The sequence below is a fragment of the Schistocerca nitens genome, chromosome 5 (assembly GCF_023898315.1).
Source record: "Schistocerca nitens isolate TAMUIC-IGC-003100 chromosome 5, iqSchNite1.1, whole genome shotgun sequence".
Taxonomy (NCBI): domain Eukaryota; kingdom Metazoa; phylum Arthropoda; class Insecta; order Orthoptera; family Acrididae; genus Schistocerca; species Schistocerca nitens.
The window spans coordinates 409,895,081-410,039,259 of NC_064618.1; the positions used below are offsets into that span (position 1 = coordinate 409,895,081).

The window sequence follows — 144,179 nt, forward strand, 5'->3', positions numbered from 1 at the left end:
AGCACTATGGGCAAAGACAGGTGAAATTGTAAATACAAACAATATGTTGTGCTAAAGTGAACAATAATTGTCAGATAATACAATGGTCCTTCCTTAGGTACAGGAATAGATCATACAATAGAATGTAATTATACAGAACTTGTGGAGAAGATAAATATATAGTGTATTAGAATCAAAATCAAATTAACTTCCCTTGTTTTTGTTTCATAGTTTCTGTAGGAAACTACACTTTCAACCTCTGTGGACTGTCCACATATTTTTAGAGTACATTTATATGTATATGTGGTCAGGTATAGCTGGATATGGAGATATGGTGTTGAGCACCAAAGTGATGAGCTCCATCTGGACAATTCAAATTTGCTGTTGACCCCTGGCCCTCTAATTCCTATGGCTAGAGTGCAACTGACTTTCACTAACTTACCATCTGAATAGTGTAGTAGTAACTGATGGTATAAAATCTCTACAAGGAATGCTGAAAACAAGCAACATTTATCACAGGATTTTTAAAAAAGAACTTTGTTTTCAATCCTTCAGCCCCCTTCCTCCCCTCCGCCAGAACTGATGCTTTATGAAAACTATAAATGAAGATCTATCCAGTCATAATACATATCAGTTTGCAATTTTTTGTTTGTTTTAAGGAACACAGTATCTCAATTACAACAGTCAAAGTAACAAAGGCACAATTTATTATTCAACAAGTGAACAATTATACAATTAAAGAAATAGCTGTCAAAAGCCAACACTAATTAAATTCATCTTCTAACCTACTTACAGTTTGTTCACAAACGGCATGTGAACAAAGTTTAAAGATGCCAAATCTGGCCAACCCTTAAATAAATATAAGTGAAATTCCCAACAAAAGTTATGTCTAAGTGTTGGCAGAGGGGGGTTAGGTAGTGATGTAGAAAGTGTTTGTTACCCAAGTCAAAAACCCATTGTCTACAACTAGATCTTATCTACTCAATTGTAAATACTGCTCCCATGCTAAAGACTTCCTTACAGCTTAAATGCTAACGTTTCTGCAAGGTTGTACTGTAACTACTATAAAATTCAATGAAACATATTTACTGGCACTGTCACTATTTTTGCCACAAGTTACCCTTAAATCTCAACACAACAAGTATATGCCACACTTATCTACCTAATGATGGCGGTTTAAACCTCTGAAACACATCATGAAATTACTAAATGTTGACTATTACAACAGTACACTTGTTTCATTTGACACCCATGCAGGTTGAACCTCTTCTTTTATGTAGCAGCACCACATCACTGTTTGAACTGGGATGAGAACAGTATTTACATTTACCCCTCTAGGTACTCTTCCACTAAATCAAGAATGATTCATTACATGAATTATATACCTCCACCTCAATCCATCCAAAGTGGATTTCCTTAGTTCACCAACACTCAGACTGATATCTTTTGATGTGTATTTTTCAATAACAACTACAAAGGATTACACCTATGAATTTTTGCAGTGAATTCTTATATTTGGTTATGTATTATTTCCTACAATTTATCATCTTTGTATCAGTATGGCCTACAATGAATTAACACTATTTGGTGAATAAAGAATTGCCACACCCATAAAACTGTGTAATTTTTGGGACACAAATAAACCATTCTTCAACTTAAGTTACTCCTATCATTTATTGATACTATCACAGAAGTTACACATTATCTGATGGAAACAAGTCAGCATAAGAAGTTATGATATTACAAAGACTCAATACCTGTCAGCAGTACAAGAGCAAATTGAAGGCTAACTGCCAAGCATAGACAGAATCTCTCAACTGATGACTTGTGTACATGACATCTAATCACATTACTGGACATGGAAAATTGATCAGTTAACATGTTCAGAACAAATTAGAAGTTGATGTGGCTGTTATGGGGCACTGCAAAGTTCTTATCAAACTGTCACTCTTCAGCATCTCTGAAAATTCTCTTCTGTCAAATTCTTTGCAAATGGATAAAATTTGAATCTTTGGCATTAGTTTTGAGATGCATGGTTGAATATATTCCCTACATAACAATTTTCAGCATTTTCAAGTGAATGCTTCATTGACTTCTGAACTGATAGTCACTGAGACTACTACTTCTGCCTCTACAATGTTTTGTGTGTGCAGGGAGGTGTAGTGAGGACAGAGAAATAATAAAAAATATTATAAAATAATAATATCAGCAAGCTAGAGCAGCAAACTTTATATATGTGGTGAAACAAAGTAATCTGTGAGCTGCCAACTATACTGGTATACCTGTAAGAACTATTACAAAAATTTAAAAAGATGGTATTTCTGTTGTTGAATCTTCTCTTGGTCTTCCTGGGAAAAAGTGTCTGAGATCTGTGATGATTTAAATTGGGGTGTAATGCAATACACTGTAAGACATTTCTTCTTAATGGAGAAGAGTCCCTGCTGCATCCATAGCCCTCCACAGCAATCCAGAAAAGAACAGAATTTGCATGGTCCATAGACACATTAAATAGACTGCCACACACAATGAGGTTTGGAGCATCTGAACTTTCCATTCCCAGGACCGAAACATTATCTATTTAAATGAATCTTGGTGGTCAAAAAATACATTTAGTAAATGCTGGCAGAGTGAAAATATTACAGGTGTTACAACTAATGCCGGGTCATCAAACAGACTCGCACTTGTTCATGCAAGTTTTCAGGATCAGAAATGATTTTTAAAGCCAGAAAAGTCAGTCAGATTATCAAGGGAAAATGAATGCTACCAAATCTGAGAAGTGGGTGCAGAAATAATTGCTTCTCTATCTACCAAAAGCTAATGTTATAACTACTGATAAGGCCCTTATCATAGTATGCAATAACACAAAGTACTCTGACAATTTGCTGTTAAAATCAATATGATTAATTGGCTGCAAAATAACAATTTACCACAAGACGAAAAAATGAAGTTTGAACTGTTTGAATTAGTTTAAAAGTCCTGAAAAAATTGCATTGGTTTGATAAATCAATGAAGAATCATGGGCATACAGTACTCTGGTTAACTCTTTACATGTATGATCTACATGCCACAGAAATGGTCCAACTGTAAATTAAAAAACATGTCTTGGAGCAGAATACAACAGGAGACATTTCTCTAGAGAAGCTACAAGAATGCAATTGCATCTGTGACTGCAGCAACTTGGAGAAATTTGATGAATACATAATTAAAACAAAGATATGTTTTGGAAAAAAGTCTGGTTATTAGGACAGACCTTTTAGATTTGTTTTCTTGCTTCCCCCACCCTTTTTTTAATTTATTGCAGCATCAGTGCCGAACATAAAAATTTTTGACTAATGAGCATACGGACATCAAACCCTGATTGTAAGCAAGAAACAGTAGAAAATCCAGCCATTCACAAGGTTTTAACTGAATAAGATGATGTGTGTGTCATAACAAAAAATTCACTTTGTAGCAGTTGCATGCACACTACCAACTGAATAAATTATTCACATAGCAGCTACTGACACAAAGGTCACACAAATGAAGAAATCAACTGTTATTATTATTCTGAAGGTGCCAGTATGCTGAATAGTTGTAATGCTTTAATATATTTACATTGCTTGTACATAAGCAAGTCAGCCACACAATGTTTATGCAATTACATTAACCATATTTTTAGAACTTCGACCACAAGCCACAACATAAATACACGAGGAGTAATATAATATGTCAGTGCTTGGTTATTGATTGCTTCATAACCAAAAGAGCCATTTATCCAAGTCAAATATTAGATGTGAGTACATTACCACCAACCAACATAGGATCAGACCATGTGCTGCTGACGAGTAAACTGAAGCTGAAACTCAAGAGTGAAAAACAAAAATATTAAGATGCCTACCGAAGAAAGGGTTAAAACAGAATTCATAGAGGATGAGATTACTATGATTAATATCAAAATAGATTAAAGGAGAAAATCATTAATAACCCGTGTTTAAAAGGACAAGATGTAGAAACTAGATGGACTACTCTTAGATCGAATATATAGGAGGCAGTAAGAGAATCTTTGGATATGTAAAGAGTCAATGAGCTATGGAGCAGTACAGAACACCATGGTTTAATCAAGCTGTTAAAGAATTAGCTATCCAGAAGAAGAAAGCATTTTAAAATATGAAGCCAGGCAAAGTCAAGACAATTCTACAGAGTATAAGCTCATTCTTAATTAGGTGAAATTAGATATTCAACAGATAAATGAGGGTTTTGGAACACAGAAGAAAGTATGTTGGATGCTCCATCAGCAAAAGGAGGATATTAATGAACATATTGAGATACAGAATGTAAGCAAAATTCAGAGGGAATATTCTTTCAAATTACAGTATAAGGACATAAACAATGTAGAAATTGAGACTAGACACCTAAGCACTGAAAACGACAATCAACTAGACTTCCCATTGGAGGAAATAAGCACGGCAATAAAAATACTTAAAAACAGGAAATCTTCAGGGCCACATGGCACATAATGAATTAATAAAATATGGGGGCTGGGGGGCGCAAGTATTTTATCATTAGCTCCGTACATTACATACCAGTATTGTGAAGGTAAGTGGGATATCAAGAGAATGGAAAAAAAAGTATTAAAATTCCAGTACATAAAAAAGGAGATAAACAAGTATTAGATAATTACCAGGGAATTACCCTGCTTGAAACCACCTTAAAGTCATTAACATAAGAAATTAGAGATAGAATACAGAATGACATTAAAACAGCAAGAAATATTGTGGAGAAATCCACAAAGTTTAATAACCCAGGCTAACTGTGTTTCATTGACTTATCAAAAGTCTATTAATAGGATCAGAGAAAATGAAATAATTCATACCTGAATCGACAAGAGTGCCAATGGATTTAGTGAAATCCTAGAAGATCTATATATATATATATATATATATATATATATATATATATATATATAACGAAAGCGCTGGCAGGTCGATATATTTTTCCCACGTGGAATGTTTCCCTACAGGTAATAAAATGAGAATCAAAAGACAAAATATTCACAGATGAAATTATAAAAGCTTAACGAATTAGACAAGGAGAGTTCAACTTAATGATGGGCAAAAACATCAGTGCCTTATGAAACAAACCAAGATATAAAATAGGAAATAAAGTAGTAAATATTATATGTTAGGCTGATGACACTGTAGTGATAGCAAGTAATGAGGATAATTTACAAAGGTTCCTTCACCATTTCAATAAAACAGATAAGCAGTCTATCACATCTAAAAAAAAAAAAAAAATCAAAGAGTATGGTAATATCAAAAACACCTGCAAGATATAAATTCGAAGAAGATGGTAGTGAACTGAAAAAGGAATGAGCCTTACTTATCCAGGGACTGTTGACACAATGTATAATTATTGAACTGAAAAACCAGGTGACATGGGGAATAAGGCAGCCAGATGCCTGAAAAATACTGTATGGGGAAACAGATTTATGACAGCTGAGGTGAAAAGAAAAGTATATAAAACATTGGTGCATCCTGTTATGACATATGGAGCAGAAGTGATAAAGATCAAACAAAAATTAATGGCACTGGAAATGGAGGTAATGAGGCAGGTCTAAGGAGTAGCCATATGGGACAAGATAACAAGTGTATAAGTAAGGGAATAGTATGAAATACAAGATATAAATAAATGAATGATGACAAGGAAAAGAAATTTGAGGAACCATGTGGAAATGATGGATTCTACAATTTGATAAAATTTGTAAACATGGATGATCGCAAGGGAAACGACTGTCCGGATGACTACCCAACAAAAGGGATGACAACCATGGAATGACTGACTGACACACACACACACACACACACACACACACACACACACACACGCACACGCGCGCGCGCGCGCGCGAATCGCGATTGCAGAGAGAGAGAGAGAGAGAGAATTGTAGTAAGCAGCAGCAGCAGAAGAAGAAGAAGAACAAGAAGAAGAAGAAGAAGAAGAACAAGAACCAGAAAAAGAAAGTTTTAGAGTGGTGCAAATATTCTGCTGTAGCTTATATCATGCAACAGTCCTGTTGTGTGCATTCTTCTTAGCTGCAAGCAGTAAGTTCTAGCAAGTAATTCTTGTCTCTCTGTGATTTTATAGTTTTCAAAAGTGAATTACTTGCATATTATTTTAATTCTGAAAATGTTTATACTTGTTTCCTTCCAATGACGATGAGAATTAACACAGATGGTGCTCCCCACAAAGCTGTATTTTCAAAATACCAGTGTATCTACTACTTTAACTTTCACAGTCACAACTGTGTCATAAAAGTTCCATTTCAATCACACTGTAATTGCAAGTAACCAATAATGATTTATACTTTTTGTGCGGTTTACCAACTAACAAATTACAATACCAGGGCTGCAGCAACACAAGTCTCATAACTAAAAGCTGTAAATTATAATGTTAACGTATGTTTTTCTGCATGAGATAACAACAGAAATCTTACTAACTCCGAATTGCTTCACGAAAATTATTTTTTGATTCCTCTCTTGCGCTGATGGCGTAATAAAATATATTGACCAAATATTGTCAGAGTGACACAGCTAAGAACAGAAATAAAGATATGAAACTGAGTTTTACTGACAAGATTACCAAGATACAAAAATGTTATATAAGCTGTATTTTGGTTCTGCATGAAGACAAATGTTGCAAAGGCAATTTCTACCACAAGAAAAAAAAATATGCCATGAGAGAGTACCTTTTAGTTAGCTTCTCTCAATTTCTCACAACGGAAGGCAAGTCACGGTTGAAAACCATCTGCACTATTAAAAAAATATTGATAAAAACTTTAACCACACTTTACAATCTAATGGCATACTGTACGACTACAGAACAAATGGGAATATTATCCTGACCAGAATGTATGAGAGTTGTATTGCCTTGGCTAATAAGTATACCAGTACTGGTAAATAATCTTGTGGATAAAGACCATTGGGATGTAATACCATCTTGTGTGATTATTTACTGCATAAATAAAACATCAAAATGTAACTTGTGGCAGAAGCAGAGTGCCTACTAATCAGCTGCTGAAACATCTACAATTAGAGCAGGGTTGACAGACAAATTTGCAGACACAAAGAATATAACTTATGCTGGGATGTTACTGAAATACAAATTTAAAAAAGCCAAACAGAATCAAAATATCAGACTCTGTATGAGAATTTTCATACAAATGACAATATGCACTGAGTTGGATCACTTGCTCTTCACTCATTCACTACTATTAGTGCTACTGCCGCCACCCCAACATGCTCAATTTAACAATCTCATTGAGACTGGAAGCAGAATATTAGTTGCTTCAAGGAAACTCCCTCCATGTCATTCATAGATAAGGAATTCGAATCCCTCATTATTCCAAACAGTCCGTACCTATGAATGCCTTCTCAAAATCTCTCCTCCCTGAGTGAAATGTGGTTTCTGACAAGCTCTCTATTAAACAATACACAAAATGAATGCTCTGTCCATTCCATAACCTTCAATGCAAGGTCTCTGTGTTACAGGTAAGTTAAGATAAATACAATTCAATATAGTATATAAAACATTTTTTTCTCTGTAAAAATTAAAACAAAATGGTCAAAGAAACTTAAGTATAAAAATATATTATTATATATCAGATCACTTAATGAATGTTCAAGAAATAATAATATTGACTAAGTTATGACCACTTTAGCAGTGAATATTGACAATATTAATTACTCTACAGTAATTAACACAATTGCAGTGTCTGAAAGGCTTATTTCTTCTTCCTGCAAAAACAAAAAGAAAAAGAAAGGAACAAGAAGAAATGAACTGCTGCTGTTTACATATTAAATGTGCGTATTAAACTAATTTATAAACGTAATACAAATAATTTATATGCAAGGCAAGTAACATTCATGCACTGCATTTACTACTTATACTGAAAAAATCATACAGTACATCTGTCACTGACAATTTCATGAACAGACACTGATTTTTAAGAGATAGGCCTACTTTTCTTTCAGTGATGATAAATTCTTATTGTTTTTCTCTCACTATGCAATACAAAAATACAATTTCAGTGTTGCATTATTCAATAGCATATATAAAACAGACAAATATTTAAAAATTACGTTAATAATTATGCCTGCTACAAGAGTTAAATTTTGGTTGCTAGTTTGAGCCTGTACCAGTATCAAAGGGGAATTACAATTCACACATAACTGGAGTGTGAATAATGTTCAAATTTAGTTATATCCCAAATGATTAATTCATAGACCACACTATGTGGTGGCACCGATATTATTCTTCATATGAAACAAAATGTTCAAAATTCATAAACGTTTCATCTTAATCCTCTTAAGTAGCAGAATTATTGTAAGTAGGGAATTAGAAGACTTACATATGACAAAACACTATATGGATAATAAGATGGGGGGCATGTACCAAATTTACATGCCAAACCATGAGAAATAGCATTCATGTATAAGTAAATGTATACCTTCAATTATGCATTTGAGAATCTAACAAAAACTTACGACAAGAAATTATCAAGAACAACACTTTTGAATCAAAAATGTTAAAAGGAGCTTCCTTCAGATTAACATATATTCCCAAAAAGGAAATAATTCGTTGAACATAGGTTGGAATAACAAGCATGAGACCATTATTTATCTGATTCAACATATACATTGAACACAGCTAATGACTAGAGTTAAGTATTCTCCGCCTTGAATCACACTGATACAAACAATAGTCTGGCCAAATGACAACCACTTCATATATGTCCTCCTCACTTTTTGTTAGAGTTTGTACATAATGTAATTAGCTTTGCAGTGCTGGCTACCACAAAAGGTCTACTGTTAAATAAATGAACATATAATATCTTTCACAATATTTACAAATATTAAGTTACAATTCTTTTTGCCTGTACTACTTTCAGTTCTTTTTAATATAAAATCTTCCTATCTCAATTTAGCAAAGCACAAAGTTATGCTGCTAAACTGCCTCATTTCTTTGGTATTTCAGTTTGCCTTCAACTACCCCAAAATATACAAAACTTTTTTTTTGCTAAAATGTTCATGTACATTTTTCACTTTTTCATGAAACATAGAAAACATTTTTGCTAAAATGCCTCTTTACATTACAATACCATAGCATGATTTGTGCTTGCTCAAAATATTCAGTTGACCTTTTACAGTCTCACAGAAAAAAGTGTTCACTGAGCTGTGAGAAAATGTTGCTGGGGGCTTTTAATGTAAGACAAAATATGATCCAGCTATTATTAGTTCACACCCAGCCTGAGCTTTGATAAGATGATGACAATCTCTTTTTCAAAAATATTATATGATTTAGACTGATGGAAGAGCACATACTCTACTTCAGTTTGTAATTAAATAATGAATATTTGTTCATGGTTTGTGAGAACAAAGTCAGTGAACATATTGATAGGCCCAATGGCAGAGAGTGAGAACTGTCCTGTCTGAGCCCATACTAGGTTTGGGCCGAATACAACAGCTAAATTTGAAGATGTCATTTTATTCAGATCACATCTGTCCATAACCTGTAACAAATATTGCAGGACAAAATTAGTCATTGTACACAACTCTTTCTTGAAATGAAAAATATTGACCTAAATTTTGATAATTTTAGCTAGTGAGCCTATACCTTTGAAAGGAACTGTACAAGATATTTGAGTATTTGGTAATTATCCTCCGGAAGTTTCTCTAATATAAGAATTTTTACATAGCGTGGCCTTTCTTCCTTAGCTATACCTGAAACAATTAACAGCAGACAAATAAATTGACCACAATAATTATGAAACAGAAAATTCTACTTTCAAAGAGATGTACAATAATTTCTAGCATTACAAAACTTGTCACTTCATGGTTCCATTTTGACCATGGCAATGTAAAAAGAAACTTATAATAAATGTTTCCAATTATGACGGTTTCTGGTGTCAAGAAGTGAAAGCAGTTTTGGGTTGGGACTAGGGAATAGTGCCAACATGAAATGAGAAACAGTAGTACTCGTCAGCAAAATGGAGTTAGTTTGAAGAAAAGTCATGAAATAACAAGATGAAAAGAGAAATGAAGGTGGGAAAAATGGGCTCATTTTCACACGGAATTTGCTCAGATTTGATGTAGAGCTTCTGAATAATTTACAACAACAGTAAATACATTGCCATCTCTCTGTTACTGGTATACAAATTACTGTCCAGAACTATAACTACCTACTTTATTACAGTCAGTGTTTTTTTCTGTTCTCATATGTCATTAACATCTTCAAAAAAGTACAAACAACTGAAAGAATAGGTTTCTTATTAACAATAAAATAGAAAGAAGGAGCAAGATGAGAGTTTAACAATCAGTCAACAGCAAGACCAAATCAGGACAGCCATGATTTGAACAATGCTCCTCCCAAATGTGAATCCAGTGACCTGGACCAGCTAACTTGGAATAAAATACAGAATGAAATGTGTGTGTGTGTGTGTGGGGGGGGGGGGGGGAGATTAGCAGTTTAGCACATGCTAATATGGGGGAGAGGAGGGGGGTTAAGAATTAATTCTTTAACAAATGATTGTTCTAAAAGAAAATAAATAAAGAAGGTTGGGAGGGGATGGACTGGAAAAAAAGAGAGGAAACTACAGGTAATACATTTTCTTTATTCTTCTCTCCCCAAATTTACCACAACTGGAACTATTTTTGAATTTGTCTATAGTACAGCGTCAGCTTAAATTAAGTATTATTAATAAAATAAATTATCTGCATTACCAATACAGTATCTTAACAGTATAGCAAAAATTAATTAGTATTACTTACACTGAAACTGTGTGATTTCATCATACAGATCAAATGTCATCAATGGTTCCTCCAGCTCTCTGAGAAATGTTTTAAGTATAACAGCCGCAAGATGAACATCACCCTGAAAATCTACTGGAAGGCCTTGGTTGAACCGTTTCTGGACTTCTTTAACTTGAGTGATTCTTGATGATCTACGGAATAATCCTTCAGTCTCCAGTGCTATAATGAAAATAATCTTTCAGTCTGTAACATTATTACTTCTTTTTACTCATTATAATTTCAATCACTCATGAATTACTCCACACCACCACAGAGAAAATAATAGGTTAAGCATTTTTTTTTTCTCCAAGAATTACACTAGTGCCCATTTGTCATTCAAACACAGGAAATAAAAGTGACATGTGACAACTGAAAGATAGAACTGACAAAGTAGAGATTAAATACTCACCTGATAATCAATTCTATATACAGTGCAATTATAAGGAAAAAAAAGATTAAGAATGTTCAGAGATTTTATTTACCTTGCATCAAAAATTTGGCAGCTTTAAGATGAATGTAAAGCAACTATGATTGTTAAGGTGTGAGATACTTACCATCTGGCTGACTAAGGAATTCTACACATTGGCGCATTACAGGTGGTATAGGATCAGCATTATTGTGATCTTTTATGAACTGCAGAGAAACACCAAACTGTTGGGTTTCAAGGGGCACACTGGTATTTCCACTGTTTTCTTGTTGTGCCTGTTGCTGCTCTTGTGGTTGCTGTGGTACATTTGATCGGCTGTTTTTCTGAAGCAATCGCTGATCATGGCTGTATCAACAAAGATCAAGCAAATCAATGACAACTGCTTGATAAATGCTAAATTTAAACAATGAAAGGTCACTTGTGAGCTAGCAAGGATAGGTCCCCAGGGGTGAGACTGCCTTTTTGAAATGATCTGTTAGGTGTAGGTTAGGATCCCAAATATCACACCTTGCAGCCATTATTCAAAGTAGACCCTTGTTTGAGAGTAACCGAGGAAAAAGAGTTTCATATGAAGCTCTAGAACAGTGGTCATCCAACTGTGGCTTGTGATCCACATACAGCCTGAATCAAGTATTCAGATGCATCTAGTAACAAACATCCAAATGCAAAAGTGTCAACTAATATTAAAAGCTTCTTAAGAGTGTACTTTTATTACTCAGTAACCAACAAAAAATGCTTACATAGACAGTAATACCTTAAGAAACACTTCCATTAATTGACGTTGGTGAAATTGGCTGTAAGATACATAAAGTTGGCTGCTTATATCACAGGGACGGAGGGGTAAGCAGTGTGACCACTGCAGGGTTACAAGGTCTGAGAGGGGGAATGTTTTGTGGTTTGTCTTCTGGTACTGACAACTTACAGGATGTGCAACTTACACTGACCTGCTGCTATCAATAAATTCTGACACAGATGTAACATTGATCTGCGAAAGTTCATTCCTGAGACAATCATCTACAAATGAGATACATATTCATAACAAGAAATTTGAAATTAAATTATGGCTGTTGTAACACAACACAATGGGTAGAAGAAAATGACTTTTGTAAACATTTGTGATTGTGCCTAATATGACGTAGTGCGTTAGATGCACGTGCGTGTGCATCTGCACCCAGCATCTCGACTATATGGTGAGAAGCAACTATCCTTTCTATAATACTGTTACATTCCTCCCTGGATTTTCCATTGTTGAGTAAAACTAACTGTTATTAATCAGTTAATGTGTCACAACTTTAGGGTAGCTGTGGGTGGCAGCAATCTGCAACAGAGAACAGTCAACATGAAATGTTCCAAATGGTGTCAACTTTTAATGACCAGGTCTTGGCGGCCAGCGGCTAACTTATCATGCCCTTACTATAGCTAGTCAATTGAGCCTTATAACATAGTAATTTAAGTAAGTTCCCAACTAAAAGTATTAGGTTGTTGCATAAGTCCACAGCATTTTTATTTTGCATGTTAATATTCCAGTTGCTATGTATTTATTTACATATTGGCATTTTTATTTGTAGTTCACTGTTGCTATTTCAGTTTACATACCATAATTTTGTCACTTGGAAATAGTGAGGGGGGGGGGGCTGTGGGCACTAGAAAATGGAGTGAGACGTGGAGAAATAGGAATATTTCTGACATATTCTTCTGTTTTAGTTCAATAGAGGGTTGACAGCAGTAGAGAGAGCCAGAAACATTTGCGCCACATATGGGAACAATACCATTGAACAGAGCACAGCAAAAAATTGGTTTTCTCATAATGTTAAAAATTTGTTCTTTTTGGAAAAAGCATGTACTGCAAAGGATACGAGCATGCTGGGAAGCATATAGTTATCATGATTGTCTGATGATGGTAACATGCCACACTACAATATTCTGCAGAATATGAGTAATGTCATCCAGTTGAAATTTTGTGAACAATTTTACAAAGCAATATTGTAACAGTAAACATAACTGTGCTTATGTTCTGCTGGCAGACATTCATGTTATCCTTTCAAGAAAGCTTCACGTCCATCTTCTTTTATTACAATACAATGATTGAGTTGTGTGGCAATTAAGAATCATCGTACAAAGTTATTGGAATTCAGAGTCAGGCTACTAGTTGTAAACCACAAACGAACTCTGAACAGTAAGTTATTTGCTTTATTATTGCTGACATGAATCTGTAGCAATTATGCTTGTATCATCAATAAATAAAACATTTTTGATCCCTTGGTAAACTTAGTATTTAGCTTTTAGTCAAAAGGCCTTCTTCTGAAGTGGTGGTAGTAGTGGTGGTGGTGGTGGTGGGGGGGGGGGAGGGGGGGGGAGGAGCACACGTACACACTTGCACACACGACCATAGTCCTGGCCGCTGAGGCCAGAGCCCGACTTGAGTCCTAACTGGGCTGATGGGATCAGCAATCCAGTGGTGGGGTAAAGAAGAGGCATGAAGCAGGATAGCACGGTGGGTTGGGTGAAGATGTAGTGCTGCTTGTAGGAGTGTGCAGGGATGTTGCTGGGACAGAGTAGGGTTGCTCAGTTCGGTGCAGTTGGAAGTGGAGAAGTAGAAGAAAGGGGAAAGGATTGTGGGTGTGTTGGAGGAATAGAAAGCTGTGTTGTGCTGGAGTAGGAGTAACATGGAAGAGGACAGATAAATGGATGACAGGACTAGCAAATGTTGAGACTGGGGGACAGGGTCAGGTGGGCTTACGGCAACAAATGAAATATTGCAAGGAGAATTCCCAGCTGCACAATTAAGAAAAGTTAGTGTTGGCAGGGAGGATCCAGATGGCACAGGCTGTGAAGCAGTCACTGAACTGAAGCACATTATGTTGGGGAGCATGTTCAGCAGCTGGGTGGTACAGCTGTCTCTTCAACACAGTTTGTCAGTGCCCATACATGTGGACAGAAAGCTAATTGGTTGTCATGCCCACACAGAAAGCAGACAATGGTTGCACCTAGTCTGTGGATCACTTCTTTCACAGGTAGTCCTGTCTTTGACAGTACAGGAGATGCCTGTGACCGGACTTTAGTACATGTTCGTGGGATGATTTATACCTAGGTCTACCGCAGGGATATGAGCCATGAGGAATGGGGATGGAGGGCAGGGATGGACAAGGATAATGCATAGATTTGGTAGGTGGCAGAATACTGTGGAAGGCACACCTGAACTAGTTGAGGGGTTTGGGATTCTGAGTGGTTACGGAGGATTCTCTACAGGGTGTTACAAAAAGGTACAGCCAAACTTTCAGGAAACATTCCTCACACACAAAGAAACAAAATATGTTATGTGGACATGTGTCTGGAAACGCTTACTTTCCATGTTAGAGCTCATTTTATTACTTCTCTTCAAATCACATTAATCATGGTATGGAAACACACAGCAACAGAACGTACCAGCGTGACTTCAAACACTTTGTTAAAGGAAATGTTCAAAATGTCTTCCGTTAGCGAGGATACATGCATCCACCCTCCGTCGCATGGAATCCCTCATGCGCTGATGCAGCCCTGGAGAATGGTGTATTGTATCACAGCCGTCCACAATACGTGCACGAAGAGTCTCTACATTTGGTACCGGGGTTGCGTAGACAAGAGCTTTCAAATGCCCCCATAAATGAAAGTCAAGAGCGTTGAGGTCAGGAGAGCGTGGAGGCCATGGAATTGGTCCACCTCTACCAATCCATCGGTCACCGAATCTGTTGTTGAGAAGCGTACGAACACTTTGACTAAAATGTGCAGGAGCTCCATCGTGCATGAACCACATGTTCTAGCAGCACAGGTAGAGTATCCCATATGAAATCATGATAACGTGCTCCATTGAGCGTAGGTGGAAGAACATTGGGCCCAATCAAGACATCACCAACAATGCCTGCCCAAACGTTCACAGAAAATCTGTGTTGATGACGTGATTGCACAATTGTGTGCGGATTCTCGTCAGCCCACACATGTTGATTGTGAAAATTTACAATTTGATCACGTTGGAATGAAGCCTCATCCGTAAAGAGAACATTTGCACTGAAATGAGGATTGACACATCGTTGGAAGAACCATTCGCAGAAGTGTACCCGTGGAGGCCAATCAGCTGCTGATAGTGCCTGCACACGCTGTACATGGTACGGAAATAACTGGTTCTCCCGTTACTCTCTCCATACATTGACGTGGTCCACGTTACCGTGTACAGCAGCAACTTCTCTGACGCTGACATTAGGGTTATCGTCAACGGCACGAAGAATTGCCTCGTCCACTGCAGGTGTCCTTGTTGTTCTAGGTCTTCCCCAGTTGCGAGTCATAGGCTGGAATGTTCCGTGCTCCCTACGACGCCGATCAATTGCTTCAAATGTCTTCCTGTCGGGACACCTTCGTTCTGGAAATCTGTCTCGATACAAACGTACCGCGCCATGGCTATTGCCCTGTGCTAATCCATGCGTCAAATGGGCATCTGCCAACTCCGCATTTGCAAACATTGCACTGACTGCAAAACCATGTTCGTGATGAACACTAACCTGTTGACTCTACGTACTGATGTTCTTGGTGCTAGTACTGTAGAGCAGTGAGTCGCATGTCAACACAAGCACTGAAGTCAACATTACCTTCCTTCAATTAGGCCAACTGGCGGTGAATCGAGGAAGTACAGTACGTACTGACGAAACTAAAATGAGCTCTAACATGGAAATTATGCGTTTCCAGACACATGTCCACATAACATCTTTTCTTTATTTGTGTGTGAGGAATGTTTCCTGAAAGTTTGGCCGTACCTTTTTGTAACACCCTGTATATGCCCTATGAATAGGTTAGCACAGGATGATGTCATGTGTGTTTGCCCACTGTGTAGGATATCCTTATTTCAGGCTGAGGATGTTGATCCACAAGAGAAGAGATTCTCTCAGTGAGGCACAGTAAACAGCTACAATGGAGTACCCTGGGTGATTGTGTTTATGGACTCTTGGAAGCAGTTAAAAGAGAGGAGTGTGTTGTGTGGTAGGAATGAGGAGAGAGAAGACTCTGGGGAGAGGTTCTGGGATGGGCCTAAGGATTTGAAGAGGGGCTGCAGATCCTGTTGGATTTCTGGACTGGATCACTGTCACGGAGTTTTGGAGGTGACGAATCTGACAGTTGGTAGAGTCCTCGACCAGGTAATCCCTGTGGCTCAAAACCACAGTGGTTGAGTCTTTGTCAACAGGCCAGATTACAAGGTTGGTGGATAGTGTTCTTTCTATGGATGTAAGGTTGGTTTCCTTGTTGAGGGATTTGGGGAATGATGGTGAGGCAAGGCTTGAGGTTAAGAAATTCTAGAATCCAGAATGAAATTTTCACTCTGCAACAGTGTGTGCGCTGATATGAAACTTGCTGGCAGATCAAAACTGTGTGCCAGACCCAGACTCTAAATCGGGACCTTTGCCTTTCATGGGCAAGTGCTCCACCATGTGAGATACCCAAGCACAGCTCAAAACCTGTCCTCACAGCTTTAATTGTGCTGGTATCTCATCTCCTACCTTCCAAATCTCACAGAAGTTCTCCTGCAGAACTAGCACTCCTGGAAGTGAGGATACTGCGGAGACATGGCTTAGCCACAGTCTGGGGGATGTTTACAGAATGAAATTTTCACTCTGCAGCAAAATGTGCATTGATATGAAACTTACTAGCAGATTAAAACTGTGCTGGACCAAGACTTGAACTCAAAATCTTTGCCTTTCGCAAGCAAGTGCTCTACTGGTAGAAGTTTCAAGTTTCAAAATTATGGAATGTTCACAGAGGATGATTGGGGGCAGTGGTGGTGGATCACAGCTGGATGAATGAGTGAACCAAGTCACGCACTGTACAATATTGATTTTGCATTGAATCTGATTGATATGGTTGGTTTCTCCACTGTAGGGACCAGGAGACAGAGAGGAGTTGGTGGTTAGTGGTTGGAGAGATTTCTGAGGTGGCACTGTGCACGCTGCTCTAGTGCCTGGGTGGCAAGAGTTTCAGTGTGAGAAATGAGTGTGCACGAATTTGGGATCCCAGAACAAAGAGAAATTTATGGATGGAGAGGAGGTACTGCAAGGAGGATTGGGCATGATTTACAAGAGTTTCAAAGTGAAGGTTGGTGAGGACTATGGACTAACAGAATCTGGACAGATAGAGGTCACTGTGAACGTCGCTGCTACATATCCTCAGAGCTGGTAAATTCTGCCTCACAGACCTACTATATTTACCAGACCCTCAGATACTCCATTCCACCACCATACTGAACACAAAACACACAAACAAATCTGAAACACAGTCATGAACCCTTCCTTCAAAAGCCTCAGTCCCACAGAACTATCAGTCATTTACAAATGTCGTACTTCTTGCTCCACTCCCAAATTAAATCATGCTGGACTTCTTAAAGACCTTCTCCCCTTCTCCCTGTCCCTACAGTGGAAACACTTTATAGTCACAGCCCATACTAATCAGATTCAACCCAAAACCAATACTGCCTAACTTAGTTCACTCCTCCGTGCAATCCTATAATCCTAAAGGTGGACAACAAAGACTTCAGCACTGTGGTTTTGAACCACAGGGATTACCTGGCTGAGGGACTCTGCCAGTTGTCAAATTCATCGCTTCAAAACTCCGACAGTAACTTCATTCCAGAAATCCAACATGATCTTCAGTTCCTCCTCAAATCCTTAGGTCCATCCCAGACCCCCTCCCCCAAGTCAACCTCTCTCCTCATCCCTACCACTCCTACCATCTACAGTCCACAAACCCAACTACCCAGGATGCTCCATTGTGAATGGTTGCTCTACCACACTGAGAGAATCTCTGTTCTAGTGGATCAACACCTTCGGCTTATTACCCATAACCCACCATTCTACACTGAAGCGCCAAAGAAACTGGTGTAGGCATGTATATTCAAATACAGAAACATTTAAACAGGCAGAAGAAATCACTCTGGTCAGCAAAACCTATATAAGATGACAAGTGTCTGGCACAAATGTTAGATTGGTTACTGCTGCTACAATGGCTGGTTATCAAGATTTAAGTGAGTTTGAACGTGGTGTTATAGTCGGCACACGAGTGATGGGACACAGCATCTCTGATATCAAATCTCTGACATTACTGCGGCTGCAGAAAGATCCTGCAAGAACAGGACCAACTACTGAAGAGAATAGTTCAATGCGACAAAAATGCAACTTTTCTGCAAACTGTTGCAGATTTCAATGCTGGGCCATCAACAAGTGTAAGCGTGTGAACCATTCAACGAAACATCATCGATGTGGGATTTTGGAGCCAAAGGCCCACTCAAGTACCCTTGATGACTGCACAAGACAATGTTTTACATCTCACCTTGGCCTGTTAACATAGACATTGGACCGTTGATGACTGGAAACATGTTGCCTGGTTGGACGAGTCTTGTTTCAAACAGTGTCAAGCAGATGGAAACCTACACATATGGAGACAATCTTATGAATCTATGGACCCAATATGTCAGCAAGGGACTGTGTTCAAGATGGTGCGAGGTGTGTGCAGTTGGAATGATATGGAACTCCTGGTATGTCATATGACTCTGACAGGTGAAATATATGTAAGCATCGTGTCTGGCCACTTGCATCCATTCACATCCATTGTGCATTCCGATGGACTTGGGCAATTCCAGCACGACAGTGCCCAGAATTGGGCAATTCCAGCAGGACAATGCAATACCCCACATGTCCATAACTGCTACCCAGTGGCTCCAGGAACACTCTTCTGAGTTTGAACACATCTGCAGGCCACCAAACTCGCCAAACATGAACATTATCGAGCATATCTGGGATGCCTTGCAATATGCTGTTCAGAAGAAATCTCCGCCCCCTCATTTTCTTACGGATTTATGGACAGCCCTACAGGATTAATGGTGTCAGTTCCCTCCAGCACTACTTCAGCCATTATTTGAATCCATGCCACATTGTGTTGCGGCACTTCTGCGTGCTTGCGGGAGCCCTATACGATATTAGACAGGTGTAACAGTTTCTTTGGCTCTTCAGTGTATAGAAAAGACACCAACCATTTCCCCCACTGACTCACTACAGTTCTCGTTCTTTTATCACATGGCACCCTGATTTTCACTGTTGATGCCACCCCAATATCCATGGCCATGACCATGCCTCTCTTGAACACTATCTTTCCCAATGCCCAACTGAATCCAAATCTACAACCTCCTTCTGGGACACCATGACAGCTTTATCTTCTCCCACAATTACTTCTTCTTTGAAGGCATCACCTACAAGTGAATCCATGGTACAGCAATGGGCAAAAACATAATACCATCCTATGCTAGCTTCATGTGCCATCTAAAGGAATCCTTCCTAACCACCCAAAATTCCAAAACCCTCACCTGGTTCATACTCTCTGATGATGTATTCATGATATGGACTGAGGGTTATAATACTCTAGCCACATTCATCCAGAACCTCAATACCTTCTCCCTAATTTGTTTCACCCAGTCCTCTTCAACCTAACAAGCCACTTTCCTTGGTGTTGATCTTCATCTCAAGCATGGCTACATCAGTACCATTAATCATATCAAGCCTACCAATTACAGAAACAACTCTACTTTGACAGCTGCCACCCATTTCATACCAAAAAGTCCATTCCATACAACATCCATTGTCATCGGCCCTGCTGTGACAAGCAGTACCTCTCCAAATATTCCAATGGTTTCACTGAATCCCTCACGGACCGAAATTACCCACCCAATCTTGTATAGAAATTGATCTACCATGCCTTGTCTCTTCTGTCACCTACCACCTTACACATACTCACCGTCTGGCCTCATAGGAGTACTCCACTCATGACTCAGTACCACCCATGACTGGAAAATCTGAATCACATTCTCTGACAGGGTTTTGACTACCTCATATCATGTTCTGAAATGAAGAATATACCACCCACTATTCTTCCCACCCCTCCCACTGTGGTATTTCATCACCTACCAATCCTATGTAACATCATTGTCCATACTTATTCCATCCCTTTGCATCATGGCTCATATCCCTCAACAGACCTAGATGAGGACCTATCGTATACATCCTCCCATCACCACCTACTCCAGTCCAGTCACAGGAGTCCCCTATCCTATCAAAGGCGTGGCTACCTGTGAAAGTGGTCATGTATCTACAAACTAAGCTGCAACCACTGTGTTGCTATCTATGTGGACATGATAACCAGCAAACAGTCGGTCCACATGAATGGCCATCAACACCCAATTGTTAAACATGCTACCCAACACAATGTGATTCACTTCAATCAGTGCTTCACAGCCTGTGTCATCTGGATCCTTCCTATCCAACACCAGATTTCCTGAAATGTGCATGTGTCAACTCGCCCTGCAACATATCCCAGTTGACGTAACCCCCAGCCGGGTCTCAAGATCCGCTAGTCCCTGTCCTCAACCTATGCACCTCCCTGCTCCCACTCCAGCACAACATAGCCTTTATTCCACCAACACACCCACAGTCTTTTTCCTCTTCTCTAATTCTCTCCTTTTCTGCTCCCTACCTTCTCCCAAACTTCCCAACTATGCTGAGCAGCCCTAACCCGTCCCCACCATGTCCCTGCATACACCTGCGAGCAGCACTACACTTTCTCCCAGCCCTCTCTGCTATCCTCCTCTCCCTACCTGCCCCATGCCGCCTCCTTATCCCCACCACCATACTGACTGTTGCTCCATAATGTGCACTTATGATTCAGTCCAACCACAGCAGTTAGAGACATAGGTCACGTTTGTCTGAATCGTGCTTCTGTGAATGTGTTTGTGTTTGTTTTCTATTTCAGAAGAAGGCTTTTTGGCCAAAAGTTAAAATGTATAGCAGTTTTTTCACTGTGCTTGTCTGCAACTCAATGTCTCTTCTATACAGTGAGTAGGAATTCATCCTTTTCATAATACTGTTGTTTTTGCATCCTGGACTTTCCATGTATATAATAAAAAGAAGTGGGCCACATACGGAAATATGAGTAACTCCTTAAAGTACATGACCACTGTTTAAGGGAAGTACATTTTGTACTACAAGGAGCGTATGAGTTCAAGAAAATTTCCTGCTGCATCATATCTATACAAGATGAAATCAAGAATATGATTGAAACTTCCTGGCACACTCCGCTGCAGAGTGAAATTCTCATTCTGGAAGAATATGATTTTCTGCTAAATTCACAATGAAGCAATACATTTAGTTTTCCGAGAGAAATGTGGTGAGTTCTAGGACCACTTTATTTTTGATAAAAGTGCGACTATTTATCAACATTGCATCTTTGTAAGTCAATGTACTTTTACTATTTTTCAAGTTTGTAGATTCTGTTACTGAACCACGTTTGGGAAGGTTGCAAACTACCATCTACCAAATATCCCAATCATAAATTTCTTTAGATGTGGAAATAGATTAAAGTCAAAGTGCGGGCAAAAAAGATACCACAGAGAAATTGAGTATGGCTGCTCATTTACCTACAACAAAACATGAGGTGCCGACTCTGACAATGAATGTGAGGTTGCTGCATAAATGCAAGAAAGGCAGGTTCCTTGACCTCCTAGAAGAGCTAGAGATCTTTTGCCATCACAAGAATGCCGACAGCGGCCTAATTAATGATCAGATCGTTACGAAAAATGCACTGTTCTGGGAATTGTTTGAAAACTTGTTGTTAAGAAACAGTATAAGGTTTGACCCAGGGGGAATGAAGTAGCTCCTGCCGTCTTGCCAATATGTAGCTGCCATTTGGATAATACTGCACAAGTATGATGGTTATAACGTTGAACCTACAGCACTTTCTCCATGGTACGTTAGTTTAGATGCATGTACATTTTTAATAACAGCAATTCAGTGTATTGATTTTATTGCATTTATAATTAAAATCTGGTTGAAATGACACAGAGACTAATACTCTCTACATCTGTTACAGAATGCCAAGTCACACCAACCATCCATCTTGCTGATATTTGGTGCCATCTGTGAACTACTCAGTTGATAAGAAGACCATCATACCCATCATGATTTTTAAATAAAGAGAAAAATAATGCAAAGATAAGAACATTTAAATCACATCAATTCTAATAGTGACGTTTACCATTTGCCTCCTTGTGTCTTGGGAAGGGGGGTGGGGGGTGGGGGGGTGGGGGAAGGTTTTTACCCATCTGACGTTACATATGTGTTTAAAGAATAAAAAACAATCGACTCACAAGGAGTGAGCCTGGAAATATTCTTACAGTTTCTATGTTTACTGGCAAATGTGGAAACAAGTTGGACAGCAATGTAAAGAATTTTACTTATGTTTTATTTTAAGTAATTCTCATGCAAATTGGAAGTTTTTTACTTTCCTTTGAATGTTATATATTACGTAGTTCATATAGAACGCACCATACAACCAATTGATGTGTTCTCTACACAGCCTACCTTCTTTATACAGTAATATTCCAAGAACTGTGGAACTGACATGTATCGGGACTAGAAAGTAGAGGTATGTAATCTAATGTACAAGTCATATAGGTTATGCCATGAGCTGTAACTTTTTATAGTATTGCCTGACCATGTACGTCTAGTATTTTTAGCATTGATACTAGATACTAGCTGAAATCTGGATTTGCCAAATAAAACCTACAAAAAAAGGACGACTGATTGCTGCGCTCTATAATTTATAAAATATCACAGTTGCTGAGTGTGCCAACTTTCCTGATGGAAGGTAACCTGGTAAAGCTTTTAGTTTAGTTTTTCAGAACTTTATTATCTCTCTCTCTCTCTCTCTCTCTCTCTCTCTCTCTCTCTGCCCCCCACCCCTTTCCCTCTCCCTGTGTGTGTGTGTGTGTGTGTGTGTGTGTGTGTGTGTGTGTGTGTGTGTTTAAACATGTCATCTGATGATAATTTTTTAAGAAGCTGAAACTGGTAATGATACCAGTTGTGGGGACCGAGGGTGGAAAGATACAATAAAAGATATTCCTTTAGAAAGTATGTGGTAACCTGCTGGGTCACCATACCTTCTGGTGGGCATCATGAACTGGCTATGCCACGGTCTCCTATGTCAGTCGCAGTTACAACCAGTCTGCTATCTGCCCCCACAACCATAGGGCACCCCTCACCTCCTTAACAGTGGCTGATGTCGCGAGCTGCTCAAGCACTTCTTCGCTTACAGTGTATTGTTTATCTACTGTGTCTGCATACAGAGCTGCTTACTATGGATTACTCTGTCAGTTTTGCTCTTTGGAGCTGTTTGTTACACCTGTGAAAGTTTGTACCATACTTGTGATGTGTACCTGTTGACTGTTGTGCCATACTTTTATTTATGTTGCATGTCACAGCATAGTACAGTACTGTAACTAACAACAAGCACTCGAATATGAAAATAAATAAATAAATAAATAAAAATAAAATAAAAAAATCTCGTAACATGTCATGTTTATCAAACTAAAACAATGCTGTAAAAATGATTGGTGATAGAAATTAGTTTTCTCTCCTACATATAAACCCACCTCCATAGCTAAGTGGTCAGTGCAATTGACTGTCGTGCACAGGTCCTGGGTTCTATTTCAAGTACTGCCAGTGATTTTTCATTGTGGGAGGACAGGAATGGGTTGCAATCAGCCTCAAGATGCCAATTAAGGAGCTACTTGAACAAGTAGTAGCAGCTCCAAAAGCTGAAAATGGCGTGGAGAACAGGGTGTTGACACCACACCTCTCCGTTTTGGCATCAAATTCAGAGGATGACATGGTATAGGTCAGTATTATTAGATCAATCAGGGCCTGTGGGATGGAGTTTCGTTTTTACTACAACTAACCTTATAATCCAAAGCTCAAAATAAAACCAATGATTAGTGTTGGTAAAGAATAGATCTGGGGTAGGGGGTGGGGGGGGGGGGGGGGGAGATCTAAAAACATGTTTCCAACTGCCTGTAAGCTACTAAAGGACTGAAGCACAAATTACTTCGTCTACAGTGAAATTTCATCTGGTCCACTTCATTACGGGCTTTCGATTGTGTACATAAAAGCAATTCACTCAACATGAAGATATTGAAATCACGAGGTAAAAGAAATGATTATTTGAAGTTAATTTTATTCAAATTATGGTCAGTTTCTTTATGCAAGTTCTAAACAAAAAGGAGACTTAGACTTATCAGCTCACTTGTAGTTTCAAGCTGAAAGCCAATACTTTTGTGGCTGGAGTAGTGGGAAAACTGAGAACTGTCTGGAGGGGGGAAAAATTCCCATATGCAGTATGCCATAAAAAAGATGATAATCAGGGTCACATGTGTTTACGCCACTGTTAACTACCCCCTACTGAAGATAGCTACAATATAGAGCATTCTACAAAGTCTTGCCTCCCGAATTAACAATACTGTTATCCTGTGTTATGCCTTTTAATGCATCATATGTTTCCTCCACAATGAAACACAAATCTAATGAATCTGATGGGGCACAGGTTTTGAACAGGTTTAGAATATCATCGGTGAAGAGATTACATAGGAACTGGAACCACTTGAATTTCACAAGCACAAAATATGCAATAGGTTATAATCAATTTTTGAATGTTTCCTCACCTTATAGATTGTGAGAGATTGTGGTACAAGTTCTACTTGTACATAATAGTGCAGTTTTACATACCCATGTCAATGGAAGAGAAATCCAATCAAATAGTCCAACCCAATCTCTCTCCAGATTTCTAAGTTCACTGAAATCCATGAAGACTATTAAGTGTAGCCACCAAATTTCATTTTACAGTATAATGCTCATCTATATTACTAAACTGCTATCACATTATCCAATACCAGTTGCAGACTGCTTATCTAATCGCTTCCAGGGAAGACAAAAATTTGATTCTCAATATTTCGCATAGCTGCTGACCAAATATAACAATTTAAATTCTATTCACTAAGAGGTATAGCCTAATGTAAAAAGTTTAACACAATAAGACAAGAATTGCAGTTAGAAATTTTCTGTCCCCTAAGGCAGTGTAACTGACAATGCACAAATACCTGGACTACATTTATCCAGTATTTGACTGAACATTTGCCTGCGAGAGTGGAAGCTGTCACCAAGACTAAGGGTGGGACAACACCATACTGAATTCTAGCATTACTGATGGAGGGTGCCACGAACTTTTAAGTCATTTTCAGCCAGGTGTCCAGATTCTTTTGATCACATAGTGCATTATTTCATTTGTAAAGCAATCAGATTTTTGAATCTGTTTTACACATGGCGGTTTGATTCTTTAAAGGATAAGAGGTTTCCTCGTTTTTAACCCTATGATAATATTTCTTGCTTCAGCTAAGAGATTTCTAACCCCCCCCCCCCTCGGAGAGGTGCTCTCAGTCACTGAAGCTGGAGAGAGAGAGAGAGAGAGAGAGAGAGAGTTTTTACAGCTGTCTAGCAGGCCCACTAAGTATCCACAACAGGAATCTTTTGGTTATGATATGTATGATAGATGGAAGCATATCAATACAAGTGATAAATAGCAGTAAATGGCATTGTTGCATTAAAAATGTATCATTCATCATTGTTTTATGATGGAACAAGAGCCTGAGTTACTGTGGTATTTGGTCAGTTAACGGGCACTTGATATGCACTAAGGTCAGCAAGCAGAAGAAAAGGACACTGATGATTCTTTCTATGCATATCTTATCGTCATCGTCACCATCACTGAAGACGACAATGACGATAACAACAACAACAAGTATTCATAGCACCACAGTGGACACTATGAATCAGCAAAATACAACTTGTTGCAAATCACCTGAAATTATGATCAGTGGGTTACAGTAATTAGTAATTAATGTCAGTACATGTCTCCTGAAGAAACACAATAGACTGAAGAAGAGGAGTGATTACTTATGACTTTTTCCTCTGCTACTTATCTTTTTAACACAATACTAAAGTCAAATATTTTGATGGAGGGACTGAATAATTTCAAGTTCATTTCTCGTTTATTTATTTATTTATTTATTGCTTCATAAGATAATCACTTTCTCTAGATGAGGCTGAAGCTTTACAGTTGCATGTGTTAACTACAATTTATTAAGAGAATGTTGTTTCGATAAACACTTTTGCTTCTTGTGGTGGAGACAATGAACTTAAAAGTAAGGACATATTTCTTTTTGGTCTTTCAATGTCTTTGACTGTACTTTAGAATGTATGGTCTGTATCTGTCAACAGATCGACAGCATTCACTATAATAATAGCAGATGTGTTTCTATACAACCTACTACCAACATTCACACTAACATCTGCACAAGACATTTTTGATATTGTTAGAGATTCAAGAAACTACCTCCTTCAAGGCAGAAGGGAATAAAGTCATGGATGCTGATAGCAGCATAACAAACATACAACTAAAACTATGTCAATATCACAATGAAAAATTCTGCAACACTTAGGTCAAAGAGAGAGACCAAATAATGTACTGAATACTTACTCTATAACAGCCTGTGGGATGCATATCTGATCCAGATGGAGATGCTGACTAAGTTCATGTAAGTAATTGACATACATCACTTTCCTGCCAAACTTTACACTGCAACAAAATTGACAATTAAAATTAGAAATCAACATAACATAATTTAGACGTAGAAACCAAAATTATAATTACCATTATTGCTATCATCATCAATGGTGTTGGTGGTGATTGTGGCAGCAGTGTAAAAATGTTTGATCCCCAACATTTGATCATAGAAGTGTAAGTTTTCTTAGAACCTTGCATATTTTCAAATTGCCACATAACCACTAACATTTTTTAGAAATCTCTCAAATGAAAATACAACCAAAGAATTTTTTTCAAATGAATTTTCATTCTGCAGTGAAAAGCGCACTGTTCTGAAACTACCTGTCAGTTTACAAGTGTCCAGAATGAGATTCGAATCTGGACCCTTGTCTTTCGTGGTTAATGCTCTTACTGACAGAGCTATACAGGCATGACTTACAACCTGCCCTCAGACATTTACTTCCATCACTTGTATCTCCTACATTCCAAACTTCCCAGAATTTCTCCTGCTTACTTTACATCAACCTGTACAGCTTGTGTGTGTGTGTGTGTGTGTGTGTGTGTGTGTGTGTGTGGTTTCCCAAATACAGGAAAACGCTGCACTTGTTTCAGAACACAAGTACACATTCCACTTACATTCAGTTAGTGAACAAATTATTACTGTATCTTCTCTTATTCTGTAAGTATTGCATGGTATTTACACACAATTATCTTATGTGCAGTAAAATTAACCCTTTCATTGCTATTGACACACAAGTGATTCTAACAGGTAGGACGCCCAATGGCTCAGGGAGTACTTGTGTGCCTGGCTGGTATAATTTCAGATGGCTTAGTATGTTCATTTATGCCATATAGGTAGGGAGACCTGATGAATTAGGGCATTCATGTACACCTGAGTGTGGGATTACGTAAACAAACAAAATAGAATGGCATCTTGCTGTTATCCGCATTTCAACATTCCTGTAAGTACTGTCATTATCTGCTCTTCTTGGTAATGTTGAAAATCACTACAGCTTTTACATGCTCCTGGGCCCTTTCCGCTTACGACTCATGAACTGGGCCAGTCATGTTTACGTGTTTGGTCAGATTAAAATGTTTTCCTGTACCACTTCTGCAACAACTGAACACAATTTATTGGACAAGGATATCATGGAACTCCTGTGTGTGTTAAATGCAAAAATAATTTCTGAAATAATAAGGAAAGAAAACATGTCACTGGTGAAATTCTACTTGAAATTTTATCAGCCAGTTGCTGGTAAATTTAATGGGCAAACCTGAAGCCCCAGAAACACCAAAGCAAGAAACTACAAAATAAATTCCTCAGAGATGCTGTGTACTGCAGGGAAGGTGAAGATTTCGGCTCGCAGACCTTGTCCTGGCACGAGTGCCATAGTACTCAGCTTTGCTGACCAGGACCGGGGGGAGGGGGAGGGGGGCGGGGAATTGCAAATGCACTGCATTTAAATGGCAGGGCAGTTGCAGTACATGTGGCTTGGTTTTACACTTCACATTTCTTAACAGCACGGATCACAAACAAAAGAAATTTTCCACATTATTTAATTATTTTTGACGAGCCGAAGACATAATTTTTATCTGGTACGAACTGTCGGCATATGGACAGATGCAGACAATTTCACAGTTCTTCGCACACAAGTTGTCATGTAATTATGACTTACTCACTTTCATAATAAGAAAAAGATCTTTCACACAAAATTGTTGCTCGAAATATTGTAGCACTTTTGCAACCTCATTAAGCAGACATAGAAACTCTGAGGAAACCAGTGTAGATGTCCTCAACAGTTTTAACGTAAGTGGATTTGTCACTGAAATGGGAATTCCATTGCAGGTCAATCAGTTACATCTGCACGTGCACTGGGGCGCTTTCAACTGAAATGGCAAACAATCTTGAAAACAAATGTAATATTGACAGGGTCCTCAAAACATTTTGCAAATTATCGTTTTAATTCTCTCAAGGCCGCTATCAATTATTAAAACTTTGCATTATCTGTAATGGCAGTGACATTAGGAACTGGACTGTGTGAGTCAAAATATTTCTCTTCTGTAATACAATTTTCTTTTTAAATGCATCCTCATCAAATCAGAAAGAAGTTGTTCCTCACCTTGCAATGTCATAGTGTAGTAGTGTGCAGTGAAGTCCACATAAAATGTGAGGTCCACAATCCATTCGGGATTTTCTGATTTTTGTTCCTGCACTCCTTTCTCCTTCATAAATTCAACAATAGTGAGTTTTAAATAAAAAAGAACATCCAAGGCTTGGCCTTAACTTAACCAATGTACTTTGCAGTAATGTATGAAGTTTCCATACACCTCTTTCACTTCCATCAAACAGTTGCAACTGACAGTGGAATAATGTGTGCGCAACTCCCAAAATTTGTTATTCATACCACTAATATCTTCATGTGCAACATGACTGCAAATTTAGCACAAAGTGTTCCTTGACGTACTGAATAATGAATCCCATGTGTCGTTTGTTGCAATTCTTTGTTCTTTCATAGTCAACTAAAACTTTAAATTCTCTCTGCATGGTAATGTAATATCATTTCCTAGCAAATTTATAGATTATCTATCAAGCACCCCCCCCCCCCCCCCCCTCACCGAACTATGGACCTTGACTGGAAGCAAGGGGAAACTACAGCCATAATTTTCTCCCGAGGGCATGCAGTTTTACTTTTGTGGTTAAATGACGATGGCGTCCTCTTGGGTAAAATATTCCGGAGGTAAAATAGCCCCGATTCAGATCTCTGCGCGGGGACTACTCAGGAGAGATGAAAGTGCAGTAAACGAAGCAGGAGAAAAGGAATACAAACGTCTCAAAAATGAGATCGGCAGGAAGTGAAAATAGCTAAGCAGGCATGGGTAGAGGACAAATGTAAGGATGTAGAGGATTATCTCACTAGGGGTAAGATAGATACTGCCTACAGGAAATTAAAAGAGACCTTTGGAGAAAAGAGAACCACCTGTATGAATATCAAGAGCTCAGATGGAAAACCAGTCCTAGGCAAAGAAGGGAAAGCAGAAAGGTGGAAGGAGTATATAGCAGGTCTATACAAGGGCGATGTACTTGAGGGCAATATTATGGAAATGGAAGAGAATGTAGATGAAGATGAAATGGGAGATATGATACTGTGTGAAGAATCTGACAGAGCACTGAAAGACCTAAGTCGAAACAAGCCCCAGGAGTAGCCAATATCGCAGTAGAACTACTGATAGCCTAGGGAGAGCCAGCCCTGTCAAAACTCTACAATATGGTGAGCAAGATGTATGAGACAGGCGAACAGACTCCAAGAAGAATATAATAGTTCCAATTCCAAAAAAATGCAGGTGCAGACAGGTGTGAAAATTACCGCACTGTCAGTTTAATAAGTCACGGCTGCAAAATACTAACGCGAATTCTTTACAGACGAATGGAAAAACTGGTAGAAGCTGAACTCTGGGAAGATCTGTTTGGACTACGTAGAAATGTTGGAACACGTGAGGCAATACTGACCCTGCGACTTATCTTAGAAGCTAGATTAAGGAAAGGCAAACCTACATTTCTAGCATTTGTAGACTTAGAGAAAGCTTTAGACAATGTTGATTGGAATACTCTCTTTCAAATTCTGAAGGTAGCAGGGGTAAAGTATATGGAGTGAAAGGCTATTTACAATCTGTACAGAAACCAGATGACAGTTACAAGAGTCGAGGGGCATGAAATGGAAGCAGTGGTTGGGAAGGGAGTGAGACAGGATTGTAGCCTATCCCCGATTTTATTCAATCTGTACATTGAGCAAGCAGTAAAGGAAACAAAAGAAAAATTTGGAGCAGGAATTAAAATCCATGGAGAAGAAATAAAAACTTTAAGGTTCGCCAATGACATTGTAATTCTTTCAGAGACAGCAAAGGACTTGGAAGAGCAGTTGAACGGAATGGACGGTGTCTTGAAAGGAGGATATAAGATGAACATCAACAAAAGCAAAACGAGGATAATGGGATGTAGTCGAATGAAGTCGGGTGACGCTGAGGGAATTAGATTAGGAATTGAGACACTTACAGTGGTAAAGGAGTTTTGCTTTTTGGGGAGCAAAATAACTGATGATGGTCGAAGTAGAGAGGATATAAAATGTAGACTGGCAATGGCAAGGAAAGTGTTTCTGAAGAAGAGAAATTTGTTAACATCAAGTATAGATTTAAGTGTCAGTATTTTTATGGAGCTTAGCCATGTATGGAAGTGAAACATGGACGATAAATAGTTTGGACACGAAGAGAATAGAAGCTTTTGAAATGAGGTGCTACAGAAGGATTCTGAAAATTAGATGGGTAGATCACGTAACTAATGAGGAGGTATTGAATAGAATTGGGGAGAAGAGAAATTTGTGGCACAACTTGGCTAGAAGAAGGGATCGGTTGGTAGGACATGTTCTGAGGCATCAAAGGATCACCAATTTAGTACTAGAGGGAAGAGTGGATGGTAAAAGTCGTAGGGGGAGATCAAGAGATTAATACACTATGCAGATTCATAAGGATGTAGGTTGCAGTAGGTACTGGGAGATGAAGAAGCTTTAACAGGACAGAGTAGCATGGAGAGCTGCATGAAACCAGTCTCTGCACTGAAGACCACAACAACAACAACAACAACAACAATCAAAGAGTGGTTCCACTTGTGCTGGGAAGTAGAATTAGTCAATAGTGATGTGTACTCTCCCATAGCCTGCAGCAATCGCTGAGTGAGTCAGCCGCCCACCAGTCAGGTGCACAGTGTGTTCCCCCCCACCAGCCAGCTGAGCAGGCAGGGTACTCAGTCCTCGAAGCCATGAAAGGGTTAATATGCTGCTTTTATGCATTTTGAATGTTACAATGTTACTATTAATAAAAAGTGTACACATCAACAACATGCAGTATACAAATTTTATTGCCGAAACTCCAATTTTTTGAAATGTGATAAATATTAGTGTAAAATCACTTATGAAAGTGGATGGATTTTTCAATCAAATATCACATTTAGCATAAACTTAAAAGTCAAGAATACAGTAAAGATAAAAACAAGAAAACAGGAAATGATAAATAGTGTGCTTTTAAGCGTTCAGCCAAATTGTTTTCTCCATTTGATGCATGGTATTTTAAAGCATCCTCTTCTTGTACTCTGAGCCGTGTTATAATGCATACTCTGTGTCTGGACTTCAACAAAGATATGGCAAGTATGCTTTATATCACAGCTCATTGATATTTCCACAACCAATCCACTCATCATCTTCAGGTTATAATGGCTGCTTGCTGCCTGTCTGGTTGGAGTCTAGACATCAATTACTCACCTGAAGGAGACAGTCAAGTCTGCTGTTGAAATATTTGGCAGAAAATGGAAACAACTCGTCTGAGGATCTGAAGATAATAGATAATGTCTAAGACCAAAACTGTACAATTGAAAAACCAATAACAAAAATGACAGCTGCAGGTGTCAGTGAATGAGTATATCAGGCCATTAAATTCTAGCCAGTTGAATTTTCTAGATTAAAATTGATGCAATCAATCATGTCAAGAAAACCTGACATATCAGAGGAAATAATGACTTTGCATACTGTCACCCTAATACTGATAAATTGAAGCATAACAACTACACGCAATTTATACTGATGTCAATGGATGGCAGTGACAAAATGATATAAAAAGGGAGAGTAGAGGATATATGCAAGGAAATTTATGTCCTATTTAAAGGAACAAAACTTTATTATTACAAGTAATCCATGGACAATAGAGTCCACATCATTCAGATAATGAATTGAAATATTAAATCAAAATTTTTGTCTCTGGATTGCTGAACAGAACTTTTCTCTTCCAAACTAGACACATTATGGAGACTAAAGCAATACATAAAAAGTGAATCAGTTCAGAATCAAGGAGGTGACAAAATTCTTAATGGATATGTGAGATACACTTTGGTGCCTGTTTTCCAGTAACATAATTTCAATGCTTATTTCCTGTCATCACGAAATCAGTTTAAGCATACTGAATAATCACAGTATGCAACAGCTGCTGTATCTAGATCTGTGGATATTGCTGGAGGCAGTTGCTAATCTGTTCAGTGATCAATTTTAGTAATCTAAAATGCGTTGTCTTATAATCATTTACTTTTATATTAATGCTATAAAGAAAAGCTACATAAAGTAAATGATCAACATTTCTTTCAATTTTACTAATAAGCCAATGTGTTTACCTTATAGCAGCACGAAATATCTGCCATATTACTCTGATGAAATTTGTTGGATGGACTAGATACAGAGCCTTAACATTCTTCTTGTATTTCCGATCAAAGGCCTTATACGCTTGCCATAACCATGACAGTGATGGTTTATTTTTACTTGTCAGTCCATAGTGGAAATAAACAAGACTGTAATCTTGCTCAACATATTTATCCAATGTATACATCAGGTACCTAAAACAGAATGAAAATGTAGGGTTAAATATCCATCTTTCATTGTGTTACAGATACAGTTTATTTCACAAATGCTACTACTATTAAAGAGAATATACATGAAAGGGGGGGGGGGGGAGGAGATAAAATAATATGAGCACTCGTATGCTGTTGCATAACACTACTTCAAGACAATGTGAATTCTCATGAAGTAGTCCTGGAATTATGAACAATGAAATTTCCTTGAAAAGAAACTCTTTTGAATTCCTCAAGAAACATCTAAAGTAACATGTCTTTATTGAGCTTCCAGCTCATAATATTCCAATCATGCAACCATAGATATTCTGAAAGCCACATTATTTTATCCCAATGTTAATTTTTAAAATATCTCATATGTAAGGTAGGGCACCAACCTCTTTGACAATAAAGGAAATAATCCATGTGTCAATGAAAGAACAAGGAGACACAATGGTTTTAATAAGCCTTAGTAGCTGCCTTTATTTACATTGACACTCAACATATTGTCCAAACCATTAAGAAACCTCTATTCAGGAGTGGATCATGGAAGGAAGTGAGGTCATTTCAGACTGAACAAGCATGAGCTCAGACTGGTGTGGCGATAGATGGCATCAAGATAGCCCACCAGACTCACCTCCTGATGCAACTGAAAACTTCACAGAAAACCCAAGTTTAGTTGCACGTAGGTTACGTAGTTGTACTATAATCAATGGTGTAAAGTTTAATCATCCTACAATTAACTGGGAAAATTACAGTTTTGTTAGTGGTGAGCGTGGCAAGACATCTGTGAAACATTATTAAATGCCTTCTCTGAAAACTACCTAGAATACATAGTTCAGAACCCCACTAATCAGAAGCCATGAGTGATAGCCTAAGATTGAGTTCTGTGTATTCTCACTATGGCCTCCATTCCACATCGCCCGTTGTGGGTGAACACACATAAATGCAAAAATCATTAGGACAGACACCACGGGACCATTGATAGCCACTAAAGAGAGAGGGGCACCCTGGATTGAAGCCAAAAGGTCCTGCAATTTCAGGATCCAATACAGCCTTCGACTCACCGTACGTTCAAGTAACTTGCAGAGGGCACCAGTTAAACTGACCGGACAACAGCTGTCCATCAGAAGAGCCAGTTTACCTGATTTCAAAATAATGAATAATGAAACATTCTCACCACTAGGAAGGGAATTCCCCCTTGCTTCCGAGATGGTTGGTTGGTTGGTTGGTTTAAAGGCGGGAGAAGAGACCAAACTTCAAGGTCATCGGTCCCTTGTTCCTAATAAAACAATGCCACAAGTGTGAGAATAAAACGGATGAAACATATAACACAAAACAGAAAGAAAGGAAAAGCCACAAGAACGAAGGGAAGGCAACAAACACTAAAAGGAACAAAAGAGGACAAGAAATCAACAGAGAGATGCTAGAAACAGAAGAAAGTAAAACATGAAAGCAGATTACAGTAGCTGGCCAACCAAGAGAATAAAAAAGGGAAAGCCAGCCACTCTGCAACACATTAAAACCTCCACCCTAAAAGCACTAGGGTGGAGGTCACAGAGGGACAAAGGACATCTGCTAAAACCTACATAGATGTATAAAACCCAGTCTCACAGATAAAACGTAAAACTAAAGCTGCTGTGGAGGCACTGTCGCCCAACACCGAAGGCAGGGTGCTGGGAAAGTTAAAAGTTTGCCGCAGGGCGGCTAAAAGTGGGCAGTCCAGCAAGAGGTGGACGACCGTCATTTGGGAGCCACAGCGACACTGAGGTGGGTCCTCTCGACGAAGTAGGTAACCCATGTGTTAGCCACGTATGGCCAATGCGGAGCCAGCAGAGGACAACTGGTTCCCTGCGAGAGGCCTGCATGGAAGACTTCCACACATTCATAGTCTCCTTAATGACACACAGTTTGTTGTGCGTGCTCTTATGCCATTCCATCTCCCGAAGCTGGAAAACCCTGTAGTGTGAGACAGAATGCAGGTCAGTTTCAGAGATGCCTATCTCCAGAAGCAGTTTCCGTGATGCCTGTTTGGCCAGCCTGTCAGCAAGTTTGTTGCTGGGGATTCCGACGTGTCCTGGGGGCCACACAAACACCACGGAACAGCGGGACTGTTCCAGGGCATAGATGGACTCCTGAATGGACACTACCAGAGGGTGGCAAGGGTAGCACACTGGTCGATAGTTTGTAGGCTGCTTTAGGAGAAATGACTCGCCAGAGCATGAGCGGATGTACTCAAAAGCACGAGATACGGCCGCCAGCTCTGCAGTGGAAACACTGCAGCCAACTGGCAAGGAGTGCTGCTCAATATGTTCTCCATGAATATAAGCGAAGCCTAAGTGACCATCAGTCAGTGAGCCAATGGCGTAAACCACTTCAGAGCCCCAGAACATGTCAAGAATCAACAGGAAGTGACAGTGGAGAGCGGCGGGGTTAACGGAGTCCTTAGGGCCATGCACAAGGTACAGACAAAGCTGCGGCCGAGGAGTACACCATGTAGGCGTACGTGAACGGAGCGCAAGTAGAGGTGGTAAAAGGGAGGACTCCAGTTCAGAGGGATGGGACTGTACGTGAACCGCAATCGTTAGCCCTGATCTGGGCCACCGAAGCAGGAGATGGACTGCTGTGGGCGGGTTGGTTGGTTGGTTTTGGGGTTTGATGGAGGCTAAACATCGAGGTCATCAGTCCCCAGTTCCAAACAGCCAAACAGACATACTTGTAAAAAGGCCTATACAGTAAAAGCATAACCTCTGCACCCAGAAGGAGGGAACACCAAGGGGTACAGAGCTAAAATGAACACCACAGCAACACAAAATTGAGGACACTTAAAAGGAGCAGAGCAAATAGTTGACTAGAGTAAAACAGACTACAGTGGTTGATGGATCAGGTAAAAGGTCAACCTCTCAACTACAAATGAAGAACCTCCAGCTGGAGAGCGTTGATAGAGGTACCAACACAACTAGTTACCATAAAAGACACTATTTTGGTATCCACGTCACAATTAAAAGTCGCTGGAGTGGGTGTAGCCTGAGAAATCGTGTGAGAGCACCCACACTAGAGCGAGTGATAAAACCCAGCTGCACGGATAAAACATAAAACTGAGTCAGCTATAGAGGCATCATCACCTAGAATTAAAGGAAGTGCAGCTGGTAAATTAAAGGACTGCTGCAAGGGGGCTAAAAGGGGACAGTTCATCAGAAGATGAACCACTGTCAGCCCTGCATCACAGTGACACTTGGGCGGGTTCTCACGACGAAGGAGATAGCTGTGGGTCAACCACGTATGTCCAATTCGGAGACGGCAGCAAACAACTGAGTCCCTACACGTGCCCCTCAAGGATGAGTTCCATACGGCTGTGGAAGACTTGACCATGCGGAGCTTATTTGGTGTTTTTGTTTGGGGTTTAAGGGCGCTCAACTACTGAGGTCATTAGCGCCCAGTCACAATTGTTAGAGCACATAGAATCTAGTAAAACTCAAGGGGGGGGGGGGGGGGGAGGAACACACCAGAAAGTTCTTACAAAGATGCAGATAAAATAAGGGAGAGAGTTAGATGTCTTTGGACAATCCAGTCAAAGTAATGAAACGAAGAAGACGAGCAGCTGCTTGAGCGTCATCCGCTAAAATATCCTGTAAAGTAGATGGCAGAGACAGGACAACACGAGATTGATTAAAACGGGGACACGACAATAAAACATGGCACACTGTTAATGCATGACCACAAGGGCACTGCGGGGCTGGGTCACCGGAGAGCAGGTAGCGGTGGCTAAACCGGCAATGCCCAATCTGCAACCTGGTCAGAAGGACCTCTTCTCGCCGAGATGGTCGGGAGGAGGTTGTCCAAGCAGTTGGGAACGGTTTTACTGCCCGGAGCTTGTTTCCTAGAAGTGAGGACCAAGTATCCCACCACAAGGACACAATCCTCTTACAAACAACCCCACTAACGTCAGATGACGGGACACAATGGGAGGCTGGCCGAGGCAGGAGGACTGCAGCCTTGGCTGCAGCATCAGCAGCCTCATTCCCAGGCACTCCTACATGGCCGGGAACCCACAAGAAAGCTGACAGGAGAGCCACCCTCAGCGAAAGAATGGAGGGACTGCTGGATCCGTTGCACCAAGAGATGGACCGGATATGGAGCTCCAAGGCTCTGAAGAGCACTGAGTGAATCAGAGCAGAGTACATACGATGAATGGCGGTGGCGGCGGGCATACTGTACGGCCTGATGGGGAGCAAAAAGCTCGGCCATAAAGCTGGAACACTGGTCGAGGAGCCGGTATTTAAAGGTGACGGCCCCGACGACAAAGGCACAGCCGAAACCATCATCAGTTTTGGAGCCATCAGTGTAAATAAAGGTGTGACTGGCAAGTCGCGCATGAAGTTCGACAACCCGTGAGCAATACACTGCAGCCGGAGTACCCTCCTTCGGGAGCGAGCTGAGGTCGAGATAAATATGAACCGGAGCCTGGAGCCACGGTGGTGTCAGGCTCTCACCCTCTCTGAAGGTGGTAGGGAGGGCAAAATCCAATTGTCGAAGCAGGCGACTAAAGTGGACTCCAGGGGGCAGCAGGGCAGACACATACAACCCATACTGACGGTCAAGAGAATCGGCGAAGAAGGACTGATAAGAGGGGTGGTCGGGCATTGACAACAGCCGGCAGGCATACCGACAAAGCAGTACGTCGCGCCGGTAGGTCAATGGTAATTCGGCAGCTTCAGCATAAAGACTCTCGACGGGACTAGTGTAGAAAGCTCCGGTCGCAAGATGTAACCCCCTATGGTGGATGGAGTTGAGACGGCGTAAGAGGGATGGCTGAGCAGACGAGTAGCCGAGGCTCCCATAATCCAGCTTTGATCGGACTACGGACCGATACAAGCGAAGCAGGACAGTGCGATCCGCTGCCCAAGATGAACCACTATGAACTCTGAGGACATTAAGGGAACGTGTACAACGGGCAGCCAAATAAGAGACGTGCGGAGACCAACAAAGTTTCCTGTCCAGTGTGAGCCCTCGAAACTTAGTTGTTTCCACGAATGGGAGAACAACGGGACCGAGATGTAAGGATGGCGGAAGGAACGCTTTATATTGCCAAAAGTTGATGCAAACCGTCTTCTCTTCAGAGAACCGGAAGCCATTTGCCACACTCCATGAGTATAGGCTGTCTAGACAACGCTGAAGGCAGCGCTCCAGGAGGCATGTTCGCTGGGCACTGCAGTAGATTGCGAAGTCATCGACAAAAAGACAGCCTGAGACATTAGGTGGAATGCAATCCATAATTGGATTGATCGCTATGGCAAAAAGGGCTACACTCAAGACGGAGCCCTGAGGCACTCCGTTCTCCTGGAGGAAGACGTCGGACAATACGAAACCCACACATACCCTAAACTGTCGATCTGTTAAAAAGGAATCAATAAAAAGGGGCAGGCGACCGCGTAGACCCCACCTGTGCATAGTGCGGAGGACACCTCCTCTCCAACAGGTATCATAAGCCTTCTCCAAATCGAAGAACACGGTGACCGTTTGGTGCTTTCGCAAAAAGTTGTTCATGATGAATGTCGACAAGGTCACAAGGTGGTCAACAGCGGAGCGGCGGCGACGAAAGCTGCATTGAACATTGGTAAGCAGCCGTCGAGATTCAAGAATCCAAACTAACCGAGCGTTAACCATGCGCTCCATCACCTTACAGACAAAGCTTGTAAGAAAAATGGGGCGGTAACTATAAGGAAGGTGTCTATCCTTCCCAGGTCACGCCAACGCGTGGGGACTTGACCTTCGGTCCAGACGCGATTGTAGGTACGAAGGAGGAAGCTTTTGCCTGCCGGAGAAAGGTGTGCCAGCATCTGAACGTGAATGGCATCTGGCTCCGGAGCAGAGGACCGGGACAGTGCAAGTGCACGTTCGAGTTCCCGCATAGTAAAGGGGGCATTATAATTTTCCAGATTCAGCGAGTGGAAGGAAGGTGGCCGAGCCTCTTCTGCCTCTTTCCTGGGAAGGAAGGCAGGGTGGTAATGGGCGGAGCTTGAAACCTCCGCGAAAAAGCGGCCGAAGGCGTTGGAGATATCCACAGGATCAACAAGGACCTCATCACCTGAAGTCAGGCCAGGTACTGAGGAGTGGGCCTTAATACCCGACAGCCGGCACAAGCCACCCCAGACGACAGAAGAGGGAGTAAAACTGTTAAAGAAGCTGGTGAAAGAGGCCCAACAAGCTTTTTTGCTGTCTTTGATGACTCTATGGCATTGCGCTCGGAGTCGTTTGTATCCAATACAATTCGCCAACGTAGGATGGCGGCGAAAGATGCGTAAAGCACGTCGTCGAGCACGGATAGCGTCTCGACAAGCCTCATTCAGACCAGGGGACGGAAACGCGACGTGGAGAAGAGGCAGTACGAGGAATGGAACGTTCGGCAGCATTGATGATAACAGCCGTGAGGTATTCGACCTGACTGTCACAACTGAGAAAATCGTGGTCCGGAAAGGTCGCCAGGGAGGAGTAAATTCCTCAGTCAGCTTTCGGTATGTTCCAGCTCGAAGGACGTGGGGATGGGGTGTGGTGCAGGAGACGAACGACACAGGGGAAGTGGTCGCTCGAATAGGTGTCAGAAAGTACATACCACTTGAACCGACGGGCAAGAGTGGTAGAACAGATCGAGAGGTCCAAGTGGGAGTAGGTATGAGTCGAGTCCGAGAGGAAAGTTGGGGCACCAGTATTGAGGCAGACAAGTTTGAGGTGGTTGAAGCCATCCGCCAAGAGGGAGCCTCTCTGACAGGATGCAGGAGAGCCCCAAAGGGTATGATGGGCATTGAAGTCGCCAAACAATAAAAACGGCGGAGGAAGCTGAACAATCAGGTGCATCATGTCAGCCCAACTAACTGCGGATGACGATGGAGTGTAGACGGTACAAACAGAAAAAGTAAAGGCAGAAAGAGTAATACGGACAGCTATTGCTTGGAGTGGGGTGGTCAATGGGACGGGATGGTAATAGACATCGTCCCGAATGAGCAACATGACCCCACCATGAGCTGGAATACCGTCCACAGGGGGGAGGTCAGACCGCTCCGAGGTATAGTGGGTAAAAGCAATACGGTCAGTTGGGCGCAACTTGGTTTCCTGGAGACCAAGGACGAGCGGACTGTGCAGGGGGAGGAGCAGTTGTAATTCCTCCCGATTAGATCGAATACCTCTTATGTTCCAATGTAACAAAGCCATCGCTAGTCAGAAAAGAGGGGGAACGAAACGGGTGAAGAGCTGGTCACCTCGACGGCCGCGGAGGGTCAGGTGTCGAGGGAACAACGCTACAACCGGCAGGAGCTGGATCCTGTTCCATCGAGTCGTCGCCAGCGGCGGCCACTTTCCCGGATTGCGTAGGAGGGGCAGCATCATTTGCCGACGAGAGGGCAGCTGAGCGCCTGGCAGCAGAGCGTCCTGGCGAAACTGAGGACGGCAGGAAGCAGCGACTCACGGATGGAGCGTCAGACGAAACACGCCGGGGTGGAGAGGGGGATAAAGACTACTTCTTGGAGGCCTTCTGGGAAGTCCGATGAGGCACGGGGATGGTGGGCTGGACCCGAAGAAGGTCCTCACGCGCGGGGTCCGTGTTGGAACGCCGGACCTCGGAAGCCGGGGTCCGGAACGTTTCCCTGATGGACGCCTGAGAAGAGGATCGCTTCTCAGGCGGTGGAGGGGGAGGAGGGGGAAGGGTGGCCCCCGGGGCAGAGGGGGCAGGGGCCGCGAGGGAGGAGGATTTGGAAGGGAGGGATTTGGGAGGCCGAGGCACAGACCCCGGATAGGGTGAGGAGGTGGAGGGGGGACAGGAGAGGGGTGAGGATACTGCAGAAGGAGTGGACACGACTGAGGCAAACGAAGTTGTCAACGTCACGGGATGGAGGCGGTCATACTTCTTCCTGGCCTCAGAATAAGAGAGACGATCCAAAGTTTTTAATTCTTGAATCTTCTTCTCCTTATGATACGTGGGGCAGTCTAAAGATCTAGGCGAGTGGATGCCAGGACAATTGACGCACCGAGGTGGTGGGGTGCATGTATGTTCCTCACGAAGAGGACGTCCACAATCGCCACAAAGGGGCTCAGCCCCACACCGTGACGACATGTGCCCAAAGCGAAAACACCGAAAGCAGCGCATAGGAGGCGGGACGTAAGGTCACACGTCGCACCGGTAGCACATCACCTTTACCTTCTCTGGGAGAACGTCCCCCTCGAAGGCGAGGATAAAGGCTCCGGTGTCGATGCGACGGTCTTTGGGGCCACGCTGAACTCGCCGGACGAAATGCACGCCTCGGCGCACCAGGTTGGCCCTGAGCTCCTCATCAGATTGCAGCAGGAGGTCCCGATGAAAAATAACCCCCTACGTCCTATTCAGTGCCAGATGCGGGACAATGGGCACTGGGATGTCCCCTAGTCAGTCGCACGCCTGAAGCGCCGCCGACTGAGTGGCGGAGGTGGTCTTTATAAGAACGGACCCCGAACGCATTTTACTGAGAGCCTCGATTTCCCCGAAGATGTCCTCGATGTGCTGGACAAAGAACACGGGCTTGGAGGTGGCGAACGTCCCCCCATCGGTCCGAGAACAGACTAAATAGCGGGGGAAGTACTTCGCCCCAAGCCGGTGGGCCTGTCCTTCCTCCCAGGGAGTGGCCAAGGGGGAAAGGGCAGGAGAACCAGAACCAGAGACAGTACCTTTCTTTTTAAAAGACTCGGCTGCAGAGCGACCTGATACATGTTGACGTTTCATCTGCGAAACGTCCGCCCCGATACCACCCACTCCGACCAGGGGCTCTCCCCACGGGCGCCACCCAGCCTCAGCAAGGGCCACCTGGCAGGATGACCGTTGCCGGGAGTCCCGATGCCCCAAGGAGACGGGCATCTACTCCTTGGCCGACGTGCGGAGGGTGCAGCTCAGGTATCGGCAGTACAATCCCTGTGTTGTCAGGGGGGCTGCAACCTAGAGGGTACATGACGACCCCACCACAATGGGCTGGCTACCGTGCTGGATTTCGGGTGCCATGGAAGGTCCATCATGATCGTAGGTGCAGATGGGGACGCACTATGGGCGTAACTTGTGCAACCCCTCAGGTGTTTAGGCCCAATTTGAGGAATAGTGGGTGTGGTTACAACGCCGTTACAATGCTGAGTGCCAAGGTCTTAGTGCACTGAGGATCAGTGATACACCACGTAAGGCATCCTTCCCCAAAAGGCTCGTACTTCTGTAGAATTTTGAAAAACGGAGGTCAAACCCCAAGGGGGACCTACTACTAGGAGGCCGAAACAGTTGAAACTCCCTTTAGTCGCCTCTTACAACAGGCAGGAATACCTCGGGCCTATTCTTACCCTGGACCCGCAGGGGTTGCTTATTTGGTGTGTTCACGACAGACCATTCAGAGCTCTAGACATCGCAGACCTTGCGATGTAGGGCTGACTGGAGGTCTCTTTCCATGAGACCAAGCTCCAGGGGTGGCGAAGTGGTGGCCTGCTTGGCCAACCGATTGACACGTTCGTTTACTGGAATGCCGATGTGGCCCGGGGTCCACACAAACGTCATTGAACAACCACACTCGGCGAGAGCAAAAACAGCATCTTGAATACCAGGCACCAAAAGGTCCCGAGAAAAAACACTGGTCGAGTGCTTGCAATCCACTCAGGGAGTCACTGCATATGGCAAATGACTCCCCAGGGCAGGAGGAAAGGTGAGCGAGTGCATGATAAAGAGCAACCAGCTCCGCAGTGAAAACACTGCTTCCACAAGGCAGGGAATGCTGCTCAACGTAGTCGCTGTGGATGAAAGCAAACCCAGTGCGTCCATCGACCACAGAACCATCGGTGTAGACTACATCTGCATCGCGAAACGCGGCAAGAAGAGCCAGGAATTGTTGACGAAGACTGGCAGGTGGAACGGAGGACTTGGAGTCGCAGGACAAATCCAGGCAAAGCCACAAGTGAGGGAGGGACCAAGGAGGGGTAGAAGAAGAGGGCCAGAAGGATGGAGGAAAGGGAAAGGACTCAAGTGACGAGAGAAGGGAACGAAAGCGGACCGCGATGGGAAGACCTGACCTGGTCCGCCGTTGTGGGGAGGGGAGTGCAGAAGATGGAAAAAGGAGCCTGTGGTTTGGGTGGTCGGGCGAGGCATGGACAAGGGCGATGTATGACGCAAGCAGCTGTTGGCGGTGGAATCGTAGGGGAGGGATTCCAGCTTCTACAAGAAGGCTAATTACCGGACTAGTGTGGAAGGCACCTGTCGCCAGTTTGACACCACAATGGAGAATCAGGTCGAGGATCTGCAACATTGAAGGTGCTGCTGAGTCATACACCACACTCCCGTAGTCGAGACGGGACTGGAATAAGGCCTTAGAGAGCTGTAGGAGGGTTGTTTATGCAGCCCCCCCAAACGATCGGCTGAGGCAGCGAAGGGTGTTGAGGTGCCGCCAGCACCGTTGTTTAAGCTCGCAAAGATGAGGTGTCCAAGTGAGCTGAGCATCAAACAGCATGCCAAGGAAGCGATGCGTCTCCTCAATGCGAAGGAGTTCATTGGCAAGGTAGAGGTCTGGATGGAGGTGGATCGTGCGACGATGACAGAAATGCATCACACGGGTCTTGGAGGCTGAGATCTGAAAACCGTGGTTGGATGCCCAAAAATGTGCCTTACGGATAGCTCCCTGCAGCCACCGTTCAGCGAAACTGATCCTTGGGGATCTGTAATAAAGACAAAAGTCATCGGCATACAGAAAGAACAGACCGATGAGCCCACCGCACCCGCAAGATCATTAATCGCCACCAAAAAGAGGGGAACACTGAGAACCGGGCCCTGCGGGACACCGTTCTCCTGAATATGAGCAGAGCTAAAATATGTGCAAACTTGAACCCGAAAGCAGTGATTGGAGAGAAAATTCCGTAGACCCCATAAGCCCCATTGGTGCAGCATAGCAAGGATATGATGGCACCAGGTGGTATCGTACGCCTTCCGAAGATCAAAGAAAACAGCAACTAGATGTTCTCCGCCGAGTAAAAGCAGTACAAATAGCCGACTCTAGCGAGACTAAATTGTCGATCGCTGAGCAGCCCTGACGGAAGCCCCACCTGTTGCTGGACTAGGAGGCCCTGAGCTTCGAGAATCCACATGAGCCGCCGACTCACCATCCGTTCCAGGAGTTTGCACATAACGTTGGTAAGGCTGATAGGGCGATAGCTATCAACCACTAGTGGATCTGCACCAGGTTTCAGCACCGGGATGGTAACGCTATCCTGCCAACGAGTTGGGGAAACGCTCTCCGTCCAGATGTGGTTAAACAGGGTGAGTAAATCACCCTGACAGTGCGCCAAGAGACGGCGAAGAAACTGGTTGTGAATTCGGTCTGGACCTGGAGAGATATTGGGGCAAGCTGTAAGGGCACTCTGGAGCTCCCATTCACTAAATGTGGCGTTGTATCGTTCCCAATGGTGCGTGCTAAACGACAACTGCGTACGCTCAGCCTGCTCTTTAATGGCGCAAAATTCTGCGCTGTAGCCTGCTGTCGCGGAAATACGAGCGAAGTACTCTGCCAGATGTTCGGCGATGGCGACTGGGTCAGTACAGAGTGTACTCCGAAGAGAAAGGCAAGGGACAGATGCAGGAGGGAGAAAGCCAAAAATGCGCTGAACCCGCGACCACACCTGAGATGGGGAGGTGCGAGAACCTATGGTGGCAACATATTGTTCCCAGCAGTCCTGTTTGCTCCGCCGGATTAACCGCCGAGCCCGGGCCCGCAGATTCTCTAGGGAAGGACGACGCCGGTGTCGTTGCAGGGCTCGCTGGCGGTCCCGAATAGCTTCTGCAATCTGGTGTCCACCAAGGGACTGACTTACTCCTTAGGGTACTTGAAGAACAGGGAACAGTTGCCTTGGCAGCAGAAACTATGGCCGTAGTGGCTTCGTCCACTGCCAAATCAATGTCACCAGGAAATGGAGCAATGGCCATAATAGCTGAGGTGTAGGCTGCCCAAACAGCTCCACGAAGAGACAATCGTGGCAGCTGGTCAGGGGGTTGGGATTGAAGAAGAGAAACCAGGATAGAAAAGTGGTCGCTACCACAGAGGTCGTCGTGGACCCTCCAAATGAGGAATGGAAGAAGACCTGGGCTACTAAGAGAGAGGTCAATGGCCAAGTATGTGCCATGAGTCAAGCTAAAATATGTGGGAGCACCAGTGTTAAGGAGGCAATGTCCTGCTGTGCCAAGAGAGCCTCAACGTTCCTACCCTGGCCCGAGACCTGGGCCCCACCCCATAAAGGGTGGTGGGCATTAAAGTTCCCCAAAAGGAGGAATGGCGGAGGGAGCTGGGCAAACAAGGCAGCTAGGTCAGCAAGAGGGGCAACCTCATCCGGGGGAAGGTAGAGGGAACAGATGGTAAGCTCCATTCCTGCCCATATTCTAACAGCCTCAGCCTCGAGAGCCGTGTGGAGTGGCACTGGGGCACTAGGAACAGTGGCAAGAACATAAACACAGACACCGCCAGACGTCCTGTCGTATTCTACGCGGTTCTTATTGTAACCCCGGTAGCCACAGAGGGAGGGGTCGCCGAACAGGAAACTGGTTTTCCTGCAGGGCCAGAGAAGTGGCAGGGAAGCAGCACAAAAGCTGTTTCAACTCAGCAAGGTGGTGGAAAAAACCATGGCAATTCCATTGAAGGATAATGGTATCCGACTGTGAAGACATGAAAGAACCCGGGGAGGATAGGTCACGCCTTAGACACGCTCGCTGCCACCGATTGCGAAGTAGCCTGATAAAAGTACCATAGGAGCTGCGGGTTGAGCAACATCTAGCTCCTGAGGGGGCGCTACATGCTCCACATCATCTTCAGGTGGAGTGGTGAATTCCTTTTCTGTCTCTATGTCCTTCTCCTTTTGCTTTTTCTTCTTTTTGGTAGGGTCCCGTTTGTCCTTTGGTTTATCAGGCTGGGTGGGCTTTTCCGACCCAGTCTCATGGACCGAGGAAGACCTGGAAGCCCGATGGCCCTCAGGTGGTGGTTTTTACAGCCACTGGCTGACATGTGGAGGGGCAGCAACTGTGGATGGGAGGCCAGCAAGCGATACCTTCCGCGCGAGGGGAACCGGAGGAGGTGGGCACTTCTCCGGCACAGAGGTGGGGACTGAAGTCCCCAAAGAAGGAGGGGTTGTTACTCCCAATGTTGATAACGGGGGAGCAACGGAAGAGGGTGTTCCCCAACTACTTGGGAGGCAGGAATGAAGGGCCCACAAAAAGCGGCTGAGCTGGGAGCTTGTCGCCAGTGACAGCGACATCGAAGCTGCTGCAGCAAACGTTGATGAAATGTGCACAGGGTGAAGTTGGTCATACTTGCATTTAGCCTCTGTGTAAGTGAGCCTGTCTAAGGTCTTATACTCCATAATCTTCCATTCTTTTTGATAAACCGCACAGTCTGACGAACAAGGTGAATGTTTCTGTCCGCAGTTGACACAAACAGGGGGCCGCGAACATGGGATGTTGGGATGGGAGGCACGTCCACAATCCCGACAGGTAGGGTTGGCGTCACATCTCGATGACATATGCCCAAACCTCGAGCACTTAAAGCAGCGCATGGCAGGAGGGATGTAAGGCTTAACATCACATCGATATATCACCACCTTGACCTTCTCGGGCAGGGTGTCTCCCTTGAAAGCCAAGATGAAGGTGCCGGTGGCGACCCTACTATCTTTAGGTCTCCTGAAGACACATTGTACGAAGTGGACACCGCGGCGTTCCAGATTTGCACGAAGCTCGGCGTCAGACCGCAACAACAGGTCATGATGAAAAATAAGTCCCTGAACCATACTGAGGCTCTTATGAGGCGTAATGGAGACTCCAACATCACCGAGCTTATCACAAGCAAGCAATGCCCGTGATTGTGCTGGGGATGCTGTCTGTATGAGGAATGCTCCAGACCTCATTTTAGACAGGCCCTCAACTTCTCCAAACTTGTCCTCTAAATTTTCCACAAAAAACTGAGGCTTTGTGGTCAGAAATGAGTGCCTATCTGTTCAGCTGCAAACCAGAAATTGAGGAGAATACTTCTCACCAGTTAATTTAGACCGCCGTTCCTCCCCTGGTGTGGGCAGGGAAAGGAACGATTGGTGGTCATACTGTAAAGCATTGAACTTTCCTTTCTTAGAGACTCGTGCTTGTGCACTACTCGTATTTCCATGGCTAGGGGAAGGAATGTCCACCCAGACAGAGCCCCGCTTGCCTGGGTAAGCCTAATACAACTGGGGGGCGGCAGGTTCCCCAGAGGTCACCCGCCAGCAACTGTACTACCTCAACAGACATGCGTCTCCTCTGCACGCAGCACACCTTGAGATTGAGGTTTTTTATACAGAGGTTTATACCATCCTCGCGACCCAGGCAGTTAAGCCAAGATCCCCGGGCTCTGTACCGTACAGCGTTCCACTGTCGTGCGTTACGGTGGTCATTGAAGCACACTCTAGCTTACGGTATTGAGGACTGGTGGCGCTTTCCAGTCCCCAGCTCAGGGACCCCGGGGTCGCCACGCCCGTACCCGGCAACTAAATGCTGAGCCCCCTGAGGAGTGCCGCAGGTGGGAAAAGGACACAGTAATTCAGATGCTCAGGGGAACTATGAATGTGTGCTGCGTAATTGGCAAGTGGCAAGTAGTTGCACACGTCTGATCTGCAGTGGAGGGACACCAGCCTCCACCAGTACGCTGGTCACAATACTCATCCTAAAAGCTCCTGTCACTAATTGAACCCCACAGTGGTGCAAAGGGTTGAGTAAATGCAACACTGATGGCGCTGCCGAACCATAAACCACACTCCCATAGTCGGGATTGGACAAGGGCTCCATAGAGCTGCTGCAGCAGCATACAGCGATGTGCATCCCAATTGGTGTTGCTCAGGCAACGGAGGGCACTGAGGTACTGTCAGCAATTCTGCTTAAGCTGAATCAAGCATCAAAAACTGGTCCTAGGAATTGATATGTCTGCACTATAGTGAGTGGGTCATCATTAAGGTAAAGTGCGGGTTCCGGATGAACAGTATGACGCCGACAGAAATGCATGACAAACGACTTTGTGGATGAAAACTGGAAGCCGTGGGCTAGAGCCCATGACTGCACCTTGTGGATGGATCCCTGGAGGCACCACTCAGCAACAACAGTACTGGAGCAGCATTATGAAATGCAGAAGTCGTCTGCATACAGAGAAGGTGAGACAGAGGGCCTGACAGCTGCTGCTAGACTGTTAATGGCCACTAAAAATAGAGATTCACTCAATACAGAGCCCTGCGGGACTCCATTCTCCTGGATACGGATGGAACTATGGGAGTCACCAACTTGGACATGGAAAGTATGGAGCAACAGGAAGTTCTGGTTAAAAAACGGGAGCGGTCCCCAGAGACCCCACTCAAATAATGTGGCAAGGATATGATGTCGCCAAGTCGTGTCGTATGCTAAAGTAAGTCAAAAAAGACGGCAATCAGGTGTTGCCATCCGGAAAAGGCTGTTTGGTTGGCAGACTCTAGGGACACAAAATTATCAGTGGTAAAGTGACCCTGGCGGAAGCCGCCCTGACATGGAGCCAGCAAGCCACGTGACTCCGGGACTCAACCCAACCGCCGACATACCATATGATCCAGCAGCTCACAAAGAACGTTGGTGAGGCGGATGGGCCAATAGCTATCCAAGTCAAGCTGGTTTTTACCGAGTTTGAGCACCGGAATGATGGTGCTCTCCTGCCATTGGGATGGAAAGATGCCATTGCACTGGATCCAGTTGAACGTGACGAGAAGATGTCACTTGTAGTCAGATGAGAGATGTTTAATCATCTGCCTGTGGATGCGATCAGGTCCAGGAGCTGTGTCGGGGCGATGTGCAAGAGCACTGAGGAGCTCCCAATCTGTAAATGGGGCGTTACAGGATTCACTGCAGCGTGTAGTGAATGAGAGAACATTCCTTTCCAGCCACCGTTTGTGTGCGAAACGCTGGGGGGTAATTCTCCGATGCAGAGGCTCGAGCAAAGTGCTCAGTGATCACATTTGCATCGGTACAGATATTTGGGCCTGGTACCCGAAAAGACGTTTCATCTTTGCTCAGACTTGGGAAGGTGATGTGTGACACCTAATGGTGAATAAGGTAGCGAACACGGGCACGGAGCAGTTTAAAGGCTATGAGGTGCTCCAGGGAAGGGTGCCACTTACGCTGCTGTAGAGCTTGCCGATGCTCCTTAATTGCTTCAGCGACTTCCAGTGACTACCAAGGGACAGCCTTATGCCTTGGGCACCCTAAAGAGCGAGGGCTCGTGTTTTCTGCCACAGAAACAATTGTGCTAGTCACCTGCTCTACCATCACATCATGTGGGGGAGATTCAGCGGTGACAGCAGAGGTGAAAGTTTCTCAGTCCGCCTTGTTCAAAGCCCATCTGGGCAGGTGTGTATGTGCCTGACGCTGGGGCAGTGACAGGAAAATGGGTAAGTGGTCACTATCACACAGGTCGTCATGTGCTATCCAGTGGATAGATGGGAGAAGTCCTGGGTTGCAAATTGATAAATCAATGGCCGAGTAACTACCATGAGCCACACTGAAATGTGTGGCGGCCCCAGTATTTAAGAGGCAGAGGTTGAATTGCGACAGTAAAGTTTCGACATCTATGCCTAGGCCAGTAAGCATGGTACCAAACCATAAGGGATTATGGACATCAAAATCTCCCACAAGTAGGAAAGGTTTAGGGAGTTGATTGATCAGTGCAGCTAATACATTCAGGGGTACTGCACCATCTGGAGGAAGATATACGTTGCAGACAGTTATTTCCTGTGTCGTCGTCGTTCCGATAGCCACAGCTTCAAGAGGGGTTTGAAGGGGCACATGTTCACTACAGACCAAGTTTAGGACATAAACGCAAATTCCTCCTGACACTCAATTATAGTCGCTAAGGTTCCTGTAATATCCTTTATAGCCACGGAAGGCACTGCAGATAGTAGGTGTAAAGCTTAACAGTTGCCGTAGCTCATCCCAGGCGGTAGAAAAAGCGCCACAATTCCACTGGAGAATGACATTGTGAGACTGGGAAGGCATGGAACATTCAATGAGGCAGTTTACACCTCAGAGTCATCTGCTGCCACCGATTTATTGCCTGAGCAGTCTATATACATTGTGTCTGAGGGTCTGGTGAGATCTAGGTCCTCAGCGGACACCAAAATCTCCACCCTATCCTCAGCCGCAAAGCTTGTAGGTAGCAGTGGTGTCGGTGCCACCACAATTTTCTTGGTCTTAGGGGGTTTTCTTTTTGGATTTCTGTTGCTGCTTCTTGGGTTTCCCTGGCTGGGCGGACTTCACTGGCTCAGTCTCCAGGACTGAGGATGAGCGTGAAGCCCTACGATCGGCTGCTTTTGGGCTCTTCAGCCACTGGTGGGTGTTGTCTTTCCCACTAGAAGAAACCTGGGAAGGGAGTGACCCAAGGGACCACTTCCTAGCGAGAGAAGCCGAAGAAGACTTACGTTTCTCCGACTTAGAAGTGGGGACAGACGTCCTCGGTAGTTGAGAGGGTGTTGCTCCTGAAGTAGGTGGTGCAGGAGCAACAGGGGTGGAAATGCGCACCATCATCAAGGGGGCAGGTGCAGTGTTCCGGCTCTGAGAGGTGACCTGGGTTGGCAGAGCTGATGGTGCCAGAACTGTTGTAGCGGCAGCGTAAGACAATGTCATACGCACAGAAAGCAGGCATTCAAATTTTCTCTTAGCCTCAGTGTAGGTCAGTCTGTCCAGGGTCTTATACTCCGTGATTTTCCTTTCTTTTTGGAGAATCCTGCAGTCAGGTGAGCAAGGCGAATGGTGCTCTCCCCAGTTGACACAGATGGGAGGCAGGGCACATGGAGTATTGGGATGTGATGGGCGTCCGCAATCTCGGCATGTGACGCTGGAAGGACAGTGGGAAGACATACGGCCGAACTTCCAGCACTTAAAGCACTGCATCGGGGGAAGGATATAGGATTTTACACCGGCAGAACATAACCTTGACCTTCTCAGGCAATGTATCACCCTCAAAGGCCAAGATGAAGGCACCGATGGCAACCTGATTATCCTTTGGACCCCAGTGGTCACGCTGGACGAAATGTACATCTCGCCCCTCTAAATAGGCGCGCAGCTCATCGTCGGACTGCAAAAGAAGGTCTCTGTGAAATATGATACCCTGGCTGTATTTCAGCTCTTATGGGGTGTGATGGTTACAGAAATATCCCCCAGCTTGTCACAAGTGAGTAACTCCCGTGACTGGGTAGAGGATGCTGTTTTGATCAAGACTGACCCAGATCTCATTTTGGACAAGCCCTCCACCTCCCCGAACTTGTCATCTAAATGCACAACAAAAAACTAAGGCTTCATCATAATGAAAGATTCCCCATCAGCTCTTGAAGGTACCGGGACGAATAAGACCTGTTGCCATCCTTAGCCTGACGTTCCTCCCATGGTGTGGCCAGGAAGGTAACGATTTGGGGTCATACTTCTGTGTGTTGAATTGAGCTCGTGATCGCTTGGAGACTGCTAGTGTTTTACCACCAGCAAGAGATGATGGACTATGTTTCATCGCATGTCATCCGCCCTGATGCCACCTACTCCGACCAGGGACTCTCCCCACGGGCGCCACCCAGCTGCAGCAAAGGCCACCTGGCAGGATGGCCATTGCTGGGAGTCCCAATGCCCCATGGGGATGGGCACCTACCCCTTGGCATACGTGGGGAGTTAACAGCGCAGGCATCAACAGAGCGATCCCTGTGTGGTCAGGGGGCTATAACCAACAGGGTACATGGCGGCCCCATCACAACGGATGGCTACCGTGCTGGATATCAGGTGCAAAGAAGTCCATGGTCATTGTCGACGCAGAAATGGCCACTGCATAGTGCGTGGTGGAAGACGCACCCAGGAAGGTGTCCTTGTCCTAGAGATGGAGAATTGGAGAATGGGCACGACTGCAATGAGACAACGAGAAAGTGGGCTAAAGATCTCAATGCACAATGAACACGATGCACCTTGTAAGGTACCCTTCACCCAATAGGATAACTATTTGGGAAAATTTTGAAGAATGGAGGTCAAACCCTACAGGGGACCATTACATACAGGCCGAAATGTATGAAACTCCTTTTAGTCACCTCGTACGACAGGCAGGAATACCTCGGGCCTATTCTAACCACTGGACCCGCAGAGAAGGGGGGGGGGGGGGGGGTCCGAGATGGTTGAAAAGGGCAAGTACATGACATTTGCTAGCCACCAATAAATGTTGAAGCATTTGGTTGTACAGGGCGGTCTGGTCTAGTAGCCATGTTCGAGCAGAGAGCATGGGTGCTGGCGAATGCCCACTTGCTAAACAGGAGCGTTATAAGTCTACAGGGGCTGAGGAACAAAAGATAAAGGGAGTCATTCCAGACGGTGTTCTAGAAGATGGAACGACGGAGAATTGGGGACAGACGCTAAGGCCTGAGCAAAAAGCTCAGTGATGTAGTCCATGCTGTTAAGTATAACATCATTCAGGGGAATTCCTGAGACATCTATACGAGGACTGCAGCCAAAAATGCACCTGATCTTTGTCCATGCCTGTGAAGAGGGATCATGCAGCCCTATGTCAGAGACACATCATTCCGAACAAATCAATTAGACAACGGGGCTGGGCACAAAGCTGTTTGAAGGCAAAGAGGTGGTCAAGAGATGGCAGCGATTTGTAGAATTGGAGTGCATGACGGTGGTCTTTAATAGCCGCAGCAATTTCGGAGGTTCACCAAGGAACTGTCTCCTGCTGGGGAGGTCCTGAGGAAGAGATAACCACTGAAGCAGCTGCTGAAATGATAGTGTCAGTCAAACTCTTTACAGATAAATCAATGCCATTCTGTGGTGGAATGATTGGGATGGCAGTCAAGGAAAAGGCATTCCAATCCGCATTAGTAAAGGCCCATCTGGAAGGGCGCCAAGATGAATGATGCTGAATAAAAGATAAGACATTTGCATTTGGAAAATGATCACTGAAGCATAAATCATCATGAACTCCCCATTGAACAGAAGGGAGGAATCCTGAGCTACAAATGGCGAGATAATGACCAAGAAAGTACCGTGTGCCACACACCAGTGTGTAAACAATCCGGCTGGGGTCAGTGGTTGCAGTACAACCCCACAGAGGGTTAAGGGCATTAAAACCTCCAAGAAGAAGGAAGGGAAGAGGGAGCTGCCGAAGGAGGGTAAAAAGAGCAGGAAGTGTAGGAGGCCGGTCTTGTGTGGGAGTGTGAAATAAAGATTGAATATTTCTACCGCAGACTCTAAATGGAACCGAACAGCCACCACTTCTAATGTAGTTTCAAGAGGAACGAAATGAACAATGTGCAAGTGGACCAATGTACAGACACCAATGGAAACTCACAAAATAACTGACCATGTTCTACCTGAAGACCACGAAGAGTCGGCGAATGAGTAACCACAAAATGAGATTCTTGCAATACAACGCAAGCTACTATGTAGAGAGTAAGAAGAGAATGCAATTCCGGAAGGCAACAACAATAACCATTATAGTTCCACTGAACGAGAGTAATACAAGAGCCTGGATAGACATCAAATGGCTACAATCATTCATTGTGCCAAGTCAATGTCCATCATCAGTAAGGAATGTAAGATTGGACCCTGATTGAGAGATGATTGGCTGACACCCCGTGGGATGTCACAGGGCGGGAGGGGGGCAGGACCTTGTCCCGCAACTTACAATTCTCCTCCTCCTCCTCCTCCTCCTATGCAAAGTGAAAGAAAGTGTGCTCAGAAAGAGAGCAAGTTGCAGCAGTATCTGGATCTGAGTGAGAGAGTTGGCTTGATTTGGGGGTGGAGACCAAACAGCGAGCTCATCGGCCCCATTGGATTAGGGAAGGATGGGGAAGGAAGTTGGCCATGCACTTTCAAAGGAACCATCCTGGCATTTGCCTGAACTGATTTAGGGAAATGGCGGATAACCTAAATCAGGATGGCCAGACATAGGATTGAACCATTGTCTTCCCGAATGCGAGTCCAGTGGGCTAACCAATGCGCCACCTTGCTCGATGATCTGAGTGAGAACAAGTGGCCTTGAAGCCCTCAGAGCGTGGGTCCCATGTCCAACTTGAAGTAACAGGCTTCCTGTTCTGGAGACTCTGAGAAGGGGGTCCCCTCGAGGGAGCCCTATCCTCTTGCTGACGAGAATGAGTGGTCCGTGAGGGGAGGGAACGGGAACTGCCCGCGGGAGGATAGTTGGTCAAGAGTTGTGAACTACTGAATCTTCCTTTCCTTTTTATACATTGGGCAATCTGGTGAGCAATGAGGATGTGAGCTGGAACAGTTCATGTTGGTTGGTTGGTTTGTGGGATTAAAGGGACCAGACTGCAACGGTCATCGGTCCCTTTGTCCAAAAAATTAAAACCACCCAAAGAGAACAAAAACGAACAGCAGAAAAGACGTCAGACGACACGGGACAAGAAATACGCCGACAGGGATCAGACCATAGAGAAAAAAAAAGGAAAAGCCAACCACCGAGAACACATTAAAAACCCAGTTTAAAATCGGAGGCCAAAAGCCAGAATCAACACTAAAAAACAGAAACACTCAGATTAAATGATAAAAAACCCCTGCCTGAATAAAACGTAAAACTAAGCCAGCCATAGCAGGGTCATCAGTTAAAAGGGCAGGGAGCGTGTCAGGCAGTGCGAGCATCTGCCTGAGCACAGCTAAAAGCGACACTCCAAGAAAATGTGGACCACAGATAAAATGGAGCCGCAGCAACATAGAGGTGGGTCCTCACGGCGCAATAAGTGGCCGTGGGTCATCCGTGTGTGCCCAATGCGCAGTCGGCATAGGACGACAGACTCCTTGCGAGAGACGCGCAAGGAGGAGTGCCACACAGTCGTCGTCTCCTTGACGGCACGGAGTTTGTTACGGGTGGTCAGACCGCGCCATTCAGCGTCCCAGAGCAAGATAACTTTGCGGCATAAGACTGCCTTCAAATCAGTCTCCGCAAGGCCAATGTCTAGAGTGGGTTCACTGGTGGCCTGTTTGGCCAGGCGGTCAACACATTGCCCGGGATACCGACATGACCGGGGGTCCACACAAAGACCACAGAGCGGCCGCAACGGGCAAGAGTATGCAGGGACTCATGGATAGCCATCACCAGACGAGAACGAGGGAAACACTGGTCGAGAGCTCGTAAACCGCTCAGGGAATCGCTACAGATAACGAAGGATGCACCTGAGCAGGAGCGGATATACTCTAGGGCACGAAAGATGGCAACCAGCTCAGCAGTGTAAACGCAGCAGCCATCCTGCAAGGAACGTTGTTCGGAATGGTCCCCTAGAGTTAGCGCATACCCGACACGACCAGCAACCATCGAACCGTCAGTGTAAACCATGCCAGAGCCCTGATACGTGGCCAGGATGGAATAAAAGCGGCGGCGGAAGGCCTCTGGAGGGACGGAGTCCTTCGGGTCCAGTGCCAAGTGGAGCTGAAGGCAAGGGCGAGGAACACACCATGGGGGAATACGCGAAGTGGCCTGGAAAGGAGGTGGAACAGTGAAAACCCTAAGCCCGGAGAGAAGCTCTTTGACGCGGACCGCGATCGTACAACCAGACAGGGGCCGACGTTCTGGCAGATGGACGACCGATTGCGGGAACAGGAGATGATAGTTTGGATGCCCGGGCAAGCTAAAAACATGGGCAGCATAAGCGGCCAGCAAACGTTGGCGCCGTAACCGCAGGGGAGGGACACCTGCCTCCACTAGTACGCTATCCACAGGGCTGGTGCGGAAGGCATCAGTGGCAAGTCGTATTCCGCTTTGTAGTATTGGGTCCAGTACCCGCAACGCAGATGGGGAAGCGGAGCCATAAGCCAGGCTCCCATAATCCAGACGGGACTGGATTAACGCCTGGTAGAGCCGTAACAAGGTAGATCGGCCGGCACCCCAGCTGGTGTGGCTCAAGCATCGCAGAGCATTGAGATGCCGCCAACACGCCTGTTTAAGCTGCCGAATATGAGGCAGCCAAGTCAACCGGGCATCAAAAAGTACACCCAAAAACCTGTTGGTCACCACCACAGCAAGACGTTTGCCGTCAAGATAAAGGCGCGGCGCAGGATGGACCGTTCAGCGCCGGCAGAAATGCATAATGCGGGTCTTGGCAGCCGAAAACTGAAAACCAGGCACTACAGCCCAAGACTGCGCCTTGCGGATTGCGCCCTGTAGCTGACGTTCAGCAGCTGCAATGCCAATAGAGCTATAGTAAATGCAGAAGTTGTCAGCATACAGGAAAGCGGAGACAGAATTGCCCACGGCCGCAGCGAGCCCGTTAATGGCTATTAAAAACAGGCAGACACTTAAAACAGAACCCTGTGGCACACCGTTCTCCTGGACGTGGGAGGAACTATATGAGGCCGCGACTTGCACGCGGAAGGTACGATACGACAGAAAATTGCGGATAAAAAGCGCCAGAGGACCCCGAAGACCCCATCCATGAAGCGTAGAAAGGATGTGATGACGCCATGCCGTATCGTACGCCTTCCCAATGTCGAAAAAGACAGCGACCAGGTGCTGACGGCGCGCAAAGGCAGTATGGATGGCCGACTCCAGGCTCACCAGATTGTCGGTGGCGGAGCGGCCTTTACGGAACCCACCCTGAGACGGAGCCAGAAGGCCCCGAGACTCCAGTATCCAATTCAAGCGCCGGTTCACCATCCATTCAAGCAACTTGCAAAGAACGTTGGTGAGGCTAATGGGACGGTAGCTGTCCACCTCCAGAGGGCTCTTTCCAGGTTTCAAAACGGGGATGACAATGCTTTCCCGCCATTGCGACGGAAACTCCCCCTCGACCCAAAGACGGTTGTAAAGATCGAGGAGGCGCCGCTGGCAGTCCACTGAAAGGTGTTTCAGCACCTGACAGTGGATGCCATCTGGCCCAGGAGCAGTATCAGGGCAAGCGGCTAGGGCACTGCGAAATTCCCACTCACTGAATGGAGCATTGTAAGATTCTGGGTGGTGGGTGCGAAACGAAAGGCTCCGACGTTCCATCCGCTCTTTAATGGAGCGGAAGGCCAGTGGGTAATTGGAAGAAGCGGAACTAAGAGCAAAATGCTCTGCCAAGCTGTTGGCAATTTCGTCGGAGTCTGTACAAACTGCTCCATTCAGTGAGAGCGCAGGGACACTAACAGGGGTCCGATAGCCATAGAGGCGTCGGATCTTGGCCCAGACCTGCGATGGAGAGACATGGAGGCCAATGGTGGACACATACCGCTCGCAGCACTCCTGCTTGCTTTGGCGGATAAGGCGGTGGGCCCGCGCACTCAGCCATTTGAAGGTGATGAGGTGTTCAATGCAGGGATGTCGCTTGTGATGCTGTAGTGCCCGCCGGCGATCTTTAATCGCTGCAGCGATCTCAGGCGACCACCAAGGCACAGTCCGCCACCGAGGGGACCCAGAGGAATGGGGAATGGCAGATTCGGCGGCAGTAACGATGCCGGTGGTGACCGATTGAACCACCGCATCAATGTCATCATTAGAGAGAGGCTCAATAGCGGCAGTGGAGGAGAACAAGTCCCAGTCAGCCTTATTCATAGCCCATCTGCTAGGGCGCCCAGAAGAGTGACGCTGTGATAGTGACAGAAAGATCGGAAAGTGGTCACTACCACACAGGTCGTCATGCACACTCCACTGGACAGACGGTAAGAGGCTAGGGCTACAGATTGAAAGGTCAATGGCGGAGTATGTGCCATGCGCCACACTGAAGTGTGAGAAGGCACCATCATTTAAAATCGAGAGATCGAGCTACGACAATAAATGCTCAACGGTGGCGCCTCGACCTGTTGCCACTGACCCACCCCACAGAGGGTTATGGGCGTTGAAGTTGCCCAATAGCAAGAAAGGAGGCGGCAATTGGGCTATCAGCGCAGCCAGGACATTCTGCGAGACATCACCATCCGGTGGAAGGTAAAGACTGCAGACGGTAACAGGCTGTGGCGTCCACACCCGAACAGCGACAGCCTCTAAAGGTGTTTGGAGAGGTACAGACTCGCTGTGCAGAGTGTGAAGGACATAGAGGCAGACGCCACCAGACACCGTTTCATATGCTGCCCGGTTCTTATAATAACCCCGATAGCCACGGAGGGCGGGGGTTCGCATTGCTGGAAACCAAGTTTCCTGAAGAGCAATGCAGAAGAAAGGGTGAAGGCTGATAAGTTCGCGGAGCTCAGCTAGATGGTGGAAGAAACCGCTGCAGTTCCACTGGAGGATGGTATTGTCCATGGCGGAGAAAGGCGTGACGGGACTGGGAAGGCAGATTACGCCGCTGGGTCACCTGCTGCCTCCGATGGAGCACCCGTGCAAGTGCTATCCATTGCGTCTGAGGGACCGGCGAGATCGAGGTCCTCAGCGGACGCAAGGATCTCCACCTCATCCTCAGACGCAGAGCTTTTAGGTAGCGGTGGAGTAGGTGCCACCGCAAGTGTCTTGGTCTTACGGGTCTTCAAAGTCGTTTTCTCTCGCTGTTCCTTTGGTTGCCGTTGTTGAGAGGGCTTATTGGAGTCAGTCTCCGGGACTGAAGAGGATCGCGAAGCCCGTCGACCAGCGACTTGTGGCTTCTTCAGCCACTGGTTGGTGTCTGCTGTGCCGCTGGTAGGAACCTGGGAAGGGAGTGACCCAAGGGATCCCTTCCGAGCGAGAGAAGCCGAAGAAGACTTACGCTTCTCCGGCTTAGAAGTGGGGACTGGTGTCCCCAGTGGTTTAATGGGTGCTGCTCCCGAGGTAGGTGGTGTGGGAGCAACAGCGAGAGAAGGGTCCCCCATCGTCAAGGGGGCAGGTGAGGTCCTCTGACTCTGAGAGCTGACTGTATGTCTTGCAGCTGAAGGAGCTGGAGCAGGAGTGACAGTGGAGGCATAAGATGACATCATGCGCACGGGATGTAGCCGTTCAAATTTCCACTTAGCCTCAGTGTAAGTCAGTCGGTCCAGGGTCTTATATTCCATGATTTTGTGTTCTTTCTGTAAGATACTGCAGTCCGGCGAGCAAGGGGAGTGAGGCTCTCCACAGTTGACACAGACTGGAGGCGGAGCACATGGAGTATCGGGATGAGATGGGCGTCCACAATCTCGACATGTGAGGCTATAAGTACAGCGAGCGGACATGTGACCGAACTTCCAGCACTTAAAGCACCGCATCGGGGGAGGGATATAGGGTTTGACGTCACATCGGAAGACCATCACCTTGACCTTCTCTGGTAATGTATCACCTTCGAAGGCCAAGATGAAGGCACCGGTAGCTACCTGATTGTCCCTCGGACCCCGATGAACGCGCCGGACGAAATGTACATCTCGGCGCTCTAAACTGGCGCGCAGCTCGTCATCAGAATGCAAAAGTAGGTCCCGATGGAAAATAATACTCTGGACCATATTTAAACTCTTATGTGCGGTGATGGTAACGTTAACATCCCCCAACTTGTCACAAGCAAGTAACCTGTGTGACTGGGCAGAGGATGCCGTTTTTATCAAAACTGACCCAGAGTGCATTTTGGACAAGCCCTCCACCTCCCCAAACTTGTCCTCTAAATGCTCTACAAAGAACTGAGACTTCACAGATAGAAACGAGTCACCATCAGCTCTGGTACAGACGAGATACCTGGGCAAATACACGTCACTGTCATTCATTGCCTTTCGTTCCTCCCATGGTGTGGCCAGGGATGGGAACGATTTGGGGTCATAAACGTTAGCTTTAAAATGAGCCCTCAAACGCTTAGAGACTGCTGGTGGCTGGCCGCCAGCGAGAGATGATGTACCACGCTTCATTACGGGTCATCCGCCCTGATGCCACCTACTCTCACCAAGGGCCCTCCCCACGGGCACCACCCAGCTGCAGCAATAGCCACCTGGCAGGATGGCCATTGCCGGGAGTCCTGATGCCCCAGGGAGATGGGCATCTACTCCTTGGCATGTGTGGGGAGTTAACGGCGCAGGCATCAGTAGAACGATCCCTGTGTTGTCAGGGGGCTACAACCAACAGGGTACATGGCGGCCCCACCACAACGGACTGGCTACCGTGCTGGATCTTAGGTGCAAAAATGTCCAAGGTTGTCGTCGCAGTTAAAAGCAACATGGCAGAGTGCAGCGTGGTAATCGCACCCAGGGACGTATCCTCGCCCAAGAGATGGAAAACGAGCGGGACACCATTGCAACAACGAAAAAGCCGGCTAAAGGTCTCAATGCACGACGGATACAGTGCACCATGTAAGGCGCCCTTCCCCAATTGGCTCGCTCTTCGGAATAATTTAGAAAGATGGAGGTCAAACCCAAGAGGGGACCATCACATAAGGCCGAAACATTTGAGACTCCTTTTAGTCGCCTCTTACGACAGGCAGGAATACCGCGGGCCTATTCTAACCCCCGAACCCGCAGGGGGAACAGTTCATGTACTTGGGAGGTGTGGTGCAAGGACTTCCCTGCATGGAGAAAGCAGCCACAGTTGCCACAAACAGAATGTGCATCACATCATGAATGTGCATCACATCGTGAAGACATGTGACCAAAACAGAGACACCAAAAGCAGCACATGGGAGGTGGGATACTGGGCTTCACATCATGACAGTAAACTATAACTGTGACTTTTTCCACGAGTATATCCCCTCGAAATCCAGAATGAAAGCAATGGTGTCGACATGATTTTCCTTAGGAACTCTCTGGACCCACCAAATGAAATGAACACTGTGCCATGCCAGATTAGTCATTAGTTCCTAATCACACTGAATTGAGAGGTCCCTATGGAAGGAAATGCCCTGGGTCATATTAGCAGACTGATAAGGAGTGATGCTTAATGGAATACCTCCTAAGCGCTCACAAGCATAAAGAGAGGCCAACTGACTGTCAGAAGATGTGTTAATCAATAGGCAACCAGACCGCATCTTACTGAGTGAGTTTGCTTCACCAAGCTTATCTTCTGTGTGTTTGAAGAAAAAGAGTGGTTTGGTGGGCAAAAATCTCCCCATCTGTCTTGGAACAAACCAAGTAATGGGAAACGGGTTTCGCACCAAGCCAATGGGCCTGGTCCTCCTCCCAGAGGGTGGCCAGGAAGTGGAATACTGAGGAAGCATGAGTAGGAATAGAAAGAGAATGGTGCCTTTCTGATGAGACGGCCACAGTCGAGCAGCAAGTAGTGTGGAGCACGTTTCACATGCAGAGCGACCACCCTGGTTCTACCGACTCCAATCAGTGGCTTACCCCAGGGGCGCCACCCAGCCACAGCAAGGGCTGCATGGCATGGCAGTCACTGCAGGGAGTTCCCATGCCCTAAAAAGATGAACAACCACTCCTAGGCTCACATGAAGAGGTGACAGCCCAGGTACCAGAAGTGTGACCATCTATTGTCAAGGGACTCCACTGGATGGGTATATGGGTATATAACTGGCTACCATGCTGGTGCCCTAACGGTGAGAGGGAAAACACTTCTCTCATAAGATGTACTGAAAGCTATGGATCAAAGCGGTCAGGTAGATGCAGTATTTCCTGATTTCCGAAAAGCTTTTGACTGAGTACCACATCTATGTTTATTTTCAAAAGTACGATCATATGTGGTATCAAGTGAAATTTGTAAATAGAAGTAACTTTGGGTATGCCCCAGGGAAGTGTGTTATATATGAATGACCTTGCTGACAATATTAATAGTAACCTCAGACTTTTTGCTGATGATCTGTAATGAAGTACAGTTGAAAGAAGCTGCATAAATATTGAATCAGACCTAAGATTTCAGTGTTGCAAAGATTGGCAATTTGCTTTAAACGTTCAGAAATATAAAATTGTGCACTTCACAAAACAAAAAATGTAGTATCCTCTGGTCATAATATGAATGAGTATCAGTTGGAATCGCCATTTGAAATGCAATGATTACATAGGCTCACTCATGGATAAAGAAGGTGGTAGACTTCGAATGGTAGAACACTGGGGAAATGCAATCAGTCTACAAAGGAAATTGCTTACAAATAACTCGCGTGGCACATTCTAGAATATTGTCCAATTTTGTGGGACCCATACCAAATAGGACACCCAGGGGACACTGAACAAACATATATAGACTAGGGTAGCACGAATGACAAATGATCACAGGTTTGTTTCACCAGTGGGAGAGTGTCACAGAAATGCTGAAGAAACTGAAATAGAAGACTCTTAAAGGTAGACGTTATAAACAATTCTGAGAAAATCTACTCACAAAGTTTCAAGAAGCAACTTTAAATGATAATACTAGGAATATACAACCACCCCCCACATAATGCTCACATAGGGATTGTGAGGACAAGATTAGATTAATTACAGCATGCACAGAGGCATTTAACAACCATTCTTCCTGCACTCCGTGCGCACACAGAATGGGGTGTACCTTCTGTCATGCACTTCGCAGTTGTTTCCAGAGTATAGATGTAGATGGAGAGTTGAAGCCAAAAATCAGCAATTACATAAAATTCAGTTTCCTTGGTTTAACTTTACTAAATGACAAGTGACAAGACAATGCAGAGTGGAATTTTTCCATGTAAAGCTGTCTCAGCTTTAAAAAAAGAGATAGTAATATTTGTAAAATCTGCACAAAAAGGTGAAAAGAGATATCCTGTGTGTTGACTGCATGTACTGTTATCATGACAAATGTGTAGAAGTGAATTTGAAGTATATAAAAGACGAAAACGACTGGACACGCAATGAGTTCTAGCTCACTGCTGTGAAAAACAAAGTAACAAACACATTAAAAAATAAAAGAAAAAATAACTGTGCTAACAGAGAATTTAGTGACAGTCAATACAAAATAGCAAAAGAGCATGAAGTGAAATATAATGCACTGTATCAGATTAATCGCCTACTCCGAAACAATATTGTTAACAGTTGTTCTGTGCAGAAAACGTGGCGAGAGCCAAATTTTTTTTTTTTTTTTTTTTTTTTATATATAATCAAACAAGCACTGCATGTAAGTACATTTACAGTCCCGGTGACACAGCTAGCAAATATATTTTCAGCTGTAGACGCTGATTGTGGTGACAGAACAAAAATAGGCAAATCAAAACACAATAACAAAACTGCTGTAACAAGAGTCAAAAAAGAACTTTCCAACATAAAGATGCACCAGAGGGCTCCTTCTGTATGCCAACAGTCATGGAAAAGGCCTATCCACTCTCTTTTGTGAAAATACACATTAAAGTATTAGCTTTTCACAAAGATTAAACCTGGTGCTGCTTTAAATGCAGTGGTAGAGAATATTGCAACAGAGAAAAGCCAATTAAAAAAAAGACAATCACATTGTGATTTAAACAGTGGCTACAACATGTATAAAAATGGTAGCACGCAGCCCTGTGAGGTTTTTGAAACATATTGTCAAAACCATTTCACATGAGCGTCATCACCAATTTGCCATATTGATCATGTGCAATTAAAGAAATTCAATACTACAACTCTGAGCTAAATAAACTGCATAACAAATTTCACTATGTGAATTACTAGACTTAAATACAATGAACCGTGACCATCACACAAGCCACAGGCTACACTTAAATAGAAAAGCAATGGCCATGCTATTTTCTCTGTTAATAGAACTGTCACAATTAATAAAATGTTTTGAGCTATTATGCCATCGTTGAATGGATTTCACATTAAAATTCAACATTTTGTTCCCATCTGCGGAGGACATTTTCAAGTGGGATGACAGCTTCTTTACATGTCCGATTCACACCTTGGCTCGCTACTGACTGCAACAAAATTCCACTTTGCGAAGTGGCGTGATGTCAAATTTTGAATATCCGAGCATAACTGGCCATCGTCAAATGCTGTTATCTATTGGTGCTATCACCCCATGGTGGAAAACTAGTACACATCTTCTTCGGCACCGGAGTCCAGACGTCATTCAATTTCATGCCGCCCTCCTTCCTATCTAAACTCCTGTGGTGTTTTACAACCTCTGTGGCCTCTCTGTATAGTCTTTCATGGTATCTGCTTGTGGCTGACAAGACTTGATCCCTATCAAAATAAATGTGGTGGCCACTTGGCTGCAAACCATGTTACACAACAGCTAGTCTGTCAATTGCCCTTGTGCTTTTCTATTGTTTTTTTAACAATTCTTGTGTAATATCGACATACACCTTGCCACAACTACATAGAATCCTATAAATTCCTACTTTTTTCCAGAGGTGGTTGAGCATTCTTGGCCAATTTTAGGCGATCTTGTAACTTCTGGGTGGGTACGTAGATTACTATGACGTTTCGCTTTTTTCACATTTTTCCTGTACAGTCAGTAAAGTGCTTAATGAAATGCAGGAAAACTTTCGATTTCACCAGTGCTTGAGCATTGCTATGATATCTATGTGGTGTTCTTAACATTCTTTTTACCTCAGTGAACGAATAACTGTTCTTGACCAATGCAATGGCTAGATGTTTTAATTCTGCGTGAAGCAGCTCTAGTTCACAGACATTCTTTGCTTTTCTGCCAACATTCTTAATATGCCTCGCTTTTGTTGTGGGTGATGGTTCGAATCCCAGTGTAGGTAATGGTGTGGACTTATGAGTTTCAGTAAACCATGTGGCCTAAGCTACCATCTTCTCTCTTGAAAACTAGCACATCAAGAAAATTTTGTCTTTCACTTGCCTCCTCCTCCATAGTAAACAGAATCATTGGGCTTATCCCATTGAGAAGTTTCTAGAAACAACCTAGTTCCTCTCCTGTCATGCCGCCACAAAACACACGTATCATCCACAAACCAGAACCAAATATTCCATTCCTTTCTCGCAGTTTCCAATACCTGCTCCTTGAATTGTTCCATAAAGAAACTCACTATAGCTGACTTTAAGAGGCTCCCCATAGCAAAATCATCCATCTGCTCAGAGAACTCGTTTCATTTGAAATACATGGTTGTGAGGCAATATTTAAACAGTTCTGCAATACTGAGATGAAAAATTCGACTCAGCTGCTGCAACACTTCATTGAGCAGAACCATAGAGAATGGCAATACCACATCAAAACTAACTTATATTTCCTCCAGCTGGATCACTATGCTGTTACATTTACTAATGAAATGTGCCGAATTCTTGATACACGAATCCCATTGGCCCACACACGGTTGTAATAAAGTTGTCAAGAACTTTGCATTCAAATGGGTGGGCAAACCAATAGCTCTTAGAGGCTTGGTGCTAGTGCAACAGAACTGAACAGACTGTAGAGATACTGGCTGTAGTGATACCTCTCTTTAAAAAATGTGATAAAAGTAATGTCACAAACTATTGTCAAATCTCCCTTTTAACTATTTTTCAATTTTTTTTTAAAGAACTCGTGCACAGACAGAATGACTGTCGCTTATCTAACTTTCCACAATATCCTCAACAAAAGCCAGTCTGTGTTTTGTGCTGGTCTTTCTACCAAACAAGCACTATTCTCTTTCAAAAGCAATATTCTCTTTCAACAATCAAGTTTTGGAAGTTGGAACCTATTTACAAAAAACACAGGAGGTATTTTTAGTGATCTCTTCAAAGCCTTCGATTAAGTAAGTCACCAAATTCTTATACAAGGTACATGTGTCACCGAATGAGGCACCTTAAGTTGTTGTACTCCACAAGGTTCTATTTTATGACCATTTGTATTTCTTATTTTCATAATGATCTCCCAATTTGCTCCAATACGAAGAGTGAATTTACCATTTGTGCGGATGATTGATGAAATTGTTAGAAAACAGTCTTGAACAAACTGTGAAAAAAGTTTTCCCTGAAATATTCAACTAGTTTTCTTCATGCGATCTCTCACTCAATACACCATAACACCCCTTATATGAGGTTCTGTACACCACAAGGAAATCTTGAAGAAATTGACAGCCATGTGCAGAGATTGATCAATATAGAAAGTTGAGGATGCAAAATTTCTTGGTGCTTATACAGACAGCAAAAAGACTTAGCATAGCTCCAGCGTGCAACTCTTTTCAGAGTGTGACGAAAAAAGAGACCGCCAGAGATGCAACTAAAATGGATGTTGATTTAGTCATTGAACCGTTTCAGTCTACACCCATTCTCAAACCAAGCTAGGACCATTCACATACGTACCCACTTTATTTACTGCTATTTTTTATGGACATTTTACTTGGCAAACATTGGTTTGTTTCAGCGTGGGTGAAGCCCAAAACTGGTCACTGACTAAATAAACATACATTTTAGTTACAACTCTGGCTCTCTCTTTTTGCATCACTTAGCAGCATTTGCACTACAGATTATTACATAAACGGCTGAAGCAGATTTCTTTAAGGCTCCCTATTTTGGCTACTTTCATTCATTAATGTCGTATGCGATTACATTCTGGGCAAATCAACCTCTTGCAAAAAGAATCTTAACTGCATAGGGGGGGTGGGGGAGGGGGGGTGGGGGGGGTGGGGGGGGGGTGGGAAGTGAATGGTGTCCACTATAGGCATTCTTCCAGGTGCCTGTTTCGAAGGATGATGGTCCTTACCACCATATAGCATATTTTTTCCTTGTTGAATTTTATCTGCAATAGCTTTTCTCTTTACAAAGACAACAGCACATATCATGACTACAACACAAGAACCAAGAACAGTCTGCACATTGAACTGAAAAGTCTTAATCTAGTTCAAAAAGGTGTTTATTACTCCAGCATTAAACTGTTTGATGCACCTCCATCACATTAAATGTCTTCATAACCAATGCCCAAATTCAAACAAACCCTCAAAGAGTACCTAAAACAAACTTTTTATACAGTTAATGAATTTTTGAACAAAATCAAAATCATCAATATCACTACTAAACTTACAATTATTTTAGAACTAAATATGACTAATTTTATGTCAGGATATCTAATCTAAACATGGCTGTGCTGCACTACTTAACAACCAGTGTAAAATACAATGCCTGTGTCATATTTTTCATCTTTTATGTCACTACTAATTTTACAATTGTTTTGGAACTAGTTTTGATTAATTTTGTCAGGAATACTATTTTAAAAGTGATTGTGTTGCTGCACTCAAGAACAGTGTAACCTACAATGTTTGTACCACAAATTGCATCTTTGCTGCCTGTATATTTTTCTCATCCTCCCAGAGTGAAACACTATTTTTGATTAATTTAGTATATGTTCCCAAATCGATATTTCATTTCTGTTATATTGTTATTATCATGTAAGTTATAATTCAACTCCGTGTAATTTGACATGTTCTGTATCTTTGTGGTTCACTCGCTACCTGGATCTACAGAACACAAAAACAATAAATAAAAAATAAACCTCTGTTTACGTTTTTTGTGGGGTTCCACAGTAGAAGGTACGGCACATTCACCCATCTGCAACCATGCCACATTATTTTGACACATGATCTGTTCACACAGGATGGATTTCTGATGTTAAATGACAACTGTTGCAACACAACAAAGTTTGGTGTCCAATTTCCACTCCCAATATTCCATGGGATGCTTGTGAAGTTTGTTCCCACCACAATCATCAGAAGTCACACAAATGTCCAATACTGTCAAGCATTCAGTCTACAGACCAGTTCTGCTGTTAAGTGCCAGGAAGAGACCTGGAGACATCAGAAGGTTTCAGATTGATTATATAATGATAAGGCAGACATTTTGGAACAGGTTTTAAATTGCAAGACATTTCCTGGGGAAATTTTGGGCTCTGACCACAGTTTATTCGTTATGAAATGTACATTAAAAATAAATAAATTGTAAAAAGGTAGGAAATTAAAGAGATGAGACCTGGATAGTTTGCAAGAACCAGAGAGCATCTAGAGTCTCAGAGGGAGCATTAGGCAATGATTGACTCGCAAAGGTAGGAAATTAAAGAGATGAGACCTGGATAGTTTGCAAGAACCAGAGAGCATCTAGAGTCTCAGAGGGAGCATTAGGCAATGATTGACTCGCAAAGGGGAAAGGAATACAGTAGAAGATGAAAGGCTAGGACTGAGAGATGAAATAGTGAAGGCAGCAGAGGATCAAATAGGACAAAAGACAAGGCCTAGAGTAATACAGGAGATACTGAATGTAATTGATGAAAGCAAAAAATTCAAAAATTTAGCAAATGAAGCAGATGAAATGCAATACAATGATCTGAAAAATGAGACTGACAAGAAGTTGTAAGAATTTAGAAGAATGTACTGCTAGGGGAAACGTAGATACCACCTACAGAAAAATTAAAGAGGCCTGTGGAGAAAAGAGAAGCAGCTGCATGAATATCAAGAGCTCAAATGGAAAACCAGCACTAAACAAAGAAGGTACAGCTAAACAGGAGGAAGGAGTATATAGAAGGTCTACACAAGGAAGATGAACTTAAGTCAATATTATAGAAATGGAGAGAACGTACGTGAAGCTGAGGTGAGAGATCTGACACTGCAAGAAAAATTTGACAGAGCAATTAAACATTTAAGTCTAAACAATGCACCGTGAGTACATGACATTCTGACAGAACTACTGACTGCCTTGGAAGAGCCAACCATGACAAAACTCTTCCATCTGATATGCAAGATGTATGAGAAAGGTGAAATGCCCTCAGACTTTAAAAGGAAAGTAATTATTCCAAGGCCAAAGAAAGCAAGTGCTGACAGACATGAACATTATCAAACTATCAGTATAATAAGCCTTGGCTGCAAAATACCAGAATAATGGAGAAACTGGTAGGAGTCGGCCTCAGGGAAGATCAGTTTGGATTCCAGTCAAATGTAGGAACACACACGGCAAAACTGACACTATGCTTTATCTTTGAAGATAGGTTAAGGAAAGGCAAACTTACATTTATGTATCATTTGTAGACTTAGGGAAAGATTTTGACAATGTTGGCTAGAATACGCTCCTTGAAATTTTGAAGGTAGTGGAAAAAATACAGGGAGTGAAAAGCTATTTACAACTTGTACAGCCAGCAGACGGCACTTATGGGAGTCGAGGGGCATGAAAATGAAGCAATGATTGAGAAGGGCAAGAGACAGGGTTGTAGCCAATCCTCGATGTTATGCAATCTGTATACTGAGCAAGCAGTAAGGGAAACAAAAGAAAAATTTGGAGTAGGAATTAAAGTTCAGGGAGCAGAAATAAAAACTTTGAGGTTTGCCGATGACATTGTAATTCTGTAAAAGACAGCAAAGGACTTGGAAGAGCAGTTGAACAGAATGGACAGTGCTCAGAAGAAGGATATAAGATAAACGTAAAAAACAAGAATAATGGAATGCAAATTAATTAAATCTGGTGAAGCTGAGGGAATTAGATTAGTAAACGAGATACCTGAAGTAGTAGATGACTTTTGTTATTTGGACAGCAAAACACCTGATGCTGGCCACAGTAAAGGGGATATAAATTGTGATTTGGCAATAGCAAGAAAAGCTTTTCTGAAGAAGAGAAATTTGTTAACATCAAACACAGACTTAAGTCTTGGGAAGTTTTTTCCAAAATCATTTGTATGGAACGTAGCCCTGATGGAAGTGATATATGGATGATAGACAGTTTAGACAAGAAGGTCCTGAAATGTTGTGATCCAGAACAATGTTGAAGGTTAGGTGGGTAGATCATATAACTAATGAGAAAGTACTGAACAGAATTGGGAAGGCAAGAAATTTGTAGCACAAACTGACTGATAAAAGGGATTGGCTGACAGGACACATATTCTGAGACATCAGGGGATTGCCAAGTTAGTATTTGGGTGTGGGATGGGGAGGGGGGGGGGGGCAGCAATTGAGGGAGACCAAGAGATGAATACACAGAGCAGATTCAGAAGGATGCAAGTTGCAAGAACTGCAACAAACCTATCTTTGGACTGAAGACTACAACAACAACAACAGCACAGGTAGGAGACAAACAATTGGTATCTTCTGTATTCATTCTTTTGTTGAGCCAACGGCCTGTTGCCTCTGATTCACTAGTAGGCAGAGATCAGGCTCCCATACATAGATGAATTAGTGTCTCATGTGCCATCTGGTGTTTTGACACTTATTACAGAGTCCTGGTATGGTGAGGTCTGAGCCAAACCTCCAAACCTTGTTCCTCTTTGTAACATCATCTTTGTTTTTTTTTTAAGATAAGTGTTCCATCACAGTCAATTTTCTACGCTATATCAGCCTCAGTTTCAATAACAGGAAAATTTCAGGACTGTCATTTCCAAAGATGTAACATTACAGAGAGAGAGAGAGAGAGAGAGAGAGAGAGAGAGAGAGAGAGAGAGAGAAAATCATATTTTTCTACCTAACCCCTCCATTGCTACATGGCAAAAACTAGTGCTTGTTTCATGGACATAAGATTTGCATTCCACTATTTGATGTAATAGCAGTAGTGTGTCAGATTGTCACAATCTGAATAATAAGCACCTTTTTTTCTGATTAAGCAGACGTGAATACCACACAAACCTTAACAGACGATCATGATTAATCTCCTTATTTGATGGTAGTTTGCAAGCAGACACAACAATCACTTTTCTTCCATAGGTGTCATCCCCAGCAACTTCAACAATTCCATAATTTGCAACATCACTGAAATCATCCTCTTCACCATCATCTTCAGGAAAATGGTAAGACAGGCTATCAACACCTGTTGAAATGACAGGGGCATTTACAAGTTCCTCTTCAAAATTTTCTTCTATTGTTCCATCAGAGACAGGAGATTCCAAGTAATCCAATCCTGTTGCTTCAACCTTCTCCTCCAAATCTGTACAGAAAGCACAAAAATGCAGGCAAACAGAAAACTAGCAGACTGTGACTGTGGGGGTAAGCTAATATTCACAGCATTATCCTGAAGTACACATATTCAAATATCACAAGTAAGTCACATACATCCACTGCAAAGTAATACATAGACATATTACACACAGAGCAGTAAATCACTTCAAAACAAATAAAAACATAAGACTTGGGAAGACCACACTGGAAACTTGAAGGGACGAGTGAACTGGTAATGACAAACTAAAGGACCCATCTAGAGATTCACACTTATTTAAAGTTTAAGCTTCTGTCCAATAGTGTTGAGAAATTTCTTCTGTTCAGATACATATACAAGAAGACCGCTGGGCTAATATTATTAAGTGGCTGCATACACTTTCAGAGATAGTTTTATATATTTATTTGGTTATGCATTTGACAATATTAGGGTCTTTGTGACCCGACAAACATCAAATGAACACACTTAACATGGCTGTCCTAATTTATTTTAATAATAACAATATTTCAGGATGCATTATCAAATTACAATTTTAATCACAGCTAGCTGTAATCTACTGGTGACTGAGGGCCTCCTCCAGACTACTTCATATATTACACAGCACAGGTTGGTGCTCAAGGACCAAAGACATTGGTCGGCATCACTGTGATATGCTTCACCAGCATGTCATACCTGCCTACAGGAGAGAGATGCATTGAACTCAAGTTTCATGCAAGGTGGGGTCCTACCATATACCGCTTGCGAAGTTCACTTGCTTCTCCAAAACACATTTGGAAACGATCGAATTATCAGCCGATTGTTTCCAAATGCTTGGCCAGCATGATCATTTGCTCTCACTCCCTGAGATTTCTGGTTGTGGGTCTACCTGAAGCACAGGGTTTACCACAGGAAAATTCAAACGTGCTGATCTGAAGTGCAGCATATAAAGAGAGGTAGCCAGCATACCTCAGACTTGCTTCATTTTGCAGCGCAGAATGCAATCCAGTGCTTTCAAGCTCTTCTGGACACTGATGAAGAAACAAAACTAAAGCTGTGTAAAGTTACTCTATAAGAGAGTTAACACTGTTTCACAAGATAGATCGTATGTTTATTGTTTAATTCTACTCTATGGAAATATGCTACTTCTGGGACACCACGCAGCAGGTTATATTATATTCAAGTCCTTGCAACACGACTCAAGCTATTCTCACACAATCTGAAACCAATAAATGAATTTCTCTGGGAAAGTTAAAAGGGAGCTAATCATTGAGGTCTTTAATAATCAAAGCTTTCAGGAGAATAATAAAGGATAGACTGCCAATTCAACCTTGTGGCGTCATCTGAGGTAGAGAGCCAAGCAGACAGCAAAGGGAAGATTTTTTTTTTTTTTTGGGTTTAAGGGTGCTCAACTACTGAGGTCATTAGTGCCCAGTCACAATTGGTAGATCACATAGAATCTAGTAAAACTCGAGGGGGGAGGGGGGAGGGGGGGGGGAGACACCAGAAAGTTCTTACAAAGATGCAGATAAAATAAGTGAAGGAGTTAGATGTCTTTGGACAAGCCAGTCAAAGTAATGAAACGAAGAACACTAGCAGCTGCTCGAGCGTCATCAGCTAAAATATCCTGTAAAGTAGATGGCAGAGACAGGACAACATGAGATTGACTAAAACGGGGACACGACAATAAAACATGGCGCACTGTTAATGCATGACCACAAGGGCACTGCGGGGCTGGGTCACCGGAGAGCAGGTAGCGGTGGCTAAACTGGCAATGCCCAATCCGCAACCTGGTCAGAAGGACCTCTTCTCACCGAGATGGTCGGGAGGAGGTTGTCCAAGCAGTTGGGAACGGTTTTACTGCCTGGAGCTTGTTTCCTTGAAGTGATGACCAAGTATCCCACCACAAGGACACAAGCCTCTTACAAACAACCCCACTAATGTCAGATGACGGGACACAATGGGAGGCTGGCCGAGGCAGGAGGACTGCAGCCTTGGCTGCAGCATCAGCAGCCTCATTCCCAGGCACTCCTACATGGCCGAGAACCCACAGAAAGCTGACAGGAGAGCCATCAGCAGCAGAAGAATGGAGGGACTGCTGGATCCGTTGCACCAAGGGATGGACCGGATATGGAGCTCCAAGGCTCTGAAGAGCACTGAGTGAATCAGAGCAGAGTACATACGATGAATGGCGGTGGCGGCGGGCATACTGAACGGCCTGATGGAGAGCAAAAAGCTCGGCCGTAAAGCTGGAACACTGGTCGAGGAGCCGGTATTTAAAGGTGACGGCCCCGACGACAAAGGCACAGCCGACACCATCGTCAGTTTTGGAGCCATCAGTGTAAATAAAGGTGTGACTGGCAAGTCGCACACGAAGTTCAACAAACCGTGAGCAATACACTGCAGCCGGAGTACCCTCCTTCGGGAGCGAGCTGAGGTCGAGATAAATATGAACCCGCAGGGGGAGATGTTGTGAGATGAAGAAGCTTGGGTGAAGTGTGCTGCAAAATGTTTTGTGATAATAGTAGGACCAGAATGAATATGGTTGTCTTAGAGGGTGCTGGAAATACTGGTTGCTAGCTGGCGTCACAAGATAAAATGCAACTTGGCTCAAATCTGCACAGAAGAGGTATAGGTCCTACGGCAGTGAGATATCTTTCTCAGCATTCTTTCCTATAATGTTTATGAGGTGGCATGCCCAGGTGTCGAGCCTTTTAAAGGCAATAAGGTTCTGTGGGAACTGAAGGATGCCACTGATGTCACTACAGTGCCAGCCTGCAATCTATGATTGATTATCAATTTCATATGTCCACTACGGGATTGGTTTCTGACGAAATGTTCACTAAAAGTGGAAATCATCAATTGCACTGCTTTTAGTATTGAAGTAATTGTGTTCTGTATTAAGTCATTGTTATGCCTTTCTAAAGTATCACTGGATGTTGGGGCAGTATTGAAAGCATGAAAGGGGAAGAGGTCGGGGAGGGGGGAAGAGGTCGGGGATGGGGGAAGAGGTCGGGGATGGGGGAGAGGTCGGGGATGGGGGAGAGGTCGGGGATGGGGGAGAGGTCGGGGATGGGGGAGAGGTCGGGGATGGGGGAGAGGTCGGGGATGGGGGAGAGGTCGGGGATGGGGGAGAGGTCGGGGATGGGGGAGAGGTCGGGGATGGGGGAGAGGTCGGGGATGGGGGAGAGGTCGGGGATGGGGGAGAGGTCGGGGATGGGGGAGAGGTCGGGGATGGGGGAGAGGTCGGGGATGGGGGAGAGGTCGGGGATGGGGGAGAGGTCGGGGATGGGGGAGAGGTCGGGGATGGGGGAGAGGTCGGGGATGGGGGAGAGGTCGGGGATGGGGGAGAGGTCGGGGATGGGGGAGAGGTCGGGGATGGGGGAGAGGTCGGGGATGGGGGAGAGGTCGGGGATGGGGGAGAGGTCGGGGATGGGGGAGAGGTCGGGGATGGGGGAGAGGTCGGGGATGGGGGAGAGGTCGGGGATGGGGGAGAGGTCGGGGATGGGGGAGAGGTCGGGGATGGGGGAGAGGTCGGGGATGGGGGAGAGGTCGGGGATGGGGGAGAGGTCGGGGATGGGGGAGAGGTCGGGGATGGGGGAGAGGTCGGGGATGGGGGAGAGGTCGGGGATGGGGGAGAGGTCGGGGATGGGGGAGAGGTCGGGGATGGGGGAGAGGTCGGGGATGGGGGAGAGGTCGGGGATGGGGGAGAGGTCGGGGATGGGGGAGAGGTCGGGGATGGGGGAGAGGTCGGGGATGGGGGAGAGGTCGGGGATGGGGGAGGGGAGGGGATGGGGGAGGGGAGGGGAAAGAGGTCGGGGATGGGGGAGGGGAGGGGAAAGAGGTCGGGGATGGGGGAGGGGAGGGGAAAGAGGTCGGGGATGGGGGAGGGGAGGGGAAAGAGGTCGGGGATGGGGGAGGGGAGGGGAAAGAGGTCGGGGATGGGGGAGGGGAGGGGAAAGAGGTCGGGGATGGGGGAGGGGAGGGGAAAGAGGTCGGGGATGGGGGAGGGGAGGGGAAAGAGGTCGGGGATGGGGGAGGGGAGGGGAAAGAGGTCGGGGATGGGGGAGGGGAGGGGAAAGAGGTCGGGGATGGGGGAGGGGAGGGGAAAGAGGTCGGGGATGGGGGAGGGGAGGGGAAAGAGGTCGGGGATGGGGGAGGGGAGGGGAAAGAGGTCGGGGATGGGGGAGGGGAGGGGAAAGAGGTCGGGGATGGGGGAGGGGAGGGGAAAGAGGTCGGGGTTGGGTGAGGGGAGGGGAAAGAGGTCGGGGATGGGGGAGGGGAGGGGAGGGGAGGGGAAAGAGGTCGGGGATGGGGGAGAGGAAGGTCGGGGAGGGGGGAGAGGAAGGTCGGGGATGGGGGAGAGGAAGGTCGGGGAGGGGGGAGAGGAAGGTCGGGGAGGGGGGAGAGGAAGGTCGGGGAGGGGGGAGAGGAAGGTCGGGGAGGGGAAGGAGGTCGGGGAGGGGAAGGAGGTCTGGGAGGGGAAGGAGGTCGGGGAGGGGAGGGTGTGGAAGATGACGTTGAGGGGAAGGGGTGGAAGAGGTCGTGGGGGGAGGGGGGTGGAAGAGGTCGTGGAGGGGAGGGGGTGGAAGAGGTCGTGGAGGGGAGGGGGTGGAAGAGGTCGTGGAGGGGAGGGGGTGGAAGAGGTCGTGGAGGGGAGGGGGTGGAAGAGGTCGTGGAGGGGAGGGGGGTGGAAGAGGTCGTGGAGGGGAGGGGGGTGGAAGAGGTCGTGGAGGGGAGGGGGGTGGAAGAGGTCGTGGAGGGGAGGGGTGTGGAAGAGGTCGGGGAAGGGAGGGGGTGGAAGAGGTCGGGGAAGGGAGGGGGTGGAAGAGGTCGGGGAAGGGAGGGGGTGGAAGAGGTCGGGGAAGGGAGGAGGTGGAAGAGGTCGGGGAGGGGAGGGGGTTGGAAGAGGTCGGGGAGGGGGGTGGAATAGGTCGGGGAGGGGGATGGAATAGGCCGGGGAGGGGGATGGAATAGGCCGGGGAGCGGGATGGAATAGGTCGGGGAGGGGAGGAAGAGGTCGGAGGGGCAGTACGGGTCGGGGAGGGGGGGAAGAGGTCGGAGGGGCGGTACGGGTCGAGACGTACCTCTCCCAACATTCCTGTTTCTGTCTTTTTATAAGCTGGTGATCACGGGCACGGAGACATTTAAAACCTATTAGGTGCTCTAAGGAAGGGTGCCGCTTATGTCGCTATACAGCTCGCATACGCTCTTTAATGGCCTCAGTGATTTCTGGTGACCACCAAGGTACTGACTTTCGCCGGGGCACCCTAAAGAACAAGGAATCATGCTTTCCAGTGCAGAAACGATTGTCCTAGTGACCCGCTCAACTACCACATCGATGGTACCATGTGGGGGAGATTCAACAGTGACAGTAGACATTGGGGGGAATCGTGCTGGGGGAGCGACATGGGAAAGTGGTCACTACCACATAAGTCATCGGGGCTCTCCAGTGGACAGATGGGTGAAGCCCTGGGTTGCTGACGGATAAGTCAATGGCCGAGCAAGTGCCATAAGCCACACTGAAATGTGTGGGGCCCCCAGTATTTAAGAGGCAGAGGTCGAGTTGAGACAGGAAAGTTTCAACATCTCGGCCAGTAAGCATGGCCGTTAAAACCTCCCAAAAGCAGGAGAGGTTTAGGGAGTTGATGAAACAGTTCAGCCAATGCTTTCAGGGGTACTGCACCATCTGGAGGAAAATAAACGTTGCAGACAGTTATTTCCTGTGTCGTCCTTATCCCGACAGCCGCAGCTTCAAGATGGGTTTGAAGGGGCACAAGTTCACTGCATACTGAGTTCAGGACATAGACACAAACTCCACCAGACAAACTTTTATAGTCACCACGGTTCTTGTAATATCCCCTATAGCCACGGAAGGCAGGGGTCCGCATTGCCGGGAACCAGGTTTCCTGGAGGGCAATGCAGAAAGCAGGTGTAAAGCTTAACAGCTGCTGAAACTCAGCCAGGTGGTGGAAAAAACCGCAGCAATTCCACTAGAGGATGAAGTTAGCACAAGGCTGGGAAGGCATGAAGCATGCAAGGAGGAAGGTTACGCCTCAGGGTCACCTGCTGCCACTGATTGAGTATTTGTATCCATTCCTATCATGAATGAGGCATCAGTGAGATCCAGGTTCTCAGGGGACACTAAGATCTCCACCTCATCCTCGGGTGCAGAATTGGGAGGGAGTGGTGGTGGTGTTGGGGCCACCGGAGTGTCCTTATTCTTAGCAGACTTTTTGTTTTGCTTGCCCTCTCACTTCTCTTTAGGGGCTTGCTGGGAGGACTTCTCTGAAGTAGCTTCACGCACAGAGGAAGACCTTGAAGCTCTTCGTCCAGCAGCTTTTGTCTCTGCCACTGGCGAGTGTCCGCTGTGGTATTAGTGGAGACCATGGGAGAGAGGTTCCCAAGAGACCCCTTTCCTACAAGAGGAGCCAGAGGAGGCTGTTGCTTCTCCAGGTGGGGGGAGGGGACCGATGTCCCGTGGGTTTGGGGCGGGGGGGGGGGGGGCGCTTGCTCCCGAAGTAGGTACTTTGGGAGCAATGGAAGGAGATTTTCCCCCTACCACCAAGGGGGCACATGTATCCTGGAGTGTTCATGACACAGTGTATGGTATGACTGGTACCTGTAGCGGCAGTGGTAATGTAGCTGCAACATATGTGGATGTCAACCGAGTGGGGTGTAATCGGCCAAATTTACGTTTAGCCTCTTGGTAAGTCAACCGGTCAGGGTCTAGTACTCCACAGCTTTCTGCTGCTTTTGGAGTATTGTGCTGTTTGGCGAGTAGGGGGAGTGCTGCTCTCCACAGTTAACACAAGTGGGTGAGTTTACAGCTCAGGCATCACAGTGCGATCCCTGTGTTGTCAGGGGCCTACCACCAATTGGGTACATGACAGCTCCACCACAACAGACTGTCTACCGTGCTGGATATTGGGCACAGAGAAATCCAATATTGTCATGGGGGGGGGGGGGCGGCGAAAGAGGACAGAAGACTATGGAAGAAGATGATATACCCTGGAAAGAGTCCTTACCCAAATAGCTGAATCGCAGGTGGAGATGCAAAGCTATGACAAGATTCAGGAGATCGAATCTAAGGGCACTATGGATAACTCATGCACCACATAAGGCATTCTTCCCCATATGGCCGGCACTTTAGTACAATTTGGAAAGTGTACAGGTCAAACCATAAAATGGGAACTGAACTTATAGGGCCAAAAAATGTGAGACACCTTTTAGTCGCCTCTTACGACAGGCAGGGATACCTTGGGCCTATTCTAACCCCCAGCCTCACTTGGGGGAGGAGGGGGGGGGGCTGATTGAAAGGCAACTTCAATAGATGAGTCATAGCAGGAAACAGTATATTGGCAGGCTACTGCCTGTGCCATTCTTAAGTGATTGGCAGGTAACAAGAAATCAACAGCTAGTATCCACAGAGTAGGGTTTTCCTGCAGCAAAGCATTAACGTCACATGGCAGTTTTATTGAGGCCACTGTTTATGCTGCCACACCCATGTCAACTGGTGCTGTTGGCAGGCGAACAGATGCGGTCTGTAAGATTGGAATCGCTGGCAGCCGGGCCATGGATAACTTACAGTTATCCTCCCTGTTCACATTTTTGACGTGTTTGATTATTTCAATAGCCTCTCTTATTTTTCACTTCAACATTTTTACATCCATTACTGTCAAGGAAGCACATCAGATTCTAGAAAATTTAGAAAATGGCCATGTTGCTGGTTGTGTTGAGCTACAGATAACTTCTATTCTGTTCCTGTTGTACATAACACTCATGATCCGACACTCGAGTACTAACGGCTCTCCCAGTTTCACCAATATCTACTTTGCTGCATTCACACTGAAGTTTGTAGATTGGTTTTGTTTTGCTTTAGGGCACAAAAATCAATTGGCGTAACATGCGCCCAAATTAAAACTATAGAACACAAAGACAGAGAGGAGTTAAAAAACGACTATACGTCAATTCCAATTGACACAAGGGAAGACAGCTAAAAACAGGGATGTGGAGAAAGGGCTAAAAACGACACGGCACAGAAACTGAGGTACAATACTAAAAATTAAATGGCCTTCACTATACCACTTTGGCAGATAGAAAGTAAAATAATGCGACAGCCCATGTGTCATTTGCTAAAACAGCCTATAACTCAGATGGCAAACCCAAGCGAGAATGTAAATGGTTAAAAAATGGGCATTCCATCTGGAAGTGGTTGACAGTTAAAACTTGGGCACAATGTGTATAAAGTGGTGGGGGTAGCGCCACTTATCAAATGACGATGACTAAAAAGGCTGTGCCCAATAGGCAGCCTAGAGGTGGTCGTCCACGCCACTGGAAGACGTTTAATATGCTGAAGCTTATTCCCGTGAAGGAAGGACCATTGGCGATGCCAAAGGGACACCACCTCCTGACAGACAGCAACACAAATATCATCGGAGGGAATATAGAAACTAGCAGGCTGAGGTACAAGGACTGCAGCTTTGGCAGCAGCCTTGTTTCCTGGCAGACCGACATGACCAGGAACCCAAATGAACATCACAGTGGCTCCACCAAGAGTGAGCAAGTGACAGTTCACTAAGGGATCGGCAGTGTACAGCGCACATAGACTTTGAAGGGCGCTGAGTGAGTCTGAGCAGAGGACACAATTGAAAAGTCTATGTTGCCAGATGTACTCTGTGGCCTGTTGCATGGCAAAGAGCTCGGCTTTATGTACTGAGCAGTGTGCTGGAAGCCAATATCGAAAGACACCCACGCCAGTGACAAAGGCACATCCAACCCCACGGTCAGTCTTACAGCCATCTACATCTACATTTATACTCCGCAAGCCACCCAACGGTGTGTGGCAGAGGGCACTTTACGTGCCACTGTCATTACCTCCCTTTTCTGTTCCAGTCGCGTATGGTTCGGGGGAAGAACGACTGCCGGAAAGCCTCCGTGCGCGCTCGAATCTCTCTAATTTTACATTTGTGATCTACTCGGGAGGTATAAGTAGTGGGAAGCAATATATTTGATACCTCATCCAGAAGCGCACCCTCTCGAAACCTGCACAACAAACTACACTGCGATTCAGAGCGCCTCTCTTGCAGAGTCTGCCACTTGAGTTTGCTAAACATCTCCGTAACGCTATCACGCTTACCAAATAAGCCTGGGACGAAACGCGCCGCTCTTCTTTGGATCTTCTCTATCTCCTCCGTCAACCCGATCTGGTACGGATCCCACACTGTTGAGCAATACTCAAGTATAGGTCGAACGAGTGTTTTGTAAACCACCTCCTTTGTTGATGGACTACATTTTCTAAGGACTCTCCCAATGAATCTCAACCTGGTACCCGCCTTACCAACAATTAAATTTATGTGATCATTCCACTTCAAATCATTCCACACGCATACTCCCAGATATCTTACAGAAGTAACTGCTACCAGTGTTTGTTCCACTATCATATAATCATACAATAAAGGATCCTTCTTTCTTTGTATTCACAGTACATTAAATTTGTCTATGTTAAGGGTCAGTTGCCACTCCCTGCACCAAGTGCCTATCCACTGCAGATCTTCCTGCATTTCGCTACAATTTTCTAATGCTGCAACTTCTCTGTATACTACAGCATCATCCGTGAAAAGCCGCATGGAACTTCCGACACTATCTACTAGGTCATTTATATATATTGTGAAAACCAATGGTCCCATAACACTCCCCTGTGGCACGCCAGAGGTTACTTTAACGTCTGTAGACGTCTCTCCATTGATAACAACATGCTGTGCTCTGTTTGCATCAGCTTATACAAAGGTACTATTGCGAAGTTCCATGCGAAGGTCGTGAAACTGAAGGCGATAGAGCGAGGCTGGAGTAGTGTCCTTAGAAAGCAAATGAAGGCCAAGGTTAGCATGGACCGCTTCATGAAGCCAAGGTGGTGAAAGGGTTCAAACCCAGCGGGAAAGGTGTATGTAGTGTGAAGTTACGGTGCCGTAACAAGTGCTGAAAGTGGAGTCCAGGAGGTGACAGAGAAGGGGGACGCGCCCCATACTGCTGACCAAAGGAATCATCAAAGAAGGAGGCATAGGATGGGTGGCCACACATGGCAGACAAACAGCATGCATACTTACTGAGGAGAAAGTCACGGCGGTAGGACAGTGGTATTTCGTTGGTTGGATTAAAAGAGGGGGAAAGGGACCAAACTACGAGGTCATCAGTCCCTTGTTCCAAATAAAACAATGCTACAAATGTGAGAATAAAACAAATGAGACTGACAACTCAAAATAGAATGAAGGGAAAAATCACAAGAACAATGAAGGGCAAGAAACATGTAAATGGACGAAAGGGGACAAGAAAACCACAGAAACGCAAGAAAGGGGAAGAAGAGATTAAAAGAACAAAGCAAATTATCATGGCTGGCTGACCACACATTACAACCTCCACCGTACAAGCACTAGGGTGGAAGGCACAAAGGGACAAAGGACATGCACTAAAACTTAAATCAAATGATAAAAACCACCCTCACGAATAAAATGTAAAACTAAATCAGCCGATCAGGCGTTGTCAAATAAAATTAGCGGCAACGAGTCCGATGACCCAAGATTTTGTCACTGGACAGTCAAAGTGGGACAGTGCACCAGAATGTGGGCCACTGTCAACCGGGAACCGCACCGACACTCAGGTGGGTCTTCACGGCACAGGAGGTAACCGTCGGTCACCCAAGCATGGCCAATGCAGAACCAGCAGAGGACAACTGATTCCCTGAAGAGGCCCCCATGGAAGACTTCCACACATTCGTAGTCTCCTTAATAACAAGCAGTTTTTTGCGTGCACTGTTATGCCATTCCATCTCCCAAAGCCGAAAAACCCTACGGCTTAAGTTAGAACACAGGTCAGGTCCAGAGATACCCATCTCCAGAAGCAGTTTCCACGTAGTCTGTTTGGCCAGCCTGTCGGCTAGTTTGTTGCCTGGGATGCCGACATGTCCTGGGGTCCACACGAACACCAATGAACGAAGGGACCGGCCTAGGACACAGATGAGCTCTGGGATGGACACTACCAAAGGATGGCAAGGGTAGCACTGGCCGATAGCTTGTAAGCTGCTCAAGGAGTCAGTACACAGAAGAAACGATTACCCAGGGCATGAACGAATATACTGAAGTGCACCAGAGATGGCCACCAGCTCTGCAATGAATACGCTGCGGCCATTGGGCAAGGAATGTTGTTCGAAATGGCCTCTGTGGATGTAGGCAAAGTCAACATGACCATCTCCCATCGAGCCGTCAGTGTAAACCACTTCAGAGCCCCGGAACACATCAAGAATCGAGAGGAAGCGACAGCGGAGAGCGGCAGGAGTAACTGAGTCCTTAGGGTCATGCGAAAGGGACAGACGAATCTGCGGCCTAGGTGTACACCATGGAGTTGTATGGGGACGGACCTGGATGGGAGGTGGTAAAGGGAAGGACTCCAGTTCAGACAGAAGGGATCGCATGCGAACCGCAATCGTTAGTCCTGACCTGGGCCGCCGATGTCAGAAATGAACTGCCGCAGGTGGAAAAAGGAGACAATAATTCAGATGCTCAGAACTATGAATGTGTGCAATGTAACTGGCGAGCAGTTGTGCATGTCGGATCTGCAATGGAGGGGCTCTCTGGCCTCCACCAGGACATTGGTCGACAGACTCTTTCTAAAAGCTCCCGTCGCTAGACAAATGCCACAGTGGAGCGCTGGGTCGAGTACACGAAACACTGAGGACACCTACAGTCAAGGCGGGATTGAACAAGGACTCTGTAGAGCTGCAGCAGAGTAGAACAATCTGCATCCCAGTTGGTGTTGCTCAGGCAGCAGAGGGCATTGAGGTGTTGCCAGCACTTCCACTTAGGCTGACGAAGGTGAGGTAGCCAAGACAATCGGGAGTCAAAAACCAGTCTTGAGAATCGATACATCTCCACTACAGTGAGTGGATCATCCTGAAGGTATAGTTCTGGTTCGCGGATGAACAGTACAACGCCGACAGATGTGCATGACACACGACTTAGTGGCCGAAAACTGCAATCCATGGGTGAGAACCCATTACTGCGCCTTGTGGATGACTCCCTGTAAGCGCCGTTCAGCAACACCTGTGCTGGTGGAGCAGTACGAAATGCAGAAGTCATCTGCATACAGAGAGGGTGAGATGGATGGCACTATAGCTGCTGCTAGACTGTTAATGGCCACTAAAAATAGTGATACACTCAATACAGAGCCCTGCAGTACCCCATTCTCCTGGGCATGGGGGGAGGGGGGAACTATGGGAGGCATCAACTTTGACATGGAAAGCACGGAACGACAGAAAATTCTGGATAAAAATTGAGAGCGGGCCTTGTAGACCCCACTCGTATAATGTGGCAAGTATATGATGTCGCCAGGTAGTGTCATACACTTTGCGTGGATAAAAAAAGACGGCACGGATGGCAGAATCTAGGGATACAAGATTACCAGGGGTAGTCCAGGGACACAAGATTATCAGGGGTAGAGTGCGTGGAGTCACGTGCCCCAGTAGGCCATGTGACTCCAGGACCCAACCTAACCGCCTACACACCATACGTTCCAGCAGCTTACGAAGAATGTTGATGACGCTGATGGGGCGAAAGCTATCCACATCAAGTGGGTTTTTGCCAGGTTTGAGCACTGGAATGATGGTGCTCTCCCGCCAGTGCAATGGAAAGACACCATCACGCCAGATTTGGTTGAAGACCACGAGGAGATGTGGCTTGTAGAAAGCCAAGAGATGTTTAATCATCTGACAGTGGATCTGATCCGGCGCAGGAGCTGTGTCGGAGCAAAGTGCAAGTGGCTGAGGAGCTCCCACTTCATAAATGGGGCATTATAGGGTTCACTGTGGCATGTAGTGAACGAGAGGACTTTCCTTTCCATCCGCCAATTTGTGGGTACGAGAGGCTGGGAGGTAGTTCTCCGACACAGAGACTCGAACATAGCATCAGCAAAGTACTCGGCAATCGCGTTTGCGTTCATACATAGCATGGCACTGATGGTAACACCAGGGACACCTGCTGGGGTCTGGTACTCAAAAAAAACGTCTGATCTTCATCCAGATTGGGGAAGGTGATGTATGGCACCCACTGGTCGACACGTACCTCTCCCAACACTCTTGTTTCTGTCGTTTTATAAGACGGCGTACACGGGCACGGAGCCGCTTAAAGACTACCAGATGCTCTAGGGAAGGTTTTCACTTACATCACTGTAGAGCTCACCAAAGATCTATAAATGCCTCAGGGACTTCTGGTGACCACCACGGGACTGCATTTCGCTGGGGGCACCCTAAAGTTCTTGGGATTGCATTTTCTGCTGCAGAAATGATTGCAGTAGTCACCTGCTCAACCATCACATCGATGTCACCATGTGGGGCAGAGTTAAAGGCGACATCAAAGATGAAAGTTTCCCAGTCCGCCTGGTTCAAAGCCCATCTCGGCAGGCGTCCGTGGGACTGACGCCGGGGCAGTGACAGGAAGATGGGGAAGTCACTACCACTCAGGTCGTCAGGTGCTCTCCAGTGGATAGATGGAAGAAGTCCTGGGTTGCAAATTGATAAATCAATGGCCGAGTAACTACCTTGAGCCACACTGAAATGTGTGATGGCCCCAGTATTTAAGAGGAAGAGGTCGAACTGAGACAGTAAATTTTAGACATCTTTGCCTCGGCCGGTAAGCACAGTGTCACCCCGCAAGGGGTTATGGATGTTAAAATTTCCCAAAAGCAGGAAAGGTTTAGGGAGTTGATCAATCAGTGCAGCTAATAGATTGCACCATCTGGAGGAAGATATAGATTGCAAACATTTGATTTCCTGCATCGTCGTTATTCTGACAGCCACAGCTTCAACAGGGGTTTGAAGGGGGACAGATTCACTAAAGACCGAGTTTAGGACATAAATGCAAACTCCACCTGACACTTGATTATAGATAGCCGCAATGGTCAGAGGTCCCCATTGCCGGGAACCAGGTTTCCTGGAGAGCAATGGAGAAAGCAGGTGTAAAGCTTAACAGTTGCCGTAGCTCAGTCAGGCGGTGGAAAAAACTGCTGCAAATCCACTGGAGAATGACATCATCGTGAGACTCTGAAGGCATGGAACATTCAATGAGGCAGTTTACATCAGAGTCACCTGCTACCACTGACGTTTTGCCCGAGCAGTCTATATCCACTGTGTCTGGGTCCAGTGAGATCCAGGTCCTCAGCGGATGCCATAATCTCCACCCCATCCTCAGACGCAGAGCCTGTAGGTAACGGTGGTGTGGGTGCAACTGCAAGTTCCTTGTTCTTAGGGGTCTTCTTTTTCGATATCTCATGCTGTTCCTTGGGTTTCCCTGGCTGGGAGGTCTTCACTGAATCAGACTCCAAGACTGAGGATGAGCGCATGAAGCCCTACGACCAGCTGCTTTTGGGCTCTTTAGTCACTGGCAGGTGTCATCTTTCTCACTAGCAGAAACTAGGGAAGGGAGTGATCCAAGGGACCTCTTCCCAGAGAGAGGAGATGAAGATACTTTACGCTTCTCTGACTCAGAAGTGGGGACTGAAATGAACATGGTTGGGAGGGGGGGGGGGGTGTTGCTCCTGAAGTAGGTGGTGTGGGAGCGACAGCGAGGGAAGTGCCCCCCTCCCCATCATCATCAAGGGGGCAGGTGTAGTCTCACGGTTCTTAGTGGTGACAGGAATTCGAGGAACTGATGGGGTGAGAACTGTTCTTGTAGCGGCGGCATATGAGGTCATAGCCATAGGATGTAGGTGCTCAAACTTCCTCTTAGCCTCAGTGTAGGTCAGTTGGTCCAGGGTCTTATTTTCCATGATTTTCCTCTCTTTCTGCAAAATCCTGCAGTCTGGCGAGCAAGGTGAATGATGCTCTCTGCAGTTGACACAGATGGAAGGCGGAGCGCATGGAGTATTGGGATGCGACGGATGTCCACAATCTCGACAGGTGGGGCTGGAAGTGCAGTGAGAAGAAATATGGCTGAACTTCCAGCACTTAAAGCACCGCATCAGGGGAGGGACTTGAGGTCACAGCAGTAGAAAATCACCTTGACATTCTCGGGCAACGTGTCACCCTCGAAGGCCAAGATGAAGGCACCAGTGACAACCTGGTTATCCCTCAGACCCTGATGGACGCGTCGGACAAAATGAACACCTCGCTGCTCTAAATTGGCAAGCAGCTCCTCGTCAGACTTCAAAAGAAGGTCCCTGTGGAATATAGTACTCTGGACCATATTTACGCTCTTATGAGGGGTTATGGTAACAGAAACATCCCCCAACTTGCCACAAGCAAGTGATGCCCGTGATGGGCAGAGAATGCTGTTTTTATCAAAACTTACCCAGAGCGCATTTTGTACAAGCCTTCCATCTCCCCAAACTTATCCTTCACATGCTCCACAAAAAATTGAGGCTTCATGGTCATGAAAGATTCCCCATCAACTCTCGTACATATGAGGCACTGGGGCGAATAAGCTTCACTGCCATCCTTAGCCTGGTGTTCCTCCCATGGTGTGGCCAGGGAGGGGAACAACATGGGGTCATACTTCTTAGCATTAAGGTTAGACTTTGCTCGCTTAGAGACTGCTGGCGATGAACCACCAGCAAGAGATGATGGACTATGTTTCATCATGTGTCATCCGCCCTGATGCCACCCACTCCGACCAGGGGGCCTCCCCACGGGCGCTACACAGCCGCAGCAAAGGCCACCTGGCAGGATGGCCATTGCCGCGAGTCCCAATGCCCCAGGGTGTGGGGCATCTACTCCTTGGCTTATGAGGGGAGTTAATGGCACAGGCATCAGTAGAGCAATCCCTGTGTTGTCAGATCATCTTTGGCACACGAAGTGACACTGCATAGTGCATGGTGGAAAACGCACTCAGGAAGGTGTCTTTGCCCAAGAGATGGAGAATGGGTGGGACTGCAATGCGACAACGAGAAAGTGGGCTAAAGATCTCAATGCTCGTGGGCATGATGCACCATGTAAGGCGCCCTTCCCCAATTGGTTCGCTCTTTGGGACAATTTTGAAAAACTGAGGTCAAACCTTACAGGGGGCAATCACATAAAGGCCGAAACATGTGAGGCTCCTTTTAGTCACCACTTACGACAGGTAGAAACATCTCAGGCCTATTCTTACCCCAAGACCCGCATGGGGTGGACAGTGGTATTTCAGGAGCTTCAGCATACTGACTCTCAACTGGGCTAGTGTAAAAGGCACCAGTGGCCAAACGGATTGTGGATAGTGTTGGGACGGTGTAAGAGGGATGGATGTGCAGATGCATAAACAAAACACTCATAGTTAAGTTTTGAACGGACAAGGGACTGGTACAAATGTAGGAGGGTGGTTCAATCGGCACCCCAGGAAGTACCATTGAGAACATACAGGACACTGAGGAACCTCATGCAGTGGGCTGCCAGGTAAGACAAATGGGAGAACCAAGAGTGTTTTCTATCGTGCATGAGCCCCAGGAATTTCATAGTTTCAATGAATGGACGGGCAACAGGCCCAAAACGTAAAGTTGGTGGGAGAAACCAGCTGCGTCACCAGAAATTCATACAGACGGTTTTGTCAGAGGAGAAGCGAAAGCCATTGTCAATGCTCCAGGAGTAAAGACAATCATGACATCACTGAAGCCGCCGCTCAGTGAGATAGGTCCATGGAGAACTGCAATAAATGGCAAAATCGTCAACAAAAAGGGGGTCGGAGATGCCCGGAGGGAGACAGGCCATTACAGGGTCAATGGCGGTAGCAAAGAGGATGACACTCAGGACAGAACCTTGAGGCACACTGTTTTCCTGGATAAAGGTGTCCAACAAGGCAAAACCCACACACACCTTGAAAACTCGATCATTTAAAAATTCGTGAAGGAAATAGGGCAGTCGGCCACAGAAGCCCCATGTGTAAAGAGTAGGGAGGATACCAGTTTCCGAGCAGATGTCATAGGCCTTTTCTATATCGAAAAACACAGTCACAGTCTGGGATTTCTGCAGAAAACCATTCATGACGTGGATGGACAAAGTAAAGAGTTGTTCAACAGCAGAATGCCGCACTCTAAATCCACATTGTGCATTTGTTGGTAAATTGTGAGTCTCGAGCCACCATACCAGCTGGGCATGAATCATAAGTTCCATCACCTTGCAAACGCAGCTGTTGAGAGAGATGGGGCAGTAGCTAGGAGGAAGGTGTTTGTCCTTACCGGGCTTAGGTATGGGTATGACAGCGACTTCACGCCAAAGTGCAGGAAATGTGCCCTCTACCCATATGTGGTTGTACATGTTAAGCAGAAAGTGCTTGCTTACTAGAGAAAGGTGCTGCAACATCTGAATGTTGACAGTGTACGGCCCTGGGGCGGAGGATCGGGATGAAGTGAGAGCGTGATCTAGTTCCCCCATAGTAAAGGCGCCATTGCAGCACTCCCAATTCTGAGAAGAGAAGTGTGGTGTCACCGCCAGACACCACACTTGCTAGGTGGTAGCTTAAATCGGCCGCGGTCCATTAGTACATGTCGGACCCGCGTGTCGCCACTGTCAGGATCGCAGACCGAGCGCCACCACAAGGCAGGTCTCGAGAGACGTACTAGCACTCGCCCAGTTGTACGGACGACATTGCTAGCGACTACACTGACGAAGCCTTTCTCTCATTTGCCGAGAGACAGTTAGAATAGCCTTCAGCTAAGTCCATGGCTACGACCTAGCAAGGCGCCATTAGTTACTTCATGAATCTAAAGAGTCTCACTTGTATCATCAAGAATGCTGTATACCAAAGGACGATATAAAAGTTAAGTGTTCTAGTAGCTACGTTCTTTTCTTTATCACATTCATTACGAATCCTGTTCCAGACTTAACGCCAGACGGCGTGAGTTGACGCGTGCCCTTTTGGCTACTTCACTGTGGACTGGCTGCCTTAACAGTCCACTACAAGAAGGGTATCGCCCGAGCCTCCTCCACTTGTTTCCGATGGAGGAAAGCAGGGTGATAGTGGGAAGAACTCGAAACTTCCGCAAAATGGCGGCTCAAGGTGTTGGAGATGACAACAGGGTCCACAATGACATCGTTTGCAACTGTCAGGCTGAAAATCGGCAAATGGATGTTGGTCCCAGAGAGCCGTCGGAAGTTGGCCCACACAACAGGGGAAAGAGGGTGGAACTATTAAAAGAACTAGTGAATGAAATCAGCTAGCTTTTTTGCTATCCTGAAGAACGCGACAACACTTTGCATGCATCTGTTTATAATGAATGCAGTTCATCAGGATGACGGTTAAAATGCAGAGAGCACGTCTCTGTGCACAAATTGCACCACAGCACGCGTCAGTCCGCCAATGGACTGGGACATGGCATGGTAAAGAGGAAGTGTGACGAATGGAACATTCCGCAGCAGTAAGGACAATGTTTGTGAGATATTCCACCTGGTCATTACAACTTGGTCGCCAGGGAGGAGTAAAGCCGCCAGTCAGCCTTATAAGCTGCCATTTGGGTGTGCACGCAGGTGGGGTAGGAGTCAGCAAACAGATAGCACATGGGAAATGGTCACTCAAGTAGGTGTCAGAAAGAACAGACCACTCAAGATGATGGGCAAGCTGTGCATTGCAGGATAGGTCAAAATGGGAATAGGTGTGCGACAACTCAGAAAGGAAAGTGGGTGCTCCAGTGTTAAGGCAAAAGAGGTTGATTTGATTAAGATCAGCCAAGAGGGCACCTCTCTGACAGATTCTGGGAGAACACCAAAAGGGATGATGCTCATTAAAGTCACCGAGTAGCAGAAATGGGGGAGACAGTCACCAAATAAGCTGAAGGAAGTCTTCCCTGGTGATATTGAATGATGGAGGGACATAAATGATACAGAGGGAAAAGGTCAGGTGGGGAAGAAAAAGGCGAACTGCAACAACTTGAAGATGGGTAGCCAGGGAGGTGGGTTGACTATGCATGTCATCCCGTATGAGCAGCAAGACGTCCCCATAAAATAGAATGCCGACCTCAGGGGGAAGGTCCAGGAGGAAATGTGAAAGCTCAAAGCTGTCATGAGGACGCAATTTCATTTGCTGGAGGCATAGTACAAGAGGACACTGTGATGCAAAATGCAGCTGTAAATCCTCTTTGTGGGACTGAAGGCCATGAATGTTCCATTGAAGAAGAGTCATGATGATGATGAAGAGATGTAGGGGTGTCACCTTGGCAGCTGCCGAGTGACAGCCTGTGAAGAGTAGCTGCTACAGGGCACAGAAGCAGGAGGATACTGCTCCATGGGGTCAACAGAAGCATCAGATTGCTTGTGCTGTTGGTCTGTGCAGTCCAACGCTGAAAAACAGTTGGTAGTGTGCACCGGCGACACGGATGCCAGCCAGGCTAAGGTATCACTTGGCAACACCATCAAAGTGGATCGAGTCGGTGAAGGAGAAGACCATTTGCCTTTGGTGGACTTCTTCAAACCTTTCTGGTTAGAGGAAGACTCGGGTATTGTTTGGCTGGAGGGATGTAGGAAGTCTTCAGGGGAGTACTCCTCCTGTCCTTTCCGGCCTACCAGTTGTGTAGCCTCGCCCCATGAGGCAAGAGTTTGATAGCTTGTTGCACAGCTGGAGGGAGGGGGGATGGTGATACTACCTTGAAACAGGACAATTTCACAACCTCAGAGCTGAATTTGAGTTCACATGTCTGCGTGGCCATGTCCTTCATGGAGTGAGGGGGTAAGAAGAACAGAACTATATGTGCCAGACAGGAGAACGCAGGGTCTGTGACTAGCCAATAAATTGCGAGTGACTTGGGCAAACACTTTTTCCTTTACCCAAATCTCTTGGACAACCCACTCATCAACATACACGGGACAATCCCTAGAGGAGGTGGCATGGCCGCCATTGCAGTTGATACAGTGGGGAGAAGGAGGTGGACAATTGTCGTCGTGTGCATCCCTACCATAGGTTACACATTTGGCTGGGTGTTGACAATACGTTCCAGTGTGGTTGAAATGATGCCACTGGTAGCAGCACATTGGGTTCGGAATGTACGGGCGGTCTGTGATAATTTCATAGCCTGCTTTGATCTTGGACAGAAGCACCACTCTATCAAAGGTGGGAAAAAAGAGTGCGGATGGGCACTAGGGAGGAATCTACCTTCGTCATCACCTGATGGACGGCAATGACACCCTGATCAGAGAGGTAAGATTGGATTTCAACCTCGGTTAGACCAACGAGCAGCCTAGTGTAAATAACACCACGGGAAGAATTCAAAATTCTATGGGCCTTGACACGAACAGGGTAGCTGTGGAGAAGCAAGGTGGCAAGCAGTTGTTGTGCTGGAGACTCAGAAGTAGTCTCCAAAAGCAAAGTGCCATTCTGTAAATGAGAGCAGCATTTCACAGGGCTGGCAATCAGCAACACCTTTCTGAATAACAAGTGGATTTACTGTGGTGAAGGTCTGACCGTCTTCAGTATGTGAGACCTCGAGGAATCGTGGTGCAGTGGAAAGGGTCTTTGAATTGTTAGCCTCATTACATTTACGTTTCATAGACGATGACTGTGAAGATGATTGGCTCATTGTGAGAAAATCCACCATGTTTGCCAGCGTCTCCAATGGTGCACTTCGTCCAACTGCCCCCCCCCCCCCCCTTTCACGAGAGGTGCACCTGCCTTAGGTGATTGTTCACACCTGAGGTCACACCTCTCGAACACCTGAGAGACGGAACAATCAGCAATTTGGGAAGGTTGCAGCTCAGGCAATCACCCCTCCCTAGACCTGGCCTGTACCAGTGGGAACATGCAAACCCTATTCGTTGACCCAGGGCCGGGAATTACACGTTATCCAGTCACCTGTTATGCGTTAGATGCATGGGCAGGCCTTCCGCAGTGCAAAGGGAGGAAGAAGAAAAAGAGGAATCTCACACGCCGAAGTGGAGGAATGAGAGGTGAAGGGAAACAAAGAAAGGAAAAGGGAGCGAAAAACTAGTGGTGAGACTGTTCTGATGTCAGCAACAGACAATGCCGAACATTCTCAATAACACCCCAGACATGTTCCTCAAGGGAGGGGGGAAAGAACAGGAAAAGGATAGAAAAGAGGATAGACATGCAGCACAGAAGGGAAGAAATGCTGCAAAGGCTGGGGCCCCTTGGTAACCAAGCACAAACCTGACAAAAAGTGTCGAGCCCCCTGTGGGGTAAGTTTGTAGATGCCTGCAGCATGGAGAGCATTTACAGGATCCTTAGTGGCCCTCAACAGACCTCAGGATTCCTCTGTTAACAAACACTGCTGGAGATTAACGTAAGTCAGTCTCCACCTTAGCCAAACATGCTGGAGGAAGGACACATTTACCAGGTCCATACAGAAGTGCTACATATAGCCAACATGGAAGAAAACTAAGTCTGTTAGAAAGTAATCAAACATTTAGCTTAAAATCCCCAGTTGATTCTAAACAATCAATTACAGGTGAGCACATCCCCACTTTTAAAGCTTCATATGACGCAATCAACCATCCACACCCACGGACCATCACAGTGACACATATTGCTACACAAAATTAAAACACAATAGAATTTCACATTCCTCACCTTACTTACCTCACATTATAACAATATAACTTATAATAATGAAATATTGTGTATTTTAATTATGTACTGGGTTTAATACTGCCCACTGTGTATACTGTAATTTACAATGCAAAACACGTTTGTTGCTCCACATAAATGAAGACTCTCCAAATTTCTTCTTGGTATTGTTCACTGCTTGCTCAGTGTACAGACAGGCTACAACTCTGCCTCACTCCCTTCTCAACTAAGACTACCCTTTCATGTTCTCCAACTATTTTAATTCCAGTCTGGTTTCTGTACAAGATTTAAATAACTTTTTGCTCCCTGTATTATATCCCTGCTACTTCAGAATTTCAAAGAGTGTACTGTAGCCAACACTGTCACGAACAACTCTGAAATACAGAAAAGTCTTGATTGCACAATTCTTTATTAAGCATTACGTGTTTTGAACTTTCATCGCAGACTGATGCTGTGGAATGTAAAGAAATTAATGACAGAAAATATACATACGTGCGCATCTAAGTATTCCAATATAGAGCAATTCCAAAGAGTATCAAATTTCAATACAGAGCTCATTTAAGTGAGAGCAGAAGCTTAATACAATAAAAAACTCACCTCATATATGGGTATTTTACAGTGCCACCGTCTATCCAATAGTAAACAATGGCGAGTACATGGCGCTAGCATTGACCATAGAAAGCAAGTTAAATAGCAACTTCACAGACTTCTATACACTGTGATTAATTACATGTCAGCACATCGTGAACAAAATTAACAAAAACATTTTTGCTACTTTTATAGAAGATAAACTCAAACAAACCGTCTTTAGTCAATAATCAAAACGGAAGACAATTGTAACCAATAGCTGGTGTGGTATAATATTACCATAAAACCAATATGAGTAATAAGTAAAATGTAAGTGTGAAGGAATAAAATCGCATCTCCTTAGAGTTGTTATACATGACCTATATTGTAACTTTACTTTTTAATAAAAAATGTAATTTTCATTTCAAACTGTTGACACTCATCAAGGTTTACCTGAATGATTGTACTGTATGTCATCCATTGTTTGTTCGACCTATGTAATAATTACAGCTGGTCATACTCGTGTATCATTTCTTTGTATGATGGTTGTAGATGGATAACAGCTGGCCAGTTACACGATCTAACACCTAGTTAAGGAGTATTTAAAAGATAGATAGAGAGAGAGAGAGAGAGAGAGAGAGAGAGAGAGAGAGAGAGAGAGCCTTTTATCATATAATAATTCTTTCATTTCAAGTTCTTACCACCAATCCGGCTCATCTAAATGATTCTGTTATGTCATTTATCAGATGTTTGTCTATTGTAAATTGACTACATCTTGTGATTCTTATGTAAATTTACTTTTTGATGGTTGTGAACTTATTCCTTCACACTTACAATTTACTTATTACTCATATTGGTTTTATGTTTATATTGTACCACACCAGCTATTTCGATTCTTGACTAAAGACTACATATGTAAAGTTTTTTATGGTGTTACCTAACAACACACTTTTCATGCTGTTTGTTTTGAGTTTTTCTTCAATAAAAGTAGCAAAAATGTAGTTGTCAAATTTGTTCACGAGATGCTGACATTTACTTAATCATAGTGTACAGATATTTGTGAAGTTAATCTTAGACTTGCTTTCTATTGTGAATGTTAGCGCGCCATGTACTAGCCATCTCTTACCTCTTTGATAGTGCAGTCGCCACACTCAGTTTGGTTGGTTGCTTGGTTTAAAAGAAGGGGGGAAGGGACCAAACTGCTAGGTCATCGGTCCCTTTTCCAAATAAAACAATGCCACAAGGGTGAGAATAAAACAAGCAAGACTGACAACACAAAATGGAGATAAAGGAAAAACCACAAGAACGACGGAAGGGAAACAAACACTTACATGGAAAAAAGGAGAGAAGAAAACCACAGAAATGCAAGGAACATGTATAAGAGATTAAAATGCCAAAACAGATTACCATGGCTGGCTGGCCATGCGAATAAAAAGGAGAAGCCAGCCACTCTGCAACACATTAAAACCTCCACCCTAAAAGCAATAGGGTGGAGCACACAGAGGGACAAAGGACATGCGCTAAAATTTAGATCAAATGATAAAACACACCCTCACGAATCAAACATAAAACTACATCAGCCTATGAGGCATTGTCAGATAAAATTAGTGGCAACGAGTCTGGTAACCGAAGATTCCATCGGAGGGCGGTCAAAGTGGAACAGTGCACCAGAAAATGGGCCACTGTCAACCAGGCGCCGCACCGACACTGAGGCGCAAGAGGTAGACGTGGGTCGCCCAAGTGTGGCCAATGCGGAACCAGCAGAGAACCACAGACTCCCTGTGAGAGGCCCGCATGGAGGACAGAGACGTTCGTAGTCTCCTTAATGGTACGCAGTTCGTTGTGCTTATTGAGACTATGCCATTCCTTTTCCCAAAGCCGAAAAACCTGGCGACGTAAAAACGAACACAGGTCAGCTATTGGAATGACAATCTCCATAAGCAGTTTCCATGTAGCCTATTGGGCCAGCCTGTCAGCAAGTTCATTGCCTGGGATTTTGACATATCCTGGGGTCCACACAAACCACTGAATGACAGGACCGTTCCAGGGCATAGATGGACTCCTGGATGATCACCACCAAAGGATAACAAGGGTAGCACTGCTCGATAGCTTGTAGGCTGCTCATGGAGCCAGTACACAGAAGAAACAACTCCCCAAGGCATGAACGGATGAGCTCAAGAGCACGAGATATAGCCACCAGCTCCGCAGTGAAAACACTGCAGCCATCGGGCAAGGAATGCTGTTCAATATGTCATCCATGGACATAAGTGAAGCTGACGTGACCATCAGCCATCGGTGTAAACCACTTCATGGCCTCGTTACATGCCTAGAATGGAGATGAAGTGACAGCGGATAGCCGTGGGATGAAATGAGACCTTGAGGCTATACGAAAAGCCCAGGCGAAGCCGCGGCCTAGTTGTACGCCATGGAGGTGTACACAATTGGACCTCTAGTATGGATGGTAAGGGCAAGGACTCCAGTTCAGACAGAAGGGATCGGACACGAACTGCAATTGTAAGCCCTGATCAGGGCCACCGATGCAGGAGATGAACTGCCTTGGGTGGGAAAAGGAGATGGTAATTTGGATGCGCAGGAGAACTACGAACATGTGCAATGTAACTGGAGAGCAGCTGTGCACACCTGACCTGTAATGGAGAGACTCCAGCCTCCGCAAGGACGCTGGTCACTGGACTCGTCGTAAAAGCTCCTGTTGCTAGTTGAACGCCACAGTGGTGCACTGGGTCGAGTAAAAACAACGCTGTGGGTGCCGCCGGGCCATAAACCAGACTCCCATAGTCAAGGTGAGATTGAACAATGCAGAGTGATCTGCACCCCAGTTGGTGTTGCTCAGGTAGCGGAGGGCATTGAGGTGCTGCCAGCACTTCCACTTAAGCTCACAAAGCGGAGAAAGCCAAGTCAATCAGGTGTTGAAAACTAGTCATCAAAATCGATATGTCTCCACTACAGTGAGGGGATCGTCAGTGAAGTAATGTTCTGGTTCTGGATGAACAGTACGACACCGACAGAAGTGCATAACACACGACTTTGCCGCCAAAAACTGAAAGCCATGGGCTCGAGCCCATGACTGCGCCTTGTGGATGGCTGCCTGTAGGCACCTCTCAGGGACACCAGTACTGGTCGAGCAGTACGAAATGCAGAGGAGCTGTACGAAATGCAGAAGTCGTCTGCATACAGAGACAGTGATAAGGACGGCTCTACAGCTGCTGCTAGACCATTAATGGCCACTAAAAATAGTGATACCCTCAATACAGAGTCCTGTGGGACCCCATTCTCCTGGATATGGGGGAAACTATGCGAAGCACCAACTTGGACATGGAAAGTACGAACTGACAGGAACTATGCGAAGCACCAACTTGGACATGGAAAGTACGAACTGACAGGAACTATGCGGAGCACCAACTTGGACACGGAAAGTACGAACTGACAGGAAATTCTGGATAAAAATTGGGAGTGGGCCACAGAGACCGCACTCGTATAATGTGCCAAGGATATGATGTCGCCAGGCGGTGTCATATGCTTTTCGTAAATCAAAAAAGGCGGCAACAAGGTGTTGGTCTGGAAAAGGCTGTTCGGATGGCAGACTCAAGGGACACAAGATTATCAGTGGTAGAGTGACCCAGGTGGAAGCCACCCTGGCACGGAGCCAGTAGGCCACATGGCTCCAGGACCCGACCAAACCCAACCGCCTACACACCATACATTCCAGCAGCTTACAAAGAACGTTGGTGAGGCTGATGGGCCAATAGCTATCAACACCAAGCGGGTTTTTTGCCGGGTTTGAGCACTGGTATGATGGTGTTCTGCCGCCAGTGCGATGGAAAGACACCATCACACTACATTCAGTTGAAGACCATGAGGAAATGTGGCATGTAGACAGCCAAGAGATGTTTAATCATCTGACTGTGGATCCGATCGGGCCCAGGAGCTGTGTCGGGGCGCTGTGCAATGGCACTCAGGAGCTCCCACTCTATAATTGGGCGTTATATGGTTCACAGTGGCGTGTAGTGAACAAGAGGACTTTCCCTTCCATCCGGCATTTGAGAGTGCGAAAAGCTGGGGGTAATTTTCCGATGCAGAGGCGCGAGCATATTGCACATCAAAGTGCTCAGCAATTGCGTCGGTAGATACCACGCCATTTATGTTAACACTGGGAACACCTGTTGGGGTCTGGTACCCAAAAACTTGTTTGATCTTTGCCCAGACTTGAGAAGGTGACGTAGGCACCCAATGGTTGACACACACCTCTCCCAACGCTCCTGTTTCTGCCTTTTGATAAGCTGGCAAATGCGGGCACGGAGCCATTTAAAGGCTGTGAAGTGCTCCAGGGAAAGGTGCCACTGTAGAGCTCACTGATGCTCCTTAATTGCCTCAGTGACTTCCGGTGACCACCAAGGGACTGTCTTTCGCCAGGGCCACCCTAAAGAACAAGGGATCGCATTTTCCGCCACAGAAATGATCGTTGAAGTTAACTGCTGAACCACCACATCGATGTTACTATGTGGGGGAGATTCAACGGTGACAACAGTGCCTTGTTTAAAGGCATGCGTGGGCCTGACACTGTGGCAGTGACAGGAAGATGGGGAAGTGGTGACTACCACAAAGGTCGTCATGTGCTCTCCAGTGGATAGATGGGAGAAGGCCAGGACTGCAAACCAAGAGATCAATGGCCGAATATGTGCCATGTGCCACACTGAAATGTGTGGCGGCCCCAGTATCTACGAGGCAGAGGTCGAGTTGTGACAATAAATTTTCGACATCTTTGCCTCGGCCAGTAAGAACTGTGCCACCCCACAAGGGGTTATGAGCGTTAAAATCTCCCAAAAGTAGGAAAGATTTAGGGAGTTGATCAATCAGTACAGCCAATACATTCAGGGGTACTGCACCATTTGGAGGAAGATATACATTGCAGACAGTTATTTCCTGTGTCATCCTTATCCTGACACCCACAGCTTCAAGAGGGGTTTGAAGGGGCACAGGTTCACTACATACTGAGTTAAGGACATAGATGCAAACTCCAACTGGCAATTATTGTTGCTACAGATCCTGTAATATCCCTTATAGCAACAGAGGACAGGGGTCCGCATTGCCAGGAACCAGGTTTCCTGGATGCCAATGCAGAGCCACAATTCCACTGGAGGATGATGTTATAGTGAGTCTGGAAAGGTATGATGCGCACAAAGAGGCAGGCTATGCCTCAGGGTCACATGCTGCCCCCGACTGAGTATTTGAGTATTTGTAGCCTACTTCTATGGTGGACGAGGCATTGGTGAGATCCAGGTCCGCAGGAGACGCTAAGATCTCCACTGCATCCTCAGATGCAGAATTGATAGGGAGTGGTGGTGTTGGGGGCCACCAGAGGGTCTTGTTTCTTAGCAGACTACTACTTAGTTGGCTTGCTCTCTCGCTTCTCTTTAGGAGCTTGCTGGGAAGATTTCTCTAAAGCAGCTTCAGGCATGGAGGAAGACCATGAAGCAGCTTTTGGCTCCTTGAGACACTTGCGAGTGTCCGCCGTGGCACTAGTGGAGACCTTGGGAGAGAGGGCCCCAAGGGACCCGTTCCACATGAGAGGAGCCGGAGGAGGCTGTTGCTTCTCTGGCAGGGGGGAGGGGACCGCTGTCCCCTGCGTTTGGGGGGGGGGGGGGGGCTTGCTCCCAAATTAGGTGCTTTGGGAGCAACAGAGGGAGGTTTGCCTCCTACCACCAAGCGGGAGGGGGGGGGGGGGTCGGGCGGGCGGATGTATTCTGGTGACCCAGAGGACTGACTTTGTGGCACAGAGTGAGGAATCACAGGCACTTGGGACGACGATGGTGATGTAGCGGCAGCATATGTCACGTCAACTGAATGGGGTGCAATCTTTCGGATTTAAGTTTAGCCTCTGTGTAAGTCAACCAGTCCAGGGTCTTGGACGCCATGATTTTCTGTTCCATTTGGAGTACTGGGCAGTCTGGTGAGCAGTGCTCTCCACAGTTGATGCAAGTGGGAGGTGGCACACATGGAGTATCTGGGTGCAGTGGACGTCCAGAGTCTCGACATGTGGCACTGGAATTGCCGTGGGAAGACATGCCCGAATTTCCAGCACTTAAAGCCCCGCATAGGGGGACGGATATATGGTTTAACGTCACAGCAGTAAACCATCACCTTGACCTTTTCAGGCAGTGAATGAAATGAAACACCCCCCCCCCCCCCAAATTCTAAATTGGTGCAGAGCTCATCGTCAGACTGCAAGAGGAGGTCACAATGGGAAATAATCCCCTTGACGGACCATGTTGAGGCTTTTATGCGGAGTGACGGAAACAGGAATATCACTCAGCTTGTCACAGGCGAGTAATGCTCGGGATTGTGCTGGGGATGCCGTCTGAATTAAGATGGCACTGTTTTGCATCTTTGACAGCGCCGTCACTTCTCCAAAATTATCATCAAGGTGTTCAACGAAAAATTGAGGCTTCTTAGGTAGAAAAGAGTCCCCATCGGTCTGCTACAAACTAAAAACTGAGGTGAATATGGCTGTAGCTCTACATTGCTCCCATAGTGTAGCAAGGGGAGGGGGGGGGGGATGAATTAGGGTCATACCTGTTGGGATTATATTCTCTCTTTCCCTTCTTAGAGACTGCTGGTGCCGTATGGTCACCAGCAAGAGATGACTTAGTCTGCTTCATTGCGAGTCATCCACCCTGATGCCACCCACTCCGATCAGGGGCTCTCGACACGGGTGCCACCCAGCCACAGCAAAGGCCAACTGGCACGATGACCATTTCCAGGAGTCCTGTTGCCCCAGGAAGACAGGCATCTACTCCTTGGCATACATGGGGAGTTTACAGCTCAGGTATCAGCAGTGCAATCCCTGTCTTGTCAGGGGGCTACCACCAAATGGGTACATGATGGCCTCACCACAACAGGCTGGCTACCGTGCTGGATAATGGGTGCAGAGAAATCCAATATTGTCATGGGGGGCGATCAATGACAGGAGACAATGGAAGAAGATGACATACCCCAGAAAGTGTCCTCGCCCAAATAGTTGAATCGCAGGTGGAGATGCAAAGCCATGACAAGAGACTCAGGAGATCGAATCTAAGGGCACTCGTGCACCATGTAAGGCATCCTTCCCCATATGGCCAGCACTTGTGTAGAATTTTGAAAGTGGCATGTCAAACCATAGAATGGTAGGCCTACCTGAATTCTTAGGGCCGAAAAGTGTGAGATTCCTTTTAGTCGCCTCTTATGACAAGCTGGAATACCTTGGGCCTATTCTAACCCCCAGACCAGCAGGGGAGCACACTCAATTCGGCACTGGTTCTAATGGATAGATTGTACTGACAAATATGACTACATGAGATGAGAATTGTATTATACTAAGTTTATGTGCTCACTTTATACTAAAATTTGATTTTTATTCAAGTACGAAACTTTTTGGAATTTCTGTATATTGGAATACTTAGATGTACAATCGTGTATATTTTCTGCCATTAATTTCTTGTACACTTCATTCCATAGTTTCAGCCTGATGAGGAATTTTCTGTATTTCAAAGCTGTGCCAAATCTGAATGGTTGCCTGCTTCTACTGTGGAAGTATTTCTACATCAAGTAATGGGAACTGTCAAAAACTTACTCTAAATCCACAAATGCTATAAATGTAGGTTTGCCTTTCTTCAAACTATCTTCTAGATCAACTCTTAAGGGCAGCATTGCCTCCCATGTTTCTACATTTCTCTGGAAAACAAACTCATCTTCCCTAAGGCAAGTCTCCTCCAGTTTTTCAATCTTCTATAAAAAAATAATTGTGTATATATTTTGCAACTGTGAATCATTAAAATTCTTATCACAGTATTTTATCTCCAATCTCATCTTTATTCTCTTCTCCTTTTATACTGTAGTTCATTTCCCTTGTGGAGACTTTCTATATATTCCTTCCTCCTCTCACTTCTTAGCTTAGTACTGGCTTTCCATATGAACTATTAATATTCATGTAGTTGTTTCGCTTTTTTGCAAAGGTCTCTCTAATTTTCCTATATGCGGCATCTATGTTTCTCCTAGTTATGCATACTTCTACAGCCCTTCATTTATTCTCTAATTATTCCTGCTTAGCTATTTTGCACTTTCTGACACTCAGATTTTCTGAATGTCTGTATTCTCTTTCACCTACTTCACTTGCTGCATTTTTATATTTTCTTCTTTCATCAATTAAGTTCAATAACTTATGTGTTACCCAGGGATTTCTAGTGGCGTTTGCCCTTTCACCCATGTGATCATTTGCTGCCTTAACTATTTTAGCTCTCAACAGTAGCCAATCACCTTCTGCCCCATTCCTTTCTATTATTTCAGTCAAATGTTTCCTGATGCTCCCTCTCAAACTTTCAACAACCTCTGGTTCCTTCAATTAATCCAATTTTCATCTCCTTAATTTCCTACCTTTTTTCAATTTCTTCAGTGTCAATCCACTGAAGCAATAAATTATGACCCGAGTCCACATCAGTCCTGAAAATGTCTTACAATTTAAATCTGGTTTTGAAATCTCTACCATACCATTATACAATCAATATGAAAGCTTCCAGTGTCTCCAGATCTCTTCCACATACACACCCTTCGTTTCATGATTCTTAAACCAGTCTTAGCGATGATTAAATCATGCTCAGTGCAAAATTCTACCTCATAGCTTCCTCTGTCATTCCTTTCTCTCTGTCCACATTCTTCTACTATCGTTCCGTCTCTTTGTTTTGTTTCTTTTTTTTTAATTTTTTTTTTTTTGTTACCAAAACCCCAGTCCCCCATCACAATTAAAATTTTCCTCTCCCGTAACTATCTGAGTAATTTCTTTTATTTCATCATACATTCTTTCAGTCCCTCCGTTATCTACTGACCTAGTTGCTATATAAACTGGTACAACCACAGTGGGTGTTGGCTTAGTGTCTATCTCGGCTATGATAATGTGTTCATTATGCTGTTCATAGTAGATTATCTGTATTCCTATTATCTTATTATTATATCTGCCCTTGCATTACGGTTATTTGATTTTGTGTTGATACCCTGAACTCAGCTGACTAGAAACCCTGTTCTTCCTGTCACTGTACTTCATTAATATACACAGCATCTAACTTCAACCCTATTACTCTTTTTACATTCTCTACCCTACTCATCCGATTAAGGGATCTAACACTCCACACTCTGACCTGTAGAATGCAAGCTTTGTTTTTCCTAATAACTCTTGTTATTAACTGCAAAAACCATATTGGAATAAATGTGTTGGCACAAGTTTATACCTAGGTCTTTGAAAACACTTATGCAGCATGCCCAGTTGCCAAATTCATATAACATTCTTAATGCACAATAACATAAATATACTGCTTGACAAAGTAAGTGAAGCATCCAGAAGGGGTGGAAAAAGCAAAATGAAACTTTACAAATTGAGAAGATATGTGGTGCTGTCTGAACAACTGCAACATCAAGCCCACTTATCAGTACGATTCTGCAGCCCTTCTGGCCTCGATGGATGAGAAGGGTATTATAAAGTTGTTGCAATAACTCCCAAGGCAAGCTGGTGAAGAATGGGTCTCTCCCCATATTGGCACTGTACTTGCCAACAAGGTCATCCAGGGTAGTGGAGAACCTTGAATCATCACTGATCATAATGTGACACAATTTAACAGCAGACCCTACTTCTGGTGATGGCTCCATTCCAAACACAGCTGTTTGTGTTGTCAAGTTAATGACAACCTAAATATGGGACATCATTTCCTAGTCTGGCTGCAGTTAGTCTCCAACCAATGGTGCAGGATGATGCAAAATGGTGCAGGGAATCCATTACCAGTTCTCTGATGGTAGGTGCAGATGTGAAGGGGTTACAATGTGCTTAGTGCACAATGTGCCAGTGCTTCCTTGTGGTGTTCAGACCTGATCGACTGGAACCTTATTGATACATATATGCCTGTCACTCTATTCCCACGCAGTCCAATATTGCACTAAAGTCACATCTGAATGCCCTGCAAATCTGAGCATTGCATGATTTGACCTGCCAGCCAAATGAACACCCAAAATCAGATCCCTTTCAAACTTTGTCAGGCACTGATAATGCCATCTGACAAGGGCGCAGCATATCCGTGTCCTTCACATAGTTCATGCTCCTTCCAAGCCCGACCAGGGCTGGTAACAACATTAAAAACAACCAAAACTAACACCCTCTGCAGATACCTACAATACAATCATTTACATCCCTATCAATGGCATGAATGTGTACAGAGTTACAATAACATTCAACCATTTCTTCTGGTTGCCTTTCTTTTTATTTATTTATTCATTTTTTTTCTTTTCAGCAATTCTGCTTTGCCCCTGAAGATTATGTAATAACACAGCACTGAGTGAAAGTATGGAAAGATCTTTAACAGGCCCTTCTACAAGCCAACACAATGAGAGAGACTTCCACGTGCAAAGCAGATAAAGCTGAGATTTTTTGTTCTATATGTGTGCTGGTGCCATACATTATCCATTTGTATAGTGGGGAGCTTTATCCAACATCAGCAAGTTATTCTCTATTTCTGGATGAAGCAGTAGTACCCAAAATTTTCCAATATGTCATCAGTAAATGATGTATGCAGCAGAAGCCACAGCATGTAAAATTAATGCTGCCCAATGGTATTTAAAATTCATATACTATCAACTGTGAACCCAACTTAGAGCAATGGTGCACTTCTCTGGTGTTGAATGTACAGTGGATGCACCCCCTAAGCTTGTCACCTACAGTTTCAATAGTCAGGCATTTAAGTTACATGCTAACCAAGTCAAAATAACATGTCAGTCATTTACATGCTAACCAAGTCAAAATAACATATACGTTTTTCTGAGCCAACATGCACTGTGGATTTCTTTGGAGGAATAAATCCCCTTCACCTGAACTTGGACGAATACATGGTGAATATTTTCACATGCCAAAACAAGGCTGCCAACTTTTCCAACATAGTGTTGAAGTTGAGGACATTTTGGAAGTCCCATAATGACAACGATGATTGACACAAGCAATAAATAATGCTCATTTACCAATGAAATAAGTTTATGGCAATTCATTCTGTCAGCAACTATTTTACTGATTTGAAAACAAACAAATCTCTAGGGTTTTAAGACAATTTACAATAAACGAAAGAATTTTCAGATAGTGAAACTCATGCCACAGCACTTGGGAATTTGGTGGTGAATAACCAAATTTATCAGCTGAAGACTCAAGAATATCAATTCCATCAGAAATCACTTCTAGGTGTAAAAGTGGCATTTCAACTACAGCACCAATGTAAACAAAAGTGGGGATGTAACTAACTTGGCACATGACTTTACTGAGGCCAAACTGATTATAAAAATATTCTAATGGATACATACTGCCAAATGTATTACTGTTCCATAATTTCTTGGGCATAATAGATGTGAATATTATTTGTTTCAAATCAATCAAATATTAACTATTTTTGTTAGTTTAAGAACAGTAGTGTACAATTTTCTTAATTACTCTAAAGTATAATTATGGGCCTATACTTTGTTCCAGTTATTAGCTAGCGTCAGATCTCTTTCAAGGTTATCCGTCTTTGAGAGACTGGAACCTCTGCTGCCAAATGGAAAATGACCAGTCAACCTCAGGGCATCCTAGTTACAACACAAATCCTAAACTGTTTTGTCAATTTCTTAATGCCTGGATGCAAAAACCTTCAAAACAAGTCTCACTGTAAGCACACAGGCAGTACTGCCATAATGAAAGTAGCAACTTTTTCTTCACTGTAGCATGATTTTGGTATCTAATTACTTGTGTGGTAAATAAACAACAACACTTACATTTATTCACCTAATTTAATCATACTTTCACCTTCAAGTGACCTGATTTTCTATAATTTCACACACTTCACGTTTACTTTACAAGTGTTTCTGTTTATAAGTATGGGCTTGGTTCACCATATTGTTCACTAGTTCCTCCCCATAACTTTGATAATTTTTCCATTTTGTTATGATGGCACTTTTGTCTCAGCAGCAGACAATGGCATTTTCATGCCGTCTGAATTGCTAAATGTTATGTTTACTCATATACTTCTCCTAAATTGGCCTTTTCTCAGATTACTGACATGAATCATTTATCCAATAGACACCACTGAAAACCATTTAGACCTATCACGAAATTATTGGCTGTGAGATCTAACTCTCAGTACCAAATACCACAGTCGTCGTGAAGCCATATTAGGTGTTGTTATAATGTAGTAATTTGTATAAACAGTGCTGAAGAGGTTCAAGAAACAAATAAGTTTATTTTGGAGTCACCATAAGGCGCTTCATATAATTTTTACTAGACAACTGGTTTCAGTCACAAGACCATTATCAAGAACACACAGTTCAATTGGTTACACACGTTGTCTTAATCTACAAGTCTATGTGGACAATTAAGATTGATAAGCCATTTGCGAATGATGATTATGGTATAAAGTGTTAAGACACCAGTGAGATAGTTCATCATGCCTGCAAATGATCTGATATGGTGTATAATCGTACTGAATGTTTATATGTACTGAATCTTGTCAACTTAATAGTGGTCGCCTGAAACTAGATGTCCAGCAAAGTTTATATCTATTAAGCTGTGTATGGTTGTTCCATACTACAAAACAAATCAAATAAAAAAAATATCTCCATATGCTTTCATCATCAGAAACTGAGTGACAGCAGCGGTAATTTCATTTAATCCGTAACGGACCTTCGCTGACATACATGTTAAATTGTGATAAATAGTTTGCATCTGGTTTACAGCTGTATAAAATAGTATCATACATCTGACATGCATGGCACCTCTCTCTCAAATAAACAAAAAAAAGTAGGTTTACTTTAATGTAAACAAACACTGTATACTAAGATCAACATCACCACCACCACCACCATAATAACACAAAAATTTAGCCTACACATGCAATCATTGGACATGCAGTCTTATGGTTAATAGAAGTTACAAAATCAATTTTACATGTCACCTGCAAGTATGCATGATGCTTACACATTGATACTTTCATACCTAGAGTAGGTCTACGAGATGTTACTATGTACAGACAATGCACTTTTTAAAAAAAATGTGGTAAAGCTAGATAAGTTTCTTACAAACAGGAAACTGCATCCTAAGGATAAGAAATCGTTTGATTTTTCCGCTAATGATAAACATGCCATGGAAGAAACTACAGGATATCAAATAGCTTTGAGAATTCCTCTTACAAACAACGTAAATGTAGATACTGTTTTACTTTCGATAGTTTACAGTTTAGTTACGGGAACGAGTAAAGAAGGCAAGCGAGATAGAGGTAATATCAGTATGCATGCTCAATGTTGAAAGATTCCATTGACAGGACAGATGCAACAAGATACATTTTTAGTACTCTTTGACAACTGGGCAATTATATACCTATAATTTAGAGTGTTAGGTCAACATTACGAAAGAAGCATGCGGTTAGGGGGTTAAGATGAGGCGGGAGGTACTGCGCACTTTTAACATTGAATGCCACTCTTACCACTTGTGACTGTTGCATGCTGCAATTCAGTGTCATCAAATTCCAAATTTGGTTCATAATCGTGGTAATCTGATAAACTGGGATACGGATCCTCGTTATCATTATGTGCAGCTAGAGAAACGAACAAACATAACATATTGAACATTCCGTGAATACATAATATCCACTGTTGATTCCAGGCAATCGAACATTTTATTTATTCGACTACCGACGGCCTTGATAACATCTCACATTGCTTTTTCTAGAGTACACAATTATCATCACAAACAACTGACAAATACTTTAAGACGAATGTCATCAACTCCCATTACGAACTTCCAAAACATTAGTAATTCGTGTGTACCTGACACTGTCTTCGTTGGGCTCAACTTTGCTTGGTATTCCGCTTCCATTTCCACTTTAATTTTTATACTATTTTCACTTGAACAGCAAATTGTATACCCTGACAACGGACATCACTGACTCTCATCACACCTCACAAAGCGTTACTCCCATGTCTCAAACAAAGCTGTACTCCAAACCACTTGTTTTGATGTCGTCAGTACTGCCAACGTACAAATAAAGATATTGGTAGAGCTCCGCTAAGAAGATCCTTGACTTTCTATGTGTCAGTTTCTCGTAGAATCCGCTACACAGTGGACGTCAACAGAACGGAACAGCAGACGACGTATGGTTACATTACATGGAATGTCAACAATACGTCTCTTTGCTTAGCCCAATACTGAATGGTAAAAATGGGTTTATAAGATACTATCCGCAACACAAAACATTGGATTATAGAATCAGACTTATGGTCAATTCACACTGGCCGTCAAGGGACCGTCACGTCACGTCAGTGTGTATTCACACTGTTCGTCACATCACAGCACGTCAAGTCAATTCAAGACACATGACCTCAAAAATTGACTAATTGCCAAAGCAAATTTCGTAGTAGATGTTATTCAAAAAGAACTTATTGGTGAAAAGTGAAACAATAAAAGAATTGTGGCCCAAAATTTAAAAAACATTGAATATATATATATATATATATATATATATATATATATATATATATATATATATATATATACAAACACTGTCAAACACTATTTAGAAGCCAATGAATAGAACTTTTTGCCTTGCCTATTTTGTTTTCCTTTATAACTACTAAGTAATGTCCAAGAAGGGCGATGGTATTACCTATGCTGAGAACAGCCTCTGACTGAAGTCTAGGGGTGTGGCAGTTGGTTGGTTGGCTGATTTGGGGGAGGGGACCAAACAGTGAATTCATCGGCCCATTGGAGGAGGGAAGGAAATTGGCCATGCTCTTTCAAGGGAATCATCCTGGCATTTCCTTGAAGCGATTTAGGGAAATCACAGAAAACCAGAATCAGTGTGGCTGGACACCCATCTCCTCTCGAAGTGCGAGTCCAGTGTGCTAACCACTACGCCACCTTGCTTGATGAGGATGGCAGTCTGTCAGAAACGAAGACGAGATTTTCTTCATCAAAATACTGTATGAAATTTGCCCTCTGTACTTAAAACTACTGCATTAACTGTGAATGTATTTAAATACTTTCTTGTTGATGCGAAATTTCATTCTTTATGTTTGCTCTACATCGCGTCCAGACTGCCCCTCGTTTTAATTTAAGTCGAACTACTAGCTGTAATATTTAACAGTACAAACAGTAACTACTAGCTGTAATATTTAACAGTACAAACAGTATAAGATTCTCCCAATCATATCACCACCAAAATGTACTATTTTCAAAATGTGAGCACCAGAATGACTCATGTTAGCCAGAGTAACACGATAGCATTGTTTAAAAATTGTTGGGTGGGCTTGTTGCAGTTAAGCATTACCGCTAAAGTGAAAAGTTTAAGAAGGCCCGTCCACACATAATGATCCATCTGTGCAAATGTCTGTGCACGAAAATCACTGCAAATGTGGTGTGTTCACATGACATACAGAGATATATTTCTAGACTGGCAATACCTTATAGAGTATCATTGGTGTTACTGAAGCCAGTACTTCGATCTCATTGCAGAATTACTATTCTAAAGATCGTGTAAACCACAGTATATGTAGCCTTACTGATAAAACAGTCGTAAAAATATGGATAAACTGATATAATTACGTTAGCTTTAGTGATAGTCAATAAATTCGTCATGTTTGGCTGTAATTTTTCCTGCATCAGATGTAAGACACAAGAAAGGGACATGTCACAGAGCATGAATAAGTAGAAACATCTTACATATATTTGCATTTGTACTGTGCACAAGCCTAAATAGTTATACTACACTCATTATTCTTGATGGGACATCCACAACTGTTGATATCCATCATTAATGATAAAATCTGTTATAGTTGCAAAAATTATTTATGTTTGTGAAGTTGACATCAGTTTAACTGGAGAGTTGAGGAGGCTTTGAGAAGAGCTGTTTCTTTTGTATTCCCATCGTAGGAAATAGTCACCTCAAGGAAGCCTCCTGTTCATGAAGGTGCAGGTGATAAAACTTTTTCCACAGCAAAGATAGAATGATTATTCAGAGTGAGTTAGTATACAGCAATGCGAAGAAATTTTTCAGACCATCTGGTATAGCTTAAAAGGTTAATAATGAACGAAATGCTATTTATTTTCTGTAAGAGGTAGCAGTCAGTCTTCATTTGTGTATTAATGGCTATGAAAGTTAAAAAAGTGTAAGTACAAAAAGCTTATGTTATTCTTTAGTATTTATTATGTTCTGATACCTACAGTAATGAGTCATGTCGCTTTAGTTGTGTTACTTTAGTTGTTAATATGTTACCAGTTCTGATCAGCTTTGCTTTTATTTGACTAGCAAGCTCATTATAAAGGTGCTCCTATAAGTAGAACATGCTATTTGTTATTAATGGCAAGTGTCTTTGTTCATTTGGATCTTCTTATGAAAACTAATAATAATGAACGAAATGTCATTTATTTTCCATAAGTGGTAGCAGTCAGTCTTCATTTGTGTATTAATGGCTACTAAAGTTAAAAAAGTGTAAGAATAAAAATCATGCGTTATTCTTTAGTATTCATTATGTTCTGATACCTACTGTAATGAGTTGTGCTGCTTTAGTGGTGCTACTTTACTTGCTAGTATGTTACTAGTTCTGATTAACTTCGTTTTTCTTTGAATAGTAAGCTTATTATAAAGGAGATCCTGTAAGTGGAACATGCTATTTTTTATTGATGACAAGTGTTTTTGTTCATTTGCGTGTTCTTATGAAAACTAAAGTCTGCTTTAATCGTTGTCATCTAGTAGGTTTGATGAGGTCGGTTATTATCAAACAAGGACTCTACTGTTTGGTGATATTTTATCCATATTTTTTATTTTTTCATTTCAAATTTCAGTAAAATGCCACAAACCCAGTATCCATTCTTTAACACCACACTTTCATGACACATACTTCACAATATGCCATGCCATAACACACCAACTTCCATCATACTACTCCATAACTTACTGATAAATTAATATTTGATATGCACAAATCAACAACTGTGAAGATAATACAAAAAGTTGCAGATCTGAGATATATCGATCTTTATATCTAAAGTGTTTCTTTCACAGTTAAATAATTCTTTTATAAATGGTTACCTAATAAACTGTGTAAATACAAATAATTAGAATAATTTTAAATTATGATTAGAATTTCACATTGGATTACATATTGATCTAGTGTTGTTTTTGTATATCAGTTCTGTTTATAAAAAGGCATGAGAATGATTTTGGTTTTTATACATACAATTTTGATTTCGTTGGATTGTATAATGAATTTAATGTATCATATTCCACAATATAAGAGGAAGGCAGGAACAGTGAGCAGTTCCATTAAAATTTTCAGCGATGAAGTCTCTAGCATATCTACCACCTTAAAATTCACTGTGCACACACAGACAAGAAACAGTAGATTGATCAAACAGGTGTCTCAAATACATTTCGTGCATCAGATTTGCAGAATTCTTCCATTCAAACGCTACAATTTGTCTTCACAGATGTGGTTGGTTTCCACAAATATGAGCAATTTTGCTCACATGTCTAACTTCCATATTCACACAAATCACAAATCTGTGCAAATATGCTGTTCACATACAACAATCTGTCTGTATGGATGTGATGTGGGCAGAAATTTGCACAGACTAGTTGTTGCCTGGAAGTGGGTCTTTACACTTAATGTCAGATAAAGACTATCTTTGTCTCTCTCTTTCATTTCTTCTCCTTCTAAGAACAGTAAGGTCGTTAAACACACTAGTGTCAGTTTCATTTGATACTTTTGCACAAGCAGGAATATATATTTCCATTGTGGTTTTAATGTACGATTACAGTCACTAGTGTGCATTTGTCTAGTTCTACTAGAAAAGGAAATTCAGCAACAAATGTATTATACACTTCAATGATGATTTTTATATTCAGCAAAGCAATACTCCAGTGCTTTGTGTAATTTAATCTTTCTTTCAGTCTCACAAACAAAACAGACTTGCAACATATTAACTAATGTACTTTTTCACAAATCTAGTTCACTTTCTTTCAAAGACAACACTGCTCAACAGCCATTTTCCATCTGGCATATGCTATATCAATTAGTATGTGCCGGCCGAAGTGGCCAAGCGGTTCTAGGCGCTACGGTCGCAGGTTCGAATCCTGCCTCGGGCTTGGATGTGTGTGACGTTCTTAGGTTAGTTAGGTTTAATTAGTTCTAAGTTCTAGGGGACTGATGACCACAGCAGTTATGTCCACAGTGCTCAGAACCATTTGAACCATTTTGAACCAATTAGTATGTATTTTGGCATGTAGTATCCAGATCTAGCTATCAAACGTTTCTAGCATATAAATTTTTTGTGTTTTTAAGGTACTTTATTGTTTATTTTCTGCATTTTGTTGTTTATATTTGTTTTGTATACATGTCTTATTTTTATTTATTTATTTATTTGTGACACAGGAATGCTAGGAGATCTACAAACCATCACTAGATGGGAGGTGTGATAAAGATTATAAACTTTACTGATGTGATGACGAAGTAATACCTACTATTAAAGAGGCTTTATGATCTAGAGCATGTCAAAAGATGTGTGGTGCAATTCTCATCATACTTACCTAGGTCCAACAGTATATTATGAGTTTTTGTTACCTCGGTGACTTTTTCTGAGAGATAGTGGAAAGTTGTGGAGTTTAAAACTTACAGTTAATAACAATGAAAACTGGCAAACATATTTGTCTAAACCAACCCAACTATGTTTGATGTATGTGTAAGAAATTCACCTGAAATCTCAAAGAAAACAAATCGCTGATTTAGTTAAGGAGGCATATGAGCTGTTTTTGATTATCCTGTTGGTGATCAAGATACAGATTTTGCACCTCATATCACCTGCATAATCTGTACTATGGCTTTAACTGAATGAATGAAAAGAAAATGCCGAGCCATGCCATCCACTGTTCCAATGGTGTGGTGTGAGCCTATAGACTGTTTTTCAGGCTGTTACTTATGCCTCATAAATACTTTAGGGCATTCAGCAAAACTAGACATGAAATAAAATATCCAGCTATATCATCAATGTATTTACCTGTGCTTCAAGCTCGTGGGTTGCCCATTTCTGTCTGTAACCTGGAAGCCACAGTATCAGATCCAGCTTCAAATGAATCAGAAGGTACTGAATGTGTAGAAGAGTTCTGTCCTCCTCCTCGAGATACTCCCCCTCAGCTCTTTGATGACAAGGAACTAAACAATTTGATTCGTGATCTAAGGATTTTGAAACAGTGAACTGAATGCTTGAGGTCGAGACAAAACAATGGAACCTTCTAGCGCCAGCGACAGCTATTTCCTGTTTTGGATCAAGAGGTACTTCCTTTGCTCAGTATGTCCATATGCAGAATTCAGTGTATGTGTGCAGAGATATCAATGGTCTGATGATGCAGGAGTAGCCACTATTTATTGACTCCAGTAAAACCAGTTTCAGAGCTGTACTACTGCATACTGGCAGTACATACCAATTGGTGCTTTTGGTTTATGCAATAGATATGAAAGGAACTCCTTGAACAATGGCCTTGCTGTTAGTTGATCACATACAAATTCCATGAATGGCAAGTTTCCTGTGATTTAAAAGATATTACATTACTCGCAGATTTGCAGTCCTGCTGTATTAGCAGGTCCTTTGCCTCTCCATTTTCTGCGATCCACTGCTTCCTTCTTAAGGCTGCTGTATATTGTACCGTCCATCAGGTCATCCAGTATCTGATATCTCCTCCTTCCTCACTTCCTTTTCCCTTCTACATAACCTTCTAAACGTGTTTTTATCAGTCTGTCTGTAATATGTGCCCAATCCAATTCCCAATTTCCAATTTGCAGTATGAGTTCACAAAATACTGCTGTTTTTTGTGTATGCGAGGCAGTGTGACACCAAGAATCACTACAGTCAATGAATGTATGTAAGGAAATGATATATTACTGGAAAGAATAACATGAGCAACTCTCCATTGGTTGAGCCAATAAAATCATTTTTATCTCCTTTTCATCTAAAGATGGGCCTCATGAAGAACTTCATGAAAGCTATGGATAAAGGAGGTTCAACAATAAATAACCTGAAAGAAAAGTTTCCTAAATCGAGTGATGCAAAGCTGAATGAAGGCATATTTGTTGGACCACAAATGAGAAAACAGCTGAAAGATCGAATCTTTGATGCCAGTCCCAAATGTGTCGAAATAGCTACTTCAGTCTCTTTTAAAGCAATTGTGAAGGGCTTTATGGACAACCGATGATCTGTTGGACAGCTACAAGAACATGGGGCATAGAGTGTCACTTAAAATCCACTTTTTATATTCCCATCTAAATTTCTTTCCAGAAAATTTGGGTACCATAAGCAATGCTCAGGGTAAGAGCTTTCACCGAGACATCTGTGGAATGGAACGCCATTGTCAGGCTCACTGGCACACTCCAGCAAAGCTGGATGCTGGTGTCTTGTTAAGTAGAGTGATAAAACAGCAAAGAAAAGAAAAGCATCATCGTCACGTTTTTTCGAAGATAAAAGAAGATTAAAGTTGAAAATATATTGTGGTCTAATATAGATCTTTCTTTGGCATAATGCCCATGTGCATATACTAAATAGTATTGTGTTATAAAATTCTGAATGTGTATTACCTGTTTGTTTTAATACTCTTTCACTAGTAGTATTTTTGTTCTTCTGTACATCTAGGTAATGTGACGTGATAGTTACAAACTGATTTATAGTCAATTGTTTTAAACCTAGTGCTGGTCTGGAGCAGGTGACAGAGGATTTAGGATCACTTTGCAAAGATTTCACTAAGGAAGACACCGTGGTTATAGTAACAGTATTGACAGAGATCCTGGGTACAGTATAGAGTGTGACTTGGCGAAGATTGCATCAGCATCGAAGCATACTAGTGTTGAGATTGTATCTGTTCTTGGGCGCCATGACCAACCTCATTTGAAATCTTCTGTCAAGAGAGTTAATTTGGAGCTGGAACGGCTGCTCATGTCGGGTGCGGGGTCACACATTGGTGTGGTTCATGTTGATTCTCTCAGTAGGTGGGATTATACTATGCATGGCCTTCACCTCAACAGGAAGGGGAAGGGTAAATTGGCTGGGGAAATAGCAGCAAAGTTAAAGGGGGAGGCACTGTCATGAGTGATAAAATACCAGTGGTTATAGGATTCAGAAAAGACCCTTTTTATGGTAGGGAGGACAGAAAGAAAGCAAATTTTAAGAGAGGTTAGAACTGAGACCAACCTTCAGTTTGAGAAAGAAATCAAAAAACATAATTCCAGCTTATTACATCAGCATAAACTGCCATTGGTTAAGAATTTTCAACCGTCAGCAGATATTTTAACTCCACCCAATTTTAACTCAGTCAATGTGAAATTCCAGCTATCTTTATTGCATCAAAATATTCGAGGACTGAGAAATAAAATTAATGAATTAACTATCTGCATAGATGAATTAAAGTCTTCAAACCCAGCTGACATAATCTGCCTCTCTGAACATCATGTGACCACTGGTATAGAACTTTTAAGTGTTACAGGGTTTAGGTTAGCATCTCACTTTTGTAGATCAGAAATGGATAAAGGAGGAGTTGCCACATTCGTCAGGAACTGTCATAAATTTAAGAACATAGACATTCATAAATTTTGCCTAGAACAGCATATGGAAGCATATGTAACAGAATTAGAATTTCACAAAAAATCCTTCATAATATTAAGTGTATATAGAGAACCTGCAGGTAACTTTAATCTGTTTGTAAACCACCTTGAAGCCATTCTGACCCATTTAACAACCAAAAACAAAGAAATAGTGCTTGCTGGTGATTTCAATGTAGATTTCCTTGAAGACTCTCCCAATAAGAACTTATTTGAGTTAGTAACACTATCATTCAACTTAATTCCCACTGTAAAGTTCCCCACTAGGATAGCCACTTGCTCACAAACAGCCATTGATAATATCTTTATAGAAAAGTCCAATGAACAAAATTATATTACAAAACCAATAGTCAATGGCCTCTCAGTCCATGACATGCAGTTCCTTCTGTTAAATGTTAATACTGAACAGGATATAAAATCTGTTAAATCTGAGCTCAAGAGGGTAATCAGTAAGCCAAAAATTGATTATTTTAGGACACTCCTCAGAGACATTCACTGGACTGATATTTACAGTGCTCATGGCATGAATGAAAAATATAACATTTTTACTAATAAAGTGCTTACCTTATTCGAACACTGCTTTCCCCCAAAACTTACCAAGGTTAGAGCAAAGTCTACAAAGAAGCAATGGATTACTCGAGGAATAGGGGTATCTTGTAAAACAAAAAGAAAACTGTATCTGTCAATCCGAAACATTGCCAATGTTGATGCTATAGCACATTATAAGAAATACTGCAAAACATTAAAGACTGTAATATGGACATCAAAGCAAATATATTACAAGGAAAAGATAGTCATATCAGATAACAAAATAAAGACAATAGGGGATATAGTGAAGGAGGAGACTGGTAGAACCAGACATGAAGAGGAACAAATAGCATTAAGAGTAAATGATACATTGGTGACAGATGTGTATAGTGTTGCAGAACTTTTTAACAAACATTTTATAACTGTTACTGAAAAGATGGGGTTGTCAGGTTCGGTAGATTCTGCTATGGATTACCTTAGACCAGACATTTCAAGTAACTTCCATAATATGAATTTGACCCTCACTACCCCAACAGAAATAATGTCCATCCTAAAATCTTTAAAATCAAAAACATCTAGTGGGTATGATGAAATATCAACAAAGTTAATTAAAGAATGTGATTCTGAGCTAAGTAACATATTAAGCTCTCTGTGTAACCAGTCGCTTATCAGTGGAATATTTCCTGAATGGCTGAAATATGCTGAAGTTAAGCCACTGTTTAAGAAGGGATATAAAGAAATAGCATCACATTTCCACCCAATTTCACTGTTGCCAGCATTCTCAAAAATTTTCGAAAAAGTAATGTACAGTCGTCTCTGTAACCATCTTATCTCAAATAACATACTGTCAAAGTCACAGTTTGGATTTCTAAAAGGTTCTGATATTGAGAAGGCTATCTACACTTACAGTGAAAATGTGCTTAATTCGTTAGACAAAAAATTGCAGGCAACTGGTATATTTTGTGATCTGTCAAAGGCATTTGACTGTGTAAATCACAATATCCTTTTAAGTAAACTATAATATTATAGTGTAACAGGAAATGCTGCAAAATGGTTCAAATCTTATATCTCTGGCAGGAAACAAAGGGTGTTATTAGGAAAGAGACATGTATCAAGTTATCAGGCATCATCCAACTGGGAACTAATTACATGTGGGGTCCCACAAGGTTCCATTTTGGGGCCCTTACTTTTTCTTGTGTATGTCAATGACCTTTCACCAGTAACATTACCAGATGCCAAGTTTGTTTTGTTTGCCGATGATACAAACATTGCAATAAATAGCAAATCAAGTATAGTCTTAGAAAGATCAGCCAATAAAATATTTGTGGACATTAATCACTGGTTCCTAGCCAATTCTTTGTCACTAAATTTTGAAAAAACACACTACATGCAGTTCAGAACTTGTAAGGGGTGTACCAAGAGTATATGTCTAACATACGATGACAAGAAGATAGAAGAAGTGGACAGTGTTAAATTCTTGGGACTACAGCTTGATAATAAATTCAACTGGGAGGAGCACACCACAGAACTGCTGAAGCGTCTTAACAAATCTCTGTTTGCAATGCGAATTTTGTCAGACATAGGGGATATAAAAATGAAAAAGCTGGCATACTATGCTTACTTTCATTCCATAATGTCATATGGGATTATTTTTTAGGGTAATTCATCAAGCCAAGCTAAAGTTTTCCAGGCACAAAAACGTGCAGTAAGAGTTGTATGTGGTGTGAACTCAAAAACTTCCTGCAGAAGCCTGTTTAGGGAAATAGGGATACTAACTACTGCTTCCCAATATATTTATTCCTTAATGAAATTTGTCATTAAAAATATATAACTTTTTCAAACCAACAGCTCAATTCATGGAATCAATACTAGAAATAAGAATAATCTTCACAAGGATTTAAAGTCACTTAGTCTTGTACAAAAAGGTGTGCATTATTCAGGAACACACATTTTCAATAACTTGCCAGCAGCCATAAAAAGCTTAACAGCCAATGAAATTCAGTTTAAGAGAAGCCTAAAGGATTTATTGGTGGCCAACTCCTTCTACTCCATTGATGAATTTCTTAGTAAAAGCAACTGATTTGTATATAAGTACAACATAACTTCTGCACAATTTCAGTGCAGTAATGTGTTCATTGAAAATTTGTGTGTGTGTGTGTGTGTGTGTGTAAGTATAATCTAACTTATGCACCATTTCAGTGCAGTAATGTGTTCATTGTAAATAAGTATTACAGTAGTTGTATTACATGTTTATTACCTCATAAATAAATAAAAAACTTTTTTATTTTAAATTCAGTGCATTAGTATTTGTAAAATGACTCTTAGTGTTCATTAAAAAATGACGATCATTCCAATTGGGACCTGTGGAATAGTACATTAGCTTATTTGTTTTAGTTGTAAATATTTGTCATGTATTGTTGTTTTTCTGACATGTTCCACATCCTGGAGGACCTCCTCACTACGGATCAATTGGAATGAAAGTAAATGTAATCTAATCTAATCTGAAGAGCGAGCGAGCGAATCCCCACTCTGCCAACCCAGTTACGTCACAGGGCGCTTCTACAGGCCGTTTCACAACGTAGTGCCGGTTGCCGCGGCGCGCGATTTAAATCTGTGGCGACGCCGTGTACAGATACGTCTCGGCTGCCTTTATTTTTAGACAAATGCATTAGGACCATAAGGAATGCAAAACACGATAGCTTTTTTCGAAACACAACGGTAGAGTAAATAATATTAGTATAACAACGGAAGTCAGTATTCTACTGCAAACATAGAACCGAATGCCTGTTCATGTGAATATATGTTCCTCTATTGCTATTCGTAAAACGAACTGCACATAATGCAATCAATCTGTAGAATTTAAGACTTGTTCTTACTTTGTGTTCCTACTGAAAGCTAGAAGTTTTTTTTGAAGGATTGTATTGAAACTTAACAATTCTTGCAACATGAAGAGTGGCAAAAAAGTAGTGCAAATCGGACCAACACACAAAATTATAAATTTCTGCTTACTTTTTAAACACTGTCTTCGTAAACATGTCTCAAAAGTATGTGTACATGCATATGGCTATTTAATCTGTTGTCAGTTATCAAAAAGGTTACATGTGTTTTGGTAGCATCAACGATTATTTGTTTTGTATAAAAATAGAATAGAGAATCTGTATTAAATTTTGTTGTAAGAATGGAAAAAAATGTATGAAATTTTTAGAAATGTTGAATATTGCTTTTGGTGAGCCTGTTATGAGTAAACCAAGGGCATACAAGTGGTATAAACATTTCATAGTGGGTCTTAGAGGGCAGCAGTTTTACAAGTATGGATGAGATTAAAAATGCACAGTTAGAAGACCTGCAAACTATCCCGAAGAAAAAGTTCCTAAAGTATTTCAGGAATTGGAAAAAGCACTGGCATAAGTCTGTAGTATGCAATGGGGAATATTTTGAAGAGTATAACATTGCTGTAGACTAACAAATAAAGTTCTTACTAAAAAACAAAAGTTAATATGTAAGTGCATCTCTTATGTCAAGCTTTCTGCTTAGACGTCCAGAGTCGGGGTATGTGTTTCGAAGGAAATTTCAGCAGTGTTTAGAATAGCTATTGCACACATGTTCTAAGCAATATGTCTTAGAAACGGGTGAATAGTGACCGAGATAGATATTTAGTGTTCCATCAGCGTCAAAGGCTTTACGTGATTTTGAAACTGTCTATAACGATGGGTTTCCTCACAAAATTATTAGTTTTCCTTCGTGGCAATTCCAGTAAACCATGCGACTTATTTCCGCGTTCTTTCTTTATGCATCCTATTGGGATGTTCACTGGCAGAAATATTCTTCAACTTGTTACTCTTCTTGTCAGCAGCAGAGGTAGTCATTTCAATGTTCTCGATAGTTTTGTAAACTGTTTGACGAGAACGTCTACGGTATCTTCTGTAAGGCATCGTGGCAGCGTTCAATGCAGTTGCCCGTGCAGCAGCAGCAGCGCGAATGAGCAGGCTGTGGCCTGTTCGCTCGCTTTCACACGCGCAGAGCGCGTGACCTTCATTCGGACTTAGCCGATTTCACAGTGCCAGCCGGGCGTTATCCCGTACGGGCGCACTAGTAATACTAGGCGCGCCCGTACGCTGTTTGTCAGCCCAGTTTGCGTAAATTACAGCCGTTTGGTTGGGAGTGGTAATATTAGCTAACAGTTCTTTAGGCTTTGGCTCTTTAACATACGCTGTACTAACATTAGAGACGATCGAACGCTCGTAACTCCACAAATACCTCCTTTTCTTCGTCTTCTGCACATTTTCTTGCAGTGCTAGACGATTATCCATCACTTCCGGATATCGAAGTATATCAGTAAGTACACAAAGTTAACTGACACTGGCAACTAAGATCCCACGAACAGAAACGACGTATATCACTGCACGCCGATCTACACCGCTAGACAGGTAACGGGCAACTGATTTTGGGTGCCCCTGTAGTCCAGTGGCAGCGTTCTTCCGGGAAAGGCCACTTCCCCCACCAAAAGCGCTGCTCGCTCTTGACTTTATAGACAGACTATAACAGTCGATTCAGCAGTCTAGAATTAAGACATTTCACTGATTTACAAACGAAACACAGAAATTTGTTGACTAGTGTAATTAGGGCATTTACATATATTTTTGTTTCGTTGAGAAAAAGCTTCCAGCACTCTCACTGCATGAGCCAAACTAAACTGTAGTTTGAAGTGATAATAAAGTGGCCATTGATATCTCATGTGAGCACTCAATTACATAAATAAATTCTCCTTTAAACACTCATACATTCACTAGCCATTAAATCTATGGAATTCTGTGGACATACACTCCTGGAAATGGAAAAAAGAACACATTGACACCGGTGTGTCAGACCCACCATACTTGCTCCGGACACTGCGAGAGGGCTGTACAAGCAATGATCACACGCACGGCACAGCAGACACACCAGGAACCGCGGTGTTGGCCGTCGAATGGCGCTAGCTGCGCAGCATTTGTGCACCGCCGCCGTCAGTGTCAGCCAGTTTGCCGTGGCATACGGAGCTCCATCGCAGTCTTTAACACTGGTAGCATGCCGCGACAGCGTGGACGTGAACCGTATGTGCAGTTGACGGACTTTGAGCGAGGGCGTATAGTGGGCATGCGGGAGGCCGGGTGGACGTACCGCCGAATTGCTCAACACGTGGGGCGTGAGGTCTCCACAGTACATCGATGTTGTCGCCAGTGGTCGGCGGAAGGTGCACGTGCCCGTCGACCTGGGACCGGACCGCAGCGACGCACGGATGCACGCCAAGACCGTAGGATCCTACACAGTGCCGTAGGGGACCGCACCGCCACTTCCCAGCAAATTAGGGACACTGTTGCTCCTGGGGTATCGGCGAGGACCATTCGCAACCGTCTCCATGAAGCTGGGCTACGGTCCCGCACACCGTTAGGCCGTCTTCCGCTCACGCCCCAACATCGTGCAGCCCACCTCCAGTGGTGTCACGACAGGCGTGAATGGAGGGACGAATGGAGACGTGTCGTCTTCAGCGATGAGAGTCGCTTCTGCCTTGGTGCCAATGATGGTCGTATGCGTGTTTGGCGCCGTGCAGGTGAGCGCCACAATCAGGACTGCATACGACCGAGGCACACCCGGCATCATGGTGTGGGGAGCGATCTCCTACACTGGCCGTACACCACTGGTGATCGTCGAGGGGACACTGAATAGTGCACGGTACATCCAAACCGTCATCGAACCCATCGTTCTACCATTCCTAGAGCGCCAAGGGAACTTGCTGTTCCAACAGGACAATGCACGTCCGCATGTATCCCGTGCCACCCAACGTGCTCTAGAAGGTGTAAGTCAACTACCCTGGCCAGCAAGATCTCCGGATCTGTCCCCCATTGAGCATGTTTGGGACTGGATGAAGCGTCGTCTCACGCGGTCTGCACGTCCAGCACGAACGCTGGTCCAACTGAGGCGCCAGGTGGAAATGGCGTGGCAAGTCGTTCCACAGGACTACATCCAGCATCTCTACGATCGTCTCCATGGGAGAATAGCAGCCTGCATTGCTGCGAAAGGTGGATATACATTGTACTAGTGCCGACATTGTGCATGCTCTGTTGCCTGTGTCTATGTGCCTGTGGTTCTGTCAGTGTGATCATGTGATGTATCTGACCGCAGGAATGTGTCAAGTTTCCCCTTCCTGGGACAATGAATTCACGGTGTTCTTATTTCAATTTCCAGGAGTGTAGATGCTCATACTGCATCACTTGTGGAACCAGGTGTTCCAGACATGTTGCTACTACTTATTGTCCTAGGATGTGCCAAGCAAATACCAGTATAAAAAATGACTGACATAATCATATGCTCTTGTAAAATAAAACTTAAGCATTGATGAGAAACACCTTGAAGATGAGCCACATTTTCTAAGAACAAAAGAACCTGTTGCCTTGGTAAATGGCATGACAACTCTTTGTTTACACTGTTTAAACTGTTAAGCAACAAAATGCTCTCTTCATCTAAGTAGTTCTGCTTCTGCAATGGCCTTATCATGTGATTCAAATGACCATTTTAATGTAGTGATGCATCTGGTTGAGGAGAACGTCTTTTGGAAAAATTAGAAAGCAAACAGATGCATAAAACAATAAAATTAGTATCAAATGTCAAATTTTTGATGTACACAAATTATTACTGCTTACTTTCCAACAGAAAAGAAAAATTTTCCAATGTAACTATTAGCACAGAGCAGAATAATCATAAACACACAAAAGGAATTACTATGTTGAAAGTTTTAAATGAATAATTTGTTGCCTGGACACAAAATTCCCCTACTCGATTATTTCAAATGTAACATTGAAGTAAATTATACAATCTGAGGGCAGCTTTTGTTACGCCAGTTGCCAACAGCAAAGGAAAACAAGTTTAACACCAAATTCTGCAAAATAAATAGGATCATTCACTGTGTACATTGAAAAATAACAATTGTTCATGAAGACTCTAGCATCACTTATGTTATGCATGGATTAGAGAAGCAGTTGGAAAAATGCAAGGCTTTGATGCAAACAAATGACACTGAGGTTTAATCAAACTGAGCTTTGATGTTACCAGAAAGTGCCACTCTTCCCCCACCCTCCAAACAAAATCTGTCAATGTTAAAAAATTCCATCGATGGCCAGTGAAAATGCTGCTACTTGAAACACACTGTGCAATGTCTTGATGTTCTATTCAAGCCATTCCATTCTCACAAGTGTGAATCGATTTTTAATGACTGACTTATGAAATGATAAGAAGTTCATGGTTCATCATCATCAACATCATCATTGGTTTCCTGTTATGTTAGCACGTCCTATCCATTTTCTGTGATCCACTGTTTCCTTCTTAATGTTGCTGACTTGCTGTACATACTGCCATCTATCAAATTATGCAGGATTTGAAATCTCTTCCTCCCTCGCCACCTATTTCCTACCATAAACCTCTCTAAGGCTGTTTTTGTAAGCTCTTCCTTCTTTATTAATACCTGTTGAATCAAGTTTCTTTTCTTTTTTATTATATTCAGTAATTAGCTTTGATCTTCTACTCATCTCAGTACCTCCTCATTTTTCACTCTTGCTCTTTCTTCCCTGTTGACCACATTTCATATAGAGCTATAAAATATAGAGAAGTTCCAAGCTGTATCTGTCTACAGCCATGATGGCCTAATGACTAAAAATTACAATTATTACTGCTAACTGTGTATTCACAAAGCAAACAAGCCAGTCCTTTCCATAAAGAATGGCTTTCAGTTTTTGTCATGTGATGTCTATGAAGGATGTCGTATTCCTTACCTTTGACATTTGCATCTCTGCATGTGAAACCAGAATGCAAATCACAATGTGGGTAGCGATATCTGCAACCCAAAATTTAACAGATGCTGATCTGGAGTTTAAAACATCATTGCAAAGTAGCAATCCTTCGATCATTACTTGTCCAAGATTTACAAAGAATTGTTGAAATGAAAACTTATTTTGTCAATTTGTAATCAATATTACATAATAAAAATGTACTATTTTACATTGCATTTTATTTTAAAGTTTTATTTCTTTTTACCAAAACACACTGAAATGAGTCATCTTCCTAGTCTGTCAAGGAAATCACTATTCTCACCTCCAATTGAGAGTGACATGAACTCTTCATACAAATCACTTTTTATTAGATCAGTAGCCACACATTGCACATTATTCACTATTAGGAATACTGTTCCTTGATGAGGCCTTGTGAGGATCCTATATCCTCCCACCTCAAAGTATTTATAATTCTTGATAAAATTTAATTATTCAAAATGACAGTCACAATTGAATTATTTATTTTGCCGCCAACCGGTTTCAACCCTCGATGGGGTCATCTTCAGGGCAATTTACACCATTTGGTCACATGCTGGAGTTGTCACCCTGCCTGTGCATGGTTGGTAGTTACCAACCATGCACAGGTAGAGTGATGACTCCAGCGAGCGACCAAATGGTGTAAACTGCCCTGAAGATGACCCCATCATGGGTTGAAACCAGTTGGCCCCAAAATAAATAATGCCATTGTGACTGTCATTTTGAATAATTGATTATTAGTAAATTAATCGCTGTTATCTCCACACAACCATGTTGTCTAAAAAAATGATGAAATTTGGTCATAATCTTATCAATCTCTTTCATCACAGAGTGTACATCACATTAAATCACCTACTGCTGGTTTACCCGAGACCAGCATTCCAGAGTAATTGCTGCTGGCTGCTAATTCTTTCTGTAGTAGCACCTCCTAGTACACGGGACGTAATGGATCTGCCCTCACAGCAAGGTGTGTGGCAGGCAGTAATGTGTTCATGTCACTTGAGGCGGAGGGCCAGTGTGGAGACTGGCCACCTGGCCTCGCCCATTCATCGCATGAGTAGACATGTGGCCACCCCTTCAGCAGGATCCAAGCAGGCACTCAGGGGGAGTGATTTAGTAGTTATCGGGGGCTCCAACATTAGGTGTGTTATGGAGCCCCTTAGGCAGATAGCGTTAGGGCTGGAAAGAAAGCCTATGTGCACTCGGTATATCTGCAGGGGGGCCTCATCTGAGATGTGGGGTGGCATTGCCTACAGCTATCGAACTTGCATGGTGCAGTTATCTGCAAGTTGTGGCACACATCGCACCAACAACACCTGTCGCACTGTTCTGAGGCAGTTTTCAGTATATACAGGTGGCTGGCGAAGGTGGTGAAGACTGTTAGCCTTGTTCGTGGGGTCAAGCAGAGTTTGCAATTTGCGGCATTAATCCTAGAGTTGATTGGGGTCCTTTTGTTTGGAGCAGAATGGAGGGTTTCAACCAAAGGCTTCGTAGATTCTGTGACGGTCTCGTCAGCAGATTTCTAGATCTGTGTTATCATGTGGGGATCTGTAGGACTCCCCTTGAAAGGTCAGGGTTGCGGTATAAAAAAGAAGCAACTACTCTAGTATCAGAATACTTGTGAAGCGCACATGACTTTTTTTTTAGGCTATAGGGTTGTTTGAGGAGCTCTGACGAACACTCGACAGTCGATATGCAGTAAGGGTAGTCAGACGGCGTTTAGAATAAAGACATTTCGACTGTCAAAATTTTGTCAGTAAACTGTCGAAGTATTCGTAATAAAGTTCCCGAATTTACTGCCCTCTAGGAAAGTTCTCATGCTCAGATTATTCTTGGGACCGAGAGCTGGTTGCAATCCGAGTTGGAAATCTCTGAGGTATTTAGAGAATCACGGAAAGTATATCGGAAAGACCGATTAGAGGTTGTAGGAGAGGGAGTGTTCATTGCAGTTGTCAAAAATATTGCCTCTGTTGAGGCCTAAGTTGAGTGTGACAGTGAACTTAGCTATTCACGTATAACAGGTATAGGTGAAACCAAGTTAGTTGTTTGATGTTTTCACCGGCCACCCGGTTTCCCTGTGACAGTTCTAGAGTCATTCCAAGAAAGTCTACGGTCAGTAGTGCGTAAATACCTAGGTTATGCTGGTTGGAGGCGAATTTAACCTTCCGATTATAGACTGTGGTGTCTACGGATTCATTGTGGGCGGTACAGACAGACAGTCATGCGAAATGCTTTTGAACACTTTTCCTGAAAACTGTCTTGAGCAACTAGCTCGGCAGCCCACACGCAATGGAAATATCTTAGATCTTGTAGCTGCAGATAGGCTGGACCTTATCGACAATGACAGTATAGAAACGGGCATTAGCGATCATGATGTCATTATAGCAATTATGATTAGGAAAGTTAATAAATCAGTCAAGAAGGCTAGGAGAGTGTTTATGCTAGATGTCGCAGATAAGCGATTGTTAGTATCTCACTAAGACAGTGAATTGACAACATTAGTTACAGTAAGATGGAAGTAGAGGAATTACAGGCAAAGTTTAAATAGATTGCAAATCGTGGTCTGGAGAGTTATGGGCCTAGTAAGTGGATAAAGGATGGAAAAATCCACCATGGTTTAATAGCGAAATTCGGAAGATGCTGACGAAGCAGAGACTGTTGCATTCTCGATTCAAAAGAGACTGCACAAATAGTGACAAGCGAAGTTTTGTTGAGATTCGTGCATCTGTGAAGAGATCTATGAGCGAGGCATACAACTACCACCGTCATACCTTACCAAAAGATCTGGCAGGGGACTTAAGAAAATTCTGGTCCTTTGTAAATTCGCTAAGGGGGTCTAAGGCTTCCATTCATTTCCTTGTTGACCAGTCTGGTGTGGTAGAAGAACATATCAAAACGAAGGCCGAAGTTTTAAAGTTCATGTTCAAGAACTCGTTCAGACAGAGAACCGTGCAAGCATACCATCATTTGACCATTGGACAGATTCCCGTATGGACGACATAGTAATAAGCATCCCTACCGTAGAGAAACAACTGAAAGATTTGAAAGCAAATAAATCATCAGGTCCGGATGGAATCTCAGTTCAGCTTTACAAAGAGTACTCTATAGCACTGGCCCATTATCTAGACTGCATTTATCGTGAATCTCTGACCCAGCACTAAGTCCCAAGTGACTGGAGAAAAGCACAGGCCAATATCCCTAACTTCAGTTTGTTGCAGAATCCTTGAACATATTCTCAGTGGGATGTATCAATCTTTCTTGAGACTAAGAAGTTCATATTCGCTGAATTATTCGCAATTCGTATGTCTACTATATAACTTCGAGTATCTGAAATATGAATCTGCACCAGTGACTTCAAACCAGCAGCTACCATTGTCTCTAATGTGTGAAGGAGTCTTTTCTAACGACTCCATGAAGTCTTCCAGAATAACTGAACATTTGAGAAACGCACATCTTGAGAAGGTGAATGTCGAATTAAGCTTCTTTAAGTCTCTCTCAAGAGTATTTGATAAGTGGCCTGTTCTCTTACACATGTTTTGCAATCGTTCACAACAACATACTGATGGCTTGCTTGCAGCATATAACATTTTATCGCTGATGTCTATGTCAGTCTCGATAACCACATACTATAGGTGAGGGTCTTGTTCCACTAGCTGTTGGTGACGTTTGTGAACTGTTTTGCATAATTTCACTGAGTAACAGTTCCAAGCAAAGGCAAATAGATGAAATGGCTGATAACGTGGATGACACATTATGCTCTGTACTAAGAACGACACATTTTGCATTACAACTTGAGGAGTCAACTTTATCAGAGAATGAATATTTATTTTTAGCTTATGTGTGTTGTACAAAGGATGAGAGTATTGTTCAGGAGCTATTATTTGCAAGGCTACTAAACGCATGCACTAGAGAAGAATCAGTATAGGGTAATGTTGAACGATTATTCACAGAGAAGGAAGCCCACTTTTGCAACTGGTGTAGAATGGCCGGTAGTAGGCTGTTACAATAGATTTATTGGCTATTTGAAGAAACATGTCCTGGATGGGAATAAAATACACTGTGTCATTCATCATCTACATTTAGTGACGAAAAACGTTAAGTGACTGCTTATGTAACTCACTTCAAATTGTCATCAATGCAATGGAAAACATTAAATCCGACGTGCTGAGTGATAGGCTTTTCCAGATGCTCTGTGCCGAGAATGTTGACAATTTGAACGTTTGCTTCTTCATAAAGAAGTTCAATGGGTGTTGAAACGCAACTGTATTAGAAGGTTTTATGACCTCTTTCATAATTGCTCTCTTTGATACTGTTGTAGAGTTTCTTGAAAGAAAGAATTCTTGGCTCAGTGAAGAACTAAAAACAATGAAACACGATGTTGTGTACCTGTCATATCAGTTTGCAAACTTTAATGAAATTAATGTCCAGTTGCAAGGTAACGAAATCATTCTTATCAAAGCCAAATTTGTTATCCACACATTTGTTACAAAGCTGGTTTTGTTCAAGAGAAACCAAAGCTCTAGAGAGTTATACCGATTTACAAACATCTCAGTTAGCATTGGATTCGTGCTGATGGTCTCTAAGTTGACTGTGATCGCTTGAATGTGTTGCATGAATAAAGACAGAAAGTTTTAAGGATATGTTTTCGATGGAATTACCAGACTGGGTGATACATCTGTTTTCAGATACTGGAAAAGCGGGAGTTATGGAGAAAGAACTAATGGCTTCACAAAACGATTCTGAGTTGAAACAAACATTTAAGAAGTGTTATCAGGAGTTTTGGTTGCAGAAAGAGAGCTCTTGTTGGTATCTTGCAGTATAGAGAGAGATTAAGAAGTTTCTTATTTCATTCCCAACATCGTATCTGGTAGAACATGGTTTTAATGTGGTGGTGCGACTTCTGTCGAAGGAAAGAAATAAAATAGACTTCACATAACTCGGTGTGAAATTTGAGGCTCTTATTAACTGAAATTACATCAGATGTTGGAAATCTGACATCTCTTCAACATATTAAGGTTTCTCTGAATGTCAGCTCAGAAAATTAATTCTGCCTTGTCTCATTTCAGTGTAAAGTTACTGTTCAGTTATAAAGTTAGATCCATTACTAAATTTAAAACAAATACCAATTTTTGCTTTAAATGACATGAGTCATTTTTCTGTATTTATATTTTAAAGATATAGGATAATTTAGGAGGCGCTGAAGACGAGTGGATTTAGCTAATGGGAGGTAATCTGAAAAAGTTCGAGAATCACTGATCTAGGAGTATGCGCCTAAGGCGACCTAAAGTGAACAACTACATAAATCTATAATATCTGTCAGGTTGAAGACTGGGTTGATGCAGCTCTCCATGATAATATGTATTGTGCAAGACTTTTCACATGAGCATAACTATTGACCGTACATCCATTTGAACCTATTTACTGTATTCACACTTTGACCGCCCTCTAGAATTTTTACCTTACACACTTCCCTCGATTACGAAATTAAGTATTCCTTGATGCCTCAGGATGTGTCCTGTCAACACATCCCTTTTTTTAGTCAAATGTTTGCCTGAAGGATCTTTTACCACCAATTCGATTCAACGAGTCTCCATTACTTACACGATCTATCCACGCGATCTTCATCATTTTTGAATATCACACATCTAAAAGGGATCTAAGGAACTATGGTTCACTCGTGAAAGAGATTGTTTAACAAAATACTCTTTCTCGCAATTGAAGAATATTGCCCATCAGTCTGAGAGCTTACCAGGTAAGGCATTATTCTCCCTCAATGAGCAACTATCTATTTTGCTAGTTACCCTCCCCCCAAACAAAGAATTCATTGCTTGGGATAGCACTGACACAAGGCAGTCATGTGACCCTCCATCAGCAATGTAAGTCATGGCAGTAATACAGTTCAACGGGGAGACATGACAATGGAATAAAGAAGCTATCGAGTTTGGACATGCGGCTATCAGCACCATGAATGAAGTTGACCAACTTTTTAGTATCAATGTTAATTTCCCAAAGCGTCGACAAGGACTGGTGTACCACTCACGTCCATGTAATACGTCGTGAGGACAGTGGTAGCGAAAAGAATCTAATTGACAGGTGCTGGAGACGAGTCACCCTCTGTCAATGAAAATCGGTGTCAGACCTGACAAGGATTGCTACTGTTAGTGATTGCAGGCGATCTCAACAAGTTTCCGAACATATATGATGAAGGAAATAGCATGCAACTAACGTTTGGAGTCAGATACACAGTAAAAGGCCTTTTTCCTCCTCAGGGGACACCGCCTTAACGAAGCACCGTCCGTGCGGGCGAGGAGGTTTGCGTGCTCTGGATCCGAAGGCTATGCCGACGGTAGCTTAGCTATCAGAAGGGTCACCCAAGTCGGACAGGCCAAGGGGGAGGAGCCAGACAAAGTGTGTCCCACAACATCCTATCCATCCCCATTTTCCTATCTTCATCTTGTCCTAGCCTTGTCCTTTTTTTCCTACCATCCATTGTCATATGTCGAAAGGCAAATACTCACGGCTCCTGTATCGATGAGGCAAGGCATCTGTGTTATGCCGTAAGGGCGTATATCAGGATACTCCTACTGGCATCCGGTCATTCATTGCATCCTCTGCCTCTCGGCAGCCGTATCGGCCTTGCGATCCACTGCCAACCGAGGCTGAGGACGAGGACGAGAGAGTGGATCTGCACCTGCGCAACTCCTTGTCAACTTAAATATATTCACGCGCAAATGACTCAGGCAAAGTTTCATGGGCTACGAGTTTTTTAAAAAGTCCTCCGGCGATGGAGTACTGATAGTATGACAAGAGTTTGGTGTGCCCGAACCTTAGTTGGTGCTCTGCACGTTAGGCGGTCGGACGGTGATGGTCGTTCTGGAACTCGACAGGGGCGGGAGGACTGGTTCGGCAGCTCGTCAGACGACAAAGCAGCCCTATTTAGAATCACTCTGCTTTCCCTAATCCAGGGAGGGGCCTAGAAAAGGTGGCCTAAACATAGCCCGTCTCAACTCAATGCAGGTGGCAAACCGCGGCACTTGTTCAGCAAAATCTGCGGCCGAAAAAATAATAAAGAAAGTACTTGCATTAAACACTTTATGACTGGTACATGGAACGTCTGTACTTTACTGGATAATGACCATAAACAATGTCCAGAGAGAAAGACAGCAATTATTGCTAGAGAGTTGTTCAAAATGTGTGTGAAATCTTATGGGAGTTAACTGCTAAGGTCATCAGTCCCTAAGCTTACACACTACTTAACCTAAATTATCCTAAGGATGCCCGAGGGAGGATTCGAACCTCCGCCGGGACCAGCCGCACAGTCCATGACTGCAGCGCCTTAGACCACAGAGCTGTGTGAACAGCTCGGAGGTTATACCTACTACTCAAGTGGGAAACCATTTACGGAAAGGGCGGAAAGTGGCGTAGGCTTTGCCATACGCAATAAACTGGCATGTTCACTGATGGAACTTCCAAAAGGCATCAGCGACAAAATCATAACGCTCGGACTTCAACTAACATCTAAGAAATACATTCACCTAGTCAGTGTCTACGCACCTACACTGCCATCTCCCGATGAAGAGAAGTAAAAGTTCTACCAAGATCTCCGATACGTACTTCAGGGCATTCCTTCCGCGGATAAAGTCCTGTTGCTCGGAGATTTCAATGCTCGGGTTGGCAGTGATTTCAATGCCTGGAATGGAGTCACTGGTCGCCATGGAATTGGAAAATGCAACTCAAATGTTCTTGATCTTTTAACTTTATGTGCTGAATTTGAACTCTGACATTTATTTTCTGATGACCGATAAATATAAAACAACTTGGATGCCCCCAAGTTCTAAGCACTGGCACCTTCTAGATTATGTGATAGTACCGAAAAAAGATGTTGGTGAAGTACAGATCACACGTGCTATGACAGGTGCTCAGGGTTGGACAGACCATCAACTTGTGAGGTCCAAATTAAACATAACTTTGAAAGCACGTAGCCGAGCGTCACACAAAATACCATCAAAATTATCCTGCAAAATATTGGTCCACGATCAGACTATGAAAGCAAAACTGGACGATGCATTCGGTTCTGATGGGCTTTTGATATCCGAGTCTGCCTCTGTAGATGAGCACTCGAATGTGTATGCTACCAAACTGCGCAGTTGTGCCACAGAAGTCTTGGAAAAACCTCAGAAAAAGAACCAAGATTGGTTTGACGATTCAGATGCAGAGATCAAAAAGGTTGTTAATGATTTCAGAGCATCTCTTCGCAGTTCTGATCTTGACAAGCGTAAAGTAGCACACTATAGCCTGAAAGTGAAGGCGCGTACCCTCAAAGACAAATGTTGGCCGAATAAAGCCAATGAAATACAATCATACGCTGACTCAAACCAAACAGGCAGATTCTTCGAGTGCCTGAAAACTATCTTTGGTTCAAAATCAAGGAAGATAGCACCTGTTTATGACAAAGATAAAACCTGTCGGCTGACGCAACAGAGTGATATCCTTGCTCGGTGGGCAGAACACTTTTTGACGTTCTTAATCCCAACCATCAGGCGACTGATATTCCATATACAGAATAACTTGAAGGCCTGCCAGTCGACAAACAACTTGCTGATGCCCCTTCGTTCAGTGAATTCATTTCAGCATTGGCTAAAATGAAAAATAACAAATGAGCAGGATTAGACAACTTTTACCATCAGAACTTTATAAACGTGGTGGACAGAACATTACGAACCCACTGTTTGTTCTAATTTCAAAGATTTGGGAGTGCGAAATAATTCCACAAGATTGGAAAGATGCCTGCATTTGCAAGATTTACAAAGGCAAAGGTGACATTCCTGACTGCGGTGCTCACAGGAGAATCTCTCTTCTCTCAGCAACAGAGAAAGTCCTGGCTCACATACTCAACAACCGGCTGACGCACCTTGCAGAAAAAGTGGTACCAGGGACTCAGTGTGGCTTTCGCCCGAACAGAGGCACAAGGGATGCTATATTTGTTGTCAAACAAATGCAAGAGCAACATCAGCCTCTGTTCATGTGTTTTGTAAATCTGGAAAAAGCATTCGACCGAGTCCCACGGGAAGCTCTCTGGGTTGTACTAAAGAAAACCGGCTGCCCTGACAAAATTATTAACTTGATTAGACAGTTTCATGACAACATGATGGCAAAAATCCGCCGTGAAAACGAGCTTTCAGATCAGTTTCCCATGGCATGCGGCGTAAAACAAGGCTGTGTACTGGCTCCCACACTCTTCTCACTTTATTTCGCAGCTGTTATGAGAGACGCAACCAAAGCCTGCTGTGGTCAAATGGGTCTTGAACTGAGAACAGACAAAAGTGTCTTCAATATCTCTCGCCTCAGAACAAAAAGTCGCGTAAATAAAATATATATTTCGGAAATTCTTTACGCAGATGACGTATGCATGATGGCTCATTCTCCTGAATCTCTCCAAACATACATGAATCTGCTAAAAGACTCCTGCAGAAGATCTGGTTTAGTCATAAGCATCGCCAAGAAGCAAGTCCTTCAACAACCACTTAGGGTTTCCAATACAGACGACTGCAGTATTAAGTTGGACAACAAACATTTGGGAAACGAGTCACACTTGAAATATCTAGGTAGCCAAATCAGAAGCGAAAACAGCCTGACAACAGAAATTGCAGCTCATATAGCCAATGCAGCCTCAGTTTTCGCCAAACTGAATCACCGAGTATGGAAATCTCATGATCTCAGACTACAAACTAAAATTGCGGTCTACAAAGCAATAATATTACCAACTTTACTCTACGCCTCGGAAAACTGGCGATGTTATAAAGCTGACATTAGGAGCTGGACACCTTTCATCTTCGCTGTCTGAGATCAATTCTCCGCATGAAATGGGAAGACCGTGTTCCAAACACGGAGATTTGGCGTCGCGTGAAAGTGCCTGGCATTGAACTTCTCTTAATGAAACACCAACTCAGATGGAGTGGCAATATCATACGAATGGACGGCAGTAGACTTCCCAAAGCGGTGTCCTACTCAGAGCTCTCGTTTGGAAAGCGGCGGCAAGGTGGCCAACTCCTGCGATATAAAGACACCATCAAACGCCACCTCACAGCCTGTGGCATTCCGAGCAAACGTTGGGAGGAGCTTGCATTGCACCGATCAGAGCGGCTCTCAACTGAACTCAAGAGTGTGGAACAATTCGAGCATATCCACCTAAAAAACCTATACCATAAAAGAAACTCCGCAAATCGAAGCCCAAGTCTAATTACTTCAATGCGTATAACTCCACTGGGCAACTGTATTGCACTTCGTGCGACTGGATCTTCAAAGCAAAGCTCGGTTTTGCAAGCCTCATCCGAGCCCGCCACAATACGGACTAAACGACTGACGGAGTCGCTGTCGCCGGACACGGAGGGAGGACAAACACATAGCGGAACAAACACTGGTAGCAGTTACTTCTGTAAAATATCTGGGAGTATGCGTGCGGAACGATTTAAAGTGGAATGATCATATAAAATTAATTGTTGGTAAGGCGGGTGCCAAGTTGAGATTCATTGGGAGAGTCCTTAGAAAATGTAGTCCATCAACAAAGGAGGTGGCTTACAAAACACTCGTTCGACCTATACTTGAGTATTTCTCATCAGTGTGGGATCCGTACCAGGTCGGGTTGACAGAGGACATAGAGAAGATCCAAAGAAGAGCGGCGCGTTTCGTCACAGGATTATTTGGTAAGCGTGATAGCGTTACGGAGATGTTTAGCAAACTCAAGTGGCAGGCTCTGCAAGAGGGGCGCTCTGCATCGCGGTGTAGCTTGAAAAGCTGTCCAGGTTTCGAGAGGGTGCCTTTCTGGATGAGGTATCGAATATATTGCTTCCCCCTACTTATACCTCCAGAGGAGATCACGAATGTAAAATTAGAGAGATTCGAGCGCGCACGGAGGCTTTCCGGCAATCGTTCTTCCCGCGAACCATACGCGACTGGAACAGGAAAGGGAGGTAATGACAGTGGCACGTAAAGTGCCCTCCGCCACACACCGTTGGGTGGCTTGCGGAGTATAAATGTAGATGTAGACATGATGATGATGAAAAGGCCTTTGCTCACAGCGGCACATCAACCTGCTTATCATTAATGGGCCGAACAATACGGGAAGTGGACAGTGGCTGACTTGAAGTGTTTACTGACGTCCGATACGTTTCGAGTGTGCATCCATTCAAATTGTGCAAGGCATCGAGTGTACCAACAGTCCAGACAAATGAGGTGTTTAATCCACACTGTGTGGAGCGTGTAGTTCAGGCCAGAGATGTTTCTGTTACGTTTTGGGTGTTTTTTGTAGCATTATTTGGGCCCTCTGATTCTGGTTACTGTGAACATTTACCAGCATTTCTTTTTCAATATTTTGGTGACCACTTGTTGCCCATTCTTCCACATTTTCATGATGAGTGCGCTGTGGTCACTCCCGTGTACCACGACAGAGAGAGCCGTGCTGCACATATACCTGTATTTTCCCAGTTCGGTGAACACTCAGCCTCTCTGTCGCATCTCAACTGGACTGTTAAATCGCACAATCTTAACTATCTGGAACAGTGAGTTAAACGTAGCAATCAACATCTCTACAGTTTGGGAGCTCTACAGAATCTGAAGATAACTGTGGGCTCTCTTTCTCGCTGAGCTGAGACCATTATGGAAGCTAGAGGTGGTGTTACATGGCATGATATCCAGTATGCTTATTATTATGTGGCTCTGGTTATTACTACGTGGTGTATACAGTTTGCCCTGTAATTAGCAGATATTCTGTAGAATTGATTGATAAATAATTTTTCCTCTTCCTTATTTGGAAACTGATACTATAAGGTGCGACCAATAAGGAATGCATCACTTTTTTTCTGAAAGCAGCTTGGTTTTATTCATATTCCAGAACACCATATTATTCCCGACTCGTTTGGCTAGAAAACACTGTTGTTCAACATTATCTCAATTCGACGCGACGTCCTTAACGCAACCTTACTAAGAGGCCCTGTGTGCCCGCATGGTCCCACTCTAGTGGCCGACATCGTAACCAACGTTGTAAAGGCGGTGGCTCGTTTTTATTTTACAGGTTATTATTCCTTGCTGTAGGGGCTGTGATTTTTGATATTTTTTGTCTAAACCAGCAAGGCAAAACAGAGGCCACTGCTTCCACCACATCAAGTGGATTTAGTGCTCACGTACTCACACTGAGCCGTGAACACTTCCCAGTTTATCAATGGGGAATAGTTGAACATGATTACTACTCTCCAAACCCACCTTGACCAATTCACCGCTTGGTGCAACCAGTGGTTCCTCCGTGTTAATCCCTCCGAGACCCAGGCGATCATCATAGGCCGCACCACCCGCTCCTTCCGCCTCCATGATTTCTACCTCACCATTTATGGCTGTCCTATCCACCTCACTCCTACCCTCAAATACCTTGGCCTCACACTCGACCGCCACCTCACCTGGACTCCCCATCTCCTTACCATCCAAAACAAAGCTCACAACCGCTTCCGCCTCCTGAAACTCCTGTCCGGCCGGACGTGGGGTCTGCATCCCTCCACCATCCTTCACACTCCATGATCCGCCCCATCCTTTGTTATGCCAGCATCGCTTGGATTTCCATTCCTCCCTGGTTCTATAAAGCCCTCCAAATCCTCGAACGCCATGCACTCTGCCTCGCCTTCCGCATCCACCTTCCGTCCCCCACGCGCATCCTCTACGACCTCATCCCCTTCCCCCACCTTCTCCTTTTCCTTGAACACATCCGCACACTATATATTGTCCGCCGCCTTGATCCTCCTCACCCCCTGGTGTCTCCCTTCCTCTCCACTCCCAACCAGTTGCCGCGCCTTTACCATTGTGTCCCTCCCTCTCTCCATCTCCACACCCTCCATCTCCTTTCCCAACACAACTTCCACCATCTACCCCTCCCGGATGATGAGCTTCGCCCTGACATCTACCCTTCCTACCAACTCTAACCCCCTCTTCCTGCCTCCTCCTCAGGGCTCCCTCTCCTCCCCCTCCCTCCCCCTGAGCGGCTTTCCCCTCCTACTCCCCCTCCATCTCTTGTGCCTCCTTTCAGTGTCTCTGCGCTCTCCCTCCTGCCCTGTCTTCCCTTTTCCTCTCCCGCCCCACGTGTCTCCTGCCTCTTCGTGAACCCACGGTTGCCCTCCTCTCTTCATCCCGCCGCTTCCTCAGCTGCCCCATGCTCTCCCCTCCTTTTCCATCCTGTCTGACCTTTCCCTCGGCAGGTCCCACCTGGTAGTTTTACTCTTCGTCGTGTGTGCCCGAAGTGGGTTTTAAGTGTGTTGTTTCGGAGTGTTTTTCATACTGTGGCCAACTTTTAACCTGTGCATTCGCATTCAGTGTCTTCTCTGTGTTTCAAGAATCGCCAACTGTGTTTTTTAACTTTCTGGTGACTTTTTTTTTTAACTGTCCCCCATGAACGTCTGCATGTCCATGTCTCTTTACCTCCATTTTCTCCCCTTACTCTGTTTTATGTTTCCCTTTTTTATCTCCTTATGTATGTATCATTTTATTCTTGTTTTAGTTGTCGTGTCTCTCGGCTGAAGAGCGGCGGATTGTGTCGCTGACAGCCCTCCTCTGCCCATATGGGGCAGGGGAATGAAATCACAATAAAGAAAAAAAAAAGAATATGATTACTACTGTTATCGGTGCCATGCGTGCAATATACTATATCTATACTATCGTTAGTGGCGCGAGACCTGCACGACCATATAGCAACCGTTATAGTTCTGCATTATTCTGTTACACTATGGGTGAGTTCATGTAAGAAAAGAGAGAGAATGTAAGATTAACGGACTCATTTATTAAACAGTTGAGAATCGAACAATAATACAACCAAATTGGGGTGGGGGGAAGAAAGATTCGAGTTCAGCAGCCTGCCCCAACGTACGTTCATAACCAGCCACGATAGCAGGAGGAAAGGAATTTTAGTAACGGTCGCCGTATTATCAAATAGAATCCCAGTTAGTAAAGGAAGGGGTTGCTGGCGTGCAACGACCACCACCATGAAACAGCCAAAGACCAAGAAAGATGCTACTGTGCGTGAATCGCTAGGTAGCCTCCGGTACTGAAGGAATAAAACCCGCAAGACGCGAAGTATTCACAACGACCTATCAGGTTCCCTCTGGGCCGCAGGGCGCGAATCTACAGTGCACGCCGGCGCTCATGCTTACCCAACTTCATCTCCTGGAAGCGGCACCTCCGGTCTCCGGCACGGTCACTCTAGAACTGCTACTACTGCCCCTTTGTCCACCACCCATCCGCGGAGGGCGGTTGGCGCCCGCCCGCAAAAAACGGGCGCGCACCTGAACTGGCCAATCATAGGGCCGGAATTTCACAGAGAGGCGACCTCGCGACGTTAAAATTGAGCAGAAATAGCGTTTACAAGGTTGGTAAGGCAGGTTGGGGAACTGAGAACAGGAGGAACTTTGGCCACTACTGAATGTTCAAACGACACAACGTCCTACCCTGGCGATCGGAAAAGGGATGGGAAACGGGAAGCCATCATGGCTGCTAGGAAGACTGCTGCCCTCACCCATAAATAAAGAAAATTCCTGGCGCCAAGCTCCTCTCACAGATCAGTGTGAGACAAGCTGTAAAAATCGTCAAATAAATCAGGCAACCCATAGAAATTATTAATATTACCTGAATTATTACTTTACCGAGTACCAGAATGCTGTGATTAGAAATATGAAATACGAGCACTGAATGGTGAATGAAGTGCACGTCTTTCAACGTCTTGCTACATCAATAACCTCCCAATCATGCACATGCAGTTTTCCGCGGAATGCATCTTTCATTGGGTCAAACAGATGGAAGTTCTTTACGGCCTTCAGTTAGGCAGCGAGGAACCCGGCGTGCACACACCTTCGAGTGCTCCAACTGGTGGACAATTACGAGGTGTGGCTAGAAAAAAACCGGACTAGTACTGGTGAAACAATAAAACGAATGCAATAAGGCTGAAAGTCGCGTGGCCTGTCACGTGACTCTCGCTCCGCCTACTGCTCGAGTTTCATCTGCCTCCTGCACTCAGTCTGCCCGTGGCGTCTGTTTTAAGTAGTTGACGTTTTGTCTGTGCGTCGGAAAATGTTGAGTGTACAGAAAGAACAGCGTGTTAACATCAAATTCTGTTTCAAACTAGGAAAATCTGCAAGTGAAACGTTTGTAATGTTACAACAAGTGTACGGCGATGATTGTTTATCGCGAACACAAGTGTTTGAGTGGTTTAAACGATTTAAAGATGGCCGCGAAGACACCAGTGATGACACTCGCACTGGCAGACCATTGTCAGCAAAAACTGATGCAAACATTGAAAAAATCGGTAAACTTGTTCGACAAGATCGCCGTTTAACAATCAGAGCAGTGTCTGAGTTAACAGGAGTTGACAAGGAAAGTGTCGAACAAGTTTACCGATTTTTTCAATGTTTGCATCAGTTTTTGCTGACAATGGTCTGCCAGTGCGAGTGTCATCACTGGTGTCTTCGCGGCCATCTTTAAATCGTTTAAACCACTCAGACACTTGTGTTCGCGATAAACAATCATCGCCGTACACTTGTTGTAACATTACAAACGTTTCACTTGCAGATTTTCCTAGTTTGAAACAGAATTTGATGTTAACACGCTGTTCTTTCTGTACACTCAACATTTTCCGACGCACAGACAAAACGTCAACTACTTAAAACAGACGCCACGGGCAGACTGAGTGCAGGAGGCAGATGAAACTCGAGCAGTAGGCGGAGCGAGAGTCACGTGACAGGCCACGCGACTTTCAGCCTTATTGCATTCGTTTTATTGTTTCACCAGTACTAGTCCGGTTTTTTTCTAGCCACACCTCGTATGTCACCACCACCAACAGAGACGTCCGGTTGTGCAGTGAAGTGTTTGTGATCCCATCGATCACCTCGAATTAGATTGTCCGCACTTTCCAAGACTGCAGGAGTCACAGCTGTGTGCAGCCGTCAGGCATGCAAGAATTCGGACTGATTTGTGCGACCTGGTTACGATAATGTCAGCCGCCTCGCCCATGACTCACTGTGCTTTTGTTCGCTGTCAGGTCTCCGTAGACCTTCTGCAAGCGCCTATGAATGTCTGCGACGCTCTGCTTTTCCGCAAAAAGAAACTCAGTGACAGCTTTCTGCTTGGAACGTACCTCCATTACAGAGGGAATTTTTGAGGCTAAGTATAGAGCCGCCACGTATCGGAACTTCATGGAAGTATAGGGGCTGACGCGGGAATAGTCCACTGTGCCCTACAACAAATTTCGAACTTTTTAAACCGAAACTGACCGAAAAAACATGTGTTGCATTACTTATTGAACGCTCCTCGTACATGTGGTTGAAAAAAGAAATGAGTTGCATTTTTTACTTAAGACCCCTCGTACTTTTATTACGCAAAGCAATCACGTCTTCTTAAGCTGAACCACATGCACTCTAAACCGACACCAAACTGTACTCTTCACCACTTTCTCGATTCGCACGGCCACTGCAAAATTCGAAACGCTCTATAGCGCTAAGTGCTGATGACTGAAAACTTTTTCACTTTTTGGCAGTTTGACGTTGTTTCATCGCATTATGATTAAAAAGGTATCACATTAAAGAATCTCAAATAAGCCAGTTTAAATACTAAATCCAAGCATTCAGTATAGAAAAATCAATAGAAGTCAGAATAAAATGAAGAGCGTGGATCCATGTCTCTTTGCAGTTTGCTTTGTTGTTGTGCTTGCCTGTGACGAGAGTTGAGCGCACATTAGGCTGCATTTCTAAGGACTTAGGAGACCCCATTCAGCTTGCAAAGTTAGAGCAGGCACATTTCGATTTGACGAAAATCCCAATCATCCATAACACATCAGTCAAAATGCTTCTTGAGATATGGCAGTGTGCCTGTGGAAAGTTCTATCATAAATGGGCACCCAGGCTTCTACTATGCGTTTTCAAGCGGAACTCTGATACACACTTAAAATGCTCAAAAGACAACGAGAAGGGAATGAAAGAATAAACCCTACGAAACTAAAAAAAATTGTCAAATAGAAACAAAACAAAGGCAGTCTGTTCAAAAGTGTGCATTTTGCTCATTAGTGACCTCAAAATCTGGTGCATTCTAGCATGTCTAGAGCCTCCTTAGCGTACTGTCCACAAAGTGATCGAGAAGTTGCTGCTTGTGCATTATCATCTTGAAAAATAAATCTCTTGTCAAAAGGTTGACTGCAGGAATATATTTGTATGTATGTATGTATGTTCCATATCTCCTTAGAAATCACTGGAATGATTTCAACCAAGTATGGTACAAGTATTACTTGATGACCAGAAACAACTGCTTTAGGGCCGAGTGCTACCTATACTCCATACGGCGAGAGAAGAGCTCTGACAGTTGACGCGGCCTTGGCGCACATGCTTCGCGCATCTATGATGGCCAATCAGATTGTGAGCTTTTGTTTACATTACCGTGGCAACACCCCAGTGTTGCCGAAGTTCTGGGCGGCAGCTGCTTTTCACTCAGTTGCGCTACGTGCTACGTTCAGGTTTGTTTGTATACGTGTGCATTTCGCTACTTCTGTGAGTTTCTTGCCGTGTGTATAAGTGAAAAGTGTGTATAAGTGGAAAATGACTGCTTGTAGTGCAGAGAAGAGGGCTTTTGGGAAAGGAGCTATGCTGAAATCCCAAGCACGAGAATTTATATACAGATTGTGTGTTTACTTTGAAAGGGAAAGGGTCAATGGTAGACTTTTGATATCAGTGAGTAAAGTGGTTGATAGAGTGGCAGAAGCATTGAACATCTCTACAGCGACAGTGAAGAGAGTTACAAATGATAAAGAGGCTGCTAATTCAGCAGCGAGGCCTGTTATTGTGACGCCAGGAAAGTCAAGGAAGAGATCGTGTGGTGACTGAAACAGACAATTTTGACGATAGTGTTATCAGGAACCACAGCAGGAAGGAGTATCCGACATTTAAAAAGTTGATGGCATCACTGTCAGACAGAAGTTTATTCACAGACAGAACGACAAGTCTCTCCATTGTTTTGAAAAAAATTGGCTTCCGTTGGTAAAAGTTCTCAGGGCGAAAGGTATTAATGGAACGTGGAGACATTGTAGCATGGACATGTCGTTTCCTGCGCGAGCTGCTTGCAGTGAATCCGGCAAATGTAATATGGATTGACGAAACATGGGTCAACGTGGGTCATGCACGTTTCGTCGCATGGACAGACGACACGCGCCACGGAACTATGAGTGTGCCAACTGCTCAGGGAGGGCGAATAATTATGGTTCACGCTGGCTTTATGGACGGTTTTGTGCCCGGTGCTATGATGATGTTTCAGTCAAAAAAAAAAAAAAAAAAAAAAAAAAGAACTGCCGGCTACCACGAGGAGATGAATGCAGATACATTCAAAGATTGGTTCGTTACTCGTTTCCTACCAAACGTCAGTTCTGGTAGTGTTCTTGTAATGGACAATGCGCCATACCATTCATTACAATTAAATAAGGCACCAATGGCCGCTGCAAGGAGAGACGAAATAGTCAGATGGTTGAAAGGTAATAAAATGGGCTTTGGACAGAATATGCGGAAAGCGGAACTTCTGGAATTAGTGAAACGATACAAGCCACAGAAGACACATTGTGTGATTGATACATTAGCAGAGAACCACGACCACAAAGTTATACGTCCACCGTACCAATGCCATTACCACGCAATTGAACTCGTCTGGGTTCAAATAAAAGCAGGCGGAGCGAAACAAAACCTTTACGTTGCGAGTCACAGAGAGGCTGGTAAATGAGGCTGTCCCGCGAATAACGCCAGAAAATTGGAAGAACGTCGTAAACCATGTGAGTAGCTTCCTAGACCTACCGTTTCCTACTGGTTCGTCATAGAACAATACTGTAGATCTAGGAAGCTAGACTCACATTGGCAAGGGTCATAAGAATTAGGAAGGACAGACGTGGCCAGTGAAATAATAAAGATGAGAAGAAATAAAGAAACGAACGTACATGCAAACAGATTAAAACAGTCCTTTTGATTTCAGGTATGGCTCAGGCAGAAGAAACACTACTACTACTAACAGCAATAACAGCAGAAGTCGACACAAGTAAAATTGACAATGGATTTCGAAGTTCCAGAAATAGAAAAGAATTCGTGACTACACTACGATGATTTAGGGGAAGTGGAAACATACAGTACCGTCTGGAAAATTGTAAAATATCTAAATGTAGATGCCATAGCTGACCATTTTCAGAAGGCTGAAAGATACAGCAAAGTACCAAAGCAGAGATATAGGGACACTCAGAAAGAACTTAAAGTACATTTTACGGCATGTCGCCTGCTACACAAACAAATGACACATCATATCAAGCTCCAAAGGATACACGAGTTGGAAAAGTGAGCTTCTACGATAAATACAAAGGGTATGGAAAGAGGGCCTTCATACAGGCAGACTGAATAATATGTGCAACTACAAACAAGAAGGATGTAATATCACAACTAGAGTTAGACAGAAATTTTTGTATAATGGGTAAGGGAAAAACAAATCTCCCGTTGATAAATTTAAAGTTACCATTAGATCATGTGGTTACACAACCCGATGATTTGAAAATCGCGGGAAAATGGTTAAACGACATCGACAGAATGATCACTGACCAGCAGGAGAGGATGACACACTCACAGTATCTAACATAACTTTCCATCACGACATAAGTGAGCATAAGTATTGATTATACTCGTTATAATACGCTGTTGCTATGATAATGATGATGAGGTCCCGTACTCCGAGGAGCGTAGGGGACGATGCTGGAGATCCTAGCACCGCGGGCTAGGGCGCCTTGTCACGGTCCGTGTGGCTCTCCCGCCGGAGGTTCGAGTCCTCCGTCGGGCATGGGTGTGTGTGTTGTCCGTAGCGTAAGTTAAAGTCAGATTAAGTAGTTCGTTGGCTTAGGGAACGATGACCTCAGCAGTTTGGTCTCATAAGACCTTACCACAAATTCAATTCACACCGCCGTACTAGCCAAGGTCCTAGCGGAGGTGGTTTGCCACTGCCTTCCTCCGACAGAAATGAGGATAAATGATGATGATGAAGACGACAACAACACCCAGTCATGTCGAGGCAGGGAAAATCCATAACCTCGCCGGGAATCGAAACCGGGACCCCGTGGGCTCCGGAACCGCGCTGCTGCTACGGTCGCAGGTTCGAATCCTGCCTCGGGCATGGATGTGTGTGATGTCCTTAGGGTAGTTAGCTTTAAGTAGTTCTAATTCTAGGGGACTGATGACCTCAGATGTTAAGTCCCACAGTCCTTAGAACCACTTGAATCCCGTAGTCGGGGTAGCGAGAACGCTACCGAAAGACCAGGAGCTGTTGCTATAGACACCGTAAATGTTTAAGAATTCTATGGAAACTCTTTCACTACAATGTTGATTGTGCACGAATATGTGTACAAAACACCATTTTAAATCAAGACGTAGAAAACATTAGAGTATGAAGATTTCTTAATAGTAGAACGTAAGAAATAGTGGACTATGAAAGGGATCCCAAACAGCAAGATGAATCAATATACAGAATGAGATTTTCACTCTGCAGCGGATTGCACACTGATATGAAACTTCATGGCAGATCAGAATTGTATGCTGGACCGAAAATCGAACTCGGAACCTTCGCCTTTCGAAAGCAAGTGCGTTCTTGCTGTGACTGAGCTACCCAAGCACGAATCACGACCCGATCTCACAGCTTTACTTCAGCCATCACCTCATCTCCTTCCTTCCAGACTTCACAGAAGCCCTGCGCGTACTTGTTGATAAATAAGCTGAAGGAAGAACCAGAAAAAACAATATTTGAAAATTAAAAAAGATTTCATTGACTGCGTGATCAAAAAAGAAGAAAAAGATTCGTGTATCTTGAGAATATGTTAAAAAGACATTATAAAAGACTGAAAAATCGTCTTCTATGCGAATTACTGGTAAACGAGAGGTATTGGGCAGATTTGGCTCCGTCAGACTTCCTCTTAGTCCCACAAGTGAAACCGTTTGTTGATGGGAAACGTTTTGAGTGCAATGAAGAGATTATGGCGCTTTTACACGAATATTTTGCAAACCTTCCGGATCAGTCTTGAAGGGTGGAATTTCCACGCTGCAGAAATGTTTGACAAAGAGTGTTGACCTAGAAGTGGATCACCGCGAAAAATTAACTGTATTTACTATGAAAAAAAGCAGCGTTTTAGTGCTGCATTCACATTTTCCTGTGAGTCCAGGTTTAAAATAAAATTCTCT

At 44.0% G+C, this 144,179-nt stretch overlaps 1 protein-coding gene across 2 annotated transcripts; it reads right to left on the bottom strand.

The window, feature by feature from the left end:
* Positions 1-8,558: 8,558 nt before the first annotated feature.
* LOC126259395 (rho GTPase-activating protein 1-like) lies at positions 8,559-106,890 on the bottom strand. 2 transcript variants are annotated; one of them, XM_049956166.1, is made up of 9 exons: positions 106,745-106,890; positions 106,402-106,512; positions 70,499-70,796; positions 32,933-33,151; positions 26,659-26,757; positions 11,360-11,577; positions 10,785-10,985; positions 9,631-9,737; positions 8,559-9,526 (listed from the first exon to the last, which is right to left on the bottom strand). In XM_049956166.1, the coding sequence occupies exons 1-9, from the start codon at positions 106,791-106,793 to the stop codon at positions 9,356-9,358; spliced, it is 1,473 nt and encodes a 490-aa protein (XP_049812123.1). In that variant the 5' UTR covers positions 106,794-106,890; the 3' UTR covers positions 8,559-9,355. The 2 variants fall into 2 exon arrangements, with proteins under 2 accessions (XP_049812123.1, XP_049812124.1); XM_049956167.1 differs by lacking the exon at positions 106,402-106,512.
* Positions 106,891-144,179: the final 37,289 nt, after the last annotated feature.

What these genes read in the sequence shown, in the direction of transcription:
- LOC126259395 (XM_049956166.1), bottom strand. Translation starts at nt 106,793, where the DNA reads ATGGAAGCGGAATACCAAGCAAAGTTGAGCCCAACGAAGACAGTGTCA. An exon ending in CCCAACGAAGACAGTGTCAG is followed by an intron (nt 106,513 to 106,744) that starts GTACACACGAAT and finishes TCGTTTCTCTAG; the next exon opens with CTGCACATAATGATAACGAG. An exon ending in ATTCCTTAGTCAGCCAGATG is followed by an intron (nt 10,986 to 11,359) that starts GTAAGTATCTCA and finishes TTTTCATTATAG; the next exon opens with CACTGGAGACTGAAGGATTA.